Source organism: Pleurodeles waltl, chromosome 11 (assembly GCF_031143425.1).
Source record: "Pleurodeles waltl isolate 20211129_DDA chromosome 11, aPleWal1.hap1.20221129, whole genome shotgun sequence".
NCBI classification, from domain to species: domain Eukaryota; kingdom Metazoa; phylum Chordata; class Amphibia; order Caudata; family Salamandridae; genus Pleurodeles; species Pleurodeles waltl.
In genome coordinates this window covers 546,124,443-546,268,621 of record NC_090450.1, presented here as the reverse complement: position 1 = coordinate 546,268,621, position 144,179 = coordinate 546,124,443, and the positions used below count along the sequence as shown (strand labels likewise).

The window sequence follows — 144,179 nt, the reverse complement described above, 5'->3', positions numbered from 1 at the left end:
ATATTTCAACTTTGATATTTTAAAGAAATACTCAGTTGCAAGGCAGGTGTATGTGTGTGGTGATTGGGGCTTTCATCCAAGGAAGCTAGGTACTTTTGTTATGTTTTCGGTGGACAGAGCCTATTGCAGTAGTGAGGTGCTCAATATCTTGATTACCACTCTGTACAGGGTCGTAGTAGCCATTGGTGCAGCAGATGCAGTGGCACCCATGCCCAGAGCACAGAGGGGGCCCATTGGTCCCTTTTAATTGCTGTATTTTCTTTCCCAACAGCATTTGAAGTGGCCATTTTCCTTGCCTGGAACCAGGGCTCATGGCATCCTTGCTACGCTGTTGGCTATGTACACAGCCACTTGTGAGTACTGCAGGAGTCTGGGTCTCGGAGGTGGAGCTAGGTATTGTCTATATCTAGTGGTGAGAGCCTAGCCAAGAGGAAACAGTGTCCCACTGTGCAAATCCAATTCTGAATGGCACCTGGCATCTAGTATCACAGGAAGTGGGACTTCTCACAGTGAAAGTCGTTTGCTGTCACGGGGAAAGAATGTTAGCCATTCCTCTTCAAGTGGAGTAAGCAGTCCCGGCCAAGAACAATAAGAAGTACTCTCAGTGGGGAGGGCTACATAATGTTTCACATTTTTAGGTGTCACCTGATACACAGAACGCGCTGTATGCTCTCTTGCTTGTGAGTCATATTGATTATAACAAGGGGCTTGGAGCCCACCCACTGATTACTATTTGTTGGCTTCATTGTCACTCTTATTTTCTGCCTCCTAATTGGGCAGCACCTGCTGGCTTTACCTCTTCTTCTTCTTTCCTCCAGAGCATGGAACAAGTACAGACTGATTGTCTATGATTAGTGATCTTCTGCTGCTGTTCACAGAAGCTACATGAACATATTTACATATATATTTTTTTTTACTTTTTTTATTGATTGATCTAGCAAAATACATACATGATAGGTAAATATTTGAACTCACTCTTCCCACTATAAGCCGCTGAAAGAATTATACCGACATTCTTCCCAATTACTTCCCCAACAACTTAACTTTCTAATCTTGTAGTCAGCATTATTCCTCTCTCCCCCTTCCCTCCTTCCTCCCCAGAGCTTCCAATATTGATACACTATACATCATGCAGCAGTGTCCAACATATTTGTATCTACACAGTCACAGGCGGTTCAATTTTGATGCCCCATTCAACAATGAGGAGCCTTCCTCCCCCATTTGGTATTACTCATTTTTCCCCTGCTGGGATGATGAATCTTCTTTGTGTGTTAACATATATTTAAGTTTTGCCCTAGTAATTTCAGCCCATACTGTCAAAGCCCCTTGTGCTTTCTGGTCTTTCCTAGTCCTCCTCATATGAACTTCCTCAGCACCCACCCATTCCACCAAGTCTGAGTCCCAAGCTTCTTTATTTGGTGTACGAGGACTCCACCAGTGAATAACGATATGTCATTTTGTAACAGTTAAGCCTAGCAGAGTATATCACCTGCTGAGTCGCCTCTTAGGAATCTCCAGGAGGAGACCCAGCAGGCAGTGTTTACTTGTTTGTGGAACTTCCCAACCTGTACCTCTCCTGAGCTGAAGCAGGATCTCCGACCAATAGGCCTTCACCAAGGAGCAGCGCCAAACCATGTGAATAAAATCTGCTATCTTCCTCTGGCATTTCAGATACCTCTGATCCCTAGTGGGGCATAGGGCGTAGAGGTGTGTGAGAAATATGTAGGTCAGGTGTATGAAGTTGTATTGTATTTGCTTAAACCGGTCACAAAGCAACACCCTCTTCACTCCTGCATGTATCTTGAGGTAATCCCATGGAGATATAGGGTCCTCGCTGGGATGTTCCCATCGATCTTCTATGATTAGTGGTTGTAAAAGTGTTTGTCAGATCGCAGTGCTCAGTATATATGAGTAATGAGTCTACATCCTCCTGCCATGCCTATCATTGTGACTAGCGTGCGAGTAGGTTCTGGGGCTTCAGGAAATGTAGGCCATAATTGTCTAGCAGTTGCCGCCACCTGTTCATACTGTGGAAATTGACCCATTCCCAGATTGAACGAATCCTGTGCCTTTGGTTTGGTAATAAATCTACCCTTTTGGTACAAATCGGATAGCGTAATACATCTTACCTCCTGCCACTTGCCCATCGTCATTGTGTGGATAATTTTAGCAAAGGGGGATAATATCCAAATATCCATGTCAGGGGCATAAGGCGCTACCTTAACTATCTGTCTCACAGCTCTCTCCCATATTCTACCCAAAAGACGTATTACCTGTGGGAATGTGCTGGGGATCCCAGCTCCCAGCATCAACAATTTCCCCAGTTGACGTCCCTCATGGGAACCCTCCAGCAATGCCTTTTTCCCATTTGGCTCACCATCCAACCAATGTACTTCATGCTGCAGTTTGCCGGCTATATCATACAATTCTAGATCTGTTACCTCTAAGCCTTCCATTGCCCATTCATGCCTGAGGGTGGCTAAACTTACTCTACATATCTTAACTTGCCATAGTAATTCCAACACTAATTTATCTAGGACCCAAAAGACCTCCATAAAAGGCTCCTTGCATCACCTACAAGCAGCGCGATATCACCACCATTTTTAGAAGCACTATTTTCCCTATTAGCAGTAGGTGGAGAGTATTCCAGGATTGAATAGTGGGTTTTAGTCCTGCTATCACCCTCCCAATGTTTAGGTCATAGAATTGCCTCGCATGATGGGCAATGTTGATACCTAGGTACCTGACTCCATCTATCTTCCAAGGTAGTCCCGCTACCGATATAATCTCCGGTGGTCGAACCCTCAGGCAACCTAATGGGAAAAGTACTGACTTCAGAACATTTACCGGGAGTCCTGAGAACTCCCAGAATTACTGCATTATATTCAGCAGGATCGGGCCGAAATATTGGATTGTCTTAGGTATACCATGGCATCATCGGCATATAATTAAACTATATTTTCTGTAGCGCCTACTGTTATTCCCTATCTCTTAAGGGTCTGTCGGAGTCGACACACCAGCGGTTCCATCGCTATGGCAAGAATACATGAACATATGTTATTGTTGTTTGTTGTTGTTGTGCACATCAGGCAGTCACTTCTAGAACAACCTCCTTAAAAAAAAAAGTCTAATGTGGTGTGTAGCAGCGTGGGGCCCGGGCCAAGCATTTCAAAGTTTGCCCTTTCCCACGTCCACTCATCAATGTGTGTTTATGTGCCCACAGAGCGTCGTGTTTCAATACCAGCAATAAGTGATTGCTGACAGCAGCTATTTATTTTACATCTGAAAAGGTCAGCTCGAGCATCTGCACCCGCTTGACCTGTAATTCCTTATGTTTATTACTACCCATTGCCCTGCTTGCCAGGCTCCAAAAAAACATCACCTTTGATTTGAAAAAAGGGCAGAAAACTGTCTCTGGGAAGTTCAGTAGCTCGGTGTGGTTATGCGCCTGCTGCAGAAGTCTTATGCTCAGCTACTAAATACAGCTTGATGTTTCACCCAGCATGCCTGTCTCCCACAGTTAACAAAACCCCGTACAGTTGGATAGCATTGCTTGAAAGATCATTTTCACTTAGTGCATCAATCTACGTTATACTCATCATCACCAAAGAAAAATCAAGTGGCATTTGTAACTAGCACTTTGCTACCTAACTAAAGCTTCCTAATGTCATCAATGCCACGTTGGGTTGCATTGGTTATTCCACGTAGCAGATGGGGACGCAGAATTCCCATTGTTGGAAAACACCCCTAAAAGTTCACACAGAGAGCAGGCCGGCCAGGAAACGGAGCCGTTATCCCAAGTGGATTTCCAGGTGCCAACAATGTGAGGCAGTATTAGGCTCGTGATTTAGGCCTATACTTATCTAACTGGCGGAAGTGTTTTCAAATTACACCAGAGGATTTCGTGGCTCCTGTTACACACGTGCAGGCTTTCTCCTCAAGGGAGGCCAGACGTGCATTATTTCAGACCGTTGGTAACTGGCATTAAAGACCCGATCAGCATTGGCCTAGCAGAGATATAATCCAGTAGTTTAGCCCAGTGGGTTAACATAAGTAGTTTAGCCCAGTGGGTTAACATAATTGCCGCAGAGATCTGAGCGCAACAGGCAGCTGATTGAGCCGAACTTCAGTTGTGCTGTTTCAGCTCATCTTCGTTCCCCGGCTGCTAAAAGGAGCACATCCAGCTGGGTAAGGACATCAATGAAAGGCGGTTTAGTTCCGTGTCTGCTGTTTATCGCGTCTACTTTATTATTTGTAAAATGTGTGTAATGGTGTAAGATGATAAGATAGTTCTCTGGGTTTATACATTTGCTGCAGAGATGTCAGAGTATTCTTTGCGTCATTGGTTTAATGTGTGCGTGGTCGACTCGGTTGTTCTGTTTTTTTTTTTCTCAAGTTGCTTAAATTACCGCATCAAGTTAAGCACAGCGAAAGCAGATAATTCAGTTTGTGGTGTGTGCTGTTTACATGCTATTCGTTATTAGGGATAGAAAGAGCTCCGTGGCAACCCAGGCAATAGTAAACAGAAACAAACTCTGGCAAGGCCAATGGATGTCGCCTATACGAGCTCTATTGGCTTTGTCAATGATTTTATCCGTGTCCTTTGACCCCAGGTAGGAGAGCTGAGTTGGAGGGAAAGGAGTTGAGGAGGAGAGGAGGAGAGGACATAGAAGTGGGAAGCTTTGGACTATGTTGTAGTGTCCTGCTAGACACGTTCTAGTGTTCCACCAGCCACTCGGCTGAGGGCTGGCTTTACACACACACACACCACGACCATCCAACACAGGTGTCACCAGTCAGGTGACACTGCCAATAAAAAGGGCCTGGTGCACGTGCCCAAGGCCAGTTACCAAAACCATACCAGTGTGTCTGTGTCACCTCCTTTTAGTAGCATGAGGGCCTAGGGCCCCCAACACTACAATGGCAACAAGTGGGTACGACGACACCACGTGCGCACCAGCAGAAGTTTTGCTGTTGGTCGTGAGGGGAGAGTAGCCTGTGGCTATGGCCCCCCCCTGCACCCACGGCAAGCACGAAGATCACCGGTGTGCCAACGTTCCTATTGAGGTGCCCGCTGCAACCCCTAAAAGGACGGATGGGAAAGGGAGCACTATCCGGCACCCCACCGAGCATAAGGTGAGCCGGGGGGGTATGAGGAAAGCCCCCTCTGGCATCGTGTGCCTCCGCAGGATGTGCACCACCACCACAGCATGCATGGTGGCCGCAGCACTGCAAATATTGCTGCAGCCTCGACCGCGGAGAGAGACGTACAATGGTGCTAAAAAGCACCAGCAAGGTAAAGCGCACAAGGCAGCCCCCCTGCCAGCAAGCAACCACGTGCAGTATAGCGGCCCACAGCACTGCCGGCACATCTGCGGTAGCCGCGAAAATGAAGGTGTGATGGTGCTAACACGCTCTGGAATGAGATCCGAAGTGCCCAGGGCCGCTCCCCCCCATCAGCAAAAATGGCCCACAGCGTTAAGGAAGGCTGCCGCGATGAGGGAGACGCTATGGTGCTACTGGGCACCAAAAAGCGAACTGCCCAGGGCCGCCCCCGCTTCCCTGCAATAATGTGAGAAAAGGCCGCATGGATGGAAGGCACGGCGCAGTGCTGCTGTTTACCCACCAAAGAATCAGGAACGGAGAGTCCATGGCCTCCCCCCCACCCAGAAATGTCATGAGACCAGCCGGCAGCGTGAGGAAAGGCTGCTGGGCCACTAGTGCGACTGTGCTGCCATGCACCGGAGAAAAGTAAATGTAAAGTGCCCCACAAGCAACAGCTGCCTGCCTCTTCACCACGAGGCTGTGTTGGAAAGAAGAGCAAAAGAAAGAAGAAAGAAAGAAAGAAAAAGTGAAAATGACACTTATCTGCAGCCCAAGACACGTGGAACCAGAGGCCCCCACCAGCCTGACAACCTGCTTCCAGCCAGTATGGCTCCTCACCGGCATCTCTTTGAAGCATCGAGCCCTTTAGGAGGAAAGACTGTTTCTGAACTGGAAAACAGTCCCACAGTGACATCTAGTGGCCAAAGAAAGGTACTGCACCCTAGTTTCTGTTTTAACAGAAACAAGCACTGGCAACAGCAAATTGACAGCAGCAACCCCAGATAGTGACTGCGCCAGAGCAGCAGTGCGCCCACGGACTGAAACAGTGCAGAAGAGGGCGATCGACGGGTGCAACCACTGCGCAGCAAAGGAGGAGACAGCAGCTGTCCCTGTCAAGCTGCAACAGTAGGAAACGGATACAAGTGCGACATGAGGCACTAGGAGAGTGCGCGTAGCCTACGCTGCCCCTAGCGGCCATCTGCTGCCGCCAACACAGAAAGATTGACATCACCGCAAGATAGGAGAGGGACATGCCAGGTTTTAAACAAAGGATCCAAAGAAGATGGACAGAGCCCCATGAGCGTGACGGAACACCCGGGAGATGAGGCCATGCCAGCTGGCCTTACCACGACACAAGATGGCCACTGTTGGCCCATCATACAGAAGGTTGAGAGAAGCGACCAACCCTGCAAAGCACGCCGAGGTTCAAGCAGGACCTAGTGCCGAGACGGCATTGCCTTGAGGCGCAAGCACTGCGCCCTCAAGTAAAGAGGAGGCGGGGAAGAAAGTGACCTGCTGTCACTGCCCTGCAACGGGCCAGAGAATGATTACAGAGTGTCCTCCCCCACACTGCCTCAAGACAGAGTCGGAAGTGACTCACAACAGGCAAGAGGAGAGTCGCACACCCCGAATGGCACAATGCCACCACAGCAACACTGAGAAGACCCCTAGTCCTTGGACAGGACAGGACCTTTGAAAGGTCCTCACAAATGGGAGATAGGTGGCCAGATGCCACAGGAAAGGAGAAGAGAGCATGGTGCGACACCACGCCGTAAGTAAGGAAAGAGAAGAGAGGAGATTGTTTGACAACACCTGTCACACTGCAGCACCTGACGACCACAGAAGGATTGGAGTGGAGGATCACAGGGTGGAGATATAGAAGACTCATGCCACAAGAAAAAGTGCACCAGCAGACAAGACGGCCACCGGGGCGCAGCGACACCACTGGAGACAGCTCAGCTGGAGTACCAAATGTAAGACACCTGCATGCACAAACAGCGTACTTGCCCCATGCTGCACAGTGCGACCGTCCAAGACACCTGTCACCAGTGCTTGAAGAAGATGGCATCACTGCTAGCATCTGCACATGAAGAAAATAAAAACTGCACTAGCTATGGCGAAGTCCCTCCAGTCACTCTCACTCTAGCATCAATCACTCATCGTCCAGGTCTCCAAATGGCAAGCACCATCATTGTTATGTGCATCACAGTATCCATCAAAGGAGCAGTTAAACAACCAGACTGGAGTCCTACACTGTTGCTATGATGCTTTGAGGAACTAGTCAGCCAAAGACCACCTGGTCACCCTGCCCGTATCCTGCTCTCAGTGGCAAGAGCGAGTTGTGACCTGGACCCATCTACCCCTGTGATTGCACGAGCGACTAAGCAGTGGCTCCTCAGAGGTCTTTCAGCTGCCCTGATGTGGCACACAAGCAGTCCCAGCGCAGACCACAAGCAGTCCTGTGGCAACCTAAACAAGGGGCCGCCCCAAGTATGAGAGAGGGACTTGACATTGCCCCACCGATGAAGTTGAGGAGAGAGCAAGGCTTTGCAATGGAGACTCCAACAGGTCACAGCACACCAAGACTGTCTTCAGTGAATTAATACAACACCAACTAGACACTCTCCAGGCAACGGGAGAGACAATTGCCCTGAGACTGTCTTAGAGCACACCTACACCTGATCCATGTTGGTAAGCGCCCTGACTACGAAACATCCACCCTTGCAGTTGCACGAATGACTTGACCGTGGCTCCTGTCGGAGAGCCTGCAGTGGCCCGCAGGTGGCCCACACGCAGCTCATCACAGTCCATGCTGGTCCTGTGGCAAGCCCATTGAAAGGGCCTCAAAGAAGTTCCAGAGTGGAGAATCCACAAACAAGAGGTGGTCTGGAAGCTGCTCCACAGACAAAGTATCAGGATGTGCCAAGGCTTCAGAGGAGGACTTCACAGCATCACAGATGTCATCAGTCTTCGAGGGATTGGCCGTTCATGAAGCCAGGATGTCTCAAGAAGCATATTTGCAGGGGATTCCACCAACGGTCCTGATGCACCCAATTTGAACAAAGTGAACTGTATGCACCAACAGCCTCGACACAAGTGACTCAGGACTGACCCACAGTGCATAAGTGGACACTGAGCCAACCATCGGACTGTTACAGAGTCCGGACTTCATCCACCCAGTGTTCGTGCCCAGCTGTACCTGGTTAAATCATGGACTCGTGCAAAGGTGTCCGGGTGCCCCCAGCTGCACCTGTACAGTGCAATACTGCAGCCTGCCTTTTTTAGGCAGAGAAACTGAAGGTGGTGTTTAGTTATTGTATTTTCTTTTACAGGTTGGACTTTGTTTTGCTCCTCAATAAAGTTTGGGAGTAATGTAGTGTCCTGCTGGACACATTCTAGTGTTCCACCAGCCATCGGCTGAGAGCTGGCTTTACACAGACACCCCACACCCATCCAACACAGGTGTCACCAGTCAGGTGACCCTGCCAATAAAAAGACCTTGGTGCACGTGCCCAAGGCCAGTTACCAGAACCCTATCAGTGTGTCTGTGTGACCCCCTTTTAGTAGCATGAGGGCCTAGGGCCCCTAACACTACATATGTGGCGCCGAAAGGAGGGATGATTGCCTCATAAAAGTAAGTTCTGTGATAAAGAAAGGGCAGTTGCAGTAAAAAAAAAGATTACCAGTAATTAATCAGCACATTTGCCTGCAACTGATACTACTGCTGATCCAACTTTTAAGAGCTGAAAATCTCATGGTTACAGTGCCTTTTCCTTGCTGGACTCTAAGGCCTATATTTATACTTTTTGGCGCAAACCTGCGCTAACGCAGGTTTACGCCAAAAAGTATAGCGTCAGCTAGCGCTATTCCTAGGCGCAGGCCGGGCGCCATATTTATGGAATGGCGCTAGCCGGCGTTAAAGCCCTGTTAGCATCCTTGGAAAGGACGCTAACAGGACCAGGGAGGCGTAGGGGGAACCGGGGCTTGTGCTCCAAATTATGGTGCTACAATGTTTAGAGGCAAACAAATTGTCTCTAGGCAGTGTAGCACCAGTTTCTGGCACACAAGCCCCATGGACATGGCTTCTGTCTTAGTAAAGACAGGAGCCATGCCCACCACCCCAATGGCCATGCCCAGGGGACGAATGTTGCCTGGGCATGGCCATTGGGGCCAGTGCCGTGCAGGGGGCCTAAGTCAGGGCCTCCGAGCGGCATTGGACAAAAAACATGTATATTCACCCAGACTTACCTTCGGATGGGTCCCCCAACTGTAGGTGACCTCCTGGTGTGGGTAGGGATGGGTGGGAGTGTCCCTGGGGACAGGGATGGGCACCTGTAGGCAATTTCCATGGTCTACGACCATGGAAACTGCCTACAGGTCCCCTAACGCCTGCCCATACCCAGGCGGTAAATAATGGCGCTAAGCAGGCTAAGCCATTATTTAAGGCCCTCCTCCTCCCATGAGTGATTTTTGCACGGGAGGATAAATAAGGCGCTTAGGCCTTTGAGACATTTTTTGCCCGGGAACGCCTACCTTTCATCTCATTGACGCAAGGTAGTTTTCCGCAGGCAAAAAATGACGTTAACTCCAATATTTTGGCGCTAGACATGTCTAGCGGCAAAATATAAATATGGAGTTAAGTTTGCGCTGGATTTGCATAAAGATAAATGACGCAAATCCGGCTCAAACAGAGTATAAATATGCCCCTAAGACTGAGTACTCCAAGGCCTTTACCTCCAATGCAAGAACGGGCTAATTTTGAGACTTAAACCATGGCAGACCACCAACAATAGGACTGCTTTCAGAAAATACAGTAGCTCACAGAAGCCCAACTGCAAGGGTGCTGTCTGTGCTCCCCACTGAAGCACTAGGGATTGTCTTTTTTATGGATGTTGCTGGAGATGCCTTAAAGCACATGGCCAACAAAACCACAAGTATGATTTGGCAGCAGATTTGTTCCATTAAAGAAGCCATATTCTTGATTGAGCAGCTATCCATTATGCCAGATGCCACTTCTGTGAAGCAGGTAGTATATGTTCTTACAAATAAATAGACGGATAACTATTGTTGCCTGGATCAGTGGCTATCAATATTGTCTGGATGGATGGTGTCTCATGGAACCTTGATATACCTTTTCATGTCTAAAATACGTTGGATGGTAATTGGGTCTTTAGGGGCTTGTATGAATGGATATATAATGGTGCTGTTATTAATGCTGGAGTTTTGGATGAATAAATGATTTGGATGCCTTGAGGTGTATGAATAGAAATATGACTGATTTTTCTCTGAAGGTGCCCGGAAGAATGACTAATGACTAGTGATGTCTGGCTTACAAGAGATGTTGAGAGGTATCTAGATGTCTGTTGGTGCTCGATTTAATGGATTGCTAGTAGTGCCTGTTTATTGCTTGGAATCTGAATGGATTGGTGGTTTTATGGTTCCTGGGTTACCAGGGTGTCTGAATTCTGGATGTGTGGTGATGCAAAGATGTCAAGAGAGCCATCCTGAAGGCCACACTGGGCTAGGTAAATAATAGTATACAAAGAGCAAGCCAAAGGGCAAATTACTTACTGTACCACAAATATTCTTACATGTGCTAGGATGGCTTCATGTCTTGTTCATGTGTGGCTGGGTGTCAATTGGTATACAGAATGAAATTCTCTGAAGATGCTGAGATAAGGAGTGCCTTATTGTCCTTGGATGAATTGGTGAATGTCTTGTGGCTCTTCAAGTTAAAAACATTTTCTCCATACTTTACAAGAGGGAGACTTCACAGTCGGGTAAGAGATCTAAACACGGTAAAGTATTTTAACTATAAAATAAATATTAAACATATTTGTATGTTACATTTCAATGTGAATTCACTTACTTTAAATTAAAAACAAAATAAAAAATACTACAGCATTATTAAATTAATTTTGTACTAAAACTTTAATCAATGGAAATATATTATATTAAATTAACATTATTTTTGTGCAGTTAAATTATAAGTACATTCTCACCTAAAAGAAAAACACTTTTTTAATGTGCATTAATAATTTATAAATTGATGTGTATAATTCATTCAAATTAATATAATTACATTAATACATTTATTGTTACATTACTTTTAAATTCAAAATATGTTATTAAAATAACTTTTAATTGAATAAATAATAAATATGTGTTTTTCTATATTTGTATACATTATGTTTAGCAATCAATTATATCTATTTATATTTTTAGCTATTTAAAGAGTTTAATGTAACATTATTTCCTAAGGGCTTTATTTTAAATCCCTTCATCCATTACGTTCTATTGGAGGGAGTTGCAGTACGAATGGTTGGGCATGTTTAGTGCTGGACATACTATAAAAGTGTAATTTAATACAAAAGTTACTACAAAAGTGTAAGTTAATACAAAAAGGCAGCTTGTGGATACTGAAAAGTAGTAAACTTATTCAAAGGTGTAAACTTACTCAAAAGTGATTTTGTGGGTGAGGTCTTCTGACGTTTCCCTACAGTTTACCATAGCAGGATCCCCGCAACTAGTTTTATGTTAATTATTTTTGTAAATTCATGTTATATAATTATTTGAACTATAGGACAAAAACTGCATCAACAGTGATAACTTACATTTGAATTAAATATTTCATTAATTTAAATATATGAAATTCAATTAACATTATTTTTTAGATCTATTGAAAAATCCCACCTAAAGTAAAATGTTAATATTTATTTTTTATGCACTAAAAATTACAAAACATGACATGCAGAACTTATTTTAAATAATATGTTTTTTAAAGAAAATTACACTTATTTTTCAATTAAAAAAGTGTACTAAAATGTTTTATCATAAAATAATATTTACTTTTTAATTATGTGATTAACATTTTCTAACATTAAATGAGTTTTATAAATTGATTTTTTAAATATATAAATATAAAAACTTTTTACCATTAAATTAGTTATATACTGGCTCTTTAATAGACATGTATACATAGATAACTGTGTATGTTTGTGTGTGTATACATATATATACACTCCCAACACAGAAGCAAAGTCAAAGAGCTCACACGGGGGGAAGATGGAACGAAGTGTTTATTCACCACACCAATTTATTGTTTATATATATATATATATATAGATAGATAGATATACATATTTATATAAGTCCCTGTAGATGATGGTGATCAGAAAAAGCCCATAGCATAGTACTTATTGGCTTTAGATCCCATAGCAGCAGGGCTCCCTACATGCCACTGCTCTGTTGCTGCTGCTCCCCAACATGTCGAAGACTCTGAAGATATTGTACTAAGTTCCACCTTGAGTGTAGCTGTTTCTCATTCTGTTGTTGCACTCCTCCTTACCACCAAGCGCCAACACCTTCCACTGCCAGGTTTTTCCAATAGAAAATCCTAGTGGTGTCTGCCCCCCACATCACCCTAGATCACTTTCCTGCCGTAAACCATCATCTTTAATGCGCACCAGTAAGGAGGAAGAGCTTGTAATTGTCTTGTGGTAACTGAACATGTGGCAAAGCTCTACTTTGATTTCACCGATGTTCCCATAGCAAATTGTGAGTTAATCTACTTTGAGTTGTATCATGTCTTAGAAAAAATGAAGGCAAGCTTGTTACCAAATAAATTTAGGCCCAGATTTAAGAGGGCCTAGCGCCATCTAATGACACATTGGTGTTATGTTTGGACGCTAACGTGGCATTAGATGGCCAGGAATGCTACGCCATAGTTACAAAGTGGTGCAATGCAGCACATGGGGCAAGGAGTGATGTAGGGAGCGATGCAGGGGCAAGGAGCGACGCAGGGGCAAGGAGCAACACAGAGGCAGGGAGTGGCATGGGCATAGGGGAAACGCAGGGGGAGGGGAGGTGAGGGGGCAGAGGAAAGGAGTGATGCAGGGGCAAGGAGTGATGCCGGGGCAAGGACCGTTGCAGGGACAAGGAGTGATGCAGGGGCAAAGAGCGACATGGGCACAGGGAGGGGCAGGGGAGGCGAGGAGGCAGGGGCAAGGAGTAATGCACGGCCAAGGAGCAACGTGGGCACAGGGAGGGGCAGGTGAGGCAAGAAGGCAGGGGCAGGGAGTGATGCAGGGGCACGGAGCTTACCAGGGCCATGGAGCAATGCAAGGTCAAGGAGAAATGCAGGGATAAGGAGCAACACAGGGGTGCCGTGTGACATAGGCTACAGGGAGGCGCAGGGCAAGCAGCAATGCAGGGGCAAAGAGCAAGATGGGAACAGGGGAGGCGCAGGTAGCTGATGATGAGATGAAAGAAGGGTGGCTCAGTCCAGCCTCCTCTGGGCTCCAACCGGTGTGGATGGGCCCACCCTTGGCAAGGCTTTGCCCGGGTGCCACCCACACTGCAGGACCTCGTTAGTGGCTTTAAGCTGCTGGGAAGGTGGGAGGCAGGAGTGGAGAGTGCTGGCCCCTCCCCCAGTGGCGATGGCTCCTGGGGGTTGTGTTCAAGGGTTGCAGTAGGCTGGTGGTGGCAATGTCCAGTGGGTCCTGGGAGGTGGGTGGTCTCAGGGACAAAGAGGGCTGTGGGAGAGCTTCCAGAGAATCCCCCGCTGCGGGACCTCGCTGGTGGCTTTAAGCCACGGGGAAGGTGGGAGGTGGGAGCGGAGAGTGCTGGCCCCTTCCCCTGGTGGTGAAGGCTCCTGGGGGTTGTGGTCAGGGGCTGCAGGAGGAAGGATTTATTTTGGAGATCATAGTAGTAGAATGAGGTTTGGGATGAGTCAAAGAGTGAAAATAGAGTATAGATTGAAAGAGGTATAATGCATTCTGAGTTTTTCACAACTTTGGGATTCTCTGGATGCAGAGGGTTTTCCCGACATCAGCAAGCACCACAATTAAAATTGGATTGTATGCATAGAAACTGTTGAGGGCCTTGCATCTGCTGCTCCAAATCAAGGTTGTCAAATGCTGTTCCCAGTGGCATTCTCATGATGAAGTTTCTAAGGGAAATACCCTTACTGATTCTGTAGGTAAAGAAGATGCTTTGTCTTTAAATAGTTCATATGTATGTTGTATAGACCAATTTGTTTCTTGTTCCCTCTTTAAGAGATTTGTCTCTATTACAGGAGCAAACATCAGAACCAGAAAAAAAACTGGAGAACCCAAAATTGTACAAAAGACCCAGAAGGAGTGTGGAGGAACAACTCACATAGTGTAGTCACAATGAAATTATTGCTCTCCAACTTCACGCCGTCGTATCATGGAGATGCCCATGTTGGAAGGGATGGCAAGATTTGTGCCACAGCAACTCACTGTAATGTAGTCTGACTCCTGATCAGTCCACCCAGCTGGAGCTGTTCCTGCCTTTGCACCTCCTCCTGGAGGCAGACCCTCCAGCCAAGGACAGTTTGCCCTGCCTACTCCTGAAGGAAGTCAGCCCTTCTGTCCTGATTTGCTGCAACTGTACACCAATGCATGCAGCTCCTTTCTTCATTCCCACTTTTGTCCGAAATTGTTGGCTGGTCACCCCTTACTGGATCATTCTGTGTGTCTGACCCTTTCTTTACTGTCTTTTGATTGCTCATCTGGATCTCTGTGTGATATCTGATCCTGGTTAGCAGCGTTCAACTGACCAGCCAAAGCAGGACAGACCCCTCAGTCTCGCCTTGGGACAGCTGTCAGGATTACCAAGACAACACCTATTTGCAACCTGTAAAAAATACCAAAAATACCACCAAATTGTAAACATTTCCTCTAGCCGGATTTGCACTTACTTGCCTGTTGATAGAAAACGAGGGTGTTCCTCTGTTCTCTGTGCCCCTCTATAGTGAAGTTACAAGTGCTGAATTGTATTATGACGAGCTCCGCTTGCAGGAATGTAGTGACCTCACCACCGTCTGCCTACCAATGTTCCTGTAACAAGGCCTCTGGAGAGTGGTACTATCACTCAACCCATGCACTTGGCCTACTCAGCCAGGGTAAGACACAGAACGGTATGGTCAATGTGGGTGAAAGCATGCATGATACTGTACTCAATACCATTGTGGGTGGGGAGGAGCCCACCACCTCCCATATTACATCAACCTGAGGTGTAATATCATCCTTGCATTGTGTGTGGCAAGAAAGCTTGTCCTTTTTTAACATCTAATTAATCTGGAACTTGCTACCTAGCTCATACGACTCCCACAAATGCACCACACTCCCAAACGATTTCCACAGTGTCTAAGGAGACACAGAGCTGTTTCTGACACTAACCATTTCTTCTCTATTCATTTCCCTATGTATGTGATCGGATAGGCCATCTGTGGAACCAGACCTATTGCCCTTGTATTAGAAGAGGTTGTGAATGTTTCAACCATCGCATTTAGGGCATGATTTAAAGGTTGGCTGATGGGTACTCTGTTACAAGTGTAACGGATATCCCATCCTCCTTAAACATGCACTTGTAATGAGGAGGATGGGATATAAGCCACATTTGTGATAGAGTACCCATCCACCAAACTCTGGATTAGGGCCTTAGACTAGTGACTTACCATTTGGCTTCTAAACTAAGGGGCATGTATTTACAATCTTTTGATGCAGGGCAGCACTGTAAGCCTTCCTGCTGTGCAGCCCTGTGTTGAAAGAAAAGGCCAGGTATGTGCTGTATCTGTAGGATACAGCACAGTTCAGTCTGTTTCCCCTGCGCTGCTGCACAGTGGGCTGCCATGTGCCAATGCACTGTGGTGCAAGGGGGTCTGCATTGCAGGGATGATTGTTTCTTCCTCCACAAAAACAACCATGAGAGCTATTTTCCTCTTCTATGTCTACTGCAGAATGCAGCACACATAGAAAAAGGAAAACCGAGAAATAAAGGCATCCTCCCTTATTCCTCCACTAGGGAGGTGTAGGCTTTTGACGCTTTCCCAGGTTTACAAAATCTCGTAAATGTGGAAATGTGTCACATACCATTTGTGTTATGTGGAAAAACCCACTGTAACACCCATAGAATGCCTCCCTGTTGCAGGGTGAGGCAATGCAGTGACTTGACCTGCGTTTATTCAGTCCATATTCACAAGTCCACGAAAGCCCCACAGGGTGTCTTTACGTGGCCTTGTAAATAGGGCCCTAGGTGTACCCTGCCAGATATTCACTAAAAATGACGTTCCAGAAGCACAAAGGGCTTTATAAATATAGCCCTAACTGTCATCTTTTAAAACAGAATGGCTCTGGATTTTATCTTCAGTGCCTAGGGCGATGAGGGCGTATTGTCTATTTTTGGGTCAAATGTTGTTCACAGCACCTCACTCAGCATTCACAAACACATTGATTACATCAAGATTAGTATCAAGGAATTACATTACAGATTAAAAATGCCTTTGAATCGAATGGTAGCACAATTTGGGCTTAGATATCTGGGATACTCGGAAATTGAGGAACAAAGTTTTTTTAACTAATCTTAGCAATAATTCTTGCTGTGATAACTATATTTGTTTTGATTGCGCTTTGCAAATGCATTGTTCAGCACGTAGGTAGAAATAAAGGCTTTACCTCTGTTTATCTACTTAATACAGCTGAAGATTCTAACAGTTATGTAGAGAATGAAAAATTCATGCTGAAATTATAAGACTGAACGCCATTGATTTGTGGTAGATTTTCACTTCATGGTGAAAAAGGAAGGAATTATGATTTTTTATACCTTCTTAAAGTACTACCAAAGCTGTTGAATTATAGTATATTAACATACATTTTATATGTGCTGCCATGTATTCTGATGTTGTACCAGCAAATTTAGCCTGGCTGTTCGAGTAAGCATAGTCTCCTTGTAAAGTCTGCATAGATAAGCGAGAAGTACAAGTTTAGTGAAGTCAGTTTATACTGTACCAGAGTATGCCACCTCCATGGCAGTAATGTCACCAACCCACCCTACTACAAGGTTTCCACCAGTCTGACCATGCTGACCAGGGGAAACATTGAAATAAAGCGTTCCTGTCAGTCAGACCAGTAGGAACAGTGCTACGAGATAGCACTTGGTTCCCTTAAAGAAGCTGAGTGCTTTCTCCTAGAACAGAGGGGGCCGACCAGCACCCTCAGAACGTGCTCTGTGTAAAGCAGACTGTGCACATTCCGATGGTGTTGGGCAGGGGAGCCCCTGCACAGCCCATGTCATGCCCCCTGTGGCCCCCGGCACTGGTTCTCTGCCAGCCTTTTCATGGTGGTGAAACCGCCATGAAAAGGCTGGTGAAGAAGAAGGTTGCAATCAGCCAGGCACCATTGAGTACAGTGCCGTCCTAACTGACTGCAACAAAGACCACTGTCATCCCAGCAGGATCTTTGATCCTGTTGGGGATGGTGGTCTTTAGGCGGGTCCACCTGCCAAATGTGGAATGTGATAGTCAGACCACCACAGCCACAGCAGTCTGACCGCCACCGCAAGGCTGGCTCTCGTAATGAGGCCCTAAGTCTTCCGTGTCTTTTCACATTCTTCCCACAAGAAGAGCCTGACACCTGCTCATTAACTGCTATCTATAGTTTCCCGTAACATCACGTGTTTTGTTCTCTGCTTGCTGCATTATAGAAAATGTATAAGCAAGATTGGAAATTGAAGCAAATTTAGTACTGAGTGGTCCAACGGCTCAGAGAGTAAATCGCTGGTCCATTGCTTTGTAAATTCAGACTTCGAATATTTTTGCTGCTTTCTGTATTTTTGCTAGTAAGCATGTATTAAACTCTTCCACTACATGCATCTGCTGAACTCAAAATGACCTCTTAAGTCTTTGATGCTCGTGCCGGTTGTGTTGCATATACCAAACTGTTCATTAACTGTGACATCCGTTGACACTGAAAATTTCACAATACAAAAAAACCTCTCCATCAAATAGGGAGATAGTTGGAAAATATTGGGTTGAAAGAGGAAATCGAAGGGAGAGTTCAGGGGAGACTCCTCTCCCATAAGAAGCTGAAGTATGTAAAAGTAAGCTCTCAGTACATCATAACATGGTTGATAATATTATCTCACTCTGGCCAGATTTAGAAGAAAATGATGGAGCGCGACGCTGCGCCAAATTTGGCAGCGCCACGCTCCATCATTTTGAAAACGCAGGGATGCAGAGTATTAACAACAATACGGTGCATCCCTGTGTTTCCCCTGCGCCTGTGCAAAATTTGCTGCCAAGCACCAACGCAGCCACCCTTGCGCCATAGTGCCAGGATGGCTGCGTTGAGGGTGGGATTGTTTTTGTGCAGGAAGGGACAGCTTCCTGCACAAAAACAATCTTCAATGGCAATTTGCTCTTTCTATATGTGCTGCAGAATGCAGCACACATAGAACGAGCAACTAACAAAGAATTTCTCCTTGTTGTACCATGCTAACGCCAACCCTGGGGTGGAATTTGATTTTGGGGCTGCCACAGATTTATGAAAACTCGTAATTTTTGGGTAGCGTCAAAATGCAATGGGTGTTGCTGTGGCACACCCAGAGCAACACTCATTGCACGCCCCTTCCACGGTAAGTGCTGCGTGTTAAGGGGTTGTATTTACAAGGTGGCATTAAGCCACAAAAAGTGGCTTAATGCCACCTTGTCAATACGGCGCAGTGCATAGCACTACCGGAGCATCACTTGTAAATCTGGCCCTTAATCTTCACATATTTACATTATTCTCAGAATTTGTGTTACATCTACAACATTTTTGAGAATTAGTCATCTTAACTATCATAGAGCAAATGTATTTTCATAATTTGCTGCTCCTGAGTTCTGAAAATAAAGTTGATTTCCTTGAAACATTTTTAAGAATCACACTTAGCTGTTAGTTGTTCTATGAATTTTTTTTTTTTTTTTTTTTTTTGGCCACGATAGCGTGTTTCCAATTGAGATGCTGAAGACGTTTTATTAATAATTATCTCAACAAAAAGTCAAGGAGCTAAAATGTCCAACTCTAATGCGTAGAAACTGCTAAATTCTCCTGTACCAGCAGAATGTTTCACATAAGCCGTTAACAGGAAGCAATCAATTTATGGCTCCCCACTCCCCTCATAACAATGTAACTGTGCGTCCAGAGACACTGGGACCAGACTTTAAGCTGCTGTCCACACTCTAAAGGCAGCATGAGGGGTCCACTATCTCCAGCGCAAAGGGGAAAGGTGTTCTCGAGTCTGCATGTTGTTTATTCCCTTTTCCAGGTGAAATCATTTGTAAAGCCTGGATCTGGGGCACGGGCACCAGCCAAAATCAAAGATTCCATCTCCCCAGCATCTCTGGATCTATATCTGGGGACCTAATAATGGGGGACATATTGGAGAAGAGAAGTAGGCAGTGCAGATCTGTAGCCTCGATCCAATACAGTGCTTTAGATGTAGTCTTTGAAGGTCTGTGTTTATCTCATTGCAACCCAGTCACGTTATCCAGAGCAATTTAGTCGTTTCTTAACCACAGACATAATGTAAGCCTGGCTTCCCACACTCTGCAATTGTCTTGCAGATTGCTATGCAATCATTGTTCTTGTTGAGACAAAAAATCAGGGATGCATTTTCTTATTGTACTAATGAATTTCAACATGAAGGATATCGTGGTACAGCGTATCAAGGACAGAATATAGAATATTGGTGGACAAAATATCGAAAGGTGAGTGCCCGCGAGGAAGTACAGATTTACTATTCCTAACTCCACATCTCTGTACCTTGAAGATATAGGTATGCGTAAGGACATGTTCGTGGAGTTAGGTAAACAAAATCTAGAGTTACTTACCTGTTCATATTTGTTTTCATATTTTGTCCTCAATATATAATACCCTCAATATTCTGCCTTTCATATTTGGTATGCACGCCATTTTCTGACCACCATTCAACAGCCGACTTTTAGTTGACTTTGACGGCATGTAGTATTTTGACTGCTGCCTAGGCCTAGTACTGTGTTCGTACCTGTTGAACACAGATGTGATTGCTTTTCCTTCAGCCGCTAAATGTAACTAGTACGGCAGATGTTTGTGCTTTTGAGTGTTTTAAGGTGGCTTTCAAAATCACGTGTTTTGCAGGAACACATCCATTATCAGCATGAGTGGTCGAGCTTCCTCTAAGCTTTCTTCTCCCTTGTCCCTTGGTGGTCTCCAGCATGTCACTGCCATCATCACCTGGAGAAGACATCAGAAGCAGCGATCCCTTCATCTGGAGAATGTACTTGTATCTTACTTAATGAAGACTCCCCTACGTCCTAATAAATTTCCTCCACTGCAGCTCTACCAACAAAAATAGGTATTTTTCCTCCGTATGAACTATGCCTTGGGACCGGAATGTTGTACTTCTTAAGTACTGCCGCAAATATACCAGGATTGACAGTCTGCATTTTGCTTCTATAAAATGATGCAGAAAAGTTGATGCAAATGTTTTGCCATGCCGTGAATATCCTGGAGTGGGTATTTTCAGTAGATCTTTCTCCAGTGCGGTGCTCTGCTGAGAACTTTGTAACTTCAGGCAAGTCATTATAATAACGCAGACGCACTTGGACATTCAATAAGCGAATACAATATATGTGTTGAGGACGTATATTAGAAAATACTTTTTCATTGTAAATAACCCTGGGCTAGTCAAATACAATCCTTCTGATTCTGCTTGGTCAGTTCTCATTTTCACGAGGCACTGAACCTACAGCCACATTCCTCCATCCCAATTTATGCCCAAATGCAGGATACTGCCAAATATTCATCTGGGGGGTAGAAAAATGCAATGGCTCTCGCTCTGGCATTTAAGAGGCCCACTCTTTATAACGTTCGAAAGGATTTGCAAAGGCAATATGGATAGTGTTGGTGAACAAAATTTGACTTTGCCAGTGCTTATTTTGCTCGTGAATGTTTTTGTATGAAGATTCTTGACACGTAAGTGGCCCAGTAGCAGTTTCGAGGGAGCTGCTGGTCCTTTGCCTAAGTAAAACAAACATTGTCTAAAAGTCTAAATTTGAAATGTGTAAACATTAATTTTACCACTAATCCCTGCCACTGAAGGGGCTACTTATTCTGCAGATGTGACATTTTGCAACAACAGAACACCATCACTCACAGTCAGTTAAACTCATGGCTAAAGTGAGCTAACCATGATCCGTGTGTTGTCTGCTGCTGTGGGTGGAGCAAAACATGAATGACACTAAAGCAGACCAACGAAGAAGAGGACGGACTGAAAGCCCCGTAAGTCTGTATAGTATACACATTTTTATTAAAAACAAAGGCCCATATTTATACCTTTTGAAGCAAACTAGCACCGGTGCTGGTTTGCGTCAAAAATTTCACCGCCGGCTATCGCCATTCCTATGTGCCATGCGGGCGCCTTATTTAAGGAATGACATTAGCCGGCGCTGTGGACTGGTCAGAGTAAAAAAAAAATGACTCAAACCGGGCAGCGCCGGCGTAGGGGAAAATGGGGGGTGCGTCAAAAAATGGTGCAAGTCAGGTTTGAGGCAAAAATCATGCCTCAAACCGGACTTACGCCATTTTATGACGCACAACCCCCATTGAAATTACTCCTGTCTTAGTAAAGACAGGAGTCATGCCCCTTGCCCAATGGCCATGCCCAGGGGACTTCTGTCACCTGGGCATGGTCATTGGGCACAGTGGCATGTAGGGGGGCCCAAATTAGGCCACCGTGCCACTTAAAAAATAAAATAAAAATACTTACCTCAACTTACCTGTACTTACCTGGGATGGGTCCCCCCATCCATGGGTGTCCTCCAGGGGTGGGCGAGGGTGACAGGGGGGTGTCGCTGGGGGCAGGGAAGGGCACCTCTGGACTCCTTCCATGGTCAGAGACCATAGAAGTGAGCTTGCAGGTCCCTTAACGCCTGCCCTGACCCAGGCGTTAAAAAACAGCACACATCAGGCTGTGCGCCGTTTTTTTAGGCCCGTCCTCTCCTGTGCATCAAAATGACGCAGGAATATAAATAAGGCGCACAGGCCTTAAAGTCATTTTTTGGGCGGGAACGCCTACCTTGCATGTCATTAACGCAAGGCAGTTTCCTGCAACCAAAAAATGACTCACACGGAGGAATTTTGACATCCGCGGGCTCGGGCGTCAAAGTTTAAATATGGTGCACGGTTTGCGTCGAATGTGCGTCAAAATTTTTGATGCACATTCGGTGCAAACAGAGTATAAATATGCCCCAAAAGGTCTGCCCTGCTGCTAGACATAAAAAGTGTGGCCTTTGTCTTCACCCCTCCTCGCAAAATTCTATGCAAAACCTATGCAAATGCAGTTAGCTCTGGCACATACATACACAAAGTCACATACACACCAGCACACACACAGCCACATGCATAGATAGCCGCATGGGGACAAACACTCATAAACACAGAGACCACATACACTACAGATAAAACCTCCCACGCCCTACCGACTCTGGCCTGCCCCTGCTTCACTTGCAGGCAATGACCAAAACATATTCGTGACCCAAGCCATGGGTGATAACATTGGTCAGCTCTGAGCACTTAATTATCTGCATTTTGTGCTCTGGGACTTGCAGGCCTACATTTGAAACACAGAATGTGTTAGTGAAACACTTGGGCCTCATTTACAATCTCTTTGCGCCACCCCCGCGTCATTGTTTTTTGGATGCAGCAGTGGCGCTAGTAGTGCAATGCATCAGTTTGTAAATCCCTGTGTCAGAATATACCTGCACCAGGTATAATGTATGCAGGGTAGGCGTCCCCAGGCAAGAAGCCACACAGAACTTACATAGTGAATTTTACATTTCACTGCGTCATTCTGCGACTCGCCTATATCTGAAGAGAGCAGGCGTAAAATTGATGCAAGGGTCTTTCTAATGGGAGCTTCCTTTATTGATGGTGTATCGTCATTATAACAACACTACTACAGCAATGCTTGAGTTCAGTGGCAACAGATGTGTCCGAATTTCTGACCCATCTGTAAAAACCTGTGCCTTGCAGCTCTGTATTGTACATACAGCGCATCCATGACGATGTTAGGGGAGCTTAAGGAAGAGCAAGAAATCTGATGCATCAATGCCGATGTGTCGGATTCTTGTAAATGAGGCCCTCTGTTTCTTTGCAGATAGTTGTTCAGTATAAAATACATGTATGTATATAAATGTGCAGATCCCAGAATGCAAATTGCTGTTTGCAACAACAACAAAAAAAAGTGAAGTAATCACAGAAGATATGAGGTCCCTTACAAGTTAGTGCTGAACAGAATACGATGAGCCCAATGCATAGATATGAACTGCTTTATTGAACATTCAGAAGTCCATGTCAGGTGTGTGGTACAACTGTATTCAGGCGTTATTACAGAAAACATCTCCTGCGTCATTTGAAGGCCGGTAGAAAAGGAGGCGGACATATGTGTAGGAAACCAGAAGAATCATAAAGGGGTTTATAACTGAATGTTTCAGAGTGAAGGTGAGGCAGTGTCTATGAAGCAGAATAAATAAGAACTAGCTTAGGTCAAAGAGAATTTAAATCTTCCCACAGTTCCTGAACCCTACATCTCTGGCAATTAATGCACAGTACAGAGTTGTAAACAAGGAATCCATTGATGTTACCCTTCCTATTAGACAAGTGTCTTTGGCATTTCCACAAACTCTATGGGCCTCATTTAAAAGAAATTGACGCATCACTTTGATGTGTCAGATTTCTTGCGCTGCCCAATGATTCCCTATTGACACTATGGATGCGCTTTATTTACTGTACAGAGCTCCATGGTGCACGTTTTCACAGATGCGTCAGAAATTCTGATGCATCTGTGGTGCTAAATTGATCCATTGCTCGACTAGGGTCAAAAACATTATTCTACTCCAGCAATGCGAGGAAGGCTCCCATAGACAAAATCCCTCGGACAGTTTAACGTCTGCTCTAAGCAGGTGCTAAAATTGTGAAGCAGTGAAGTCGCAGAACGATGCTGTGAAAAGTAGTAAATTTCACTGCGTCAATTCTGCGTGGCTTTTTGCCTGGGAATGCCTACCCTGCATGAAATATACCTGCCACAGGTATAATGTGACGCAAGGGTTTACAAACTGATACATTGGGCCCAATGCGTCAGTTTGTAAATTAGGAGCCATGTAAAGCCCTTCTTAGTGTAAAATAAAATTAAGCAATGATGGCGCAAAGGCCTTGTAAATGAGGCACCATGTTTGTCAGATCAACCGTTTTATTTGTACATGAAGCAGAGATGGCTTTTTGCCTCTTGCTGAGGTGTGTCGCCAAGGTAGGTGTGGTTTGTCGGTACAACGTTCAACACCCCTGTTTTCTTGACTTAATTGATTAGTATATTGATTGGTGATTTTATTTTCAACATTTATAATTGTTGCTTCTGTACAGCAGACACCGCACACGAATTGTCTCGACTCTCGAGGCATTCAGACACCACACTGGAATTGTCTTGCGAGGCATTAAGATCTAAGGTGTTATGATTACCCAACCCAACTCAATACTCACTTTATCAGCCTTTAAGTTGCTAGCCCAGAAGTATCTAACTGTCTCTCAATTAGCATTTGGCCCACAAAGCTATCTTACTGACTTGTGCCTAAAACAACAGGCATCCATTCTGAGGGGTTTGGCTCTTGCTCGAACCTCGTGCTGCACTGCCTGCTCCGGAGCTGAGTCTAGTCAGATACCCCTTCCGGCACAATTCTTAGCCCTGAAATCGAAAGTTAGGTTTGATTGTGAGCTCACACAAGCTAACAGCTGTCCAGCAGCGAGCTAGTCCAAAGGAACGTTCAGTCCAACCAGTTTAAATGTAGCATATAGCATGTTATTTCTAAATGGAGCGCTGCCCTGCCCAATTTGTAGCACAAACCAGTGTCCATTCCAGCCCAGGACACATGATAGCCCGCCTTACAGTATGATGTTTTCAGCACTCTAGGGAAATTACTTTTGCCTCCTGCAATTCCCCACTTTAAAAAACAGTTTTGGGGTCTTTGAAATAATTTCAAACTGCCACTAGATGGCGATCTAAAGCCACTGTCTTACCCCTAGATAATGTTTGTTGCATATCTCTGAACTAATGGTTTGCTTAGAAAGAGGTTGAATGCTGGTATTGAGTGCTACATAAAAAATTGGGCACTCAGTGAGTTACATGCCTGTGTTTTCATTGGTGATAGCGGAGTGCAAGTGTTGCAAATGATCGATGCCATGGATGATTTGTTTGAAATATTCTTCACCCTCTGCTACGCAGGTGCTCATGCCTCTAAGGCCCATATTTATACTTTTTTGTGCCGCATTTGCGTCATTTTTTGACACAAAAGCGGCGCAAACATACAAAATACAATTATGGGCCGTATTTAGGCCCCTAGCACCACAGGAGCGTCACTTTTTGTGACGCTCCTGTGGCGCTAAGCACTGCGCTGTATTTACAAGGTTGCGTTAAGCCACTTTTTGTGGCTTAACACCACCTTGTAAATACAGCCCCTTCCCATGCAGCACTGTGCGTGGAAGGGGCGTGCATTGGGTGTTGCTGTGGGTGTGCCACAGCAACACCCATTGCATTTTGACACTGCCTCAGATTTATGAAGTTTCGTAAACCTGAAGCAGCGCCAAAATCTAACGGAGGTGGCGTTAGCAGGGCGCAACGAGGAGGAATACTTTTAATCCTCCTCATTTTTTGCTTTTTCTATGCATGCTGCATTCTGCAGCACGCATAGAAAGAGCAAAATGCCATACATGATTGCTTCTGTGCGGGAAGGTGCCCCTTCCTGCACATAAACAATCATTTGAAAATGACGCTCTGGCACTTCTGTGTGTGCTGCATTAAGCAACACACACAGAAGTGCCAAAGCACCATTAGTGATTGTTTATGTTCAGGAAGGGACACCTTCCTGCACATACACAATCACACCCCTCAACGCAGACATCCTTGCATGATGGTGCAAGGATGCCTGTGTTGGCGCTGGCAGCTAAATTTAGTGCCAGTGCAGGGAGAAACGCAGGGGTGCACCGTATTCACTTAAATACGGCGCATCCCTGCGTTTCTAAAGTGACGCAGTGCGGCACTGCCAATTTTGGCGCAGCACCACGCTGCGCCATTTTTCCTTAAATCTGGCCCTATATTTTGTACGTTTGTGCTGCGTTTGCGTCAAAAAATGCCGCAAATGTGGACCAAAAGAAGTATAAATATTGGCCTAAGTATGCAACTTAGAAGTGGGTAAACCGTACTTCACACTCTGTGGAATTTCTAGAGTATGCCGTTACTTATTATTCACCTTCAGAAATAGCTTAAAAGTGGCATTTCTCAAACAACTACAACTAACACCCTCGTCCTAGCTCTCCCACGAGCACTTTTAGAAATGGTTTCAGGAACAGTTGTAAGAGCTAAGCTCAAATGTTATTGTGCAAAAAAGACATAGTGCACTTTGAAATTTTACCAGATACTGCGTGTGCGATCAGGGCCGGCTTTGGGTGGTGCGAGCGGTGCAGCTGCACCAGGCGCTGACCTCAGGGGGGGCGCTGTGTTTAGCAATAACTTCCGAAACATGCAATTCAAAAGCACCTGCTGAAAGTTTCTTGTGCGTCCAGCCTCCAGGAAGAAATTAAAATGTCGAGATACCCCTTGTGATTAATTTTCTTCCTAGGGAGAGAGATTGGAGTTTTGCCTAGTAGCAGCTTTCTCTCATCATAAAGTAGCATAGAGGGTTATTATGCCTGCTCAAAAAACAGAACTATGGGTCATATTTAAGAAAAGTGACGCTGCACACAGTGCAGCGCCATTTTTCTTGCACCCCTTAGCGCCCCCCTAACACCACCATGTGTGCGTCATATTTAAAATACAGTGCACAATGTCGGTAGTTAGGGGACTAGCGTCAGAAATGTTTATGCTAGTCCGGCGCTTTGCAGTATTAGTGACGAAAATGTCAATGCTAATTTTGTGAAGCACCCAGAGGCCCGTTGTAACCAAGGTAAGCCTCCTTTTAATGCCTGCTCTGAGCAGGCATTAAAAGTGCTGGAAAAACAAATCTGACAGATTTCTTTGTGTCATTTTGGTGGCCCACCTAATGGGGGATGCCCTCTTTGCATACATTATGCCTGAGGCAAGCATAATGTAGCGCAAAGAGTTACAAAGTGGCGCAATGCATGCATTGCACCACTTTATAAATATGGCGCAGTGTTTTTGGCCTCCTTACACCACATTAGCATTAAAAAAATTACTTTAATGCGGCATTAGAATGGCACTAGGGCTCTTAAATATGCCCTTATGGATCATATTTGAAAAAAGTGGCACTGCACACAGTGCTGCGCCACTATTCTTGCACCCCCTAACGCCACATGTTTGTGCTGTATTTAAAATACGGCACACCATGGCAGTAGTTAGGGGACTAGCATCGGAATTTTTGGCGCTAGTCAGGCGCTTTGCAGGGTTAGCATTAAAAACATTGATGCTAATCCTGCAAAGCACCCAGAGGCCCATTGTCACCAACAGACGCCTCCTTTAAACGCCTGCTCTGAGCAGGCATTAAAAGTGCCGGAAAAAAAATGGCGCAAAGAAATATGTCTGATTTCCTTGAGCCATTTATTTGCCCTCTAACGGGGGAATGCCACCTTTGCATACATTATGCCTGGCGCAGGCATAATGTAGCGCAAAGGGATACAAAGTGGCGCAATGCATGCATTGCGCTACTTTGTAAATATGGCACAGCGTTTTTTGGCATTCTAACGCCACATTAGCATTCAAAAAATGACTCTAATGTGGCATTAGAATGGTGCTAGGGGCTCTTAAATATGCCCCTTTATTTTATGTGAATAGGTGAGTGGATTGGTGAAGCCAGCCCTTACAAGTGCTTTAAAACAAATGAATGTATGTGAAAGGGGGCTATGGTGAGATGAGGGGCACATTTGCCAGGTTATAGTGAGTGAAACCGAGGAGGAGGTCATGGGGTAGGGGCGCCAAAATAAACTGTCGCACAGAGCGCCACCAGTCCTAATGCCAGCCCTATGTGCGATGCACGTATGTTTATTACTAGACGAGCTAGATGCTACCTGCACCATTTAGTCTATACCTGCCGATTTTACCTGGACTGACTTTTAAAGTTAGCCCGATCGCAGTAATGGTCCGAGTCAGCCCAATAGTAATGCCACGGCTGCAATTGTTAGCATACACTGCCATCTTTTGGCCTTAGTATGGTATTGTTCTGTCAACCAAATGGGACAGATTCAAAAGTAAACCTCGCTTCCTGCTCGTGTTTTTCTTTATCTCACCCTTTTTCTTTTTTCTTTTTCTCTCACTCTTTTCCTCTTTTTCTTCTTCTTCTTCCTCTATCCCTCGCTCTCTCTTTCCTTCAGTTTGTCCCCTTTTCTCCTCTGTATTTGCCCACTTCCTCTGCCCTTCCTTCCCAGTCTCTCCTTTTTCTCCTTTTTTCTATGTCTTTAGTAGTAAGAGGTGACGGGAGTGTTTCGTGTGGGTGACAGTTCTGAAGTCGTCGAAGTCGTGCAACTCAAGAAGGATATTACTGGTGGAGCAAGATAGGAGACAGATATAGGATACGTGAGAGTGCTGAGGGTTTAGGTGCAAGTTCCCAGGAGACGCCATATCTCTGGACATTACTTTCCCACTCCTAAGCTTTCATTTTACAGAACCTTTCTCATCAGGTGTGTGGATCCAATTAGGCCAATTAAGTTGAAGCAAGAGTACAACATCCAACATCCTTTTGTTTGTTAAATGAAATCTGAGCTCCAAAAGTGAAGGATTATTGAACCCGTTTCATCTGGTATCCTTGGGTTGACGTGCGTTGGTCGAGGTTTGTGTAGATTCCAGTTCTGGATTAACGGGGGACGCTGGAGCCCAGGGCTAGTATGCTTTGGAAGGGCTGTGCATCGCAGCATTATAAACATAGGCACTAGAAGCAGGGGTGTGGTGGTGCTGCAGCACCCCTAGCAATAACCGTGCTAGAGTTCGGAAGGTGAACGAGCAAAAAAGATGCCTTTAATTTTTGTCTTTAAAATTGCTACTTTTGATGTGCGCTCAAAGCCAGAGGTCAAATGTCAGGCTAGGGGCCAGATTTACAAGAAAATGGCGCATTGGTCCTGATGCGCCACTTATCTTGCGTACTCCTACCGGCTCCTTACGAAATCATGGTTGCACTGTATTTACAATACGGCGCACCATGGTGCACGTTAGGTCAATAACATCAACATTTTTGACACTATTGTGGCGCTTTGCTGCACTAGCATCAAAAATGTTGACGCTAGTGCAGCAAAGTGCAAGGAGGCCCATTGATTATAATGAATGTGTCACTTTAGCGTCTGCATTGAGCAGGTGTTAAAAATGACGCCAACAATGGAGCAGTGAAATCTTGTAGATTTCACGGTGCCATTTTTACAGGCCTCCTAACGCCAGAACGACTCCCACTTCCTTGCATACATTATGCCTGACACAGGCATAATGTGGCGCAAGGTGTCGCAAAGTGGCGCAATGCATTAATTGCGCCATTTTGTTAATAGGGTGTGATGGATATTGCCTCCTTGAGCCACATTAGCGTACAAAAATGACGCTAATGTGGTGCAAGGAGGCGTTTGGGCCTCGTAAATCTGGCCCTAGGTTTTCTGACAGATAGCTGCTTATTTGTTAAACATGGAGATTGGTGTTTACTTTTCGTTTCCTGACCACAAAGTGAGAGAATTTTGGAAAGTGAATTATGTGGTAATCTTGCGGAAGTGCAAAGCGTGTGAAAGGAAAGACTGTAGGATATCATTTTTCCCCTACACAATAACATTTACACACATGCAAATGTGTTGCACATATTTCACAATTTACCCCAGATTAACTACTGTTTTTGCTATTCTGAAGTATGATGGAAGCAAAGATTTTTAATTGAAACAAAACAAATCTAGACACTTTAGTTAGTGATAGGTAAACGATAATTAGTTGATGAAACCGGATTTCCACTGTCATTTGTGCACTATATAGTTTTAGCAGTAAAACTGCATAAAAATGTAGTGGCCATATCAATGGAAAATGTGTTGTCTAAATTACAGTGCACTACCATTCCAAGCTTTATAAATATATTGGTGACAGTGTGCTCCAAAATATACCACTGCATATCATACCCTTACTACTCTGCTGAATGGGTGTGGCTCATTTGCTACACTTATTCTTTGCGTGTTGCTTGGATTTTTGCGCAGTTCCTATGATGGCAGCACTCCCACTCTGAAAATTCTTCCAGCACCACTCAAGCTATAAATGAAAGTAGGTACATTCACTTCAAAATTTGTAAGACTCCATTTAAAAGCTCTCACCGAGGATCTCATGTACTTCATCTAAACCACCCAATTGTTTGGAATTTGGCATTGTCCCTCACTTCTCCACATAACTTTCACCACCTAAGCAACAAACCTCAGTAGTCAGTATTGTTTGGGGCTATGTTGCTTTATTGTATTGCGTTATTTTGTTGTGTTGTGATATGTTCTGTTGTTTTATGTTACAATAAAGGATTATTAAGCACATGTGTGCCTGAGCTGCTCATTCACGTAAGATAAAGGCAGGCAGTTTTCTTTGCCTTACTCGAATGACAGAGTGAAGCTTGATGAACAGATGGATGAATGACTGCAGTGAAATGAAAAACCTTTGTGTTGGCACTGCTGATTGTTAGCCTAAAACCAACAAAATCATCTTCTACCAAGAGTGCAGAAAGTTTAGTGGCCCCTGAGCCCAGAGGTGTGAGGGAACCACTGCACTCCTAAAATAGCTGTCTTTTCACTACCAAAAAAGGGACGTGGAACACATTTTCCTTAGTTGCATTGAGGCCCAGGGCCCCTTGGCTATTACCTTTCATTGTAATTGTGTTTATGTCGAACACTGCATTATGAGCTTACAAGAGGGAGCCTGTGCTTCACAGGAATGTTCTTTTCAGTGCAGCAGCGGAGCTGGAAGAAAGTTGGTGGTGTAAGCTGAAAAAATGGGGGTACTATGCATAAGATTTAGGGAGGAGCTGACTACATGCCATTGACTGAACTATGGAACAACTGTAACAAGATTAATCTAAGGAATATTACCGCCAAGAATGTATGTATTCTACACTGAACACCCCTGTCAACTTACTTGTCATGAAGCTGAACTTCAGCCAAAAGTACGACACATGCCAGAACTTTCAGTTTCATTTTTTCCATTATAGGCATACGCCTACAAGTCCCATCATGCACAGTGCTGCTGGCTGAAAAAACGGATTAGCCTCAAAGTAAATATCATGGCATGGGGCAACATGCCATATCTGAAAAGGAACCAAGCATGGGAGCCAGTTCTGGAAAAGAAAGTGGTGCAGCATGTCACGAGTAAGTGAAGTGATGAAGGTGCTTGTTGAGAGAAGTGTTGCATTCCTGCCAACTCTCTCGGTTGCACAAGATTTTGGCTCCCTTTACATGGTCACCTGGTGAGGAGCCCAAATCACATGGTGGCAGGAAAACGAAGCTGAAAACCACTGTCAACAGTAGATTTCTTGCTTGTGTTTAGAGGCAGTAAGCAGCTGATGTCTGTTAAGAGGAGTGAATACACCATAGGACATTGGTGACAGCCTCAATGACACTTTTTTTTTTTTTTTGGAGGGGGTGCTTGGTGAGAGGCAGAGGGCCTCTACGGTGCCTGGCAATTCAGTCTGGACTATTTCCATGCAGAGCAGGGTCAAGACGCATTTTCATATGACTAGGTCCATACAGAGGTGTCGTGGTGGACAAAAATGGTGGACTGGGATGTGGCCCAAGTGATTTCTAGTGGCTGAAATTAATGCAAGCATTCCATCAATCACCTTGTTATTTTTGGATTTGCCACCCTAAGCCCACCGGGTATGCCCAAACGTGGGTCCGGGGCTCACTGTGCCACAGGAACCAAGCTATACTTGGCTGAAGAGCCCTAATTAGGGCGAAACGGGTCCTAGGTTGCTTGTGTTCTGGTTCAGGGAGGACCTGGCTTGGCAGTTCGGGCTGAACTGTGCCCATGAGGAGCAGGGCCCAGACTGATTAGCATACAGCTAGGTCAAAACTGAGGTGGCATGGTGGGCAAAAAACAATGGACTGAAATTCAGCCCGAGGGATTGCCAGTGGATGAGATTAATTCAAGCATTTCATCCATTACTTTGTTGTTTTTGGAGCTGCCACCCTCAGAGCACTGTGTATGCCCAGACAAGGGTCCAAGGCTCACTGTGCCACAGGAACCAAGCTATACCTGGCTGAAGAGCCCTAACTAGGGTGAAGCCGGTCCTAGGTTGCTTTTGTTCTTGGTTCAGGGAAAACCTGGCCTGGCGGTTCAGGCTAGGCTGTTTCCATGAGGATCGGGGCCCAGGCTAATTTGCATATGGCTGGGTCCAAACTGAGGTGGCATGGTGGGTAAAAAACGATGGCTTGGAATGTCGCCCGAGAGATTGCCATTGGCTGAGATTAATTCAAGCATTTCATCCATTACTTTGTTGTTTTTGGAGTTGCCACCCTCAGTGCACTGTGTATGCCCAGACAAGGGTCCCAGGCTCACTGTGCCACAGGAACCAAGCTATACCTGGCTGAAGAGCCCTAACTAGGTTGAAGCCGGTCCTAGGTTGCTTTTGTTCTTGGTTCAGGGAAGACCTGGCCTGGCCTGGCAGTTCAGGCTAGGCTGTTTCCATAAGGAGCGGGGCCCAGGCTGATTTGCATATGGCTGGGTCCAAACTGAGGTGGCATGGTGGGTAAAAAACAATGGCTTGGAATGTGGCCCGATCGATTGCCAGTGGCTGAGATTAATGTAAGCCTTTCATCCATTACCTTGTTATAGCATCTGCTGCCCTAAGTGCGCTGGGTATGCCCAGACATGGGTCAGTGCTCTATGTACCACTGGAATCAAGCTATACATGGCTGAAGAGCCCTAACTAGGGCATAATCAGTCCTAGGTTGCCTGTGTTCTTGGTTCAGGAAGGACTTGACCTGACAGTTCGGGCTGGACTCTTCCCATGAGGAGCAGGGTCAAAACTGATTTGCATATGGCTCAGTCCAAACTGAGGTGGTATGGTGGGCAAAAACCAATGGATTGGGATGCAGCCTGAGTGACTGTCAGTGGGTGAGAATAATTCAAGAATTCCATCCATCACTTTATTGTTGTTGGAGTTGCCACCCTAAGTGTACCGTGTGTGCCTAGACAAGGGTCTCAGGCTCACTGTGCCACCGAAACCAAGCTATACCTGGCTAAAGAGCCCTAACTAGGATAAAACCAGCCCTAGGTTGCTTGTGTTCTGTGTCAGAGAGGGCCTGGCAGTTTGGGCTGGACTGTTCCCATGAGGAACAGGGTCATGATTTATTTGCATATGGCTGGATCCAAAATGAGGTAGCATGGTGGGCAAAAAACAATGGTTTGAGATGCGGCCTGAGCGATTTCCAGTCCCAGAGATTAACTCAAGCATTCCATCCATCACCTTGTTGTTTTTACATCTTACGTCCTTACATAGCTCTCAGCGTGAACCCCCCCACCCCCCACCTCACACAGTGAAATTAATTTGTAAGTTGGCAGGTATGTGTTGTGGATAATTAGAGGTATACTGGAAAAGATATGTGTGGGGCTAGTTCTGAAATAGCAGGAGTGCAGCCAGTCAGGACTGACATGCGCTGACTGACTTGTATGTCAGTGGTGGAAGTTGAATTTCACAGTCTCTCCAAATGACTGAGATAAATTCGTGGAGCTGCGGGTGCATTGCCTAGTCTGGAAAAATTAAGCTGCCGGTCAGGACTGAGCTGCCCTGCCAAAGATTATGGCATGCGTCTTGCAGAGCTTTTGCATCATATAATTGCTTTTAAATGCATTGAAAGTGCTGAAATAAAATCACAATAAAGTCTTTCTAATCACAGTCCTCAAAGTGTATACACATGAATAAGCCAATTTCTCAGTTCCATTAGTTTGTGTAAATTTGCCAGTGAACTATTTCATTTTGCTAGCATAACACAGAGTAACGGTGGGAGATCAGGGGCTCCACGTCATAACATTGGTGTGCAATCTGTTGTATGAGCTCCCAAAGCACACTTCCTCCAAGGGCTTCAAGACCTTGGAGTGTACTCCTTTCCTTTCAGTTTTGTAATCAATGTATCTTTGTGCAGTACACTGGTGAACAGCTGGTAGCTGGTGGAGATGATAGCATCCAACATCTTTGCGGCATAATCTGGAATTGCCTCTCTACACATTTCACTTTTTCAAGTTCTTCAAGACCACATTGTCATACTCACAATCCTCCAGCCAGTCCTCGATAGGCTCTTCCAGCCTCCCCACCCCCCCAGTGCAAGAGCTGCCTGACAGCTTCTTGGGCACTGAGTAGTCATCCATAATAGGGTTGTAAGGGTATTCATGCCCTAGGAGGTCAGGCTCAGTGGCCTGAAGCTTCCATGCCTCCCCTTTCACCTCCACTGGCTCATCATAAACTGAGTGGCTAGTCCGGCCCTCTGGCTCATCATAGATGTGCTCCTCGTGTGACTGATGCTCAGGCACCTTCACCTTCATGGCGTTCACCTCCTCAATGCTGTTGTACAGAGGATCAGGGGGGTCATGCCACTCAGGGCTTGGTTTAGACTGTAGGAAGGTACCAAATCCTGAATTCACCAAGGATTTGGCAATGGTGTCAAAGGGGACAGCGTACTCGGACTCCAGCTGGTTATGGGTGGTCTTTTTGTGGATCCGGCCACCACCGGATGATTCTCCACAGACAAACACATCGGATGGCTCAGAGTAAGTGCTCTCTGGCACTTGTACACCTTTCTTCTTAGCATGTTGCAGTGTTTTGGAGCATTGGTTGTTTTGGGAGGTGGGCATGACTTCCTTGGCCGGTCGCAGGGATGAGCCCCTGTCACTGATGGAGTTGGACACCTTGCCTGATAACTCCCATTTGTCACTTGTAGATTTCTGGTTATCATTCTTCAGATCCAACATCAGGAGTCCTGTGGTGCCTACACACCGATAGGTATCATTGTTACCACCACCATGACTGTGGTCCATTTGGCTGGTACCTCCCCAATTGGGATCATCCTGGGATTTCACTTTTTGAACCCTGATGGCTGTTTCAATGGCCATAAATATCTCACTCCCCTGTCGGGTTTCAAACTCAAAGTTGCCTTCTCCAGAGGCACATCGCCTGCCCGCTTCGAAGGAGAAGGTCACCTGTTGAGGAGGGAAGAGGGAACAAATTCAGCTTGGTGCATAGCAGCAGGTTTTGTAAGTAGGTCAACAGATACATCGAGCCAATAGTGTGAAGACATTTCCCCACACAGACCCACATGCACAAGGCCATGTGCACACACATCTCCTCATGCAAACTACACCCAGGCCAGCACTGCCACAAATATTATTGACACAAGGAGGCAAATATTAACACAATACACATATCATGTACTTAAACACAAACTCACATTTATATACAGATCCATGCAGACAAAACAACACAGAGGGCCTCATTTTGAGATAAAGAAAGTCCTCGCCACCCACCTCTCAGTTACCCGCCCCCATTAGGGATCAGAATGTGGTTTTCCTTGAGTGAAGCTTTTGCTCGCTCCACTGTCGAGAAAATGTTTTGTGGATGTGAAGTCATTTCCAGATTGTGCCTTTCTTCTCTGGGACTACTAACTCAACCAAGTTGGTCCCAGAAAGAAAATTCTACATCTATCCCCCACCACATCCTTGACCATTAGTTTTGATTTTCCTGTCAAAAAAAGATTCCTGCTCTGGAGGTCTGTGTTCAGAAAAACGTAGGAACTGCCAAAATGCCACCTAGGCATTGTGGCACTGCCTTTGCTTTTATTTTCTGCTAGAAGCGGCTCCCGGCAGCAAGGCAGAAAGCACTTCAGGGGAAAAGGCAACCACCCTAGAGACAAATTCCAAGGCTGACAACAGATCTACAGCTTTAATTGACCCATACACACCCTGACCTACACACAAAGGCATGATCACAAACACACCAAACACCTAAAAACAAACGGCAGCATTACAAATCATGCAGACTGTGGCTGGTATGCTTCTTATCCCCACCAGAATAACCAACACCAGGGGCACCGGCAATTACCGGGGAGGGAAATACTCCCCATTGCATGTTTTTGGACAATAACATGCAGGAAACAGTGTTTCCCACAGATTCCCGAGTGTTTTCCCCGGAGATCTGGCTGATCTCAGTAGCTGCAGGCTTCATATCAAAGCTGGGAATTTATAATCCTGATGGGGCCAGTAAATTCTGTCCATTCACACTGGGATTACCGGGAGTGCTCTGAATCAGACTGTACACTCACACAGACACCCAAGCATTCAGTTCCCCGAATACCAGACAGTTACAGACAGAATCACAAATAAACAGTGCTGCAGACTGATATCATATTAGAGGGCCCACCCAAGGTTCTATAAGCGCATTATCATTTGCAATATGTTTTTGATTTTTGTTGATCCAACATAAAGGATCATCTCATCCACAGATTCTGTTTTCTCTGAACCAACTCGGTGTTGAAACTTTTATTTGCACCCCAACAGAGAGTTATCATGATACTTAACTTACTGTCCAGGGAGGCATATCTGATAAAACTGGCATTGTAATCACTGGGCCGCAAGGGATTATAATATCTAGGAGATCCCTGCTGCTTAATACCCTGACCCTCGAGGGAAGGTCAGTACTGTCGGGGAGGGCGATGTTGGGGAATTGGAAGATAATGACGAGGGAGCACAAAATGGCAGCTCGGGTTTTGGCTATCTCTTCCAATTTGTGACTTGTACAGTTTCACCACTTGCACGGGGTATATTATAGGCCTCAGAGGCTCTGGCAGATGGGAAGGACACCCCATCCTACCTACACGAAATGAGGTATACCAAGAGGAAGTATCTATGATATGGACTGGGTGTGTACGGAGATGGTAACCTATTGGCACCAAGTATAAAAATTGCTAGCATTAGTTCTAGGTGCTCCCACTAAATTTGCCCCAGATGTGGCCCTCCTGAGGAATAGGTGGGATAGTCGAACTCTAGGGGTCAGAGAACCTCAGCAGCGGGGGATTCCTGATAGCTAAAGGAGACATAGCTCGTCCTTGGCAAAGGAGGGCTCCTCGCCCTTCAAGTCTGGACACATGAAATGACTACTGCTCAGCAGCAGAAAAGGAAATCTATAAATGGAGACAATGTGCTGCTGAGAACCATAAAATCTGGTTTTCAAGGCTTACAGCTATGAGTGATACTGACTGAACAGCCACTCTTAATAGGCCCCAGTTCACCTTCCTATCCTTCTTGGTCATTGAACTCATATTTTTAAATACTTGCTGCCTTGTTACATGCACTCACGTGGTTGGTTATGTGTATTGTTTGTTATAAATGCAAATAAACGGATTTATAAAAAATGGACTAAAGGGTGCTCTTGTCTACGAGGCATGTCATAGGAGCGCCACACATTAGTGCTGTATTGGACTGTGTACCGACCAGCATAAGTAGGCACTACCAATAATAAAGCTCATGGTAATCTTAACAATGCCCAGCAGAGTGGAGGCTGGCAGGGGGCTGTGCAGTGTACAGATAAGGCGCTGAAGAGGATGCTGGAGACCCACTGCATTGCAGCTTTGTAGATACATTTGGGCCCATATTTATACTTTTTTTGCGCCGCAGTTGCGTCGTTTTTTTATGCAAAATCGGCGCAAACATACAAAACACAATTGTATTTTGCAAGTTTGCGCCGTTTCTGCGTCAAAAAATGACGCAAATGCGGCGCTAAAAAAGTATAAATATGGGTCTTAGTGTAAAAGATTAGTGAAAATGAATTGTTGACTTTCCAACGTTATTGTGACATCTTTTTTAACATGGCCATTTTTTTCGTCGATAACTGCCTAGTTTGAAAAGCGGAGCAAGCAAAAGTTTGCAATGTCTAATTTCTAATGCGATCATTATTATTCTAATCAATTCTTCTGAAACCTGAAAAATCCTAGCTCTTTTTGGGCAACCAAAGTTGTCAAGCACGTATGAATAGCTGCATTCAATCTAATAATATAAAATATGATAACACAAAGTGTTATTTTCAGCCTCTGACTTGGGGTGGATGAAACATGGTACACGGGTGACACCACCATCGTTCCCTCTCTTAGCTATTTCTAGACTATCTGAGGGGGTCTGCACTCCACAGCTATTTTACAAGACTAGACCTTACAGCCCCACCATCTGTTTTTCAGCTGAGGTTAAACACAGTTTATGCATTAAAATATAAAATATTATGTTTATGTGATAAAAAGATAAACGCTCATCTATTGGCAAAGGGCCCCTGTAAATAGAAAATACACGTACAAATGTATATTACATGAGTTGTAAGAATTTATAGTGAGCCTGTGCAAACTTTCAGTGCACTGGAGTCATTTGGTTTCCACGGTGCCCCTAGGGGGAGCATTAAAGGTCACTGTCCCGTAGCAACTCTTTATCATTCATAATGTTTTTACAATTAAAAAAGTGATCAAGGCTAATTGATCCTATTTAAAATTCTGAAAACCATGCTCTAATTTATTCTCCTAAAGGGATTTCACTACTTTATCTCCCTAGCAACACTTTGGAACAAGAGTGAAAGTTGCCTATTTCTTCGCAGTTTCTGTAATGTTGCTTTTAAGTGCTGCTCTACTACAGAATATGTATTACAGTTCCATGGACTATTTATCAATGGCCACAAGAGGGCGCGCTTGATTGATGACCTCCACATTCAAAGGCCTGTTTCCTAATTATCACTTCATGTAGCAAGCGTAAGTAACTGCAACAGGATGCGCCGTTCATTGGAGTGTCTACTCTTATCTTTTGCTCCTGGGCTGATGACTGTTTTTGACATCTCGTCATGTATAGAGTCCACCAGATTCCAGACCATTTGTAAAGCACATGGCTACCCAAACTTTGGGTTTCCCAGTGCTATCCGACAAGGCAGAGCGAAGCGACTAACCAGAAAATTCAGGAAAAAAGATGGTCTTCAATTTGTTTCTGAAATTCAACAGGTTTTTTTCCCCTCGCAGACTTCTAGGCAACAAATTCTAAAGGTTAGGTGTCAAGTATGTGGCGGACTTTCCCCCGCTTCTTGTTCTTTGGATCCTGGGAACAACCAACAGCTTCTGGTTGTTGGATCTCAGGTCTTACTTGCTCTATAGGGAGTCATCAGATGTTGGCAGAGGACAGGACCTACTCTGTACTTTGACCGATGTAGGATACAAAGGGCCTGAATGATGAAAAGTTAGCGCCGCCTTAACATCATTTTGTGATGCAAAGGTGGCACAAACTTACAAAATATAATCATATTTTGTAAGTTTGCACAGCTTTTGTATAACAAAATCACACTAAGGCGGTGCTGACATTTAATAAATCAAGCCCTAAGTGCCTTAAATTGTACTCTACACCATGTGGTTGGACTAAAGACTTCCTATCTGCTGACAAAATGTATGACAACTGATAACACATATTTAAGTTTTCTTTCTCAATTCCCCGTGAGATCCACATGAGGTATGTTTACATAAGATTTTTTTTTAGCAAGAATCAATTTACCATTGGAGGAGGTTCAGTATAGTGCATGAAGTTAATCTGCCCTCGGCCCATGCAGCAAACGGAAATGCACACAGTGACCACAATTCAGGCATGGTTCTGCAGTGAAGTAAACACGCCTTCTACATTTTGACATGGTGATCTCATAATGACCAAAACCACTAGACAAATAATGTCAGACATATTAGGTGTTCCCCACTTCAGATTGGGCCATAATGACCCCTTTGGAGACATGCTCCTACTCAGTCATAAGTTTGAGAAGAATTAAGAAATTAAGAACATAGGATATGAAATGGCACCTGGCAAGAAACCTGTTGCAGCCAAGTTTTAAACAACATGGTTCTACCTGTGGCTCAAATGATGATTTGTTCACAGTAGACACAGTGATATCAATTCTCTGTTGAAGGTTGTCCTGTTGCATCAAGTAACACGGGTACTGGAGTGTGTAGCCCTTCGCATAGGATGATATCTCACTTTTCATGGGTGAATAAAGAAAAAGTTGAAATATAGGGGGTTATTCTAACTTTGGAGGAGTGTTAATCCGTCCCAAAAGTGACGGTAAAGTGACGGATATACCACCAGCCGTATTACGAGTTCCATAGGATATAATGAACCTATAGGGTGATAAGTTTGAAGTAAAGTACTTTCCCTTCTGCTGCACAGACTGGAGTGGGAATAGTTAATATTACCCCTGTGGAGTCCAACACTCCCTACTGTTGCACAAACTGCAATGGGATTAGGAAATGTGCCCCCTCCGAAGTCCAATGATTTCCTTAGTGTTGCGTAGACTTGATTGGGAATAGTAACTTTAACCCCTTCGATGTCCAACAGTTTCCCTACTGTTGCATAGACTTGAGTGGGAATAGTAAATTTAACCGCTCTGAACTCCAGCGCTTTCCCTACTGTTGTACATATTGGAGTTGGAATAGTAAATTTTACACCTCCAGATCCCAAAGCTTTCCCTACTGTAAAGCAGACTGGACTGGGAATAGTAAGTTTAACCCCTCCAACATATAATGCTTTCCCTACTGTTTCACAGACAGCAGTGGAAATAGTAAATGTAATTCCTTTAACATCTATCGCTTGCCCTACTTTTTCACAGACTGAAGTGGGAATAGTAAACGTAACCCCTCTGAAGTCCAACTTTTTCCCTGCTCTGCCATTCTCTTTTGATTACGTTTTAAACGTGTGCAGGTCCAGGATGATACTTCTCTAAGTGGGCTGCTTAGGTGTTTGGGCAATGACTATTGATGAGCCTGATGGCTTCAACATTCTCCGTGGTGACAGCCTCGCAGCACAGGTGTAATGGTATTCAGCTTGTATCACAACTCGACAGGTATAACAGAGTCATCAATATGTAGCTTGATGCTCTTATCTTTTTGACAACCAATGCCTTAAAATGTGTCCTCGAAGCAATTCAGCATGCCTTCAAGCTCACTTAAGTGAATTCCGAAAGTAAATGTATTGAGATGGAGAGCTTTGGCAGCCTGACAGCTCAAGAGTGTATCACAATTTATCTTGGTAAATTAAGAACCTTGTCTTCATTTTGTGCTACTCTTCATGCTCATATGTGCTGCGTATGATAAATGTGCCTATGACGGGAAGAGGAAAGATGCTGTCAAAGGGTTATCTCGTGGTTTAAATTGGCAACAGTTGGGTGGTGAGTTTATTGTTTTCAATGGCACTGCGCTTACTGAGGCACTGGTATCAGTCAAAGTGGTAATCAGTTGACTATGGCTGATAACTTTGCATTTCTGGTGATACATCCAAATCTGCATTTCTGGTGATAAATCCATATCTGCATTTCATTGCTGATGTCCATTATTACAATAAAGTGTGGCATGCATACCGCCTATAGCCCATCGAGATCCATTGCAGTGTCTTCACCCTGGATGGAATTTACTCCCTTTTGGTTTGATAGGTTACAATACTGGCTCTTGTTGTGGTGCGCTGATGCAAAGTGACGTACGTTTTCAAACTGAGTTTTCTGCATGCGGAGCAGATTTTACCTTTCAGATGGTAGGTACAGTGAGGGAGAGCACAACCACGAAACCTTCCATAAGCAATGTTTTTTTATCTTTTGACTGAGTGAAAGAAGATCCCACTTGATGATTTTACAGATTCTGCCTCGAAGGAGACCCTTGCGAAGGAAGCCTAAATATGTGATGTGCACTATTCCAATGGTCCATGTGAGTGTCGTAGAGTGAGCATGATTTGCAGTGTTATCCTTGGTTTTCATAGTATCATCCAGTTAAGTTTTGCTGTATGGCATCCCTGTCAGATCTGGGCATCAATTAGCTTTTCTGGGTTTAGACAATATGTCAAATGGCAGCCATTATATTGAGTTAGTCTGCAGCAGGCAGCGGTTGAAAAATGGCTTGACTAAATGGGAATGGAGGGCAGAAGGCTGACAATAGTGTGGAATTGGGCAGGCAAATCAGGATTGATGTGCAATAGGTTGTCAGGGCAAAGGACAGTCACTACAGTCAGCAGGTCTGCCACACACAAGTTGTGGAGGGGAGGGAGCACTGCACTCCTATTTCAGGCAGGGATTGAGAGGAATACAGGGAGTAAGGCTATACGCTGCCAGGGAGACAAACAGATCCCTCACAATACCCGCAAAAGGCAGCATGTCAGGAGTGTGGGAGCACACTATTCACCAGTCAGCAGGGTGGGGATGCCCACACAGCTGGCGAGCAGCAATGCTTTTAGGGCGCAGCACCAGAATAAAGCAGGGGAAACCACTTTACAGAAGACAGCGAGTGGGCATACACAGCTGACGAGTTGGCAAGGCAGGCAAAGCAGCAGGAGTGGGCAGTGAGGATGACATCAGTAGTGGCAGTGGCCTGTTTTAGAGCGAGGCGGATGACACATCTTGTCACCAGAGTTCGGTAGGATGCAACAAGTGCACATGCCTTTGGCCAAAGAAGCAACCAGCAATGGACACAAAAACATGGTTCAGGTGTGGAGCGGGAGTCACACTTTCCAGGTGCAGGGATAGGTGGCTCCAACCCCGGTTTTTGCTCACCATCTAATGATCAGGGGTGGTCCCTATCTTCTGAACTAATTTGTTAAAAATCAAACATATATTGAGATTATTTAGATAGGTCAACAAGTTTCAAGCAAGTGTATGTGCAGTTTTGTGAAATACAAGTTACTTACAATAAACGCCGAAATTCAAATTTCACAAAGTTTGGACAGGGAGAGGATTTTTTCTATAATTGATTTATTCATGCTTGGTTCACAGCAAGTAGAACAGTTGTGAAATACTCAAAACTTGCTCACAAAGTTTCAAATGAACTGTCTTGATAAAATAGTATAGTTGAAAATTAATGACAAAAAGTGAAGACTATGGGGCATATTTACAAGCCCCTTGTGCCTCTTTGCGCCACATTAGCGTCATTTTTTTTACCCTAATGTGGAGCTGAGGCCTTTCCTGCGTTACATTTACAAAGTTTGCAATGCATGCATTGCGCCACTTTGTAAACTCTTGCGCCATATTATGCCTGCGCCAGGCATAATGTATGCAAGGGGGAGTTACCATGCAAGGAGGCCCGAACAAATGGTGCAGTGAAATTTACTAGATTTCACTGCATCATTTTTTCAATCATTTTTAACACCTTCCCCAGCCAGGCGTTAAAATGACACATCCATAGTAACCTATGGGCTCCCTGTGTTTTGCTGCACTAGCGTCAACATTTTTCACACTAGTGCAGCAAAGCGCCACAATAGCGTAAAAAATGTTGATGCTATTGTGTTAACGACCGCCTTGGTGCGCTGTATTATAAACACGGCACAACCATGGTGTCATTAGTTGGCGGTAGGGGGGCCGCAAGAAAAGTGGCGCATCTGGGCCGATGTTCCACCTTCTTGTAAATCTGCCCCTAAGAACATTATGCCTGAAAAATTATAAAATTACTCACTGTGTTTTGAAAAGGGTCACAGTAAAAATGAGCACATTATAACTCAGCAGGAAATTTGGATTTCCGTCTTCATTGTAATTTTTTATTCCATAAAATTTAGACGTGCACCTACATGACACTTATTGGGTTATCTAAATAATCTCAAAACATTTTCTATTTTGTTCACATTCCTTTAGAAGCTAGAGACCAGATTTCCCCTCTGTGAATTGGAATTAACTAAATTCAGCAACACAGTTCCCCTAATACTACTATCCCAAATGCAAAATGTTTGAATTTCTGCTTCGCTATAATTTCACCCGGGTGATATCCCATTAAACCATTTCGATCTGAACCACCGTCATAGTACTTGACAGTTAGAACTATTAATTCGATATCTCATTGCTACGCACAGCTTACATAGGAGCCTATATGGTTTCTAATTGGTAACTCACTGTTATATACTTCTTAGATACAATGGATTGACCCCGTAGCAATATTTTTTGCGTTTGCAAGCGGTCTAATGTCATGATCTGTAGATAAACACTTTTTTCCCTTTTATTTTCATTTGCCCAGTTTACGCACTTGAGCACTAGGCACTTTTGTCTTTTCTATAACACCAATTAAAGGTATTAAATACAGCAATGTTGGATCTAATTGTGTAGATTATTTGTATGCTCGATAGCTACATATAGAGACTAGGAGGTATTGTTTTTTGTTGTGTTGGCCATTAATTACCACGTCAATACACTGCATACTCAAATGCATGCTGCAAGGAACCCCAGTAGTTTGAATAGATTCACTGTCCCAGGTGGTTGTAGGGCAGCCATTTTTGTTGTTAGTGAAACAAAGGAAGCAACACACATACAGACACTGGGGTTCATTACCTTGTCACGGCCGAACCTCCGTAGAAACTTGTAGGGCCAGCTGTAGAGAGTTTTGCCCGTCTCCCGGTGGCACAAGTCCAAGGCGTCCTTCTGTGCCTTTAGCGTGTAGACACCCCTAAGGTGGCACCTATCGGAGGCCTCTGTACTCCTTACAGTCACCTCAAACTTTTTCAGGTCGCCTGAAAAATAAAATGACCAGACTATCACCAGGATCTTCCAGTTAGTAACGAGTATGTGACTGATTGGGAATCACATTAGTAGAACAAAGGCACAAGGCATGGTGAGGCAGGATCAGATACTAAGGGGCATATTTATACTTTGTTTGCACCGAATAAGCGTCATTTTGTTTTTTACTCTAATTCAGTGCAAAACTAACTCCATATTTATACTTTGGCACTAGACGCGTCTAGCGCCAAATTTATGGAGTTAAAGTCATTTTTTGGATGTGGAAACCTACCTTGCCTTAATGAGATGCAAGGTAGGCGTTCCCGTGCAAAAAATGACTCTATGGCCTTAACGCCATATTTATACTCCCATGCAAAATGGTGCACAGGAGGGAGGAGGGGTCAAAAAATGGTGCAAAGCTTGCTTTGCCCCATTTTTTAACGCCTGGGTCAGGGCAGGCGTTAGGGGACCTGTGGGTCTATTCCCATGGTGGAACACCATGGAATAAGCCCACAGGTGCCCTCCCCTGGCCCCAGGGACACCCCCACCCACACCTGAGGGACAGCGGAGGATGGGGACCCATCCCAGGGAAGTACAGGTAAGTGTTTTGGTTTTTTTTAAGTGCCATAGGGGGCCCTGAAATGCCCCCCCCCCCTACATGGCACTGGGTGCAATGGCCATGCCCAGGGGATCCTGGTCCCCTGTGCTGGCCATTGAGGTGGTGGGTATTACTCCTGTCTTTTCAGACATATATATATATGTATATATATTGACAGGAGTCATTTGGTATGGATGGTTTTGCGTCAGAAAATGGCTCTAGGCAGGTTAGAGTCATTATTTTTTTACTCTAACCTGCCTGACATCATTTTTTGGTGCAAAACTCCCTTCTTCCATACCGCCAGCCCCACCCGACTAACGTCATTTTTTTTTTACAATAGCCTACCCTTTGCACCGGCTTGCACTATTCCATAAATATGGTGCCTGGCTGGTGCATAGAAATGGTGCAAGCCGGTGCTAAACATTTTGGTGCAAAACTGCATTAGTGCAGTTTTGTCCCAAAAAGTATAAATCAGGGCCTAAGACACTAACAATAAAAGGAGCAGACTCAGTACGGAAATGCAGAGTTAACAGATAGAGATTAAATACACTTAGGGGCAAATTTAGGGCACTGAGACAAAGAGGTCAGGCTCAGGCCATTTCCATTAAGGAGACAGGATTGTGAGATCAAGACAGCATAGATGGAAGGGGCAGAACTGGAGCCTGAAATGCCATACATATTGGGGAGGATTAGGAAAGTGGGGAACTATTCACATTGAGGGGACTGAAAGATGTTGGAACACATGTTCAGGGGAGAGTATTTAGGAGATCATGCCCTCAGTGAGGCTTGTAAGGTGGACCGCCATGGTCACATGGTGCTGAGGCAATGGAGGCACCGAGTCTGCCAACCCTGTGGTGAACCATCCAGTATATTGCAGTTCTCTGTTCTCTCCTCTACGGGTAGAGATGTTTCACCGGACATTCTACTGCCAACATGGAAGGAGCACTTCTGCATCATTGCTCAATGCCGGCTGACCCACAATGCCAAAGCAGAGCAGATTGAAGGTTGCTTTTGTTGTAAAAAATATAATTAAATGCCCAGGACTATGATGATGTGCATGGCTGACCCAGGCAGGAAAAAACATGTTGGGCAGTCTTCTAATACCTTGGGATCAATGGTTCTGTGGCCGCGGGCCCCCGGGTAAGATATTTACAAAGGTGACCAGGCTGAGGCTCTGATATCAGAAAGACATACTTTTCCACAGATGTAAATAAGGTGGGAACTAAAAGGTGGACTGATGTGGCACTTTTTAGCCCTCGACACACTACCACCTACCTCTGAAAGAAGCCCTGGGATATTAGATATGGGAAGGAAAGATTAGGAGACAGAAACTCCAGCTGTGGGTTGCAGGGTGTGGTGGGGCATGATTGAGAAATTTGGACCTAAGTAATTAAGAGGGAATATTCAATTATTAAGAACTATGGAACCAACACCAAGCATAAAATATGCCAGAGACAACCAGTCTAATATAAGCAGCACCAGTCAACACTTTCTGGCATGTGTTGAAGATTCGCTACTGTCTTGAGGACTGATGTTAAACATAGTTTGTTTGTACTCCTTCAAAACTACCTTATAGCAAAAGGCTGCTAGAAGAGCAATAGCTTTCTCTGTAAATTCACAGGAGTTGTGCAGTAACAATGGCACACCTCCTGTTAATTTCCTGACATGTTTGTCTTGGTGCTCAATTTTTTCACTCCATCATTACTACTGCCATATTTGGACTGAGGCACAATGCAGAGTGATGCTGCATTACGAGAATAAAGGTCCACAAAGGTTAATGTCTAGATGATAAGACTGGAGTTCTCACAAACCACAGGGTGCCTGCAGCCTTCAGTGTGCATCATAAGGAGCTTTTAACTTCTATATGTTACTACTAGGTATTAGGTTAGGTCTCATATACACCAAGTGTCAGGGAAGAGCTATAAATTGCAACACAAAAAAAGGATGTAATGTAGGCTCAGGGAGACCCTGTGGCGCACGGTCCCTCAGCATTCAGCAGAACCTCCCCTTCTTCCATTGTTTTTAGATATTTTGGATACTTGGAAAAATAACACAAGAGGACATGCTTGGTGTTTGGAGTCGACCTCGAGGGGCGAGCTCCAAATGTAGCAGGAAATCATGCTCATGCACCTGGGTTTACTGACTAGCTCCATGTCCTCAGGTCACCCTGTGGCAGGTCTGGGTTTTAAGTCCACAAATGAATGTGTTCTTTGAGTTGTAGTAATGGGTTACTTCTATAAACCCTGTTGGACTGCTGCATCTGACAAAGATTTGAGAGAAGTCCAGTACTAGATACATGGTGCCAGGTACACCTGTAGCCAGTTGACAACCTTGGGTGCTGCCCTGTCTGTATTCAAGTAACATGACTTCCTTGCACTGAGAGGCGCCACCCTGTCTGTTCCCCACAACGGTCTCCTAGAATGTCTCTGTGATCACAATATATTAAACATCAAAACAGTCTGTGACCTCCTTCCATGCAGCACAAGTGAATTGTTCTAGATGAACTTGGTTCCACCCCTTCCCAGCCGGAAAGTACCAAAAGTTGGTCCTGCAACTAGAAGTCATCTGTGACCACGGAGTCTAATTACCAAAATTAAGTCATGCCACCTTATTTAGCCAGTGGGTTTTGAGGTGGGCATGTAGGCTCTTGAGCACAGTGGAGCTGCTGGATGCTTTTTTGAATCAAGGCTTGAGAAGAACCACAGTCTGACCTATCACTAGTTCACCAGACCACCACCCACATGGGACCATGATATTCACTTTTGACATAGACACACCCTATGCCCTGCACCTGAAAAGGAGTAAGGTTTATTATATTTATTTTTTGGAAGCATCTTTAATAGAAATGCCGCAAATGTATCATAAAATATAGTATATAGTAAAAGCAGATTGTGGAAGACAAACACCATGGTCGAGGAGGAAGGAGACAAATCATGTGGACCTGTGCATGGCAAACATAAGATGACTCTTAATAACAGCCCGAAGGGATTCAGGCTATTTTGTACTCCAAGTGAGGGAGGGGTCAGACTGTTGGGATTTGCACTGAAGCAGATGACACCTAGGGTTACTGTCAACAAGGACAATGGAGATGAAGCATACAGCTCTATCATTATTACTACTTAAGGACCATGATTTGTGTGAAGGACCAGAATGTCGCCACTGTGCTGGGATGAAGAGGTCACAAAGTGATGATGACTGGAGCATGATGATGTGTATGTTGAGATCTACTGCACTAGGTTGGTGTGCACGGTTCATGGATGGATTTTTTTAGCAGACTGTGAGACTTGCATGCAGCTTTGCGGTGGACACAGAGCTGGCTGGTCTGGAGCTTATATGTAGAAGTCAGGGCAGACTAGTTAGCCTATGGAGCTGTTCCTCACGAGTAGTCCAGTGGTAGTGCCACCCCATTGCCCCCAGAATAAAGGATAAACCTCAGACAGTCAGACCAACACACAGTCACATGCAGTTGCACAGGAGACAGCCTCGCTGTGGCCTAGTAGTTAAATGGATCAGGGCCTTCCTTTCACTGCCAACACATGTAAAATTGTGAAAGCGGCTACGCATCAGCCACTATAAAATACATGGAATTGGCTATGTGGGCACTGGGAATGCCTTTGTCTGTGCATGTGGAAACAGGTAATAGCTTAGAAAGCTTCTGAGAATGGTTAATATATGTTATTAGATATGTGAAACTGGCAGCATGTGTCACTCGTAATGTGGAAACGCCTACAAGACTGCTAAAATTATGGGATCTTGCTGCGGGAGCACTTTACGCAGAAATATGGATTTGCTGTGTTTGATACATAAACTCAAATCTCCAACATCGTTTTCAAATTTCAACAGAAAACATTTACACCGTAAACATAGTACATTTATAAACAGCACTACGTGTGGAGTGATATGCTGCACTAAAACTTTGCATATGTAAGTGATCACTTTTCAGCTGATGACTCCCATATGCTGTTATTTAAAGAGATGGCAATTTTGCTCAGGTCACGTTACCCATTTCCATTGATGGAGCATAAAATAGAATATGTCCACAATAGGAAATAATAGAAAGCATAAGTGTAATTGAAACAGGGTGAAAAGAATGACACGTCCTTTGTCATGGACTTGTTTTGATTCACTAGTAATTCAAATTCACGTTTCCATCATTGACAATGGTATGAAAGCATCACGTTTCACAGACACTGTTCCTAAAGCAGGAGTTATCTTAATGGTGACAGGCACAATTTATAAGCATTTCAAGCATGTTCCATCTTTCACGTGTTTGATGCTTTTGAACCTTAAAGTGCCTCCTCCTGGGAAGAATACATAATAAGTATTGTACGATAGCGGCCTGCAGTGCTGTTGTTAATAGAAAAAGTTGCTTCCACAGGCCATATGCTACAAACACAATGTAAAATAAAAACCAGAAGAATAATTTTGAAATATATCTGGAATTTGCAGGATAGAAGTGGATCACGTTTTTGGTTACTCGTGTAGATTCATTTTGGGCTAACCAACACTTTACATATATTTTACACAAGCAATTGTACTCTGGGAATAAAAAATGAAACATTTTGAATAAAAATCTGTATTAGTTTAAATATAATGCTGTATAATGTGATCCTCCATTGCTGCACTATTCCACTGATCTGGACTATCAGTAGCAGAATACTTAAAAAGTAGAAATATATGTTACTAAGCTTCTGTGTTACTAAACTAAGCTTCATCTGTGCGCTTCCAGGCCTGGCCACTAGGTGTTGCCTTTAGAGGAACAGTCAACTCTCTGAGCCCCAGGGACTGGTACTTCATTTGCAAGAGCAGCACACACCAGCAGGAGTCAATGTAAGAGCAATAGATCATTGTCCCTCTTCAGATACTATATTACCTTCTTTGGCTTGCAGATGTCACTTTAAGAGAACTACGTGACTCCACCTAGCCTGGAAACATGTTACTTCAGCAGCAAGAAGAAATGTATTTACCTGTAACAGAAGTTCTCCAGTACTGGTATTTTCATTGATTCACATGCTTCAATTATTGCCGTGAGCTGGGAGCCCCATGCTATACATAGAGAGTAGAACAATGTTAACATACACATAATAACTTTAACATAGTCTGCTATGGGGGGCTCCTATCTCAGTGATGGGGAAGATTCAAACATGTGAATCTATGAAAGATCCAATACTGTAGAATTCTAGTTGTGACCAAAACGAGGCTGTGCAATATTAGCGAATACTCACCCTCTGCAATGGCTGTGCTGCTTCATTTTCATTCCTAACTATTGCTAGTACATGTCACTAAAACAGCAGGACTTTATAGCTTCCCCATAGGAGTGGTACTTTAGCTTTATTTCCAGCCTTCATCACTAGGAGTCACTGTAAGAAAGCTATGCATGTTTCCCAGCCAAAGACAGTAATGTCAACTATTGCCATCAGGTGTCTCTGTAAGAATAGGAGTTCTTTTTATTTAGAGATGGGCGAGCTCTGTCTTTGTCACTCTCATCCTCCTCCTTCACAACGATACTGTTGAGTCAACAGCACTTCTACCCTCTGACAGTAGGGGTCACTGTTGAAGCCACAATTCGACATAAAGTTCTGCTGGCACTGATAGTTACCTCATCATCCTGATAAGATCACTCAGCCCCACAGTACAGGAAGGCGTGCAGCCCGAGCAGAGCTGCGAGTCACCAGTGGCCGGTAGTAGCAACCTTGTGGTGTGATAGTGTTAGGCAGGAAGGACAGGAGGCTGGGTGTGACCACTGCCTTTTTCCATTTCCCCTCTGGCCACCTCTCTAGTTTTAATTTAGATTATTTCATTCTGGTAAACAGCAGGGGCATAGTTCCAGGGAGAATGTTTGGGGTGGTCCACTCCCCCTAACCGCAATACATGTATTTTATGCTGAAATGTTCGGTACTCGTGCTTTCAGTCGGGTATGGTGAGGTGCCTGTCGGATTTCAACAGTAATATTTACCTGCACACAGACAAAAACACACATACACTTTCTTTTCCTCTCTGTTTTGAAAGCCTTCAACAAGGTTGGTTATTTTACAAAATAATGGCCCAAATTTAAGAAAAGTGGCACTGCATTATATGGAGCGCAACTTTTCTTGCACCCCTCAGCGCCCCCTAACAGCACCATATGTGCGCCATGGTGAAGGTTAGGGACAATAGGCAGTTTGCACCTAATTGGTGGAAGGCAGAACACATAAAATTCCACATACTGAAAAGCTTCAGTGCAAATCCACGTAAAAGATCAAATATGTCCTGTTCTGATCAGGGGTGTAACGCAGAGGCTGCAGGGGGTCCCCCATTCTTCATGGGGCCCTCATTCAGCCTCAGGACTATAAATATCTGTGGCACATGGGAGTCTCAGGGGCCTGAAACACATTATCCGATTGGACGCCATCATTTTGCATTATGCCACTTATGTGTGGGGGGCAAAACGTGCACAGGTAGGAAACAGCTGGGACAAGGACCCCTGGACTTTCATCCTGAAAACTACTAACAAGCCTGGCATATGCCAAATAGAATGCATGTGTCTTGTGCGGGTGGGGCACTGCCTGTAGGTTGGTCGCATTTAGTACTGGCACATACCAACTAGACAAGGATTAAAAAGCCAATAGAATCCACATTTGTGTAGTGATAGATCTTCGGTGTTACATCAATGATGTCTTATTTGCCCCGTCCTCACTGCGCAGACAGTGCTAAGTCCATCGGGCTCGTTAGTTCTCAACCCTTTAAAGTTGAGAGAGTCCCTGATGATAGAGTTCTAGTCCATCTGGAACCTTGAATTGAAATATATGGGCTGGCTGGATGAAGAGGAGATTTTTTAAAGTCAAATGTAGACGAATGTGGTCGGACTCTACAACTCCTCTAGATAGAAAGTGGGCCAGCGCTGCCTCGTTCTCTCTGTGTGAGTCCCCAACTCCCTATAAAACGCGGGGCGGTGAGGCAGGGCCCCGTGACGTCCCACTGACAAACAGCTCACAGTGGCCAGTGTACCCATCAGCACAGACACCCCTGCATCCTGTAGGGGGAGGGAGCGGGACACAGGAAGGTTGAGTACAGGGAACTGTGTCCAGGAGAGGGGCAAAGGACAATGACAATGGGTTGTGAATTAGGGGCGCAGAAAGTGAAGGAGAGAGAGGAGGAAGAGAGTCTGACGAGAGCAGGTCAAGTGAAATGAGATGGAAGAAGGAGATGGAGGGAGAGAGTGAAATGTGATGATAATGTAAAAGAATGGGCCGGAGAGGGTCATGACCATAATGGTATAGAAAGAGCTTGAGTAGAAGGAGAGTCTGAGAGGATAGTGCGAGAGAAGGGCACCTGAGAGAGTGCCTCAGAGGGTAAAGGCACAGACAGGACAGAAGGGGAAAAGCAAGAGAGACACGAGCGATGCAAGCAAGCTCCAATGATAGAGATACAACTAAAGAGTGAGAAATAGGATAATAGTTGTAGAGTGAAAGAAGCGAAAACGGACAAGCAGTTAAAGAGGACAGAAAGAGGAAGCCAAAGAAAGTGCAAGATTGGGAAACAGGGGAAAGAAAGATAACAGAGGGGGAAAGAGAGAAGCAAATAGAGAATGGGGTAAAAGTGAAGTAGTAGAAATGAAACATAAATAAAAAGTGATAAAGAGGAAATTAATGAAGCAGAGAAACAGAGGGTAGGAACACCAGCATTTACAAAACGATTCACTTGCAGAACAAACTGACAAGTGTTCTGAATAAGCAAATGGTTATGAAAGGCATGCATTAATGTTTGGTGTCTGGGGGATACATCTAAAGACATTTCGGCTCAGATTTATACTTTTTTTGCGCCGCATTTGCGTCATTTTTTGATACAAAAGTGGCGTAAACTTACAAAATACAATTGTATTTTGACGCAAATATGGCGCAAAAAAAGTATAAATCAGGGCCTTCGTTTCCCAAAGCCTCCTGCAGGCGACAGCTGAGTATTACACCTCCCAATGTTGCACACACTGCCAACGAATGTGAAGACTGTACAAGAAAGGACTGTGTCTAAGACTTATAAATGAAACACTCCTCTTCTTCTGACATCAGGCTAAGTCATACTGTTTATGTGCTGGGCTGGGTGTGAATGACAATGCGCTAAAATATGTACAATAAAGCAACTCGTCAATTACTCTGTGTTTATTTAGTACATCTTAAGTGCCTTGTATGGAACAAGATCTTCCACCTGAAGTTAAAAAAAGTATATTATTTAGCATTGTTGATATCCACAGATTCAGATTTCCCAATTTTTACCTTGTATGCTTTTTTACAAAAACTCCCCTATCTCATGAGCTTTACACCATCATTGTGCCCATGAAAATATATACACAACAGAAATATTTACAAAGGAATAGTAACATGAACCTATAAATGTGTGGAGAAGTGAAATCAGCATTGAAAAGCCCATGTGCCTGGTTTGCACTGCCTATGACACAGCCAGTAACCATAGGGCAGCATCTCTGTCCATGCATCTGAAATAGTGAAGTAGAAAATGACTCATGAACTTCACCAATGGCAGGTCAATGGCACAGTGTGTCTGTTTACGATAAGTCAAGGCACTGTATTGAGCTCAGTGCTTGTAACAGATAGCTTGCGGAGCTCAACTAGTTTCAATTGAATTCTCCTTGTCCAATACGTTTCTTTCCTCATAACAGATACCAATATGCGGGGAGGAATATATAGAAAGACGATGCCTTTTCCAGACAGTGTCATCATACAAGAGAAAACTTAAAGTTAGTTTTCAATGCTTCTTTTCTAATTTTATATTTAGAAGTGCAACTTGCGTAAAGACTTTTGTGAATTTATGGAGAATAATTGTCATAAGTATTAACTTTTGCCTAAAAGACTATTCATGTTACAAAGAGCACAGTGCTAAGTTGTTCGTTTTAATCGTAAGGTCTGATTTTCATAATAAACTATCATTTACTGTGCTCGCAGCATTATTCATTATGATATACTTCCCAGCATTGGATCTTCTCTGGCAGAGGCAGAAAGCATGAAGCATATTAACAACTCCTGCTCCGTGCCGTACTCGAGTATTATCAAAGCACTAGTTTCTCAATAGTGGCTCTACAGTGTAGTAGCGATGTGTTAGGTTGTGTTTTGTGCTGCTGTTTTTGTGCTGCATTACTGCAATGTAATTGTGTTGTGTTGTACTGTGATTGTTCACGTTTGTGACTATTTTTCTGTGATATGCTATGTAATGCTTTAATTCTGTGAGTTATGTTGCTTTCAGTATGGTTTTGAGTCATGGCCTGTTGTGTACTTTAGATATATTTACAGTCAAAAGGAGTACATGCCTTTAGACTTCCTGTGACATGCAACCATTTACCACTGTCTTCGGAGGTAAAATAGCACTGATCCAGCTATTTGAGACAACAAGCCCAAAGATGTGGCAGAGAATGTGTCTTAACTTAGCACTCACGGTGCTCACTTTATGGGAAAGGACCCTTTACATTTAAGCTCTGTTAAGCCATCCACCCCCTTCCACATTACTCCCCGATCTCCATTGCCAGCCCTACCTGTCCCAGACATGCTGTACAGCGAGTTGTCCTCCATAGTGACACTGGCAGCTGCAGACTGCTTATGTGATGGCCTCTGCAGGGCATCCTTCGTCGACGGGTCCTTCCCAATCTACACACATAAGTAGCAAAAGGTGAGTATACACCACACGTCACATTTGTATTGTATTGTTGTTTATAAAGTGCTTTCCTAATCCCCTGTGTGGCTCCAAATGCTACTGTATTGCATTAGCACTTATACTGTGCTCTCTTACCACTCATGAGAGTCAAAGTCCTATTATCTCTTTTGGGTATTTCTAAAGCACTTTCCCTCCCCCTTGCAAGCCTAAAGAAGCTTTATTGTATAAGTAGTTATAAGGTACTTTCCTATCCCGGTTATATGTCACATATCTTGCTCATTACCAACATCTAACATTGTATTCCTAGGATAATGTTCTGGGATTGCCTCAAAGTAGTACAGCTGTAGGAAAGTGGCTCTTTTGGCTTGGTTACCCCCATGCACACACACGTTTTGCTTGATATTGATGCTGACTTGACTCAGAGTGTGCTGGGATCCTGCTAACCACGCCCAGCACCAGTGTGCTTTCCCAAAACTGTAACATTGTTTCCACAATTGGCATACCCCAGGCACACAGTTAAGTCCCTTGTAAATGGTGTCCCTGGTGCCAAGGGCCCTATGACCAGGAAAGGTCCCCAAGGGCTTCAGCATGTATTGTCCCACCTCGGGGGACCCCTCGCCAAGCACATGCACACTGCCATTGCAGCTTGAGTGTGCTGGTGGGGAGAGAAAGACAAAGTCGACATGGCATCCCCCTCAGGGTGCCATGCACACAACACACTGCCAGTGGCATAGGTAAGTCACCACTCTAGCAAGCTTTACAGCCCTAAATCAGGGTGCTCTATACCACAGGTGAGGGCATAGTTGCATGAGCAGTATGCCCCTACAGTGTCTAAGTCCATTCTTAGACATTGTAAGTGCAGTGTGGCCATACTGAGTATATGGGCTGGGAGTTTACCACTGTGAACTCCACAGCTCCATAATGGCTTCACTGAAGTCTGGGAAGTTTGGTATCAAACTTCTCAGCACAATAAACCCACACTGATGCCAGTGTTGGATATATTCAAAAATGCACCCAGCGGGCATCTTAGAGAGGCCCCCTGTATTTTAGCCAAACTTCTAGTGCAGGATTGATGGTCTGTTCCAGCCTACCACTTGCAGGTGAGTTTCTGACCACACGGGGTGAAAGCCTTTGTGCTCTCTGAGGCCAGAAACAAAGCCTGCACTGGGTGGAGGTACTTCACACCTTCTCCCTGCAGGAACTGTAACACCTGGCAGTGAGCCTCAAAGGCCCAGGCCTCTTGTGACAGAGCCACAGGTCACTCCAGCTAGTGGAGATGCACGCCCTCTGGACAAAGCCCCACTTTTGGAGGCAAGTCCGGTGGGAAAATTTGGGAAAACAAGGAGGCATGACCATTTCAGCTGGGACCACTCTTAAGGTGTTCAGAGCTGAAGTAACCCCCTCCTTGCAAAATCCTCCATCTTGGTTTGAAGGAAAGGGACCAATAGGGTTAGGTCTGTTTCCCCCCTCCCCAAAGGGACTGGACACCGGAAAGGGTGTAGTCACCCTCAGGGACAGTAGCCATTGGTTACTGCCCTCTGACCCCTGTAAAACCGCTAAATTCCGGATTCAAGGGCTCCCCTGAACCTAGCTTATCAGATTCCTGGTGACCTCAAGAAGACAACAAGAAGAAAGAAGAAGGACTGTTAAGCTGACGTGAAGCAATGAAGACTGAAGACACCAACTGACTTGGCCCAAGCCCTACAGTCCTGTCTCCAGCTTCTGAAGTGCTCCTACAAGAAGGCAATGCATCCTGCAGGACCAGCAACCTCTTAAAAGCCTCAAGAGTACTGCCTGCACCCCAGAAGACCAAGATCTCACGTGGACAGCGGCCCTGCCCAAAAAGAAACTCCAACAAAGGACTCCAGAGCTGCCCCGGATCCACGAGTCCTACCCACTCTGCACCTGACACCCACGGCCCGTGTCCACGTGGCTCAACCGACTAGAGCTGGTCCCCAGGGGATTCTGACCTAGTGCCCACACTGGGTTGACTCCTCCTGTCCAGCATGATGACGCCTGCAGCCTAAATCCAGAGGACCCCCTGACCCAGAGAGAACTGGACGAATATTCCAGATGCCAAAAGATTACCCTGCACCTGCAGCCCATTGGCCTTGGGGAATCTGACCTCTTGTGCAGCAACGTTCAGCAGGTGGCCCTCCTCCTCATCCCACCTGTGGTTTTCCTAAAGAGACCTCCTGGACCCAGTCTGCAACCTACTTGTGACCCCCGGGGTCTCCCCCTAGACAAAAGCATTGGTAGCCCAAAGCGGTGTTTACACCCTGCAACCAGCCGCCCCTGCACCACTGTGGGCATGTGTTTGATGCCAACCTGTGCCCCCCCACCCGGTGCTCACCTAAGCCCCCCAGGTCTGCCCTCCAAAGATACGGGTACTTACCTGCAAGCAAGTAGGACTCCATTGTAAAACTTTCATTATCATTGACCTCTGCACCCCGCCAGCCGTGTGTTGCTGGTGGTGGGTGTTTGGGGTTAACCTGAACCCCGACCTGTGGATGTCCTAACCCCCAGACACTGCAATTATACGTCTTGTACTTACCTGGAAACTATGCTAACTTTTCTTCCTCCTAGAACTGTGTTTGAACATTGCAGTGTCAACTTTGAAAACAGATATTTGCAATTTTCTCGAAAACCGTTTAACCTGCCAAATTGAAACAAAGTGGTGTTGATACATATGTCTGATACTTACAAATGTACTTACCTGCAAACTGAATCTTGTGCTTCTAGAAATAAAGTAACAAAAAATATTTTTGCTATATAAAAACAATTGGCTTGGAGTTAGTCATTGAGTGTGTGCTTCATTTATTTAGTGTACAACAAATGCTTTGCACTACCCACTGATAAGCCTAACTGCTCGACCACCCTACCACAAAAGAGTGCATTAGTATTATCTACTTTAGCCTCCATTAAGCCTCTGGGGAACCCATGGACTCTGTGCACCCTATATCTCATTCTGATACAGTATTTACAGAGCCAGCTTCCTACAGCAGCATTCTAATAGCTTGGATTTGACACACTACAGTGTAGTATTCCTCTGTGAATGTGGTGGATTGGGAGCTCATTAGGGCAGTATTTGTATGTTCATGAAGTGGATTTGGTACAATGCACTGGAGCATTTGACGAATAATTTTGTGCTTCTTACACAGTATAATGCATTGTTTCAAGGTTCTTACAGTTGTTCTGGGACACTGCCGTACAGCATGCCCATGAAATTGTATGGAGTTGGTAAATGAAGGACGGTTTTTCTATAGATTACTATAGGAATAGTTCACTATAATTTGGCATGCAAGTTCATTCATATTTAATATTGTCAATTAAAACTTTTCTTGTTTTTCAATTCAAACATTACAAACACAATCATCACATAACTTACTCAACTGTTAGCTTAATTATATTCATAAAATGTATCAAACATTAAAAATACAGTAAACCAGAGTCTAAAAAATGTGTGGCCAAATGTTACACTGAACAATCCTTTGCAAACCACAATATCTCTCCACCACATCCACAAATGTATTCAAAAAGTCAACCAAGTGTAAGTCTATTACAGTACAAAGAAATGCATTAATGTGATAATGCTGGACATTGGCAGAATGTGACACGGATGACCTAAGTGCTGAACTTGACTTGGCATGTTCTAATACCGTTTCCTTAGGTAAAACTATGGATTTGCCACAGGCCTTTAGTTACTAAGGCCCATATTTATACTTTTTTTAGCACCGCATTTGCGCCAATTTTTGCGTCAAAAAGTGGCGCAAAAACGGCGCTAAAAAAGTATAAATATGGGCCTAAGAGTTTCATGGGTGCTCGTACAACGCTGTGCAATTTCGCACTGCGCCGCAGGCTTTTTTAATGGAAAGTAAACTGATGTAATGCGTTGCATCATTTTGTGCCAAGCGAACAGCTGCACAAACGCTTAGCAAACAATACCCTCTCCCCAGTCTTGTTGAATTCCTATGGTACTGATAGGGATTTGCACATAATATTTTGGGACTATCTTCTACTTCTTTCCTTTATAACTTCTTAAAATGCTGGTTGAGGATTAGCAACTAGCTGAAATTGAGCTTGAAGGTGGTAACGCCTTTTTGGTGCTTTTGTAACCAGCCGTCAAGAACAACGTATACAAATGAGAAGTTTTGCCAATTTGGAATGTGTACCAGATTATCCTATTTCGTGGGAGGTTTGCACAAGTCCGTTAAAAAACAAGTTCTAAAACACTTATTTCCAATTTATGTCTGTAAACTTCCAGACATGAGTGCACGGGAATCACCTTCTTAGATTCTTTGTCACGGTTTAGTTTATTTAGAAAGTTTAGCTAGTTTAGACTAGTTAGCTGTGGGACGGATGCAGTGGCGGCCGGCAGCTTTAGGAGGGAGGGGGGCGGGCGGGGCACACACACGCACACAGACACACTCATTCTTTCACACACAGACACGCACACACGCACATCCATTAACAACACTCATACCATTCAAACATGCACACACGCACCAAACATTCATTTTAAAACATCACACACACTCATTCTTTCACACATGCACGCACGCACATCCATTAACAACATTCATACCATTCAAACAGGCACGCAATCAATCAATCAATCAATCATGGTATTTATAAAGCGCGCTATGTACCCGTCAGGGTTTCGAGGCGCTGAGGGGGGGGGGGCGCTGCTGGATTAGCGGTCGAAGAGCCAGGTCTTGAGGAGCCTTCTGAATGTGAGGAGGTCCTGGGTCTGGCGAAGAGATGTGGGGAGAGAGTTCCAGGTCTTGGCGGCGAGGAAGGAGAAGGATCTGCCGCCGGATGTCTTGCGCTGGATTCGGGGTACGATGGCGAGGGCGAGGTTGGCGGATCGGAGTTGACGTGTTGGCGTGTAGAAGTTGAGTCTGGTGTTGAGGTAGGAGGGTCCGGTGTTGTGAAGTGCCTTGTGAGCGTGGGTCAGGAGTTTGAAGGTTATCCTCTTGTCTACCGGGAGCCAGTGGAGTTCCTTTAGGTGAGGGGAGATGTGACTTCGGCGAGGTATGTTGAGGATCAGTCGGGCGGAGGCATTTTGGATACGTTGGAGGCGTTTGATGTCTTTGGTTGGTATGCCTGTGTAGAGTGCGTTGCCGTAGTCAAGTCTGCTGCTGACGAGGGCCTGGGTCACCGTCTTTCTGGTTTCTGTTGGAATCCACTTGAAGATTCTGCGGAGCATTCGAAGGGTGTTGAAACAGGAGGAGGAGACGGCGCTGACCTGTTTGGACATGGTGAGGGCGGAGTCCAGGATGAAGCCGAGGTTTCTTGCGTGGCTGGCAGGGGTGGGTGGGAGTCCGAGGACGGAGGGCCACCATGAGTCGTTCCAGGCCGAGGGAGTGCGTCCGAGGATGAGGACTTCCGTCTTGTCGGAGTTGAGTTTCAGGCGGCTGTTGTTCATCCAATCGGCGATGGATTTTAGTCCCTCGTGGAGGTTTGTTTTGGCGGTGAGCGGGTCTTTGGTCAGGGAGAGGACGAGCTGGGTATCGTCGGCGTAGGAGATGATGCTGAGGTGGTGTTGGCGGGCCAGTTGAGCGAGGGGGGCCATGTAGACGTTGAACAACGTGGGACTGAGGGAGGATCCTTGGGGGACGCCGCAGATGAGGTTGGTGGCTTTGGAGCGGAAAGGGGAGAGACGGACTCACCAAACATTCAATTTGGAACATCACACACATACACACACACACTTACCTTCGGCCTTCAGATCCCAGGAGGGTTGGGACTGCTGCCTTCCCTCATTGGCTGACCTTAGGTCAGCCAATGAGGGAAGGCAGCAGTCCCAGCCTCGTCACAGAGTGGGATGGGGTCAGTGAGACTGCTGACCCCACCCCACTCTGTGAGAAGTGTCACTGATTGACACTCGCCCTGGGCGCTTCAGGGCTTAAACTGAAGCGCCCAGGGAGAGTGTCAATTGGTGACGCTTTCCTCGTCACCCAGGGGAGGGCCTCGAGGCACTTTTGCTGGGCTGAGGAGGTCACGCCCATAGGAGCTGTGATCTCCTCAGCCCAGCAAAGTTCAGCTAAGGCAGCCAGGAGTCTGCGCAAATCGCGCATGTCTGCTCCTGGCTGCCTGACCTGAACATGAAGAGTGTCTGTCAGGCTGACCTTTGTTCAGCCTGACAGACACTCTTCATGGGGGGCAAAAGGTGGGGGGGCGTGGCCCCTCCGCCCTAAAGGATGGGCCGCCACTGGACGGATGCAAATTAAAGGTCATCTTCTAGCTGTTTCACACCAAATGTTCTGCCACTATCACACCAACATCATCAAGACTACTAATGATGGATAGATGAATGGATGGATGGATGGATGGATGGAGAGCTCAAAGGTGCAGAGTTCCCACACAACAAGTAATCTCAAATTCAAGTGGTAATTCCTATTTCAACATGAATCACGATTTATAAATTTCTCATAATGATGGCCTTAAGTATGTGAAATTACAGTGAATGCATTTGAATTATGCTTTCAGTTACTACAATCTTATCTAGTTACATTTCTTTTCGATGCCTTTACTTCTGACTACGATCAGAGTCGAAACATTTCCAGACACTCACCTTGAAGGCCAGTTCACACAGGTGACCAGTCCAGGCAGCCTGCTCAGTGCTCTCTGCAGCCATCAGGTACATGCGGTCCGTGGTCTCCAGCAGGAAGGGGCTGGTTCCCCGTGGGCTGCTCTCACAGTTGGCTTCGGACACCCGCACACAGTCACTAAGCTTGATCACCTTCTTGGTCTCTGACTTCTTCATCTTCTCAGGTGGATTGGTGCCCTCAACAAGCTCCAGGCGGGCGATTGAGCAGACACTGTTTCCATACAGGAGGGCCCAGACTTTCTTCCATTTCTGAGGAAAGAGGCAGAGAACAAGTTGGAACAAGAGACATTAAGGTCTCCCAGAAGTGGTAGAGGGCATGTATAGAGATACCTTTCTAGAGACAAACAAAAGGTAATCTCCACTAGAGATCATGTGCAAACCTATATTACTCAGCTGCAACATTTAGGGGGCGGCTCATTTCGGACGAAATCAAAGAGCTGAGCACCTGAGCTAGGATGTATGTCTTAGCTCAATTACAAGCCCTTATTCTATACCCGTATACGTCTGGTGGGTGAGATACGGGACAGTGTCCCCACACTATACTGATAGTATGCCTTCTATGTCTATCAGCCGTGGCGATTTTCTGCTTCTGATTGGTCTTTCTTTCCTTACCATCTTTACGTACGCAGGACCACTTGTGACCCAGAAACAGGAGAAGACTGGGACAAGGTAGAGGGGAAGCAGCTGAGATCGTTGCTTAGAAAGGACATGTGTTTGAGGGATGTTCTCAGCATTAGATGGCACAGAGTATAGGAAAGAGAACTATCTTCGATCAAAGAGCAAACCTGAAACAACAGGGTGGCAACACCAACAGATCTTAATTCCTCAGGGTGAAAAACCTTAATTCACAATGGTTGGTGGGGGGCTCTGTGGGGGAAACTGGGTTGTTCTGGTAAGCTTTAGGATGGCATGAGATGTTTAGTGCCCTATGTACAACAGAGGCCTATTCATAACCAGAGCTCGTCCATAGTCCTGCACCGTCTCCTCCTCCTTTCTATCCCCAGGTGCTGTTTATCATTCCTCTATCTCCTCCTCTTCCTCTGTCACCAAGCTGAGATACGCGCCTTAGCTCCCTACTGTCACTAAACTTTACATGGAAGCCTCCCCTTTATTGCCAGGGGATTAGTCACATCTGTTCAATGAGCCACCCTCTGGTTCTCAACGATTCCATCTGATAATAAAGTAAAGGCCACATGATGCGGATGAGACCATTAAACTGTGGGTATCAAGGCACGAACGAGCCTGTCATGGAATCTAACATCCTGTGGGAATTGTCCTTACTAGTTACGCAGTAAACTAAACTTATACCATGACTTGGTACTGAGAATTGCCAGCCTTCATTACCTGGATACAAAGAGGCACCTTAGAAAGGGTTGTATGGCTACTTAAATTGACAATTACCCTACATAGTGTATTCATGCCTTTTGACTCCCTCCTGGCGACTGCACCCCTTGGCCTGGTTACCAAATGCAGAGCCTTGAGAAAGTCTTGTGATGGCACAAAAAAATTCTATTAACTTTTGGTTCAAAGCTATGGTATCATGCAGCTGAAACATTCTATGTGAATGGGACACTTATCAAATACAAGTTCAAATGAAAAAAGGCAAGAAACCTGTAGCTACTATGGAGCCACATTTGATTATAGACAGTAAGAAATGAATGGGTCTGCTGTTGCTCCTGTCTTAAATTTCTTGCATCTGATAGTGTCTGAGGCTCTGTGTCCAAAGGAAGACTTTGAAGAGTTAAGTTGAGAAGAACAGTTAAATTGTAAAATTTGGAAAAATGTCATGATGCATTCCTCCTCATTGATAGCGTTCAAAGGTGCGAGAAACTATACTAAGGGGCATATTTAAGAGCCGCTAGCACCATTCTAACACCACATTAGCATCATTTTTTTTTACGCTAATGTGGTGTTAGAAGGCCAAAAACGCTGCACCATATTTACAAAGCGGCACAATGCATGCATTGCGCAACTTTGTAAACCTTTGCACTACAATATGCCTGCGGCAGGCATCATATATGCAAAGGAGGGGTTAGGGGGGCCAAAAAAATGGCGCAAAGAAATCTAAGAAATTTCTTTACGTAATGTTTTCTCTACTTTTAACGACTGCTCAGAGCAAACGTTAAAAGGAGACTTCCATTGGTTACAATAGGCCTCTGGGTTCTTTGCAGGATTGACGTCACATTTTTTGTCGGTAATCCTGCAAGGCGCCAGACTAGTGTCAAAAAGGCTGATGCTAGTCCCCTTACTACCGCCACGGTGCGCCATGTATTTTAAATATGATGCACACAGCCAGTCAGCATGCCAATGAGGTAGATCAGTTGCATGTGCTATTATGCATCCATCTATTGTCCACAGTCGTCACCTCATGCTTGAACAGCATAGAAGATGCCAGAAGATGGTAACGTAACTGAACTTCTCCTGACCAAGTGTCTTCTTTTAGCAGGAGAGGATCCATCCTCCTTCCCTAAATCCTCCACTGCTTCTTCCCATCTCCTTTGCAACAGGGAGCAAAAGCCACAGAACAGACCACGACAAGGATGTGGTACTGCAAAGTACCCAGAATGGGGCATGTGAAGCCGACAAATTGAAGGTAAGTAAATAAAGTCTTGAATACAATCAGTGTGTCTTTGTGTGTGTACGTAAATGCATGCAAGTGTGTTGGCCCTGGTATACTGGGGTTAATTCCTGTCATGCTATGTGTATCCATAGCACAATGATGCTCTCCTTAGGTAAATGACCAATTTTTGGCCTACTGTAGGCATCTAATGCATGATAGTGCCCAACCGTGGTATAATGCAGGCCTGAGGATTATAGTGGTCATTTTGTGAATATTTTGGCCATCTAAATAAAGCGTGTTAGTGATATATGGGTTTGCAAACTCAAATCTATCTGTTTTTGGCAGAAGTATATATGAGTACTTTATGAAAATAATGTTGATGTTGAACGGGTATGTTCTAGGTGTTTTTTCAAAATACCAAATTCCATCCATATGTATCAATGAGCTAGAGACAAAATAGCAGTTGTAATCCATTGAAAAGTTACTGTCCCCAAAGTTGGGGTGGTAACCCATTCACAAAAGGTAAGTAGCCCTTTGGGTGCCCCATTCTAGGGGCAGTGCCTGATGGGCTGGTCTGACAGGTCAGTGCGTGGGCTGCATTTGTGCTATTTGCGGGCCTGTTTTATGGTCTGCTGCACGTTTTTACTGTTGTTTTCCCTGATATTAAAACAAACATTGCCTGCAGTAAGCTCAAATCCATTGTCTTTGTACCTTGCAAGACACTTACACAGTCTCTTTACAAGTTCAAAACTGCCCCAATTTACAAACATGGGACACCTTTTTAGCTTTAAAATTCAGTAATGGACACAACTTTGTATTTTGGAGCCCGGGCCTACTTTTTGTCTCAGTTTGACCCTGACCCTCCCCTTTGTGAATTTAAAAGAAAAATGTGTTTGGCAGTAGGCAGTGGTCCTCCAGGACAATCGCAAACTCTTAAAAAAACAAACAAAAAAAAATAAACTTTTCTTTTAAACGCAGTTCGGTTTCCTTCAGGGGAAAAAGAGCTGCATTTAAAAAAAGTTTACTTTATTGAAAGGCGTTCTCAGACATGGTGACCTGCAGATCCGACAGACAGACTACCATCCTTTTGTCATATTATCAGATTGTATGAATGCAAGGAGAGCTAGGCCAAACCTCAACCTCAACCTACTCATGAAGCATTACGCAACCATGAAACCTCACCCTACTCGTGAAGCCTTAACCAACCACACACTTGATAAGTGACTAGAGACCCAAACCGAGATCCAAAGATGTTATACCATCTCAAATTCTCCGAAAAGGCAACATATTTCTATAGTTAAAGTGAAAAAAGTGACTCCATAGCACCAGTAGCAGATACACTGCAAATTTTGTGTTTTGTTTGGATAAGGAAAATAAGATGTCTATTTCATGTGCATTGTATGTAATATGTGTATGTCTTTCTAGGTTTAGATGTGTAGTAATTATGACATGTGTAGCAAACAACACAAAATGTACTGTTTGCTGGAGCTGAAGGTGTAAATTATTGTGAACAATAGATACTCATTTTATCAACTTCAGAAGAATGAAAGTTTGAGTTCACCCTTCAAGAATTCAACCTTATGAAGGTAGGTACATAATAAACCTTGGAGGAGTTGTTTTTCAGCTTAACCATTTGAATAGGATTTCGATCTGTGATCTTCTATTTATATAGCTTGTTCTGCACTAGGCACATTAACACTCCGAGTATCTGAGTAACTACAGTGTGAACGCTAACTCACTGTGCCTCTTTACCAGCAGTTACACGAAACTGGAAAGGAAGTTCAGTTGGTACATGTTTTTACAGCAAGCGCCAAAGAAGTTATGGACAACAAAGCTTTACATCTTTCTATGGTCGATAAAATAAGTAACGCCTAATTGGGAATGGTAGCATTTATAATATACACTAAAGTGAAACTTCTAGAATGTGGTGCTAAACACCATGTGAAAAGGCAACTAAATGTTTATATGTATATGCATCTGTATATGCATTTACAATGTTTGAAAAATACCCAGCTAAGGAGCATGTCATTTTTATTCAAGTGGGTGAGCTATAAAGTAGTTTTTATGTGAAATGTGCCGAGTACATTCGCTAGTACAGTGTTCACCCCGTTGTTGACTCAAGTTTGATACATAATTCATGGTTACATAAATTATCACTATTTTGAAAAATATGTACACCAAATTAATGTACACATACATATAAATATATATATATATATATATACATACAGGTGGACTAGCTATTATATTTAAGCAAACAATAAATCTCATCAAAACTGACAACATTTCCATACAGGGTTCTAAGGCCCTCATTACCAGATGCAACCCTTCACCTACTTTCTCCTGTAACTTCCTCCTCTTTTACAGACTACCACCTAGCAATGCAACATTCCCAGACACGGGGGAACACAGTGGCCGACTAGGGCTCGGCAGGAGCACCCGCCCGGGGAGAGCTGCATTACGGCCGTATTCCGACCAGATCAGCGCCGCCATGATCATCCAGGGGTGCGGTAATGTGTAACGGGTATTACGGACCCCTCCACCCCTCTTTTCCTATCTTATTGGTGGCACTAACCTTCATGGGGGCTCCTGGGGCTTTTCCTTGGCGGATTTCGGTGGCGCTTCGGTGTCAACGCGCGGCTCGTTGGAGACCCTGCAGAGGACGGCTGGGGCAGAGCCAGCACAAGTCGCTTGCTGAGTTTGGAGCCTGCAATGAAGGAAGCAGATGCCTGAAACTGCTGAGAGTGGCAGGGGAAGGCAAGAAGGTCCTTCCACAGTTATTGGAGATGCCAGCTCAAAGTTTAGATGGTGAGTTGAGTAAAGGAGCTGATAATAAGGCGCAACCTGTGAAACGTATGAAGAAGGGTGGCTCGGAGAGACAATTGCTGAGGCCCGGCGTACTCGCAGCGTGCAGGAGAGGGAAGGAGGCCTAAGGTCAGGGCCAGAACTGATGAAAGTAAGGGCTTCTGTTAAAACAGTTCAACCTTGTTTAAAGAATGTGTTAACAAAGGCTCCCTACCCCAAAAATGCACTGAAGTCACCGGTAACGAGAGTGGCAGCAGAGAAATCTCTAACGGAAGACAAGAGTTTACTAATTAAAAATTCAAAGAGAATCATGCCCTCCTTAAGGTCGTATTTTAAATCCTGGACAGAGATGAATGAGCTTCTTACAGAAGGTAAGATGAAGCAATTAAGCTTAATTGAGTGTGGAAGCGAGGTAAGGAGGATGGATTTGGAGAATACAGTTTCATTGGAGCTACCCATTTGTGCCCCAGCCGCCCCGTTAATGATTCTGATGCAATGTGGAGGTCCCGCAGATGTAGGGGAAGGTTTCCTCTGACTTGAGTGATGTGGCAGAGCATGAAGAGGGCGGTGGAGTATCCCAAAGGCCACAGAAGCCCAGAGAGTTGGAGGATTCGGAAGTTGTGGCCAGTGGTCCTGGGGGTTGGGATTTGGTTCAAACAACTATCACTCAATTATCACAGGAGATCAAGGATCGCTTTGCAATTTCCGAGGCAAATCAGAGTGGGATCCAAATGACATGCTCCAGTTTAGAAGCCAAAATTGAGAAGTTGGCTCAGCGTATACAGGACTTGGAGGAGGGGTTGGAGTCTCTCCAAACAGTGGTCCAGGAAAACTCCTAGGAGGTATCACACCTTAAGTCTAAACTTGAGAATTGAAAATAATGCCAGACAGAACAATATTAGGATTTTAGGCGTGAAGAAGGGCTTGGAAGGCGCAGATATAAAAACATTTGTGATTAACCTTCTGAAAAATTATTTTTCACATGATATCTGGATGGATAATCTTACAGTGGAAATCCAGCGAGTGCACAGGGATCCGTTTAAACAACATTCTTGGCAGAAGAGCCCACGGAAGATTATAGTGAATTTTCTCTCATATTCTGTGAAAGAGACGTTTTTGGGGTTGGCCCTTAAGGCTGGCTCTTTACAAGCTCCCGGAGCTACTTTCAGGATTAGATCGGACATTGCTAAAGAGACCGCAGGTAGACAGTGGGAAATGGGAAAGAGGTTAGAGGATTTGAAGAAATTGGGTGCCACAGCGCAATTGAGATTTCCGGCTATCCTGAAAGTTATGGGGCAAAACAAGATGTACTATTTTCTGAAACCTGCAGAGGTGGATAGTTTTATTTCTCAGATAGCGAAGGAGGGGTGCCCTAGTAGTAATTAAGTATGGAGATTTGATGTAGGCTCTCCCACGGGGTTGGGTGGAACTGGCAGATGGATATGCCTAGTAAGAGATAGGAGGGTTCCCCTGTGGTGGGCACGTGTGATGGGGTGCATTGAAAAAAAAGGAAAAAAAAATGAATGTCCTCAATTTAAGGCAGGTGACCAGTCAGATATTTCCTAGGGAGATTATTGGCCCGACTGAATTCTTCCCAGGTAGTTTTTGTGGGTATAGGAGCCAGTGCATGTTAGATTGGGCTGAATGGCTTTACATCAGGAAAAACAAATGAAATTGTGGGCCATTTTCTGTTGGAATGTCAATGGCCTTAGGGTTGTTAAAAGACGTTGATTGATTTTGCAATATCTAAAAGATTGTGAGGCCCAGATTTTGATGTTACAAGAGACTCACCTTTTAAGGAAGGAGTGTAAAGATCTTTTTTCCAAGCTAGGATGGGTGGATACTATAATTGCAACAGATCAATTGTGTTGCTCTAAAGGAGTGGCTCTGGTTCTTGAAGCAAACTCTGGGGTCAGCCTAATTCAGTGTAAGATAGATGAGGCAGGGCGTTGGATAATTGCGGAGATAAAGGTCCACGAGGTTTATACACTTTAGTTAGTTATTACGGGCCAAATGTGGATGACACTACCTTTATGTCCCAGTTGTTTGATAACCTTCTTATGTTTAAAGCTCCAATTATTTTAGGGGGTGATTTAAATGTTCTATTGGAAAATGCCTTAGATAGGTCATCGGAAAGAATATTAATTAATTCACCACAAATGAGAAGGTGCTGGCTGGATAGGATGGATAACTTTGACCTCTGTGATGTTTTGCGAGGATTAAGAGGGAATAGTAGGGAGTATACCTCTCATAACAAAAAGAATGGTCACTACTCCAGACTAGACTACTTTTTGGTAGAAAGAAAAGTGATGGAGAGAGTTACTGATCTGGATCAGATGCCCATCAATTTATCGGACCATTCGGCCTTATTGTTAAAGATTCAGCAGATGGAGGGATAGACAGAAAGGAGATGGACAATAGATAGAAGAATGTTGGGGCAGTCTCAGTTATTTTATAGAATATCCCAGCAGTCACAAGAGTTTTTTTTCCTGGAATATGGCATCAGCTCCACTTTGGGTGGCATGGGATACTTACAAGGCTTGGCTAAGGGGTTAGATAACTAGTTTAGCAGATCATTTGGTCAAGCAGGAGAAGTTACAACAAGTTGAATTGGAGGCGGGGATTGCAAGGGTTGAAGAGGAATTAAAGGCTGACTCTCTTAGTGAGGCAGGGAGGGATGTAGCATTAGAGCATTTAGAAGAATTACAGTTAAAATTCCACACTATGCTTGAGGATAACGTGGCTCAGCATTGGGAAGCCAGCAGAGCGCGTAATATCATTCATGGGGAAAGCTGTGGTAAACTGCTGGCTTTGAAAAGTAGATTGGAGGGGCGCCAGAATAATATTAGGAAGGTTATGAATCATGGTGTAGGTGCGCTGGTTGAGGATAACCCCAGAATAATTGCTGCATTCAAATCTTTTTTTCAGGAACTTTATAAAGAGGACTTAGGGCCAGATGAGCAAGGGTTTAGCGAGTCGCAAACAGTGAAAATCGGCGTTTGCGAGTCGCTAAAGCCTCATTGCTATGTAGAAATGCTTTTTGCGAGTCGGAACCGAATCGCAAAATGCATTTCCGACTCGCAAATAGGAAGGGGTGTTCCCTTCCTATTTGCGACTCGCAATGCTATGTATTTTCATTTGCGACCGCGATTGCGGTCGCAAATGAAAGCGCAGTTACCATCCACTTGAAGTGGATGGTAACCCAGGCGCAAACGGGAAGGGGTCCCCATGGGACCCCTTCCCCTTTGTGTCTGGAACAAAAAATGATTTTTCAGAGCAGGCAGTGGTCCAAGGGACCACTACCTGCCCTGAAAAATACCGAAACTAAAGGTTTCGTTTTTTTTTTTCAAAGTGCAGCTCGTTTTCCTTTAAGGAAAACGGGCTACACTTTGAAAAAAAAAGACTGCTTTATTTAAAAGCAGTCACGGACATGGTGGTCTGCTGTCTCCAGCAGGCCACCATCCCCGTGAGTGCCCTGAATCGCTATGGGGTCGCAAATTGCGACCCACCTCATTAATATTAATGAGGTGGGTCTTTGCGACCCCATAGCGATTCGCAGAAGGTGTCTGAGACACCTTTCTGCATTCCAAATTGCGAGCTGCAATTTGCGAGTCGCTGGGACTCGCAAATTGCAAGTCGCAATTTGGAAGTTTGCTACATCTGGCCCTTAGTCCCTGATTTAGGGGTAATAGAGGTATGGCTTGGGCGGAAGCATCTCCCAAGACTATCGAGGGGGAATGCACAATTCTTGAGTCAAGAAATATCGGGTAGTGAGATTTTAGCTGCTCTCTAAAGAGAACAAAGAAAGGGAAAGCAGCGGGTCCCAATGGGATACTTAGTGAGCTATATGTAGTAATGGAAGAAGTCATCATTCCTGTATGAGAGCAGTTCTTTACTGCTATATTGTTCGGGGATTCTCCTGTCTCGAATTCTTGGAATGATGCAATAATCTCTCTGTTGTTGAAACCGGGCAAGAACCCCCTGGAATGTCACTCTTATCGCCCAATATCATTACTTAACTGCGATTACAAGGTCTTTTCCAGTATTTTAGGAGGCCGTCTGAATAAAGTGGTGGGTCTCTTGATACACCAGGACCAGTAGGGATTTTTGCCAGACAGAAATATAAGAGATCTTAATCATTTCTTGATAGGTGCCATTGATTTGGCTATAGCCTTGAATATTCCTCTGGCTGTCGTAACAGTGGATGCTGCCAAAGCATTCGCTTGTGTGAATTGGAAATATCTTAGGGTGGTTTTAGCTCATTTTGGAATCGGTCAGCCCATAATTAATGCTTTGACAAAGATATATAGTGCTCCATCTGCGAAAATCTTTGTTAATGGCATTTTGTCGCCAAATGTCGAGCTAGGAAGAGGGACCAGACAAGGGTGCCCTCTTTCCCCAATCCTTTTTGATCTATATATTGAACCTTTTGCAGTGAGTTTGAGGTCAAATGAACTTGTAAGACCTTTTGTGGCCGGCGATTTTTATAGGAATGTCGTGCTATATGCCGATGACCTGATGATATATACTTCTGATGTCATGTCAGCGATCCCTAACCTTGTGTAGGAAGTGAGGATCTTCTCAAAATTAGCTGGTTATGAGGCTAATGAAAAGAAAACAGAGATAATGGCCTGGAATCAAGCTTGTGAAGACCCGAGGAAGGCCTCTGAGATAAGGTATTTGGGTATAAGGATAACGCTAGATCTAAGTGAGCTAGCTTCCAAGAATTTAGAAAAGGTGGTTAAGGAGGCTGAGGCTCTCCTAAGAAAGAGGGGAAATTTGCTGCTTTCGATTTTTGGACGTGTTAATTTGATTACGATGTCTATACTTCAGAAGATTACTTTTTTATTTGATAATATTCCCTTACACTTCAATAAAAAGGCTATTTTAACATTGCAGGCAAAGATATCTTCATTCATCTGGGCCAGCAAAGGTATTTGCCTTTCTTGGAAAAAAATGAGGAGGAAGGTGGGGGTTGGGGGTTTGGCACTTCCTGACTTGCAGTTGTACTGTTGGGCTTATCAACTAAAGAATAATAGGATGCTGTTGTTGACTCCAGATGGCTCAATAATTGGATCTATGTATAGGGCTATGTTGAAAGGCTATCCTGTAAGTGGCTTTTCCTATAAGTATGGGGCCCGACATTTTTCAAAAAAGTTAGATTGAAATGTCTACAAGCAGCTGCTGTTAGTTGGTACGAAATCAGATATTTTTTGGTATTGGTTATCATAGTAATTTAGCTTCTATTTGGGATTCACCAGGGACCCCGGAGTGTTTTTTGGATAGCTTGGCTGAGCCCCGAAAAACATAGTGGAGTAACAAGATGGGGACAGTTAATTGAAGATGGGCCAACTTTGAGTTGGGAGTTTTTGGAATAATAAGACACGAAGGGACTATGGGCCTCATTCCGACCCTGGCGGTCATGGACCGCCAGGGCCGGGGACGGAGGAAGCACCGCCAACAGGCTGGCGGTGCTTCAGGGGCAATTCTGACCGCGGCGGTAAAGCTGCGGTCAGAAAAGGGGAACCGGCGGTTTCCTGCCGGTTTTCCCCTGCCCCAGGGAATCCTCCACGGCGGAGCTGCAAGCAGCGCCGCCATGGGGATTCCGACCCCCTTCCCGCCAGCCTGTGCTGGCGGGAACGGGTGTCGTGGGGCCCCTGGGGGCCCCTGCAGTGCCCATGCCACTGGCATGGGCACTGCAGGGGCCCCCTAACAGGGCCCCGATCTGATTTTCAGTGTCTGCAGAGCAGACACTGAAAATCGCGATGGGTGCCACTGCACCCGTCGCACACCAGCAACTCCGCCGGCTCCATTCGGAGCCGGCTTCATCGTTGCTGGGGCTTTCCCGCTGGGCGGCCGGGCGGCCTTTTGGCGGTCGCCCGCCCGCCCAGCGGAAAAGTCAGAATGACCGCCGCGGTCATTTGACCGCGGTGCGGTCTTCTGGCGGTTTCCACCCGGCGGGCAGCGCCCGCCTCCCGCCGGGGTCGGAATGACCCCCTATATCTAAATTCAAGATTTTTGAAGTGAACAGGTGGCTCAAAAGTCAGGGGGCTCTTAGTTCAGACCCCACCCAAATGGAGCAGGAGTTACAGGTAGTTGATGGCAAGAAGAAGGAAGTCTCTCGGTGGTACCAACTTTTCCTATCGAGAGTAGAGAGTGTGTTGCAACCGTTATACAAGAAATGGAGTGGACTTTTGCCAGAGGAGGAGCTAAAACAGCTGTGGCAAGAATCTTTGGTTACTTTATATTCCGTGGTCAAATCTGCAGCATTAAGAAGGAACCCCCTTTATACCCTTCACAGAGTGTTTTGGACCACTGGGAGGTTGGCGAAGATAAAGAGAGGTGGTTCAGTATCAGAGTGTAAACGGTGTGGTAGTTTAGAGGCAGATGAACTTCATATGTTTGCTGCATGCCCTAAACTAAAGGAATTTTGGTCGGCAGTGGGTAAGACAATCTCTAACTCTTTGGGTTACTCAGTTGAAATGATCCCCCGCCTAATTATGTTTGGGATTTTGATCTTGGATTCTGATATGCACTCCTCCTTTTCTTCTTCTTTTCCTTTCCCTGAGTTATATCAAAGAAAGTTCGTGTTTTATTTGATATTACTTGCAAGAAGGGAAGTTTGCAAAAGTTGGGTCCAACCCTCCCCCCATAATTGGAGGGAATGGAGAAGATCTGTTCTGTTTTTTAAGGAAGTAGATAGAAGAGAAGTAAATAGGTTGGGGAATCAGATTTGGGAATCTTTAAAGATCTGAGGTGTTTATTATGTACGTATCTATTGTCCATTGATTATGTACCCCCTGACTTGGTTAGGTTGAGAGCTGGTCTCATCCTATGACCCAGAGGGTAGTGTCTCTCTGGACTCATGAGGCTGGTGGCAACTAAATAGAGTTCAATGGTGACATTTTATGAGGACAAAAAAAAAAACATTACCAGACACATTTCTAGACACAGTTTCAAACCTTATAACTCTACCCTCCAACTTGTGCATTTATGGGGACCTAACATTCGGTTTCACAAACCCAATATGCCCCATCCAAAAACTATCATCACTGGCCTAGCCCAGCTGAACCTACATCAGATTTTACACAAACTCACACATATTACTGGACACATCCTAGACGTCATTTTTGCAAATCCAGAACTAGTTACCTTTTAAGGATTACACCAGTCAGAGGGTCAGACCACCATTTGGTAGCTTTCCAACATAAAACACCACAAATCAACACACCAAAGGCCACCTCACATGCATCCACCTATTGACCATGAACAAACGCAATTTTGAATACTTAGAAATACAAATATCAGCCAATACAGATCTAGACACAATAAATTCAGTTCAAAAACCTTATGAGTGTCTACAGGAAGCTTTCAATATCCTAATTCCTCTAAGAACAACAAAACAAAACAAGCACCTTGGAGAAATACAGAACTAAAAAAAGATAAGACAACCAATCAGAAGTCTGCAACAAAACAAACAGAAATCAAGACAAACTTCACCTATGCAAACTTAACAGAATATACAAATCAAGAATCAATAGACCTGAAAAGGTAATATTCAGACAGAATTCAAAATGTTAAATATGCAAATAAAGAATTTTATAAAATTCTCACAGAATTTCGTAAACCTAAATGCACAGAAGGAACTCATGCCATTACTCAAGAATTCACAGACAAACTGGCAAATCATTGCACAACCAAAGCAGACACATTGGACTACTATTTAAAGCAAAGGAAAACCACCAGCATCACGCCAATTCCAAAACTCCCCTCAAAGAGTAAGCCATGCCAGTCTCTGGATTCCTTCAAATATCACAAAGTGAATTTATGGATTTAGTCAAAGCAACCAGCCCTTCCAGCTGCCCTTCTGACCTTTGTCCACCACGCATTGTCAAGAACACCAGCAAGAAGAATCAATAATTCTTTAACTATGGGGATCTTTCCAGAACACCTTAAAAAGGCCTATAAATGTCTATTATTAAAGAAAACAAACATTGGCCCTCAGGACCCCAACAACTATAGACCAATTACAAATGGACCTTTCCTGGGCAAAATGATAGAAAGAGCAGTGCTCACCCAGATGCCAACCAAACTGGATTCTACCCAGGAAGAGCCACAGAATCAGCCCTCGTCGCCATCTTGGATGACCTTAAAAACAGAGTAGACCAGAATGGAGTTGCTGCAGTACTTCCCTTGGACCTCTCAGTAGCCTTTGTCACAATTTGCCATGACTCCCTAATACAAAGAATCTACGAAGCTGGCACAGAGGGAACTGCTCTCAACTAGATCACATCCTACCTTCAAAACAGAACAAATGGTATTCATACTCCCCCTTTCTCATCCAAACCACACTTCACAAAGTAGAAGTCCCTCAAAGCTCAATCATCTCACCCATGCTTTTCATCTTCTACATGAAGTCATTACCGGCAATGATCAATGAGTTTCAGCTCACATGTTACAACTATGCAGATGACACACAAATACTCCTTAAACTGGAAAGCCCCGAAGACATTGGAAACTCACAATTCTTCAGTTGTCTCAGAGCCATTGATCAGTGGATGATATGGAGCCATCTCAGACAGAGGCCCAGATTTAAGAGGGCCTAGCGCCTCCTTGCGCCACATTAGCGTAATTTTTAATGCTAATTTGGTCCGAGGCCAAAATTGCCGCACAATGCATGCAACCCCTTGCGCCACATTATGCCTGCGCCAGGCATAATGTTTGCAAGGGGAGCGTTCCCCCATTAGGCGGGCCGAAAAAATCTTTTAGATTTCTTTGCGCTATTTTTTGCAGAATTTTAAAAAACGCCTGCTCAGAGCAAGTGTTAAAAGGGGACACACCATTGGTTACAATGGGCCCCTATGTACTGTTAAGTGTTAGCGCCAAAATTTTGCCCCTAACCCTGAACAGTACATCAATAGCGTCAAAATGTTCAGGATATTGCCCCCTACCATGCCCAATGGTGAGCCGTATTTTAAATACGGCACACACATGGTGGTGTTAGGGGGCGCTAAGAAGCACAAGAAAAGTGGCGCTGCACTTGGTGCAGCGACACTTTTCTTAAATCTGCCCCTGATTGCTTCCAAAACAGAAAAGCTCACATGTGGTGATTTGAAAAATTACAACCCACTCTGCACCTGGCCTGATGATCTAGGACCACTTACTAACGTTTCTAAGGAAGGAAGGAAGAAACCTTGGAATTACCATCGACTCCAAGTTAACAATGAATGCCCAAGTGGACAAGTTAGCAAGATCAAGCTTCATCACCATGAAAATTCTGCAACGCATCTTACCCCACCAGGGATTTCCACCAAAGGTCCAGGCTACTATCTCTCTTGTACTGTCTGAACTGGATTATGGATTATGCCTATGGCCTCTACCATGAATCATCTCTATCAACTATGAAAAACCTACAATGGATTCAGAACTCTGCTGCCAGACTATTCCTACATGTAAAGCCACAAGCCCACATCTCCCCTGCCTTGAGGGCCCTACTTTGGTTACCGGTTGAGAGAAGGTCCACCTTCAAGCTTCTTCATACCAACCACAAAGCAATACATGGACCGCTTTTCATCAGCAATGAAATCATCAAATACACTCAACAAATTTGCATCTGCTCAAGATTGGCACCTCACTTCAAAACCCCACCATACAAGCAAAAGACAAGTGGTGGTACATCTTTCTCTGTTCAAGCAGCCAAGTTATGGAGTTCATTACTCCTAAAAATAAGATCCACAGATAAATATTTTATTTTCAGAAGACTATTCAAGGGTTGTTTTTTTCCTAAATAACCACCATACTCAAACAGTAATGTACAGCATATCCCTGTGTATGTAAACATTTATATTTAAGTATATTTATATATCTAGATATGTGTATTTCTTTGTACAAATATGTATAATAACTATGATTTTTAAAATATTTAGACCTGCTTAACAAATGTATATATTACTTAGGGTTAAAAATATACATATATATTATTCTATGCTTAACACGTTAATAGATCATTGCATAGTTTTTTATATAAGTTGTTTGATTAGATGCTTATGGATCTCTGTTTTATTTATGTATCACAACAGGTAAATATTACCTCATGTAACAAGCCCTTTACTACTGAAATATTGTGGAAAAGATAACATTGAAAAAATGCAAAATACTTTAGGTTAGAAAAATGCACAAATACATTACCTTCAAATAATGCAACATTTAAAAGTCTGCATTTGTGAAAAACAACTTTAAATCTCAATAGATTATCTTCCTTATACATATATATTCCCTTTCTATGTAATCGTGTATCCATATATTTATTACTTTAATCCTACTGCACAAGAAAAAAATCCCTCTCTCCAATGCACTACTCTGTCTTACCCTAGACCTCTCTCTATCTATTCTCTATCTCCACTCTCTGACTCCGACCTCATTCTAATACTATGAGCTCCAAAATAACCCTTCCTGGACCTTTCTCTCCTCTATCCCTCCTGGCTCACCCCAAACATCGGTTTACTACTACGATCTCCCAAAAACCATACCAAATTCTTCCCTCATGTATCTCTCCTTTGACTCATTCCAAACCTCATTTTACTACTGTGATCTCCCTAATTCCTTTCTGCAGACTCTTCCCTCCTCCATCTCTCCTTTTATTCATCTGAAACCTCATCTTACTACTATGATCGCCCAATTAAAATTAACTCACATTTCCCTAGACTAATCCACCACTAATCCTTTTGGGTTCCGGAGTAGCATGCTACTCGACAAAAAGCACTTTGACGCTTCGTCAGGGGTAGTAAGTGCTATACGAATACAATTATAATATAAACGTGTTTGATGGCACCTTGTGTTTGGCAAAAGCATACAGGGTAGGAGTACATGCTGTACTCTAACCCTGATGGCAGCTAATGTGAGGGGAAACTGCCAGTTTAAGAGGAAAACAAGCAAAGTCTCTTTCTATCTAGAATTACCGATGGGCATGCATGAGCAGCGTAGTGTCTATGCAAGAACATGAAAACTTTCCTTTTTCATTTTTTTTACTAGGGTGCAGATTTACAAAAATTCAGGCAAAGTTGAGCTAGTGAAAATCTGCAGCACAACTATGCTTGATTGGGAAATAGGGCCAAATGTACATGGAGTAGCATGTTGATGATGTTATCGACTGCTGCCGTTCCAATAGAGGCCCTTTCAGTGATGTTAAGCATTGGACCAGGAAACAGAGGCCAGGTGGCGGCATCTAGCATGATGTTTGTAATTAAGGTGCCCCCATCAGCACACATTTCTACATACAACCATCCAATGGTAAGCTTTGTAAAAATGACTAATTTCACAGAAATTACATGTGGTACATGAGAATATCAAGCAATATTTTGCTTGCCCATTGTTTGATTCTGGCTTCATTTGGTGCCAGAATTTCTCGCAAAGTCGGTCACTCTACATTTGTAGGTCTGTCTTGGAGTGGAATCCTAGAGGTATTTATGGTACACCTGACAGATATATTTTAAGGCATGGGACCCCACCTTCCAAGGGCCCCCCTGGAAAATAACTTTCGTTCTAACTAGCACACCTCTGTCTATTGATTTCCATATCCAAGACTCTCTCCTCTATGAATACCTCTACTTATGAGTTTGTCTTTCATTGCAGAGTGGCATCTTAAAAATTTATGGGGGCCCTGGAAAGATATATTTCAAATGTTTCAGTGTGAATACTGTTTTTGAAAGTTTTTTTGGCATCATGAGGGCTTCAATTAGCATAAAATGAGTTGTAAAATTACCAGCGGTACCCTAAAATATGTCTTACCCAGGGCCCAAAAATTCTTAAAACGGCACTGATTCCTGCCCCACTATGCCAATTTTGAATTTATTAATATGGCTTTGGCGCTACAAAATGGGAAGAGTTTTTGGAACTGAATTCGGGTCATCTTTCTGGGCAAAATAGCTTTCACTAGCAAAAGTCGATCAATGCGGCAGTTTATGCCATTTTGAATAGTTCCACTTAGCACCAGGGTAAAACTTTAGTAAATATTGACCCAGGTCTTCTTAGTTGTAGAGAGCCACTGAGGCTCTCCTATACAATGTAACTGCCTACGGACATGTGGGCAGATGATGCGGCTAATGTTTTAAATAAAGGTACGAGCCGCACATTGCGCAGTGCTTATGGTGGTACTCCCTGCCTTCGTGTGTGTCCTTTATATGGCTGGCCCGTTATCTGCGTGACCCTCATGACCTAGGGCCACGCAACATTGGCGACGAGGAGTCACCGGACCACGGGTGTGCAGCGACCTGTGGCGCGATGTGTGCAGCACCCTTCCCTCTGGGGTGTTCTCGCCGGACAATGATGGTGCCACGCGGCAGGTGGGCCCAACGTCTGGCTGGGCTGCAGGTGGTTGCAGTCTTACCTGTGGACTGATGCCTTCGCCCGCAATGAGGAGCAGAGGAGCACGAGGTTCTCTGGCTGGCATGGGACCCCTCCCACCGCCGACCCACCCTTAAAGAGGAGACTGTGGTGTTCCGTTTGTGCTGCGGGCGGTAGTGTATAGAAGAAGGCCCTGCCCAGTGACTGTCGAGGGCGTGCCGGTCTCTGGCCTGAGGTCGGGGAGAGCACGCGGAGTGCTCCGATGAGCAGGGCGTGTGCATTGCTCGACGTGCGTTGGCCCAGGAACATCAAGGGCCGCAGTTCGAAGATTCCCAGCGGCTTTCGCTTTCTTGAGGTGAGCGGCCACAAAGTGAACACTAACCCAGAGAGGGCCCATACCTTAACCACATAAGAGACAGATTAAAAGGAATGGCTGGGCCTTTAGAGGAGTAGGTGTGGTGGCCAGCTGTGAGTGTGGAAGAAAAAAAAAAGAGAAAGGAGACAGACAATAAGTTAAAGAAGTAGAAACAGCAGTATCCACACTTGCCAGGTGAACCAGTGGGAGAGTGCAGGGGTGCAGCAGAGACCAACAGACAGTTCAAGGCACAATGAGTTCCTCCCAGCAGCACCCGGATCAACAGCTGCCACCACTCGTCGGGGGGGGGCCCATTCGTCAGCAGCACTACCCCTCTTTAGTCAACTGGCAGACCCTGCCACCGCAGGCCGCCCTGAGCTTGTATTTTGACTCCCAGCTGAATCCTGATTGTGAGAGGTGCAAACTCTGCCAGGTGCGGCAAACTGACACTGAATCTGTGGATATGTTCTATGCCAGGTTGCGAAAGCTAGCCAGCACCTGCGTTGGCCTCAACCAGCATGAAGAGATCAGACTGCAGGTCATCCAAGGGTGCCATTTCAACATGCTGCGAAAACTCATACTTGGACAGCCGGGCATCACGCTAGACGAGATTTTGATCCTGGCATGCTCCCACGAACTCTCTGCCAGTTGAGCTGACGACATGGCAGTGGCACAGCTGTGGCTGCATCAGGGGTGCCCCGCCCGGCAGCCGTAAAGCAGGAACAGGTAAACGCCTTGCAAACACATCCAGGGCCACAGCATCTGCCACGACTCCCGAGGCCTGGCAGAAGGGACTGCAGCAGCTGTGGGCTGGAACACAGGATGTCTGGTGTGTGCCCAGCAAAGGGAAAAAGCAGCAACAAGTGTGGGAAAGTGAATCATTTCGCAAATGTGTGTCGGGGAGGCAGATTCAAACAGTCGGTGGTGTAGGAAAAGACATCGTGGTAAAGCAACTGATGTCAGAGGAGTGTGCAAATGCGGATGGTGGCATAGGGGAAGGAGGTAACACATGGTATGCCGAGGAGGAGGAGGACATCATTGTTATCTCCTTTGCAGGTGGTAGACAGCAGAAGCGTCGTCCACTCCCCCCTGTGCACGGTGGACATCCATGGCACCACTGCTATGGTCCTTATCGACACTAGTGCATCAGTCAATGTGATGGATGATATCCTGTACGACAAGCTATCACCGCGACCATTGCTGACACCATGCACCACAAAGATATATACCTACAATGGGCGTGACCCACTACCCTTGAGGGGAGCGATCGAAGTGACTGTCACCAGCCAGGGCTGCTCGACTAAAGCCAAGTTCCACGTTGCTGAAGGGAACCGAAGGACCTCCTGGGGTGCCACATGTCTGAATATCTTGAGATAGTCTTTTTTGCATGACAGGTCCATGAGGACACCATACTGAATGACTTTCCTCAACTGTTTCGGGCTTGGAAACTCAAGTGGAAACAGTACAAGCTACATATTGATCCAGCAGTGACGCCCACAGCGCTGCAGCACCGAAGAGTTCCATTCCACCTCCGGCAGACGGTGGAGAAGGAGTTGCCGGGACTGGAGGACCAGAGGGTGATAGAAAAGAGCCAGGGGCCCCACTCAATGGGTTTCATCACTGGTAACAGCTCCTAAGCCCAAGCAGCCTACTACCATCCGTCTCTGTGTCGACATGAGGCTGCCCAATTGAGCCATAAAGAGGGAAAGGCATATTACACCCACCATGGACGACATTGTGGCAGATTTGAATGGGGCCCAGTGGTTTTTCGAAATTGGACCTAAACTCTGGGTATCATCAGCTACTCCAGGAGCAGCAAGATCAGGAGTGGGTGCCCATAGCATACGCGAGCCGGGCCCTGTCAGCCATCGAGACTCAATATGCCCAGGTCGAGAGAGAGGCATTGGCCATTCCCTGGGCATGATAGCATTTTCACCTTTATGTATATGGATCGGAGTTCCAAATTGTCACCGATACAAGCCCTTAGTCTTGATGTTTGCGGGGTTGAAGCAATTTGCTCCCCTGCGGATTGAAAGGTGGGCCATGTTACTGCAGCCCTATCATTTCAAGCTTATCTACCGTCCGGGGATGAATAACCCTGGAGATTACCTTTCACTGCACCCTTCCGCACCCCTGTCAGAAGGAGCACTAGGAGATGACAGGGAAGGAATGGAGAGCTTCATGAGGATGGTGGTGCAAGCTGCCTGCCCGGTAGCTCTCACCCTGCCAGAGATAGCTGAGGCCTCCCACAAAGACTTGATCATAAGCCGTGCTAAGGAAGCTCTGGATAGACAACAGTGGAAGTGGATCCTCGAGGGCATAAAGTCTCTGGACCCGGATGAACGGGCAGCCATGCAGGTCGTGTGGAAGGTGCAGGACGAACTGTCCATAGGAAGTGGTGGTCTGCTCTTACACGGCCAGAAACTGGATATTCGCTGCTGCCTGTGGGACCGAGTGATCAAGTTGGCCCATCAGGGCCACCAAGGGGCTGCCAAGCCGAAGTAGGGTGTTGTTCCCTGGCATGGACTCCCTTGTTGATGAACGGGTGGGGAGATGTCACCCTTGTGCTATCACTGCTGTTGAACAGCCTACTGCTCCGGTGATCATCAAGGAGCCCAGCACCTGTCCCTGGTCCAAGGTCAGCATGGATTTTGGCAGTTTCCCGTATGGCTGGCTGACGCTAGTTCTAAAGGACTCTCACTCGAAGTTCCCAATAGTAGAGCTAGTTCCACAACAGCATTCAAGAATGTACGACCTGTGCTGGAAAATACGTTTGCACTGTTCGGTCTTCCCGAGGAGATAAGGACCAATAATGGCCTGCGCTTCCATGGGCAAGACTTCAAAGACTATCTGGACCATTTAGCTGTACGCCATTGTCACTTCACCCCACACTGGCCACAGGCTAACGGCAATGTGGAAAGATTTATGCGAACCTTGAACAGAGCCCTGAGGATAAGGTTAGAGCAAGGGGAAGACCTGGAGGGGTGCATGCAGCACTTTCTGAGAGCTTACAGGCAAACCCCCATAGCACTACGGGGTGTGCCCCTGCAGTGTTGATGTTTAAGCAACCCCCCCCAAGGACTGGATTCCTTCTGACTCCTGGTGGAGACCCAATGAATTTGATCCAGAGAGTGCTCAGGAGAGGAGAAGGAGGACCAATCAGAAGGCCAGTGCCCGATGACGAACCAGGTGCCCTGACATGCGAATGGGGGACATCGTTGTGATCAAGGCCAGGCATCCGGGATGGAAATTCAGGGCTCTTTATGAAGCCGAACTGTGGAGAGTGGTTGATGTGCGAGGGACCATGGTGACTGCCCAGAGGGGAGATCAGCGGGTCACTCGAAATGTATCATGGTTCAAGCGCATGGAGAGGTCTGATGAAGGCATTCCTGCTGATGCTGAGGAAGTGGACAACAGGGTAGACAATGAGATGGTGGAGAATGAGACACCGACGAGTGGTCACAGTCCTAGTCAGGTCTCTGAGCCGGTCCCAGATGCAAGGAGATTGGTTGACTGGGGAGGCCGTAGTGAGAGGTATCACCTACTTCCTAATCCTGCCCCCAGCCAAAGACTCTGAGATTTTGCCTGCTGAATTGATGGCTAAACATGCGGATGTTGATGGACTTGACGCCTCCATATCTGTGATGCTGTGTACTCTCTCTCTTTCTCTCTCTTTCTTTCTTTTTATGCTCCAGCTCTCTCTTCTTCTATTGACCTTTTCTCCGAGTTGGTTTGTTATTTACAGTTGGCTCCCAGGGGGCTTTTCAGGTTGGGGTTTTGTTTGTCCGAGTAAAGCCTTGGAGGGATGTAGATGGCCCCTCGGGCTCTCCTATACAATGTAACTGCCGATGGACACGTGGGCGGATGATGCGGCCAATATTTTAAATAAAGGTACGCGCCGGGCATTGCGCAGTGCTTACGGCGGTACTCCCTGCACTCCTGTGTGCGTCTTTTATATGTCTGGCCCCGTTATCTGCGTGGCCCTCACGACCTATGGCCACGCCACATTAGTCATCCCGATTCTTCAGCCCTAGCCTGTGTTTTTTACCAATGCAGCCATTAATCGCAGCAACACAAGTCTTTTGGAAAAAGAGCTTTTCATTTTTCAACTGCATTATTAATTTGATAAGTAGCTTCACCAGATAAGCAGATACTTGGAGGTATAAATTCCGTTTCCTTTCCCAGGCATGAGGTCGTTCACAGAACAAATACATAGTTTAAAAAATTACTGCTTTCCGTAAATTCAAAAAGAAATAGACACATTATACAGTAGTGTCATTGTACAATGTTATATTGAACATGTACAAAAAAATCCAGCTTTGAAGGGGGGTCAAGGAATACTAATCCCCTGTAAACTGTAAGACTGTTGCCATTAATGTATAGTATTAATAAGGTAAAGGACAGACGTGGCATCTTTAAACAGCACACTTGCAAGTCACATTTGCTACAATTGTGATTTACAGCCCAATTTATAAATTAAGGGTATGCATACTCAATTGGAATGGTGACGGAGTATCCTTAGCGCCAATATAATGGTCCACCCGCCAAACTTATATGCAGGTGAACCATTGTTTGGCAGCGGGAGATTACTCCGTCAACGATGTGGCAAAACTCCTCCAATGGCTCACCCAATTTACATGAGCAGACATATAGCTGTTTTTTACTGTCCATCACTGCCAGTAAACCCTGGTGCTAAGGGGCAGTAAAAAGCTAAATATGCTTCCCTAGCCATGGGAGAAAACTCCCATGGTAAGGGGGGATTTCTTATTATGTTATGTTGCGTTATGTTATATAATGTCATGTTATGTTAATTTATGTGGATCTGTGGAGTGTGGCTAATCAGTCGGAGTATCCAGGCATTGCTTCTTTCACAAACAAAAACCCACTTTGGAGTTTTGTTCTTTTAAAATAAAAAATAATTTTGAAATGTTACCATACGGCCGTCTTGATGGAGGTTCCTGTGAACTGTGGGGGCTGATTCCTGTGTAAAGTGGTGGGGCAATCAAGAATGCCCTTGGGTCTTACTCCAAAACTCTCAAACATGGTCCGTTATAAACACTTTATAATGGGTCACGAATAAGAGCTCTGGAGTTAAGGCTGAAGGCAGTGCAAATTTCTCACACTGCCTAGCAGTGTGTAAACCAAAATGAAACAGCACACTAAATTTAAAAAAGAAACCTTACTTACCTACTCCAGTACACTCCGTCCTGCAGTCCAGCACAAAGGGGTCTCTGAACCAGCTCCCCTCTACCAATCCTGGTGCTGCACTCTTGCTACTAGGCAGCATGAGGGAAGCACCATGATAGGCTGGATCATGCTGGTGTGACGCTCCTTCAAGCCCTGGAGGCCTGTGCCTGCTCTCTACCCAGCTGTCTACGACAGCTGGGTGGAGAAGTTTAAAGTGCGCATGTCAGGCTGGCCATCGCAAGACAACTGGCCAAAGTGATGCAGACTTTAAACTGGCGGGACCACCAGTCCTACTCCCCTGCTGCCAGTCAGCAGTGATGGCCTCGCCCCAAAACTTGGCTCTGGCTGGCTGCACTGGAAAATAAAACGGTAATAAAATAGTTTCATTATCATTTTATTTTTCATTTTTGTTGAGCTGGCAGCAGGGTGGGCTACACTCACCCTGATGGAGTACAATCTCTCCGCCAAATATTAAATCAGTCCCTAACTCTTCTGTTAGTCGCTTCCGCAGTGCAATCCAAGGCATTTGATCTCTCACTACACACATAGGGCCATCTTTCACCTTTGCACTAAGTACACATTTTCCCATCTGTGATAATGTTTTTTTTATTTAACAATAAACAACGTATAGCACCATGGATCAATACGTTTTTATATAGTACTTCGTACCACAATCCTACCTTTTTTAGACACTGAAGATAACAGGTGCTACTTCAACCCAACTAAATAGTACTCAATTCACCGATCTCGGATGAATGGAAGACTGAATCAGCCTTCCTATGATTCAGACTTGTGACCAGCAATCTCACAGCATCTTTTAGAAGTGAGAATTCAAAGTACTGGTCACCCTGCCATCAAAAGAGTTAGAATAAGGTGTTCGACTACAACATCAGAGTTTGACTATCAACTTGCCCTTACTTGGAACTCATAATATCAACTACTAACATACCGCAAAGATCGGAGGATGTGGAGTTAAGAATAGTAAAGCAATATTTCCATGCAAATGTTTGTTATGATATATTTTTGAAGTCAATATTGTGCTGTAAGTATTACTGACCACAATATTATGACATAAAATCTTTCTGGGCACACCATTACGTGAATGGACTCTACACAGTTCATTTATAAACACAGTTCATATATAAGCAACCCCTTTTTCCTTTCAATTGCCCCATGTTTTATTCTGTTCATTAATATATCATGCAGACAAACTGCATGCAATAATTAATTCATCATTCTATAGAAAGTGAATAGACATAAGCCATATTTCTTATGAAAAGACCATTTGATGGTCGTATTTGTCCATGTTTTGTGATAGGCACATAAATAATTTTGAACCCTTTCGCTAAATATGAGCAAAACTATACATTCATCAAATGCATTAGGGTTATCTGTCTATCCTGTGACTTAAAATGTTCAGTTTCAGTGCAAATATCTATTGATGGATAGCCTCCATTTCCATAAATTCAAAGAAACATTTTCTTTATCACAAAAATACCTGTCTGAAATGTAAGTGAAGCAACCAATATTTACAACAATGTTAACTTAAAAAATGATTTCTAGTACTTCAAAAGAAACCTCACAGTGATTATCTTCAACTCCTGCTAAACCTGAGATCTGCATGCCGTCCTCTATGAGGGTGCTTTCCTAGTATATGAAAGATCTGAGCATTCAGTGGGAAGCCTGGAGAAACATTTATTATGATCTTCATCTCTCAGTCTCTCGGGCCTCTGTCAGGAAACCAAAACAGCTAAGTGGTTGTTCCAATCTGTCTTCATACCAAAAGGTATACTGAAAGTATGCTCCACTTGATTCTAAAAAAGTTCACAAGTAGCCAAACCCTTTTGACAGACAGTCAACTCTAGAAGAAACTCAGCTCTAAGGATATATTTGGATGAGTTATTGCCAAGTGTGCAGTGGGTTTTTGCTACTAATTGGTATTTTTTGATTTTCAGGGTTTGGTCCGTTCATAGGACACTTTTGTTGTCCATAAAAAGCTCCACTGGAAACCCATTCTTCACACAGAAGTTTAACTATGTTGAGGCTACTGTACCGAAGCAAATGAAGACAAAAGAGGTGAACCTACAACTGTACTGTCCGGTTAACTTACTATTTTAAATTTCCATCAAGAATATTGAAATTGGTAAGGATTACTTTGTCCATGATTAATTAGTCCTTGGTTCAAACAGTGTACTGAGAAGAGGCTACTTTTTCAGTACAGTCAGCAGAACACTTGAGCTTGTACCTCAACTCGCTGCAGTGATCCACACGGTAGAATCGTAGTTTTCACAGTACACCCTTCACTACTTAAGGCAAGTTTCAAGTATCCTGATGATTTTCTTAATGCACAGGCATATGTCTTCTTATTGGTGTAAACACAACACAAGTGAGTGTTAAACTACGCTTGATGGTGTATATAAATTTCATACTCATCACCACTATTTTAGGACTAAATTAAGCTAATAATCTAGCAAGAGTTACCAATAATTTATTGGCTTGCAAACACATAGATTTTCATTTCAGTATGTGTTACAAATTGGGTTTCTTTTTGTCAGAATATGCACCCTCTACAAGCAGAAACCACAATCCTAGTCATATTAAGTTATATACACACTTAGAGATTATCTGTGCTCACCCTCAATTAGCTTGGCACAGGGCAGTCGGGCTAATCTAAAGAGGCAATGTGTAAAGTATTTGTGCAGCACACACACACAATAACACAATGAAAACACCACCAAAAGACTCCAGACAGGGTTAGAAAATAGGTTATTATATTCTGAACAAAACAAGACCAAAACAACAAAAACCCAATAAGTACAACTGGAGATATGAAATTTAGAAGAATAAGTAAATAAAATAGTGCTTAAAAAGAAAAAACACCTTAGAGGTTACTTGAGGTTGCGCTGGACAGGGGTAAAATTAATCGTTCAAGTCGATCGTGATGGAGTGTGGGCCAGATACAGGAGCCATGCAGGACCCGGTAACAGAGTGCCTTCATCGTGGTCACAAAAATGAGATGCAGGGTCGATGCGTAAGTAGATGTGTCGATGTCACTCCTGCAGTTGAGGGATACGTTGATTTTTCTCACACATTGATGGTGACTCGTTGGTTGCCTAAGACAAGCGTCAAAGCAGCGATGTGTTGGCTCCGAAACCGATGCGCTGGGTTTCTCCAAGCTGTTGAAGGGATGTGTTGATTGTCCTTTAACAATGTAAAAATTTAATGTAAATTCGTACTTGTAAAAAGCACTCTGACCCTAAGGTATTGAGGTGCTGAACACATACCGCTGTGGAACCCCTCCTGGCTTTTCCCTGTGAGGTGCCCACTCCAGGGCAACCCCCAAGGTGAAGCCAGGCATCCCAGTGCTGTTGGGGCCGTTGTGGAGATTAAGCAAGCTATTGCCCAGAGTTGCAGAGTGAGACCCATGAATTAGATTAGGCACGAGGTGAGAAATATCCTGTCTTTGGAAATCGAGCCCAAGAACCGCCAAGGTAGGAATTGAACCCTGGTCCCAGGCCAGATCTCTACATCAGGGTCTCCCTCTCTAATCATTGTGCCACACTTCTCCAATGGCGGCGATGTTGTGGTTTCAGTGCTGCATCAATGCCAATGTGCCGGGTGCCGCTTCCATCAGGCAGGGAATGCATAGGTTGATGTGGCAGTTCCAGAGGTGCTGCTCGGACCCCAAGTAAGATATGCCAATTTTACTCCCACAACAGAGTCGATGCATTGGTTGCTGCTTCCAGCAGGCAGGAGATACGTTGATTTCACTAGTGCAAGTATCTAGGTTCACTTCCAGTGAACCAGGCACCAGACGAGGGGTAGAGACTTTGATATTCCTGAGTCTCTATAAACAGGAGGCTAGCCACCAAGCCCTTGGAGATCACTTTGGGTTGCAAGGCAGAGTCAAGCTCTCCCTCAGCAGGGTCAGAGATCAGCTGGACAGCAGACCAGAAAAGCAGCCCTTACTGGTCAGCAGTCCAGCAGAGCAACAGTCCTTGATGCAGCACTGCACTTCTTCTGGCAGAGTCTAGTTTTAGCTCAAGAAGTGTATGACCTGGTGAGGTAAGAGAACCAGCACTTACACACATTTGTACTTTTGAAGTGGTGTTGACTTCAAAGAAGGATCTTTGAAGTGTACAAATATACTTTCTTCCTCAGCCCTGGCTCCAGACTATCAGTGGAAGTAATAAGCCCTTTGCGTGGGAAGAGATACTGCCTATTCAGGTGTAAGTGTCAGACCCTTCCTGCCCAGGAAGAGCCGTCAGAATGCAGATGAATTCAGATGAGCACTCAGACACACCTAACCTTCCTGTGTTTGAGGCTGTCCAAGGGAATGCATGAAGTGTAGCTGTCACCCACCACAGACGTGTATTGGAGGCAGGCTGCAGGCACACAGAGCTGTAAGAGCAGATAAATGGCCAGTATCTGAAAGTGGCATTTCTAAAATACTAATGTTAAATCCAACTTTACCAGTCATGAGGATTTATCATTACCATTTCAATTATATGAAACATGATATTGCTACTCCTTCTCAATTAGGAATTACATCTTAAGAGGGTAATAAGTAATTCCCAATGTTAACCTATGAGAGGAGGAGACCTACCTTTTAGTTACATAGCACCCTACCATATTGGCTACTTAGGGCCCACCCTAGGAGTTACTTAAATGTAATAAAAGGGTAGTTTAAGGCTTGGCAAGAGGTTGTAGTTGCCAAGTTGGAGTGGCAGCAATACTGCACACACAGGATCTGCAGTGGCAGGCTTGAGACATGTTTAAAGGGTTAAATGTGTGGGTGGCACAAGCGGTGTGGCAGGCCCACTAGTACCATTTAATTCACAGGCCCTGGGTATAGGGTATACCACTTTACAAGGGACTTACAAGTAGAAAAGGGCGGTGAGCTCTGCTCCACTGGTGGAGCTAACTGAGTTTTTGATAATCCACGCTCCGCTTGGAGCACGAAGTTCAGTAAACAACTCCACTAGTCCCACCAACGGAGTGGAACTCACCGTGAGCGCACTGCAGCCCAGTTATGGGCCACACAGCGCAAGCGCAGACAGTTTGCGCTTGCGCTATGTGGTCCATAACTGGGCTGCAGTGCACACTCTTGGCTAGCATGGAGCTGCTGCCGCGCCAGCTCCAGATCCAGGCCTCCCTTTGCCAGCAGCCCAAGAGCACAGGGCAGAGGGAGGCAGAGAGCCAGGCCACTGGGAACGAGGACCCAGCTAAGTCCTTGTTTTTTTTAAAGTTTGTGCACACTGGTGCAAAAGAGGGCTGAAATGGCAGCTGTCGCTGCCTACGGCCCTGGCCTAAATTCAGGCCACGGCCATAGGCAGCGAAAGCTGTTGTTTCAGGCCTCTTGTGCACCGGCCTGCCCAGGCCTCTTGTGCACTAGCATGCCCCATATGCAGTGCACACAGGGCTGGCCAGTGCACTGGTTAGGCAGGCCCGACCCTGCTCAGCACTTCCAAGATCGGGCGCAATCAGGACAGGGTGCCACTAGGGCAGGCGGCAGTGGCACTCCGCCACTCACAGAACTCCGCCTCTGCAGAGTTCCCCAGAGTTGTAAATCAACACCGCAGAATTCTGCATAGTGGAACTCTGTGAGTTCTGCCCAGGCCTACTCGCAGGTAAATCAAATATGCCAAATGTGTACAGACCAATTGTACCATGTATAGGGGAGAGGCACATGCACTTTAGCAATGGTCAGCACTGGTACAGTGCTCAGAGTCCTAAGGACAACAAAAAGAATCAGCAGAAACAGGAGGTAACAGTATGTGACCGGCTATGACAGTCACAATCACAGCAGTATTGATTGTATTACAAATTATTTTGATAAATAAAAATGAGCATCTGTGTAATGTTAGACAATGTCTTTCTATAATCATTTACTGCAAATAAAACAAAATTGTTTTTCTCTTCATTTGCAAAATTTGAGGCATGTTCTTAAATATGCTTGGCCGATTCTGGACATGTGGCAAACATAAAGTGATGAACAACCAGTCTCCAAAAGATAGGGCAGAACCCCATGAATTGGTTCAGTTTTCAAATTTATAAATTCCCATTACTGCAGGCAACCTTGCCTTAAGCAATGAGGTCATCACTGCTGGTGATCTTGCACATGGGGTTATAAGTGTAATCTTGTCAGACCTGGTCACTATTACAACACCAAAAGTTTTAGAAGCCCGGGATGATTTTTATTGAACATAAGTAGCTCTTATAATAGAAGAGGTTGGACAACCATGAAGTACTGGCTGTTAAGCAATCAAGGCTTTTATACACTAAGGGCCCAGTGAGCTAAACACTTTTACATTCGCAAACCCGGGCCTTCTCAAAATGATGAAGTTTGGAAACACAAAGGTGTTATGTGCAGTGTACTAAGCCTATTTTTCGATTCGGAAAAGCTTCTCCGACTTACTAAATGGGGTCTGCAATCCATTCAGAATCACAATTAGAGGAAAGCACGAGAGATGTTACCTCTCCTAATTGAGAGTTTCAATGGTATGCATCAACGGTTTCCGAACTCAATTATGGTTGCAAATTATTGATCACTTACCGACACCTCACAGGAGGTGATAACTGATTGGCAAAGAGGAAGGCATCCCTCTAGAACACCTTCCCCTCTGTGAATCATGTCTGGTCAACTCTGGCAGGGAGCCGGCAGTGGTCAGACTCTGACACCAGGCAGAACGGGTTGGTGCACAGTTCTGCGACCTCTTTTTGCAACCTGCTCTTAGCTCATGAAGCCCCTAAGCCCACTGAGGTTCCCAATACTTCTAAGACCATATTATTCCTCTCAGTTGTGCAATACTTAGTACCCCATCTGTATATAGAGTAGAAATTCCAATTAGAGCATAGTGAAATTGGTATATCATTTTGAAATAACTGAGCAATCCTAAGAGCCAGTATTAAGTACTTAAAAATCTGAACGCTGAACGTTTGCAGCTGAAGACATTGCTTCCTGCAAGGACTGGTGGGATTAAAATAGTAAAAGTGCAAAACTGAAATGGTGGAACTAGCCTTAACCACTAGAATTTCGCAGTGCACCGGTCCTTTCCAAGCTCTCTAGTTCACATGAACCATTAAGGAAGGTGACGAAGAATGTGCAAACCTTGACCCCGCCCAGCAGTTCAAGTCAGAACTGCTCCATCACCCACCCCTCCCAAATGGAAAAGAAATCAGTCCAGCCCATGTTTCATACTTACCTTTCGGGGCCAATTTGTTGAGGTTCAGCTTGAGCTTGTAGTGTGAAGCAGGGGTGGCTCTCCCTGCCAGCAGCAGAAGCTGCAAACCTTTCTGTACCAAAGGATAATAAACAATGTTTATTATCCTTTTGTTCTGACATGGGCGGGGCCACGGGGTGACCTGCACTGAGGGAGAGCACTCAGCACTCTCCCTCTGAGCGCATGTGTGCTTGAGCGGCCGTCTTGGGTTAGCCAAACACACATGCGCAGCAGGCTGTCTCCATGTTGCTGGGCTGGAGAGAGCCTGCACTGGCTCTCAGTCTGCCTGGGAGTGCCCTGGCTGCACGCTCCTACCCAATCCTGAAGCTGCTTTGAGCAGCCTCAGGACTGACGCAATGTAGGCTGGGAGCCTGTGCCTGCAGTCAGCTGGCTGCAGCAGAGACGTGGAGTGGCACAGCCTGCGCTCAGGTGAGTTTTATTTATTTTAATTGTTTAATAATTTAATGTATCCCCTCCCGCTCCCCACTACCCCGTCCTCCCTTCCCCTCCCCATCATGCCGCACCTGCCCCGCCCCAATTCTCTGGCCCAAAATGAAAGAAATAGCTGTCTATATGCATTCCTTCCTTAAAGGGGCCCTTTAGAAAAGACTTGCCTGGGTGGAAAGTGATTAACAAATAACGGGAAAGAAAAGGTAAGGGCAGCTGGGAAGTAGAATAGGGATTATCACATCCACAGTGCAGGAACACACCAGCTGTTCTCCCCATGCGCATTTCAGGAAGGAAAGGGTACTACATTACAAGGGAAAATGTGGATTTCACATGGGAGAGGAGTAGACCGCACCACTGCAGAAGGTACAGGAGAAGAATAGCACAGATCGAGTTGATGAAGGCTTGACAAAGGTAGCTATGTGTGAAGGTGAGGAAAGTGTGTGGGTAAGAACGTTTGCATAACAAGGAGGGAGTCACACTCCACTGCAGTAAATGTATCAAGATGCACCACTTGCAGTGAATCATGGTGCTGTTTGGTTATTTGGCCTGGTCTTCGACTGGAATGATTTTCATGACCATCTTGTATCCAGATGGTATTCCTTCATGCAGCATTGGAGCTGTGCCATTCCCAATCCAGAATTCTCTGATATTTTACAATATTTTCACTGATGAGTCAGAAAGCTAGTACTTCAGGCACTAGCCCTCGCATCTTATGAGCTATTAATATCAATAGCCCTGTCCATTAAATTCACGAACCATGTGCAACACCATTACACATTCTTCTCCTGCGACCCCATTACATTCAGCCCTCACATTAGCATTGTTTACGCTCATACTCCTAGCTATGTGCCTTCGGATTACACATACCCTGCCCTTCACACTTCTGCTATTCACATCCGCACACCCTCAAAGGCTCCGTACCATCGCAATAAACAAACTAGGTTTGCCACCATACATACTAGTCAACAAGATACGTAACAGACATCAGTGAGCACACATTCCTGTTGGCTTGGCCAAAATCAATCTAGAACCAAAGGTGCTGTGTTCACCCAGGGAGGTGTACGGTGCCGTGTTCACCCAGGGAGGTGTAAGGTGCCGTGTTCACCCAGGGAGGTGTACGGTGCCGTGTTCACCCAGGGAGGTGTAAGGTGCCGTGTTCACCCAGGGAGGTGCACGGTGCCGTGTTCACCCAGGGAGGTGTACAGTGCCGTGTTCACCCGGGGAGGTGTAAGATGCTGTGTTCACCCAGGGAGGTGTACGGTGCCGTGTTCACCCGGGGAGGTGTGGTGTCGTGTTCACCCAGGGAGGTGTACGGTGCCGTGTTCACCCAGGGAGGTGTAAGGTGCAGTGTTCACCCAGGGAGGTGTAAGGTGCCATGTTCACCCGGGGAGGTGTACGGTGCCGTGTTCACCCATGGAGGTGTACGGTGCCGTGTTCACCCGGGGAGGTGTAAGGTGCCATGCTCACCCGGGGAGGTGTAAGGTGCCATGCTCACCCGGGGAGGTGTACGGTGCCGTGTTCACCCGGGGAGGTGTGGTGCCGTGTTCACCCGGGGAGGTGTGGTGCCGTGTTCACCCGGGGAGGTGTACGGTGCCGTCTTCACCCGGGGAGGTGTACGGTGCCGTGTTCACCCGGGGAGGTGTACGGTGCCGTCTTCACCCGGGGAGTTGTACGGTGCCGTGTTCACCCAGGGAGGTGTGGTGCCGTGTTCACCCGGGGAGGTGCACGGTGCCGTGTTCACCCGGGGAGGTGCACGGTGCCGTGTTCACCCAGGGAGGTGTGGTGCCGTGTTCACCCGGGGAGGTGCACGGTGCCGTGTTCACCCAGGGAGGTGTAAGGTGCAGTGTTCACCCAGGGAGGTGTAAGGTGCCGTGTTCACCCGGGGAGGTGTACGGTGCCGTGTTCACCCATGGAGGTGTACGGTGCCGTGTTCACCCGGGGAGGTGTAAGGTGCCGTGCTCACCCGGGGAGGTGTACGGTGCCGTGTTCACCCGGGGAGGTGTACGGTGCCGTGTTCACCCGGGGAGGTGTGGTGCCGTGTTCACCCGGGGAGGTGTGGTGCCGTGTTCACCCGGGGAGGTGTACAGTGCCGTCTTCACCCGGGGAGGTGTACGGTGCCGTCTTCACCCGGGGAGTTGTACGGTGCCGTGTTCACCCAGGGAGGTGAGGTGCCGTGTTCACCCGGGGAGGTGCACGGTGCCGTGTTCACCCGGGGAGGTGTGGTGCCGTGTTCACCCGGGGAGGTGTGGTGCCGTGTTCACCCGGGGAGGTGCACGGTGCCGTGTTCACCCGGGGAGGTGCACGGTGCCGTGTTCACCCGGGGAGTTGTACGGTGCCGTGTTCACCCAGGGAGGTGTGGTGCCGTGTTCACCCGGGGAGGTGCACGGTGCCGTGTTCACCCAGGGAGGTGCACGGTGCTTCCTCTAACCCAAACGGGTGAACCACAACCAGACTTTTCAGGTCAGGCTTTAAGATCATATATCACCCTCTCTGCCCTCGGTGCCAAAGGTAATACAACCACACTATAAAGACACGCTACCCGCCCCTTCCCAGCGCTGCAGGCCCATGCTGCATGGCAATGCGTCTTTGCTAGATCTTCTCTGTGGTGGCGCACCTCGAGAAAACGACCCCGTGAATCGGACCCCCACCCCTAACGGTCCACGCAAACACGCAAACAAGAAAAGTAAAAGTTAATTCTTAATTCTCGGATGTGATTACAAAGCTCCTGGTGTTGTCCTTGTTCATAAATAGTAACATCGCAGCTTCTGCAGTGAGGAGGAAGTGGTGCAGCCTCGAGATCACCACCACGGAAGCTGCGTGGGCGGCCATGACTAGCCCGTGAGCACTGGGCGAAGCACGGCGAGATGAAGGACGACCAAAAAAGGAAGTAGCCAGAAAAGGCCCAGTCACTGCACCGTCCTTTTAACCCTCTTCAAGTTCTGCCCACTTGACCCATGGCATTTGCCATAGTTCTCTTCCAAGTCACCAGTGTTGCAATACTGTCAATCCGCCCACACCCCTCCCTGCCCAGCTCTTCTTCCCTTCCCCAAATTCTCCAAACCACTTCACCATCTTCCTGGTCCCCATTCATGAACGTTCCAGCGCCCCTTTGCCAACCCACCAGCCATGTTTCCGCAATCTTTCCTCTTTCAGTGGTCCGGGGCTGCAGACCCCAGTTTCACTTTTTGCCTATTTCTCTACTCCTCCGCGTCACTATTCCTTCAGTCGTCCTTTCCTCATTCCTGAAGCCCCTTCCCTATTTCTTCAGCTCCCCTTACCCCCACCAGCACCTCCCATCCTACTGACCACGTTTATTCCCCATTCCAAGCTCTCTTTCCCATCCGAGCAACGAAAATAGTCAGACACAAATGATAAGCACTTTAAAACAACTAGTAGCTCCTTCTGTTCTTGGTGACAAATTAATAAGTATTTTTCTGAAAGCATGAACACAGAGCTAAGAGATCAAAAGCATGAAATGTACGGCCAGTGCTGTAAAAGAGAACAAAAGAATCTGACTAGAATTTTCATGCATTTTTTCATCATGAGAAATATAAAAGCCGTTCGATGCGGTCAAAAGCAGAAAGAGGAAAACAGTAACTCTTTAGCTTGCGGTCTCCATCAAGTGTTTTTGCCCTGTGCCATCATTTAATAACTCCGCATTCTGGGAGCTGGAGTCCTCAGCTGTACAATTAACCAATGTATTTGATGAGAATGGCTTGCTTAGGAAATTTCTGGGACTAGATGCACGGTGTCCAGAGCGCAGAGGCATTTTCTCATGTAGGTTGAACTCACACATGTACCTTGCTTGATATAAGAATGCAAATTCGCTTTGATAATTCACAAAAGGCGAATTTGCACTTGTAAATCGGTTTACTCAAGGGTAATTTGATCCAAGTGCAGTGTAATTTTATGTGAGCGTAAATCTGCTCAAAATGGCAAGAAGTGGACGATGTAGGATGGGCTCGTCATGGGCAGTTTGCGAACATCCCCACTGGTGTTCACAAAAATTACCATGACCCATTCCAACAGAGGAAACGGTTGAAGATTCATTCCTGAAAAAGGCAGGAGTAACTCTCTCTTCAGGGCAGGACTGGACAGGGAACACCACAAAAATTGTGGAGGTGCATGGGAATGGCGTTCTCCATTTGAAAATGCACATACCAACTAGATAAAACAAGCATGTGCAATGTAATGGGTCTCACGTTTGCTCTAGTTAGAGCGATTAGCGTTGTAAATTCCTAAATGGGCTTTTCTTGCCACATAAATTAAAATGAAAAGTAAAACAGTTGACATAAGCAAGTTGAGTCAAATCGCCACGGCCGCCATAAGCATGAGCGTGAAGGAGAGACACAAAAGGAAAAAGAAGTTTGCTCGCAATCAAACATATCGGCAAAAGCGCAATTTTCCATGTAACAGGGTCGGTGTTCAAGGCGGTAACAAAACTGCCCCAAGGAGGGACAAATCTAAAGCATTTTCCAATGATAACCAAGGATTTTTTAAAGACAAGCCCACGAACGAGTGAAAGTGATGGGTGTGCAGTGGGCGTGGTTGAAAGCCCACAAATAGATTACAACAGGCCAGAGCACTTGCGCGCGCGACCTAAAAAAGAAAAGAAAAGTTAAAAACTGCAATTACGCCAAAACAAAGACCTGCTTTTCTTGTGCAGATGTTCACAGCCCAGTTAAACAATTCAGCACCTTCATTTCTTTGATTTTCCCAAGTGACACCTAAGTTTAACAGTTTGGTCCACCTCTATAGACCACTGTGTGTCAGACTCTGAATATCTGCGCTTGCACAGAAACTCCTACTTTAGTAGATATTTTTTTTGTTAATGTTGGAGTCACAAAGGGCTTCAAGGAAACTCCTGGAAAATATGTTTGAATTCCTAAAGTACGCTCATGGAAGCCACGCCTGCATTAGTATGGGTATAGCAAAGGGGCAAAAGGCGGATGGGTATGCACTGACACCCAGTCCGTACCTATTCATTCTGTTAAGGGTGAGTCTCTGTGTGCGTGAGCATTATACAAAAGCTGAAACCATTGGTTGGGTAAATGTTTTTTTGTGAAGTCTCTTGACAAACAGCAGGGTATATGTTGTTCCACCAACGGTAGCACAGGGGCAGGAGGCAGAGGGCATTATGCTCCAGGTCTTGTGCTGCTTCAGTAAAAGGAATATATTTTGAAATTAAAGCAAGTCTGCCGTTTTTAATTAAAAAGAGGCAGCGTATGCGGCCATACAACTAGGTGGCTTAGGATTCCACCTTTTTTCTTTTCCTGAAGTACATTTTTTGAATGCCTAGAAATAGGTGTTTATGTTACTTGGCAAAAAGAGAAGAACCACCCCGAGGGCCCCGCATTGCATTTCCTCCCATGCCCTCGCACAAACTCCTGACAAGCTTCCTCTCCACTGCACAGTACAAAGGCGTTTGCGCTCTAAAATGTGATAAAACATTATATGGTTCGACGTAATCATAATTGGCCACAACGAAAGTTTGCACACAAGTTGAGGTTACAGTTAGTGAAGTAATCTAACGCTGAGGCTTTCCGTGCACAAACTGTGGTAGCTTAAAACATGGCGAAATTCTTACTGAACAAAACGAATTTTCTAAATTTCAAATCTTGGAACAGAGAAAAACGCTGCATTGTTCCATTATCCTACATTCAAACTGCAGAAGTCAGACGTGGGTTAACACTGTGTCCGGGAAAAACGGACCCTGCAGAATTGGTATTTAGGTGCATTGCATTCTAGAAATACCATTGACAATGGAACAAATATGTGTCTCTATAAAACTAGGACTTCCTTAAATGACATCTGAGGTTGTCTCATGTCACAGGTCACACCTGCAAAGTGTACCCATGTCATGTGACATCTCCGACCAGTCCAGGCACTTGCAAGGGTAAAAAATACAGGAAACAAACATTACCTCCCGTCCCTCCCTCGCCTTCCTTTTAACCAATGAGGCCTCCCGCCTCCCCCTAGACCCTCCCTTCCCCTTTCAAAACCCCCCCCCCACCCTTATCCCCTCCTGTTCTTTTGTCTAGCCCACGCTAGACGAATTTCTTTTCCCTTTCTCACCTGCACGGCGGGGCCTGGAGGTCATCGAAGGAGGCACTCCTCGGGACGCGGAGCTCCGCGAGGAGTGCTACGGCTGGGGCGCAGCTTGTACGAGCAGCATGGCTGCTCGTGAGGCGTGTTCTGGGGGCCGGCTGACGGGGTCAGCCGGCCCTCTGTGGCTGGGGCGTTGGTTTCCGGTTTTCCGCGCCGCGGAGCCGCGAGGAACCGAGGACCTTCATGTTTGTGATGCAGGTAGGACGGGCGTTCGGCCCGTGGTTTTTTATGGATTTTAGAAGGATGTTGCCGTTTTAGGGATTGGTGGAGCCCTGTTGGGGGGAGGACCATGGTCCCATATATAGGCAGTTTTTTGGGAATGAAGTCAGTGTGATTTTGTGGTTTACCATGCCGAAAGCTGCAGCAAAGAGACGTAGGATTGTCTCTTCTTCCTCCTCGGAGGAGGGAGGTGAGGATAGCATGGCTCTTCCTGAGAACCCTCAGGTTCCTGACAGAGGTACTCCCCTCATGTCTAGAGAGGAAGTGCAGGATATGATTGAGGTAGCTGTTACCAGGGCACTGCAAACAGGCGTGGCCAGGTCTGGTCAGGCTAAGCTTGCTCTCTCATCGGTAGCGGCAAGGAAATCCTCATCAGAGAGTGAGGATGAGGCCCCATCGACGTCATCTGGGGGAAAATATGTTTCCAGAGAAGAAATGTGGGATGTGATGGCACATGTTCGGGACAATTTGGGTTTCCCAGTGTTTCAACCTACAAACTCGGATTCTCATTTATTTCCTCAATATCAGACACCTTCGAAGTTTGCCATGCCTTTCCAGGGACCTGTGAAGGATATGGTGTTTCGTGAGTGGAAGGATGTGGAGAAGGCTCAGGTTCCTCGATTCCTTCAGAAACTTTACTTACTTGAGGGTGAGGAGGTTTTGCCTCCTTCTATTCGCCTGGACTCTATTTTGGCTACTCTGATTGGCAAGACGGCAGTCAATCCGGAGGATTGTGTGCCTACGGATGCCACAGACCGTAAAGTGGATTCGGGTCTTAAGAGGGCTTTTGCTGCGGAGAATCTAGCGCTGAAGGCAGGGATTTATTCTGCTTATGCGTCACAGTCATTGGTTCAAGACTTTGATAAACTGGCGGTAGCTGTACAGGAAGGGGCGGAGTGTTCAGAGCTCCTGGCTGGCATGGAGCAGCAGGCCAGATTGTTGGCTGATGTGTCTTCAGATGTGGTCCGTACTTCGGCTCTGGCATCCGGGTCTTTGATTGGGGCTCGTAGATCCCTCTGGTTGCGTTCCTGGAAGGCTGATCCAGGGGAAAAGGCGGCCTTGTTGAGACTGCCGTTTGAGGGCCGTAACCTGTTTGGAGATCAATTACCATCCATGCTTTCCAAGGCATTTAAGGAGAGGAAGCATGCCTTACCTTATAAAGGGGGCTCTTCTTCGAGTAAAGGGTGGAAGAAGCGTTCCAGATCTTCTCCTTCTAGGGATGCTAAATCCTTTTCATTTAGGAAACAGCGTTTTCAGCCGCGTTTTTCGCATAAGAAGTCTGCTCCTGCGCCCCGGGGTGGTTTCAAGAAGGGGTCCTGACAATCACTGTGGGCCTGGCAGAGGGCCGGTTGGGGGAAGATTGAGTCACTTTCTTTCAGCTTGGGAGGACAGTGTAACCGATCATTGGGTACTAGACATTGTGTCCAATGGTTATGTCATAGATTTTGTTGTGGTTCCTCCAGATTCAGGGGTTCGTCCCACTCCTCTGCCTTCAGAGGGGTCACGGAGAAGGGCATTATTGGACGGAGTGCGAGACTTACTGGTCAAGGGAGCCATTTCCCACGTTCCGCTAGACGAACGGGGTCAGGGCACTTATTCGGTCTTGTTTCTGGTGCAGAAGGTTTCAGGGGGATTTCGACCAGTGCTCAATCTAAAGGAGGTGAATACCTGGATCAGGACAGTGCATTTCCGCATGCTGTCCATTCAGACTATTTTTCCATTGGTCAGGCAAGGGGACTTTCGGGTGTCAATGGATCTGCAGGATGCTTACCTACACGTGCCTGTGGCAAGATCCTCTCAAAAGTTCCTGAGGTTTGCTGTGGGTCGGGACCATTATCAGTTTTGCGTTCTGCCTTTCGGTCTAAAATCTTCTCCTCGAATTTTCACAAAGGTGCTGGCTCCTCTAGTGGCTTTGCTTCATTCAGAAGGGGTGTTTCTGCATCCTTATCTAGACGACATTTTGATTCATGCCCCATCACGAGACCTTTTGCAGAGGCAGGTGGTCCAAGTTCTGGGGGTCCTGCAAAACCACGGGTTTTTAATCAATTGGGAGAAGTCAAACTTAGTGCCGTCCCAGGATCTGGTTTTTCTGGGGGCTCGGTTTCAGACTCTTCTAGGGTTGGTGACTGTGTCAGAGAAAAGGTTGGGTGTACTCCAGGCTTTGGTAAAGAAGGTATTGTTACTGTCTGCTCCCCGAGCTCTTCTATGGTTGCGTCTGCAGGGTCATTTGGCGTCGGTGATCTTTCTGGTGCCTTGGGCACGTTTCCATCTCCTGTCCTTGATGACTTGGTTCTTGAGAAGGTGGGCACCAGGGTCCAGTTCTCTGAAGGACAGGGTTCCAGGGTCCGGATTGATTCGCAGGGAGTTGCAATGGTGGTTGGAGGCAGCCCACCTGAGGGTAGGGGTTTCTTTATCACCTCTGAGACCCGTGGTGGTAACGACGGATGCCAGCCTCTCAGGATGGGGGGCATGGATGGAGTCGGCTCAGATTCAGGGGTTTTGGTCCCCTCGGGAGGCGAGTCGGTCTTCGAATTGGCGCGAATTGCGGGCAGTATTCCTGGCTCTGGTCCATTTCCAGGATTCCCTGAGGAGGTCGGCGGTTCTGGTTCGCACGGACAACTTAGTGGCCAAGGCTTATGTCAATCGGCAAGGGGGTACCAGGTTGAGGGCTCTGTTCAATCTAGTCAGGGAGATTTTTGTGTGGGCTCAGGAGTGGGTTCCTTCTCTCAGGGCTACGTACATTCGGGGGGTGGTAAATGTTCGAGCGGATCTGCTGAGCAGAGTGATTCCTTCCTCCCAACTTTTCTCTCTCCGGGAGTCTCTATTTCAGCATCTGGTTCGGCTTTGGGGTCTTCCAGTGCTGGATGTGTTTGCGTCAGTAGGGAATGCGAAAGTGGAGCGCTTCTGCTCCCGGTTTCGGTGTCCCCAAGCATGGGAGGTGGACGGGATGTCATGTCCTTGGCCGCAGGGCCTTTTGTATGCGTTCCCTCCTTTTCAACTACTCAGGGCATTTCTGTTACGAGTAAGGGATCTGGGGTCCAGGGTTATCCTAATTGCGCCTCTTTGGCCGAGAGCGAATTGGTTCCCATTGTTGATGCTGATGGCAGAGGGGAGGATGTGGCCTCTGCCTCTTTGTCCGTCTCCCCTGGAGTTTCCCTGCCTCCCAGTGGGGTCATTGAGGAGGTTACACTTGACGGCCTGGAAGTTGAACGGAGGGGGTTGACAGGTCTAGGGGTGCCGGTGGCTTTGAGTTCTACCTTGCTGGCGTCAAGGAGACGTTCCACTTTGCTTTCTTATGGTAGGCAGTGGAAGGTGTTTTCGTCTTGGTGCTTAAGTCGTAAGTTGGATCCTACCTGCGCTTCTATCTTTGAGGTGATGCAGTTCCTGCAGGATGGTGCTCATTTAGGGTTGTCAGTGGCATCTCTTCGGGTACAGTGGGCGGCTATTCAGGCATTCAGAGGACCATGGCGTAATCTTCAGGATGAAGGGCGATTGATGCCTAGATTTTTTCAAGGGCTTGTTAATTTATTTCCTCGCCCGGTACGTTCTTTTCCTTCATGGGATCTGTCCTTGGTTTTGGATGTGTTGACGGAGGCCCCTTTTGAACCGTTGGGGGACTGTGATTTGCGACATCTATCTTTGAAGGCGTTCTTTTTGGTAGCCATTACTTCGGCTCATCGGTTGGGGGAATTTGGGGCATTGGCATGTTCCTTTCCTTTTTGTAAGATTTTTCCCGATAGGGTGGTTCTGGTTCCGTCTTTTATTCCTAAAGTCAATTCTTCGTTCCATTCCCGGCAGGAGGTCATTCTTCCTTCATTTTGTCCGAATCCCTCATCAAGGGAGGAGGTCCGTTTGCATTCGTTGGATGTACGTAGAGTTTTGTTGGAGTATCTGCGGGTGGTGGCTCCTTTTCGTAAAGGGGATTCACTGTTTGTTAATTTTGGTCCGGCTCGCAAAGGTGAGAAGCCTTCCACGGCTTCCTTGAGTCGGTGGGTTCAATCTTTAATTCTGTTGGCCTATTCCTTGAGAGAGGTGGTTCCTCCTCTAGGGATTGAGGGGAGATCTACCAGAGGCATGGCGGCTACGGTGGCAGAGCTTCAGGGGACTTCGGTGGTGGAAATTTGCAGGGCCGCCACTTGGGCTTCTCCTTCGACGTTTGTGCGTCATTATAGGCTGTCTGACTTGGGTAGTTTGGAGTCGGTGCTAGGTCACCGGGTCTTATCCTCTATGAGATAATGTTGGGGGATGTTCTTGGTGCAGGATGTTAAATAAAGGTCTTGCAACTCGGTGTCCGTCTCCTGTGTGTTTTCTTGCTATGTCTCATTGGTTAAAAGGAAGGCAAGGGAGGGACGGGAGGTAATGCTTCCATTTTCTTACGATAATGGCATTACTCCTAGTCCTACTCCCTCGCCTTCCTTTTCCGTTCCCTCCCACCCTCCCAGTACGGACTGTCCGAGTTGCGGCTTGGGCTTGGTTTTTGTACAGGAGGGGATAAGGGTGGGGGGGGGGGGTTTGAAAGGGGAAGGGAGGGTCTAGGGGGAGGCGGGAGGCCTCATTGGTTAAAAGGAAGGCGAGGGAGTAGGACTAGGAGTAATGCCATTATCGTAAGAAAATGGAAGCATTTTTGCACTATTTTGCCCCTTGACTTGTGTGATTGAGCATGGCATCAATGTATTTTACCCAGTCACTATTACAACAAGGGTTTTGTATCAGACAATGATTTATGAAACCATGGCCAAGCATACATAGTAACCTGCGTTGCTAACTGAACAATTTTACAGGTCACTGAGTGTCCAACAAAGAAAAAAAGAGCTCATAGTCAACTCTCAACATTATTTGCTGCTTAATCATCAAATAGAATTTATAAAGTGCGGCTAATTACCAACGAGCGTATCCAGCCGGGAGGAACATTTCTGATATGGGGGCTCATGACACAATGAGCCATATTACAGAACTGCAAAATGTAAGAAACTGGTTTTACATCTCACAGTGTCAACTGTGTCAATCTTCCTAGTTTCAAAAGCGAAGAAAATGCGTTTTCCACTTCTTATGTAACCATAGCAAAAACAGTTTGAGACGGTTTGCACTAGTGCAGATAACATTTGCTCCATTCCCTGTCACATAAGATGCAAATTAATGCACATTGATCTGCCCTGCTTTTGTGCACCAGCGAAGAGCTTCTGCAATATGGCTCCTGGTGTTTTAGTCATTAACACTTTAAATGTAGGATTTTCAAGTACATGCGTCAATGTTAAAACTGAAACTACAAGTCCCAGCAGGCAAAGTTCTGTTTGCTAAAAGCCAACGTGGTGCCTCCAAGGTGTTACACATGGCAATGTGCTAGTGGTAGTTATAAGCGTGTCTCATCCAGTTGTAATTTTTCTGTCTATGCTTTTGTATACAGACCTGCATTTATAATATAAAATACCAATCCAAACCGCAAATTCCAAAGTGTTTGGAAATTAAACTGAACTATACTGGTAACTCACACCTGATAAGGAGCAACCACATATTCCTATTTAACTAAGAAAAAGCATTACGGCGGGATACTATAAATCAAAAACAACTATTAAAAATACATGGAGCGACTGCATGCTTGGTCTGATGCAGTGCTTAATTTGTGCTTGTTGTTTCTGGTGCTGAGCACTGGCACATTTTTTTGAGGCCCTGCACTTATTTTTCTGCCTCCAGCATTTACTGCGAGCAAAACACACATATGGAGAAGACGGAGGAAGAAAAAAACGAAAAAGCGTCAGGAAGAGAGAAAGCGGAAAGCTGCAAGAGTGAGGTGAAGGGCAGGGAGTGGCTGTAAATGGATTAAAGAGGCCCGAGATGGCTTCAGGGTTACGCTGTCTCAGTATTCCGTGTTCGCACATTTAAGTGCATCAGCCGCATGTTTAAGAGGAGGGCTGTGGGCACTGGCACCTTTTTATTTACAAATTAAGCACTGGTCTGATGTACTTCTGCTGTCTGTCTTATAAAGAGTCAAAATTAATTTAAAAAAACACATTTGGTATGGTGTGTAATGCAAGAAATAAACTGGAATTTTATAATGTTTATCAGCAGCAGACATGGCGATAATCTCAATCCGAGCCACCAAGGAGAGTTTCCAGTCCTGGGCTTCTATCTTACAAATCAATGCTACCAGGCATGTTTGTTCATTAGTTCAAAAGAAGCAACATAGACTACAGCACCCAGAATACATTAGGTTGTCACGTGGAAACCCAGGAAGATAACATTTTCAATGAAACGAGTGAGGTGACCACCGTAGCCAGTCCAGGCTGTTTTTTCTGTAAATTGTAGTAGTTCCATGTAACATATTAACATTCAGCATTACCTGCACAGAACAGGTGTTTGTGCTCGCCGTGTGCGCACCTGGGGCGCTATGGTACTAAAGAAGGGGTCACAGACGGGCTTCAGCCTCTTTAATAACCTGTACTGTGGCAGGGCATAATGAGCACTGGCACGATCCCAAGGAGGCATTTGCTTATTTACATGGGGGCGTGATCCCATGCGAAGAGGGAACGCCTTTGCCTTTTTGCCTACACCTCATCACATATGCGGGCACAGGGGCAAAGTAGTAGTACTTGGCAGACGAACTGATTGCGCATCATATATGAAGGGGCTCAAACCAGTGAGCCTTTGGAAAGCACCAAGAGGGATAGCTTTGGGGGGGGGGGGGGGGTGTAGTCTTACACCCCCTAATAAGTGTATTTTCCAACGAATAGTTGGACACAGGTGCTTTTAGTCGGGTGTGGTGAGGTGTCTGTCGGATTTCACCTGGGATTTTTCATATATACACAGAAAAAAACGCTCATACACGCTTCTCTGCTTTGAAAGATCTAAAAATCCTGATTATTCTACAAAATATTGTGTTTCTCTCACTTAGTGCTCCTACCAATCCGCACTCCTCTCCCTTTCCACTGACTTTTAAGCCCCTTTTATTCGCCCTGCTTGCCGTATAATATATTTTACCATTTTATGCAGCGTGATTGTTGGGAAATCTGAGACTCACACCCCCTCAATCTGACTGACCACGCTACGCCACTGAAAGCACCTCGTTGGTGTGGGGTACAGGATCCCACCGGCATCCTTTATGCAGGTGGCGCAGTCACCACTCCCCCCTGAATATGAAGCCAAGTCTACTGTCACTGAAAGAGGGCGTCGAGGATTGAAACTGCTGCGCCATCTTTCACTAATGTACTCTCCCCTGGACAAGAGCAAATTGTCAGACTCCGACTGAGGTTTGGGACATACATTTTTTGTTGTATTTGGACGCACAGTGCTGGGCTGCGCTAGGCGCACCCAGTTAAGGACCTTCTTGGGTGCGACCTGGGTAATTTGGACCCTGGACAGGATCAGCAAAACCTGGAAGAAAGGAGTATTGTTCACTATTGCAAAGATTAAAATTGTAAAAGCCATAAAGAAGAAAGTTGATTGAGAGCTTACAAATTAGAGCATCAGAGGTTAAGTCGTCGCACCTATTTTGTGAGCAGTTCAGCCAATCCTGCTCTTTTATTTGCATTGTGGTCCTTACAGCTTTCGTTGCTCACTACAAAAGCAAGTCTACAAACACAACTGCAACACAGAAGTCACAACTGGGTGAGCATCTCACAACCGGCATAGGGGAATTTGGGAATTTTAGAATGAACCAGTTGGCCCCCCAACTGCTGACAATAGGGTGTCACTCTAAATGTCACTCGTAAGGAAATGTCACGCATACACCAAAGCAGCATAGAAATATATATACGTGCACACGGAAAATGTAGGATTGCTACCCTCTAGACCCCAGTCAGTCACCCTTCTATAATCTTCCAGCCCCCATTATTCATTCTACTAGGTGGGCTCCTTTCACTCATTCCGACAGCTCTTTGCCCACCCCCACAACTCTCTTTTGTACATCTAGACATTTTAGGGCATGGGTAAAGTTGACAAATGGCCAGGGTCACCTTTAAAGGCCCCCCATGAGAAGGTGGGCCCATGTCTCCCTCTTCCTCACCTCTGTCTGTTTCTCTATCTCAACCGCTCACCCTCTCCGCTGTCATCTTGAGGATTTTGGGGTCCTGGGAAGGAATATTTCAGCTGTTTTATGTGACCCTATTTCTGAAAGTTTAAAGTACACATTTTTAATTTTATCCTGTGGACTTCAAATAACACACAACAAGGACCGTTAGTCTCTATTTTTCCAAACAGGAGGCCCAAAATATGTCGTGCCCGGGGCCCCAAAACTTCTTTGGAAGACACTGGCAGCCCCCACCTCCTCTCATTCCTTCGGCGTCTTTCTGATTCCTCACTCAGTTCGCTCTGAGATTAGGGCTCTGCGTGGGTCCATAGCATGGGAATGGTTTCCATATGGATAAATAATGCGATCAAACCAGAAACAATGGTATGTATGAAAGGGGGGGCCTGGGGGGGCAGAGAAGGAGGATCTGGTACCCATTTGAGCAGGATGTTGGTTTTCAGAATCTCTGAAAACCCACATTTAAGATTGGTAAAAAAGACGGGTGGCTAATCCCTGCACACACTCAATGAAACATCTAGAACTGTGCGTTGTGTTTACTAACACAGCAATACAGAATAAATGAGGAGAAGGGGAAAGTTAGGAGGCATTGGCACAACTGAGATTGTGTACTAGATAGCATGAGTTGTTGCAGGAAAGGAATGCGGTGCTTCAGTGTCAAGGTTTAATTACTAGGGGAGGTGAAATTTAATCTTCGCCCTTTAAGCTGACAAACTTCAACAGTAATGAGGGTAGTACAAGATTCCCAAGTTTGCCCAACTTTGCCCAATACCAAGTTTAGTGCAGCGGCGACTGGCATGAAGGCAGAGTGGGAAAGCGTGCCAATGTGGTGTGGTGCGTGCGCGCATGAATTGCAAGGTGAGTGGTGTGTGTACATAAAAAGAAAAAAACACTAACCTTGCTTGATGAACGATGTCCGGCGTCCTCCTCGCTCTGTGCTCCTCTCGGGGTCCAGCAAATTCCCTTAAGCAATCCTGGAACTGCACTCATGCTGGTAACTCGCATGAAAGAAGCATCAGGATTGGAGTGAGCGTCCTCTCTCAGCGCTCTTAAGAGCACTGGAGGCCTGTGCTTTCTCTAACCCTGCTCTCTTAAGACAGCTGGGTTAGAGAAGTTTAAAGTGCGCATGTCTCGCTGGCCGTTGCAACACAGCCAGCCAAAAAGACATGCATACTTTAAACTGTGCACAGCTCACTGCTGCCACTCACCAACTTTATTACCATTTAATTTTGCATCTCTGAAAGGCATTTTAGGCAGAGGGGAGACGTTCCTCTGCCTCGAATGATGAACCACCACTGGCTCAGTATCACCCAGCACCAACTGCCTACAGGGAATGCCCCTTAAAAGTTGGACGGGACTTTAGGCTTCAGGGAATTTTCAGGTGAGAGCAGTGTTTAATGTGACCCGGTGATTGTAGGTGAGATCCACTGACATTCATTTTTGGGGACCAGCACTTATTTTTCCTTTAAAGACTTTGATCGAGAGCAAGAAAGAGAAAAATACAAAAGGAGGAATCAAAAAGGAAGAGAAAGATGGGAAGACAGTCACAAAAGAGGAAAACAGAAATGAAAAATAACATGCAAAAGTGAGAAAAAGAGGCAGTGAGTATCTGGTGATGTATTAAAAATCATGAGGTGGCATCAACATTAGGCAGTCTTGGTATTTGGCAACCTTTGATATTGCCAGCCCTGGGCTTCTGAACAAAACCTGTTGCACTGGCAATAATTACTGTACAAATAAACCACTGGCTGAGAGGAAGTTTTCTTAGTTACCTCTTAAGGCTGCCCTGAGTGGCAGAGGGGAAACACTATAGCCATCACGTTAGGGCAACAGGCTTTGGACCATCAGAACTTGGAAGCAGTCATTGGGGCACTCGTGACATTTCCCACTGCCTAGCAGGGTCCATTTGCTGCTGATTGTTTTAAATCTTTGCAATGTTGTGCTTTTGGGAATCTAAGTTTAAAAGACAATTTTTGTATGTCTGTGAGTGTGCAAGGAATGCTTGCATGTGTGTCTTTGTGTGGGAAGATAATTGATGCTGCAGCTGCGGATCATGATGAAGATAGGGGTCAAATGAGCTTCTTTCTGGACTAGCAGGGGTTATAACAGATCAGGACTGAAGTTTATTGGCAAAGGAATATGTATGGGAGTCAACATCCAGACTAGGAACCCAAAGCAGCCCTGGCAAGTTTTGTCAGACCAGACCGTGTACATTGTGTAGCAAGTGAGCGAGCACAGCAAGCGAGTCTGACCACTACAAGGGGGAAGGATTCCCACCTCTGCATAATTTGGAGATCAATGGCAAACATGTTGCATTCTACAGCACATTTTCATTATATATTTAAATGCAATAGATTTTGCAGCATAGTAAATGATGATCTTATAGTGCCCATGTTGGGGCCCTTCAGTGATTCCCTTAGAATCACCCTCCAACAGTTTCCCTCATCTCTCCTTACCCCTCTCTCACAAGTATGTAATTTGTTTTATAGCACCTCTCATACCTGTGTAGGAGCACTTTATACCACACACATATACAGAGACAATGAATCACATAAATAAACAGTGTACAGAAAATATTACATAAGACAAAGGGAACTATGGAAAGCAGGCTTCTTTTAAGAGCGCTTGGTCTGGAGAAGCACAAACTCTGGGTTCAAAACATGACAAAGTGATTAGGGTTTGCTTCACTAATAAGAATTTACGTCCACACAAACAAAGCATTTTTAGCAACATTAAGGTAAAGAAAGAGTGGAGAAAAAAACATAACTTTCTACCCGTGCCATGCAGTTTGCATGCAGCTCGTTGATGGCATTTTATAGCTCACTGCACTAGATTACTATTGTAACTTATGATCTGCACAGTAAAAAAAAAGGAGCTCTCTGAGAAAAACAGTAACCTACTGAGCTTCACATAAAATACTGTTCTGTGATCTGCATGGTACACGTTCTTTGCAGCTGACATATTAACACCTCTGCACTACCTTAGACGAGTCTAAACTGCCACTATCCAAAACTCCAATCTCTCTCTAGCTGGAAGATTAACCACCAGAGATATCTTGACACTTATTGCTGCTTAAAACTGCAGAATATACAAGGAAATGTGCAGCAGATGCTTTTAAACCCATAAGATATTTCAAAGCCCATGGAGGTTGGAAACAAAAGTGAGTGCTGAGTGGATTATGCTGGCCTGCTGTTTTTGTGACTGGGGACCTATATTGCAGCACTGTAGCAAAACTGGCCCATTAGTAACAACCTGCCGCACCCTTCCAGCCTCCAGGGGAAACGCCTGGAGCCCAGTATGACCAGTCCAGCCTTGATGGGAGTCTAAGTACTGAGATTGTTGTGAGGCTGCTGGTCAGCCATGAGGTGCACTGGCAGATGTGCATGTGTGTCTGAGGGGGTGCATTTCAGTGTAGAAATAACAGTAGGTGTTGCAAATCAGTGGTGGCATAAATGGCAGTGTGGGTTCAAACACTAGAATAGCAAGATGTGCTGCAGAACTGGATACCTTGGCATTGGCACAAGGACATGTGTGTCCAGTACTAGAATTGCATGTAACAATGCATGTATGGCAGGGATAGCAACAGGCATGTCCAGAAGTGTCAATATGCCAAGAACGGTGATCATTAAACCACGGCCACTGTTGTGTTTTAGAACGCAAGTGCCACCGCTAGCCACAGTCATGTCCCTTTTGCCAATGCGGCTCCTCCGCTATAGCAGAGGAGCATCACCCCTCCCCCAACAGCAGCAGTAGCAAAACTTTAACAACAGAAGGATAACAAACTATGTTTATTATCCTTTCGCTGTTAAAGGGGAGGGCCATGGGGGATGACGGGGACGAGGGGAGTGGACATGTGTGTTTGGCCAGCAATCTCGCGCACGGTGCTCTCTCCAGCCCGGCACTATATATATATATATATATATATATATATATATATATATACACATACATATATATTTATATTTAAGTTTCCACGAAAAAAAATTAACAAGCTAAAAGCTTTTAGTGAAATGAGAACAATAAGAAAAAACAACAGACGTTACAGACCCAACTTCGGACCACAAGACTCAACTACCAAACAAAGAATGCATTTGGGTCAGTGTCACTCCCCAAACACCCTCGCCCCAAAGCTATGCCCCTGTCCATGCCACCTGGCCTGGTAGTTCTCCGGGAACTCATGACTCAGGTAACATAAAGAACAATGGCCTGAATACCCTGTCCTGGTAACACCTATTTTAAATGTATTTTCACTGCACACACTCTTCTTTAGCTCTGCTAAGAGAAGCCCTGATGGTGCAGTTGTTAAATCGGTGCATGTAGGCAGGGCTCCATCCTTCCAGTCCTCGCCTTTTACAAATTATTTTATCAAGTGACTGATGGCCCCCATGTATATGCCTGAGTCACACATAGAGATGGGCACACCAGCAAATTAATAGGGTAAGTTGAGCTAGAGCCGAGCCCAGGGTTTGGTTTGGCTCTAAGAGTCTATGAACAAGTCAAGCCATGAAAATGTTTGGCATGCATATCATGCAAAATTCAAACAGTCAAAAAGTTTATTTCTTTAACATGCAAAAGCATTTCACCTTAGTGCATCTGATTATATCACTACAATGACAGACTATTGATTAAAAGTGACAGCTTTTAGGCATGAACTGAGAAACAGTCCCCGTCTCAATGACAATGCTAATAGTATAATAAGAGGCAAGTCAATAGTCATGTAACCCCTTAACATAGTCTAGATTCTCATTTTAGCTGCTGCAACACTATAGTCTTCCAAATCAGACATCTGAGTTGCTTAAACAGCGCACAACCCGAACACAAGTATTTAAAAGTGCTTTCAAATGTGATAATAAAGCGAAAGGAGGCGCTGTGAAATAAAATGCTTGCCTAGGATCACACAATTTGGGCAAGCATAAAAGCTGTTATTGATTCCAGGTTATCTGTTTTCACATTTCGAAATTCAGCCATCAGGTGCATTTTCCTGTCTCTCTCCTGCTTTACATCCATCTAAGGTCACTGTTTTGTCTTTTTTTCTTCTTCAACTATGAGAAATCAAATACAAAACATATCAAACCCAACTGAAGACCTGTAGACCCAACTACAAAGTCAAGAATGTATTTTTGGGGTTGTTACACACTAAACACCTCCCCTGAAGCTACACCCCTGCTAAAAATGTGCATGCCTACACCGATCTTCATACCATGTGAGTGTCTCTGCTTTTCCCGAAAGTGCATGCCTGTTCTAAAAGTCTCATTGTCTGTATCCCCTTTGAATACATGTCTGCCTAGTCACCTGCCATCTGAGTGGGTGAATGCCAAACAAGCTCTATTTGTTTCCACCTACCTGCTCTGTGAATACCTGTCTGTCTGCTCTGTCGCTAAGTGACTGTCGGTCTTGTGAGTGACTATCTCGCTGCCCTGTAGGTGAGTGTCAGTCTGCAGTGCACGGAGTGACCACTAACCTGTTAGTGAGTTACTACCTGCCTTTGGAGCTAATGCCAATATGTCCTATGAATGCCAGTGTGACTGCTCTGTGTGTGCCTGGCTGTTTTTCTTATGAATGCCTCTCTCTTCTCCGAGGGTGTAACTGCCTAGCCTACAAAGTCATCCCATCAGCTAGCTATCCTCCACTTAAGGGTGTTTAAGGTAAAGGCAGTGCTTAATTTGTAAATAAAAAGGTGCCGGTGCCCAAAGTCCTCATCTTAAACACGCGGCTGCTGCAATTAAATGTACGAACACTACATTCTGAGGCAGCGTAATCCTGAAGCATCTTGGGCCTCTGTAATCCATTTACAGCCACTCCGGCCCCTTCAGGCCACTCTTGCAGCTTTCTACTTTCTCTCATTGTGACGTTTTTTTGTTTTTCACTTCCTCGGTCTTTCCCATATGTGTCTTTTGCTCGCAGCAAATGCTTGAGGCAGAAGACTAAGCGCTGGCCCTCAAAAATAAGTGCCGGTGCTCAGCACTGGAAACAACAAGCACAAATTAAGCACTGGGTAAAGGGCACATCCCTGTGATGGCTTCCCTCTTTGGACTTGAAAGTGAGAAAGCTAATTAGCAGATTAAATATGGAATTGACATCATTTTTTAGTTTCTCACTGTAGCCCTTTAAAATGTGCATAACTAATGCACATTTTAACGTGAATTAATTTCCAGCTGCTGGTCTTGCTCATTTGTGTATCTTTTACTTAGCTTATAAGGGTTTTCAAGCTAAATATATAAAGTTTCGTCCTCAATGAATAGGTGCAGGGAGAATAATGTGACGATGTGCATGAGAATTAATTAATGCACTGTATCTTATAAGATTATATGACTAATGAATTTCTGCACCTGTATTCATAATGTAATTATATTTAAGGATACATGTGTCTGGACCGAAAGCAAGATACATTTATTTAATTTGATTTAACTTCTTGTTTCTAAAACCAATTGCTAAGAGAATGGTACGTATTTTAAGAAAAGCCCACATTATTTGCCCATATAACGTATTGTTCAGAACATTAAACAAACATTTGCAATGCAATGGGTCTGGCATTTGCTGGAGTTAGAGCTATTAACGTTGTAAACTCCTAACCAGATTTTTCTTGCCACATAAATTGAAAATGAAAAGTAAAACAGTTTCACATCAGCGAGCCGATTCAAAGCACTGCGGCATCAGCGTAAAGGAGCACAAAAAAGGAAACAGAAGTTTGCTTGCAGTCAAACGTATTGGCAAAAGTGCAATTAGCCATGTAACAGGATCGATGTCGAAGGCTGTAACTAAACCGCCTCAAGGAGAGACAAACGTAAAACATTTACCAACGAAAATCAAGGATTTTTGAAGGGCAAGCCCAGGAACGAGTGATAGTGATGGGCGTGAGGAGGGTGTTGTTAAAAGCCCAGATACATACCAACAGGTCGGAAAAGCAGCGCTTGTGGGCTGCTCTCTAAACCTAAAAATGGCCTTAGTTTTTTTGTTAGGAGCGTTCTTCCCTCTTTTTGCTCAGATCCCCGCTGCTCTGTGCTGCTCTTTTTTTGGAAATATTTTTGCTGGGGTATTTCATTTATTTTGCATTTGCTCATATTTTGCATTTGGGCTATCTTGCTTTGGAGCACTTGACTGTGCTCACTTTAACTGAAATGGCACAGTTTGCAACTCAATATCAAACTTTCTTGACTTGTGAACAATATTAAAGTGCTCTTCTCAGTGTACATAATGTCTCATGAAGTGCATTGGTTAGTATTCTAAGTGACTTGGTTACCTCATTATGTCTTTGTAAACTGGATCATTTATTGTTTATTTTGACTACTGATTTGTGGAGAACATATAATGGATTTCCCTGTTCCGTATTATTCTGCTGGCTCAATTGCTGGTGTAACTTAAATTATATTCACCAAATAGCTCTAATGATTAAAGATCAAGTGAGAGCCTTTTGGTAAGTTATTTTTGGCACAGTTTTTGAATTCACTTTGTCTTAGTGATCTTGTGGATTGACACTTTTAAAAAAAAGAAAAGCATCAGCAGAAGGGTCTTGTGCCACCAACCATGCCCATTTAATAAAGTCCCACTTGTTTTCAGTTAAAAGCCCAGAGGTACAATATTCTTCAAGACTTCGAGATGAGATACCTCATTTGTTCCCTCCTAATATCAAAGGATATGCACTTCTATCCAAAGAGGGCAAAAGGCCTTCTCCATCTATGCACTGAAGATCTGGAACAACATCCCATACCATCAGGATGCTCTAATGTTTGGAAAGAGTTGAAAATACACTTTTTTAAATAACACTAGTTTACAATCAATGGTCGAAGTGGGCGTGCCCCTACATTTCTGATTTATCAGAAACTGTTCCCGTACTTCTTGTAAAAAGACAACCATCCCAGGTCAGTTAATTCCTATATTTTAAATGCTTCAGCTGAAGCGCCATTCAGAGAGTCTCCTGTGCAGCAAAACCGAAGCCGGCAGACAGCTAAACAAACCTTTCTGCCAGGGTGCTTGCTTTCCTGAAATAAATGCAAATGTGCGCAACGAGTTAATCTGCAAAGGTATAGCGTAATCTGCAACTCTAAAGGACGCTTGGGAGCCAGTACTGGCTTTAAAGGATCGAATCACTTAAAGCTTTGCGGTGACAAGATTTATTCTTGAGTGATAGTGCAAAGAATTTACAACTGAGCTGTGAAGTGCATGCATTTAATTGAAATTGTATTTACATAGAGTTTACTACTCCTGACCAGGTGTTAAAGGGAAAATTCTGTCAAATAAATTGTATTAAATTCAGTCTGGGTGTTTCCAAAATCTAAATTTTGGGAGCACCATTTTATCTTAAACCTTTTTGTGCATTTTGTAGCAGTCAACATTATGCTGTGTGTAATGCAAGTTTACAAGAATGACTTACATATTCACACAAACTCTGACCTCCTAGCACTAAAAATACACAAGTCACTAATCTCCAATACACCTACCAAGAGTTACACACAGACCTCTGCACCTCATTAACTTATAGAGGTTTCATAATATACTATAGTGCATTTCCAGGGAGTAACAACTTTTTACATTTATTTTTCATTAAAACCGCGTGCCATTTTATATGTAGCTACCTGATGGTGAAAGACCAAAAAAACGTACAGAACATATGAGGCATATTCATAAACCCCTAGCACCAATTTACATCACATCTGCAGCATTTATTTTGACACAAATGTGGCATTAAGGTGGCATTTCCCACACTCCATATTTACGAAGTGGTACAATGCTTGCATTGCGCCACTTTGTAAACCCTCATGCCACATTGTGCTTACGCCAGGCATAATGTGTACAATGGGGGCGTTCCCCCGTTGGGGAGGGCGTAAAAATGGCATTAGGAAATTTAAGAGACTTCCTTGCACCATTTATTTTAAAAAGGGCCATACCATTATTTATAATGGTCCCCTATGTACTCTGCAGGAGTAGTGCCAACATTTTCACGCTACCCCTGCAGAGTACGTCAATAGCGTAAAAAATTAAAATGAAGCTATTGCCCCCTACCCAGCGCCATGGTGCACTGTATTTTAAATATGGTGCACACGTGGTGGTGCTAGGGGGGTGCTAAGGGGCACAGCCATGTTCCTTAAATCTGTCCCTCTGTGTTTTAGCCACACCTTCAACTCTGCCCCCACGCTCCCTGACCCCGCCCCTCTCCATGTAGCATCACAGTTCTCATACTTTTTTTTAATGTCCTTCGACCACTGATCGCAGTGCATTAAAAGTCCACAAACCAACTACCTCTCCTATCACTTGTTGACTATAAGCTTACCGTTGATCCCGGCCAGCCCTTTGCTGCATTTTGGCTCTGTTTGTAGTATAGAAATACTGCATTCGGACATACTATTCAACTGATTTCTATTTTCTGTATGCCACAAAGTAATACATACATCCATGTCACTTTATGACAAAACATTTATAGTTAAATGCATTACACTTTTTGCACAAATATTTTCCTAACCAGATTCTTATTAAAGCCCCTTATGAATCTCTTATGGGTGGACCACACTTAAATTACAAACAAAATATGTCTCTATTTTCCACATAACACCACAACTGGCCTCGAAGTCTATATCTCTCCATATTCCTCGTAAATCGCATGTAGGATGACCTAATATCACATGCTGTCTTCTCTCATTCTGAAATACACAGCATATTGTGAAATGTGTTACATTTTAGTTGCACAAAAAAAATGGTATTATATAGAACACACTTTTAGAATGCCGCCCTTCGTGTGAAAGTGCTGCTAACATATCTAAGTGATTTTCAAAGTTTCATCATAGCTTCATGATAGCTTTTCAGATAACCGACATACTTTTTAGTGATCCCTGCAGCGCCATTGTTAATATTAGCAACCCCTCTTTGGCAGTGGCGGAGTGTGTCCTGAGAGAATTCCACTAGCATGGCATACATTGAATCTGGATCATCCCCTCACTGCAACTGATTAGCTCCTGCATCCACGTCACTTCCCGATGACTCCTGTTTCTATGCTCACATCACAGCAGTGTGGGCGTCACCGTTTGGGCTCTGCTGTCCGCTCCCTCAATGAACAGTACATGGCGATTGGTCCTGTGGGTTCCCTGTGTATTGTGACTGTCCCGCTGCTGCATTTATTTTGGATCTGGTCCTTGTACTGTGAATACTCTGCTATTGCAGCTCACCCATTTTCACTACTGGTCCTTTTTGTTGCTTCCTATGTGGTGACTCCTCGGCCCAGATGCTGCATTTGGGTGGGCGCTCAATTCTGAAATCTGATGTTGCATCGAACTCGCACCTACTGCACCAGGCCATACCTAGGTTAACCAGGCATTCCGTGTGAATTATGAAAACCTACTTCTGTCAGACCAGTCTAGGCGTACGCAACTTCATAATTACGCTGATGAAATGAGTGAAATTTGTGAATTAATTCAATTGCATGGCATTTTAACACACGGGAGACCGGTTGAAGCAGAAATGATCGTGCTAAAAGAGACATTTTCAGCTCACGCATATCACCTACTAGAAACGTGTATGACTTTTTACATGAGGTGAAAATGTCATGCAACGTAGCAGCAAACCACATGTAACACCATTTGAGCAGTTGCATGTTGCAGTTGTGTGTAATTTTGCACAATTTTCATAAAATGTCAAGAGAAAATATGAAAATTCACATGACCCTAATAAAGGATTATTTTATCTCTCCACACTGCAGTGGTGTTGGTTAAAGCAACACCACCTTTGCCCTGGTTTCTTCTAAGATGCCCTAACAATCATTGTGTTTAAGACAGGGTCATACTTTAAAGCTCTTCTATTACTAAACACACATCTGTTATGTTCTCAGTCATCAGGATCTGCTGCTGTTTAATTCATTGCCTTTGCCAAAGTTTCTTTCTTACCCCAATAGCCTCAACAGCCTCCTATGGTCTCCTCAAACTCATCGCCTCTACCATTTAGAGAATCCCATCGCCCCCTCCTCCAAGAGGGAAGAAATCAACAGGGCCAATCAAAAGATATGGAGAAGTTAATGATCTCCTTGCTTCACCTGAACATTATGCTGCCCGGACAATGGGTGAACTGACAGCCTGTGTTGCAGGGGCGTAATGCAGGCTGCTGTAGCCCCTGTGGCTCGGGGTGGGGAGGGGGACACAACCCTTTAGGGGTCCCCAATCCTTCAGGGAGCCCCCCTTGAGCAGCCAGAGGCCAATGAATATTTGTGAGATTTGGGAGACTCAGGGGCCCCTCATCACATTCTGCTTTGGGACCCCATCATTTGGCATTACACCACTACGGTGCAGCCAGGGTCTAAAGTTACATGGAATACCACTGACAGAACATCACTTCCTCTGCTTTCTTCATTTCAAAGGGCCTAGAACACAATATCTTACTTTTTCACTTTTTATCTTAAGTAAATGTCCTGTACATGATTCAGGGAACCCTAAATTAAATGCTTGCTTTGTTTTCACTGAATGTATTTCTCCTGAAGGAAACCCAAACTTCCACAGTGCATGTTGGACAGAACATCTCAAGTGAATCTTATACTTCAGATATGACTTAAAGTAGGCTATCCTTGTCCGATAAACAAAACCCTATACCAACAGATGCCACAGTCTCCCACAAATATGCACAGCTAGCATGTCAGAATACACCCTACAGGTCTGACATGCCAACAGCACTCACCATTCAACGTTGCTAACTAAGTCCTGACCTGCTTGCTTATACTTCTTCCAGGAATAGAACAGCTAAAATTCCCGAGCACTTTCACACACACAGCAGGGCATCACAGACAAATAGTTGGCTACGTGTCACTTAGCAGCACATCTATGTCTTCTCAAAAACCTACGTGTCAAACCAGGTATATTTCTGCTTAACTCTACGACATCAGTACACCTTAAACCCATTTCCTGAACCATCATCTGCACAAAAAGGTACTGAAGCAAAATTGTTGTCTGACAGCGTTGCCAAGTCAAGAGGGTGATGAATGTCATCCTACTCTCTGATACACCCAATACAAAGCAACAGAAGGTATAGGTCATTAAGAGGGTCATTCTGACCCTGGCGGCCGGTGGCCGCCAGGGCCACCGACCACGGGAGCACCGCCAACAGGCTGGCGGTGCTCCAATGAGCATTCTGACCGCGGCGGTTCAGCCGCGGTCAGAAGCGGAAAGTCAGCGGTCTCCCGCTGACTTTCCGCTGCTCTTTGGAATCCTCCATGGCTGCGGAGCGCGCTCCGCAGCCATGAGGATTCTGACCCCCCCTACCGCCATCCAGTTCATGGCGGGAAAGCCGCCATGAACAGGATGGCGGTAGGGGGGGTCGCGGGGCCCCCGTAAGAGGGCCCCGAAAAGTATTTCAGTGTCTGCCTTGCAGACACTGAAATACGCGACGGGTGCCACTGCACCCGTCGCACCTTCCCACTCCGCCGGCTCGATTACGAGCCGGCATCCTCGTGGGAAGGTCGTTTTCCCCTGGGCTGGCGGGCGGTTTTACTGGAACCGCCCGCCAGCCCAGGGGAAAACTCGTAATACCCGCCGCGGTCTTTTGACCGCGGCGCGGTAATTTGGAGGGCGGGATCCTGGCGGGCGGCCTCCGCCGCCCGCCAGGGTCATAATGAGGCCCTAAGTGACCTGGGCCCTACCTGTGCTCAGCGCGGCAGTAAAAAACTGGATGTTGAAATGGATCACACTTCCATTTCTGTCTGACACCATATCAAAAGTAGAGGGGTTGGAGAGAGGATTTAAGGACTTTTATCTGAAAGTGTACATAAAGACTTATAGGAAGAAAGGAAGACAATGAAATGTCCTCATCTTTTGTAAATTGTATTTTGGGTACTTTAGTGTTTTTAATTTGTGCAGAGATATTGAACAGTGCACCACAGAAGATGGAGGACGAAAAAGATGTCATCCCAGACATCCTTTACATCACCCAGGCCCCTCATTATTTAAAAATTAATCTTATTGGAGTAATGTATCTGTTTTGTGCTCAACTTTAGGGAAGGAAAAAATGATGTCCCCTTCTTCACAGTACCGGTTATGTATTGTAGGCTAAAGTGACTAATTCTACTAATAATGATCATGCACATAGCTCGCACTAGTCCCGCACCTGTCAGGGTGCCAGACGATATTTCCTCCAGCCCCCTGACTGGACTACCGCCCGTCATATTTTCAGGTCTCTGTCAGCCCTCAGTGGATTTCTGTGCCTTCAGTTGATCCACCATTGCAGGGTTTTTTCTGAAGGCACTGAAAGTTTGGAGAGTGGCCTCCATGTTTCAGGTGGCCACTCATCAAACATATTTGTTTTGCAAAACATATTTCCAAAGTGGGAGTTTCCTGCTCAAACACAAAAGGCTAAAATATCTAATATTAATTTATTTAGACATTTATAGAGTGCATCTGTCACTCAAACACAAAAGGCTAAAATATCCAATATTTAGTTATTTAGACATTTATAGAGTGCATCTGTCACCTGAAAGGTATAATGGTGCTAAATGCCAATAACCAAACAACCCAGTCCCAGCTCAGAAAACTTAGTGGATTTTTTTGAGAAACAACCAGGTTTTCCTCTTAAGACAAGAAGATCGGATTGGAGCCTGATGGAAGCAGGTAACTGATTCCAGAGTTGGGCTGCCTAAAATGAGAAGGTCTGTCCACCCTGTTGAGTCTTCTTGAACTTAGCAATACAAGATTGTGTGAGAAATATCGGAGACATCTCCCCGGAGTATATTTCTGGAATTATTCTGGAAATAAGGGGCCAGAGCCCTGAAGGGCCGTGTGTACTATACAGAGGGCTTTAAATACAACCCTTTGTCTGACCGGAAGCCAATGGATCTCCCTTAAAGCCTCTGAGGCGGAGGATCTCCTGGGCTTATCCAGGGAGAGAATTTTACGCAGACCCCTTTTCAGAAAAATACAGGGTCCAGTAACTTTGGTGATGTGGGCTTCTAGAAACAGCTTGTTATCAAATGTGACCCTTAAACTGCAGACTGTGTCTGCAGCACCGAGCTCAGTCGGGACAGGTAAAGGCCAGAATATAGATGGCAGGTTAAAGGGGGCTTTACCAGCTGATCAGCATAACATCTTTGTTTTCTCTTTGTTTTCTCTCTGTTTAATTTAAGGATATTGGCAGTAAGCCATGTGACAATATCCTTCATGCAATTGTGAAAGGACTTCGTTCCAGCCTAAATGTCTCTGACCAGTGCTAGAATTAGTATAATCTGCGTAATTCACCACACTGATGTTGTGGGTCTTAACTAGGGTCACCAGGAGTCTCATGTAAAGGCTAAACAAAATGGGACTGAGAGCAGACCAGTGTGGACACCTTGCTTCACCTCTCTGAAGGCAGATCAATACGGAGGGAGAGCCACAGCCTGGCTGTGTTTCGACAGGTAAGACGGCAACCAATTCAGAACCATGCCCTGTATTCCTGCTCCAGAGAGTCTCTCTAGGAGAATCTCATGGTTTACCATATCAAACGCCGTAGACATATCTAACAGGATCTACCTATCTAACAGACATATCTAATACCAAGGCAGTTTTCTCCCACGGTGTGGGATTCAATTTTTCTTTTTTGTTCATGACCACTTGACCCTTTCCTGGCATTCCAGGACACAAAAAAAGTCATCATCCCATCTGCTGTAAATAGGGGATACGATCTAATGTCCCCACACCGATGGACCCAACTCTGTTTAGCCATTAATGTAGGGTTTCCACCGGCAGAGCCAGTGGTGGCACCGGAGTAAGAAACAGCATACTCCACCACATTTGTTGCAGAGTAACAAGCCCTTCAAACTCTAGACGAGGCCCTTTATTGTTTCTTCGCCCTTAACCATAAGTGGTATCAAACACCCAACTCAGTGGCCCTCCTTTTAACACCCTTAAAAAATGAAAGGTTCAACTACTTTACAGGGTCTCAACCCTGTGCTGGCAGCACTACATGACACCTTCCCATCATGTGCAACAATATTACCTAAATTTAAAGATTTGACCTGGATGTTAAACCTGAATCGCAGCAGCAATATATGGGGTACAATTCTCTGATTCAAACCTGCAACCTGCAGAATACACACACAGCTCTGTAGCTAATACATTGATCTACTGATTTATTTCACTATTCTTAGAAGCGGACAGTTTCTGAATAGATATCACATTATCAGGTGTCATAACCCTCTGAGCTATACTGCCAACTGATACACTGGGCCAACAAGTATAATCATTAAGATAGCTCAGTGGATTAACGTATCTACTCTAAAAATATGCAGACAATTTAAAGGTGAAAATTCAAATATTGTTGAAGCCAACAAAGCTTTTCATTCTTCTCAGTTTAATAAAATGAATGTCACTGAGCTTGGTAATTACACTTGTTATTTACTGTGCTCACTTATGGTGAGTCTGCAGTACCAATCACCATGTTAGAGGATCATTAGCAAAGCTAGTACGTCTAGTGTTGGCTGCTGAAATGTTGGCTCTGTCATAGTTTGTTTGTTTGTGAATGGTTTTTGTATGAATACGCCTGCCACACGAGGGGCCTGGTAGCAGTGATAGGGGAGCTCCCAGGCCTTTGTCTAAGTTCAAGCATTGTCAAAAAGATAAAGTATGTATTTTCATTGTAAAAGCACACATTGCAACAGTAGTCTCTGGAACTGATGGTGACTGTTCGTGGAATGGCTGTCCACGTTCAGGAGCTGAATGCTGTAACTGGCTGTCAAGGAAGCCAGTGGCTGAAGTGGGCTGATTCTCTGTTCCATGCTGTATGCTGTAGTAGGCGGAAGCAAATTGGGAATGACTCCAATGCAGACCAATGGAGGAAGACTGAAATCTCCTGTATGAAAAGATGTATATATATATATTTTTTAAATAAAATATTTTGGCTAAGACCAGACCTTAAATACAAGAATAAATGCAATGTGTTTGAATTTGAAAGGAGCATGACGCGTGTTCACATAGGCAGTGTTTGAGTCCTATTTTGAAAGGTGGTAACCAAATAGTGATTGGTCAAGATGTGAATGCATCACGCACCTTGGATTTTTTCATGGACTGTGTCAAATGTATTATTGCTAATACCCTAGTTTAGGGTGGTAAATAGTTGGTGAATATCTATGCTTACTGCTTCCAGCTATTCTTGAAATCGAAGGTTGTAGTCATGAATTTGTAAAGGCGTAGAATTTTTATCTAAATGAATTAGTCCACACAATAAGTTACATGGACCATTCCTCTTGTAGAGGAGTCTCAGCTCTAAATCGATGTTCCCATTGGGGACTCCCCACTTTTCTTCTGTAAAGGCACCCTGATTTGCCCCACCGAAGAAACAGTACTGAAAGCCAGAACTTAGTTTTTAAAAGAATGAGTGCTGGTGCCCAAATGTCTTCCCAGAAGCCACCCACTGGCACTATCAAATGTCGGCGTGATGAATACCAAAGCTGAGTAGTGTAAAGTCCTCCTCAGTCCTCTTCAACCCACTACCAAACACCCCACTTCTCCTTTATCTCGCTCGTGCAGGTTCCTGCTTTCTCCCTTGGTGACGGTTTTTCATTCGTTCTCTTCCTCCGTGTTTGTGTTTTGTTTGACTTCCTTATCTTGCTCTCGGTAAATGTTTGATGTCAAAAAATAAGTGCAGGTCCCTAAAAATGAGAACCGGTGACCCTCATCGGCACCCACCGGATCAAATTAAGCACTGATGAAAGCCACCCAGCGCTCCTCTGCAAAAAAAACAAATCGCTGGAAATCAATCAACTCTCCCTCCCTAATAAAACGGAAGCGTGGTAGAAGGCATTCTGCGGTGTCACCAAAATGTTAAGGATAAATAAGTTTATGAATCATACTATACAATACAGTATATTACCAAAGCGCCTTTAGAAATACAAAGAGCAAGCGCAATGCGGGAACTCACATAGAATACAAAAAAGTCACCACGTTCATTTTAAATTCTTGAGAGCACTTTAAAAACATGCAACCCCAATCAGAAAAGTTAGATTTTCTTTTAAAAGTTCAATCGGAAACTGCCCTGAGGAAATTGCATCCTTTAAAAAGATTGGTTTTAAAAACGTTTTACGTGTGTCATCAGAAGAGTAGTTCCCAAGTGCTGAACCAGAAATAAATATCACATTAAGTATTATTATTATCCAGCTCAAAAGTAGTCACTTGAAGAGACTTGGAATGAAGAACGTTTTTAGGTACAACAAGATGCCTGAAGGAAGAAGACCATTTTTTGCCGACAATTTGACCCAAAGGTATTAGACCGCCGTAAACGAGGTAGGCTTTACACACGGGCATATTAACGTATTCTTGACACAGCGAGATTAAGAGATTCGCCAAGTGTCACAGGATTCTGAACCCTCGCCAGGACTCGATCCCCCTACTAAATGTACGTTTTATCTTATATATATATATATGTACTACCATGAAGAGACTCTGCTTGGCACATGCACAAACCAGACTCCCATTGTCCAAGAACACGTGACAAGGACGCACACACCCGGCCACACAATCCAAAGAGAGCATCACTCCACGCAGAGGCGAGCGCCTACCTTCCCAAAGGTCTGTTGTTGCTGGAGGTGGAGCAGGCCTTGCCGCACCGGTCCTTCTTCCATGACCAACCAATGAGCATCATCCGCCAGTCTCTCCTGCTTTCTTTCTGCTCCCTCTCGAGCTGTCTCTTCACCTCACTCTCTGTCACTCTCTTTACTGTTTCGCTCTCTCCAGAGAGCTCGGTTTCCTACTTTTTCCTCTCTCGGATAGCTGTCTCTGCAGTGGCCTCTGAGTTCACTCTGACCAGGTCTCCACCTTCACTGGCGCACTCTTTTATGTGTGCGGGTCCCTCCGAAGGCCCTCTTCGTCTCTCACTTCCTTGTTTATCCCCCTCCTCTTCGCGGAGCGCCCCACGCTCCAGCTACCGTCACATCGTCTGTTTCGAGGTGCGAGCCCCAGCATTGTGGGATCGTTTCTCAAAAAAATATCTGTCACATCCTTATTCACAAGTTCAACTTCCTGTGTGGTCGATGTGACGGCAGTTGAACAAGGGGGGAAAAGTGACTGCAGCGGGTGCGTGACAAACGCCGCACAAGCGCGCACTAACTTATGATACTTATTTAGTTTGATATTTTATGTTTGTTTTTCGTGAATATTACCCGAAGGTGCCATAGCGCTTTACAGTACATACTTATCGTTACATCGATAGTTACAGTAGGTACCAGAGTTACCAAATGGTACCAAACATAGTTACATAAGCTCTAGAATTACAAAATCGAACAAGCCTTGGCAAAGCCAATAGGTTTCGCCTATGGGATCTACTAAAAGCAATTTGATACGCAAATTGGAAATACTTTATCAGGAAATGGAGTGATAGGGAGATATAAGGGGCCATATGTACGAACACATTTTCCCATTGACACAGAATGGGAAAAACCCTTTGCTACATCTGGCCCAAAGTGTGGTATTGGAGTTATGAGCTTCTCTTGGCCAGACTCTTGCAACCCGATTTACTCCATCCCTACCCGCAGCCTGAAGACAAGTGGTGGCTGGCATCTACGGAGGAGGGGGGTGGACAAAGGGGTGGATGCGGGTGCACACGTGCAAATAAAACTTTTAAAAAACTTAAAAAAAAGAAATTTAAAAAACACTTACCAATCACGTCTTCCTCCCGCCAGACGTCTTCTGCTGAGACTGAAGCGTGGTGTGCGATCCAAAGCAAACTCCCCTGACCAATCCTGGCGCTGCTCACATGCTGTAATCCAGCACGTGAGCAGCACACTGATTGGAGGGAGTGGCCTCTGTTGGTGCTCTACTGCGCACTGGAGGCCTGCACTTGCTCTCAACCCAGCAGTCTCATGACAGCTGGGTTGAGAGGTTTAAAGTGTGCATGTCATGCTGGCCATCGTAAAACGGCCAGCCAAAGAGACATGCATATTTTAAATAGTGCACAGGGAGCCCTCTGCCCACCTCTCCTCCCTTCTGCCACTCAGCTGCCCCCCCATCCTGACACTTAATTCAGGATGGGATGATAAAAAATAAAAGGGTCATAAATTACCCTTTTATTTTTAATCTCTGAGGCTTTGGGGGGCATTTAAGTGGGGCAATGCTCCTCTACTCCAATGCGGAAGCCACGACTGCTGAAGACCACTCCACTACTCTCCCCTAAAATGCAACACCCTAATCCACCACAAAAATCTATCTCCTTCCACTAAATTACTGTACCCACATCGTCCTACCACACGTGACTGTTTCTGCACCAAATCTCTTCCAAAAAGGTACTCCTGACTTGTTGACCACATAATTTTCATCCTTCTAACCGGACAAGTAGCCACAGCTCACCAAGCATCACAAGCCTCCTCTTGATCTCATTCCATGATGCACCAATGACCGGCTCCTTCCTTCCTGTGACCCCTAGCGCACTGCACGAGTACATGACTTCCCGCAATTGTGTCACATCAGGAATGCCACACAGTTTTCTTGCCTGAAAGAAAACTTTTGTCTTACCCTGTTATTAGGGGAATCATGATTCTATGTTGCCATATAGCTCAAGGTAAGAAAACTCAGGTGGGGCAGAATAGTCTGTGACTTTCTTTAGTTTACTCCATTGTATCACGCACAGTTATCACTAGCAAGTAATAAACAAGCATTTGCAATGCAACGGGTCTCGTGTTTGCTCATGTTAGAGCTAATAGCGTTGTAAACTCCTAACCCGACTTTTCACCTATCGGCAAAAGTGTATTTATGTACGTAACCCCAAAAAGTGCAATTAACTGTGCAAAGTGCTCGACTCCTGCTAAGCGAAATTCCGCTAGTAAAATAGAGAAAAAGTAGAGCACGAGCCGGACAGAAAATGTTTTTTGTACTTGGTCGATGCGCTTGAGGAGGGCTAGCCACCGGAAAAGGCATGACGTGTGCATGCCTTCGACTAATGAAAGCAAGCTGAATTTAATAGGCAAGCCCACGAACCAATGAAAAACACTGACGTGATGTCGACAGGGCTCCGAGCCCTTTTCTAATAACTAAAGCGTCTTGCTGTGATACGCATGCGCGAGCACATGCAACGCAGGCTCGACCCCAAGAAAGGACTAAAGGAGAGATTGTGCTCTGTTCCAAGCAACTCTTCTCCTATTTTGTATTAGGGTGAATAGTTTGGATTGGAGTGGGGTAGATTGGTGTGGGGTGTTGTAAATTGGAATGGATTGTAGAGGGGTGGATTGGAGTGGAATGAATTGGGGTGCACTGCACTCATGTCTTAAAGCATCATTTCAGAAATGACACATAATAAAGAAACAATGTTGCTTTGCATTATTTAGAGCAAGATAATCATCATCTTTTGAGAACAGCATCCACTAGCAGAAACAAAAGAAAACATGAGTGCCAAGTGATAAAAGATGACGTGGCAAAAATAAAAGGAAGCTATAAAAAATAATACTTCGCAGTTTTGTTTGTTTGCTGGGCACATTTTTGCATGGCATTAGAAGTTAAAAAGAACAAAATAGTACCTCAATCACATTGAGAGCAGTGGACCTGCACTGATAAAGTTGAATCAGTCAGTGCTTGGTCCCTGTTCCACACACAGGAATGGAAATTATGCTTGGACTGCTGCAATTATTTACGAGGGGGTAAAGAAGTATGTCAGGCAAGCTAACAATTGGTAAGTGACAGGTGGGCTCCAAGCCCTTTGCTTTGCCCAACAGAGTCTTGTAAGCTTGCAGGTGCACTCATAGGCTCGACTCTAAACAGTAACAGAGCTTAACTGCAATGTTCAGATAAATGTAGACATATTTAAACATTGCCATTGCCAATCTAATAGAATAATTGCAAAAAATTCCGAGGGGGCCCTGATGTTTTTTTTCCACTGGGGGGTGCAGCATTAAAAGTTTTGAAGACCACTGCTAGAAACCCACACTATACCTACCTTGCACAACAACAATGTAGAATCTTGCCTGTCCATGTCAGGGATGTAAGGTGATATAGAAATTTTATAATACAACACAATTGTTGCCCTCTGTTGTGTGGTACGTTTTGGTATGGTTATTTATGGAGCTCTTGCTACCTCTGACAAGGCACTGAAACAGTTGTGAATGGGTAGCACACTACCCTGCTGGTACCAATTAGATCATTCATAATGGTCAGAATATGACATGCTTGCTATCAGGTCGTCTGAGGTGCCAAAGAATATTGCACCACCTGTGCCACGGGGTCAGTACCCAACCAGTGACCTGGAGTTCTTGGGTCAGCCAGGCCTCTAGTGCCTGACCTATTCACTGCAGGACGCACCCCTGGGCAGCGGCACCACGTGACAGCCGTGCCCACACAATGGGGCATTGATAATTTGTGAAGTGGCCTACGCCCCTGTGAAGCCAACACAGCAAATTTTGCTTTGTTGCAAATAAATGAGTAAATAACTCGGACAATAATGAATCTTACCACAGCACGTTTTTTTTGTTAATGTGCTCTCTTATAGTATATTTAATGGCACTGTGTCCTCTGTGTGAAGACTTCCCAACCTTGTGAAATGTTTCTCATACCCTTGCCCCTCTACTACCCTCCATGTAACACTCGCCAATGGTTGAGCTCTTTTGAAGGGACTATCCCTCGAAGGATCCAATAATCTGAATTATGGAAGCGACAGGCCAAGAGTCGTTTTTTTCAAAGCAGTTTTTTTTGTTAATTGCTCCTGTTAAGCCCTACGACCGAGCAGGACGGAGTTGGGGTGGAGGTGGAGGGAGGGAAAAGTTCCATGTCAGTGAAACTTTTGAATTCTGGAACCACTCTCGGATGAGTGTGTATGAGAGAGATGAAGCTCACGTATGCACTAAGCCCCGACCCCCTCCCCCCCGATGAACAAGCTGGATCCAGAGAGCCTGCTGGAGGGTGCGGGCCAGAGACAGGGTGGGCGGCCTCGATGGAACGGATGAGGGGTAGGTTAGTGTCTCGGGATGAGCAGATGGATGAATGGATAGATAGATAGATAGATGCAATGAGGGTGTGTGGGTGTCTTAGGATGGATGGATGGATGGATGGACGGATGGACGGATGGACTGAGCGTGGTGAACAGATGAGTGTGTGGCTGGGTTTGGCTCGATGGATGGATGAATGTGTAATTTGTGCGGAGCCAGGATGGACGAATTGATGGGTGATGGTTAGTGGGCAGATTAGGGTTGGTTTTCAAATGGTAGGACAAAAGAATGAATAGGTGTATGAATGGACGGATTGATGGATGAGTAAGTGAAGTGAACTGGTGAGTTGGTTGGCTTGGATTTGCTTTGGATAGATAGATGAATGTGGAGAGTGGCTGGGTGATGAATGGATGGGTGGTGAATGGATGGGGGGTGAATGGATCTCAGGGTAGGAAGGATGGATTAGTGGATGGTTTGCGTGGACGGATGGATGAATGGGTGTGTGGATGGATGGATGATGGATGGATGAATAGGTGTGTGGATGCGTGAACTGATAGAATACTGCATTTACTGTTCGGACTTGTGGACCTTCTCCACTCTGATGCTGCTTTGTTTTTTCACTAATGACCGAGCTGACAAAAATCTCTGAAATGCACTTCTTAATCCAAAGAAGACATTTATTATTTCACCATGAGGTTCCTAAAAAGAGATTAGCATGTTGAAAGCACATGTTTAAAAACAGTCACAGCACTGAAAGGAAAACATACCAAAATGATTCTCCACTGCAATATACACAGCAAATATATGTATCTATATTATAATGCAAAGCAAATAATAAATTAAAAATGCATCACCGTAGGGCCTGTCAGGTGCTTAATTTTTCTCATGCCAGCAAGACAATGACCCTGTTCAACTGCGAAAGAGAAAGAGATCTCCACCCTCACGGGAAAGATATCAGGCATCCGACATCTAGAATCCTGATCGAGGCCACTGACCCTCTCACTGTCGCACTGGGTCTTTTTATATCTTAAAAAAACAAAAGGAGCTTACTGGAAAACACCCTGATTTTGCAATTCAGACATGCTGGCTAGTTTAGGTATGCTTTGAAAATAACACGTTGGGGTTTGGCCACAATCCCAAGATGTCAAATCAAAACAAGGCCGTTCCCTGCCGTCTGAGTACATCCTTATCAACCAAAGACCTTGGTGAGAAAAAGCATGAAAACAAGACAGAATGCACAGTTTACAATGTGGAAAATTACGGGCAGCCTTTAACATGACAGTGTCTAATGCTACAATAAAGTCAATAGGCAGAATGAATCTAAGGCTAAACTGAATACAAAATGTAGTCTGTAACTGGTGAACACTGAACAGCTAATCCAGGTGCAAAGTGGTGCCACACAAAGTCAGTGGTCAAAACACACATTTCACTACAGATGCGTAGCTGATATTTCTGAACATTTCAAGTTTCCTCACAGTTTTAATGAAATACTGCAACACTGCTGTCATTGTAGAGCGTGAATTTTAATGTTTGTTAGTACTGCACTGCATATAAAGCCAAAGTCCTAAACTCCTATGTCTATCGTGTGGAGCTTCAGAAAAGGGCATTTTCCATTCTCTTAATTTACAAGAGATTTAGCAAGCACAGCATGCAATTGACCCAAGGGTAGGTCGCTCCCCCTGCCGCTGCAGCTCCTCCAGCTCCTCCAGGTTCCTGAGTTTCTGAGACCCACCTCACAGTAAGTACCCCCCACCTCCCAGCCCCTCGCTCTGCCCCGCGCTACTCACCCTCTCTCCTGCTCCTGCTTCTTTTCTTCTTTTCTTCTTCTCTGTTCTTCCTCCTCGCTCCTTGTCTGTAATCTTCTTCTGTACTCTTCTTTTCCCCGTCTTCTCTCTTCTTCTGTGTGCTTCTCAACCTCTCCTGTCGCCTCTCTTCTTCCTCATCTTCTTCTGTGGTCTTCTGCCTTCTATTCTTCGTTTTCTGTATCTTCCTCTGTGTTCTTCTGTGTTCTTCTGTGTTCTTCTGTTCTTCTGGTCTCCTGCTCTTCTGTTCTTCCGGTCTTCTTTGCTTCTGCTCTTCCGGTCTTCTGTTCTTCTGTTCCTCCGGTCTTCTGCTCTTCTGTCTTCTGTCTTCTATCTTCTGCCTTCGGCTCTTCTGCCTCCTCCGTCTTCTTCTCCCCGCGCCTGCCCTCCTGCTCCTGCCTCATCCCCCTCCCTCACTCGCCTCCCCTCTCTATCACCCCTATCTAACCCGTTCGCTATCTACCTCCCTCACTCCTCCTTTCTACCTATCTCTCTATCTCTCTATCCCACTATCTAACTCCCTCACTCTCCACCTCCTCCTATCTACCTATCTCTCTATCTATCGATTTCTCTATCTATCTATTTTCTCTATCTATTTCTCAATCTCTCCCCCTTCCCGCCACCCCCTCTATTACCTATCTTCCTATCCTCTCACTCTACCTCTCACCCTCACCCACCTCTACAACCCCCCCTCCCCTATCTTCACAACCCTACTCCTATCTTTCTCTCTAATCTCCTAAACCTCCTAACACTCACCCCCCTCCACCCTTAAACCCCCCTCCCCAGCTCTTCTCACTCTACCTGTACCCCCCTCCCTCACGCTTTCCCGCCGCGACCTCCTGCACGCCCCCGCCCCCCAGCTCCCATTCGCCCCCAGCTGACCCCTCCCCCCCTCCTACCTCATATGGTGGCTGCTGCGCAACCGCGCAGCAGGCGCGCCGCTGGCGCGTCAGAAGCGCGCCAGCTGCAAGCCCATCTGCGCCCGTCCGCGCCTGGCCCGCGCCCAGCGCCACGACCCCTGGTCCCCAGCTCTCCCAAGCTCCGCTGATCCGCTACGACCCCACCACCCTCCACGCCCTCAACCCAGGACGCTCCAACACCTGCTTCCAAGCTCACCTCAAACGCACCCATGGACCCTTCGCCTGCAACTCCTGCAAACGCATCTTCCACCACGCAACTACCACGACCACAAGCCCACGTGCCATCAACCACCTCAAGTGCATCCTGGTCAACGCTCGTTCCGTCCACAAGCACGCCGTTGAACTCTGGGACCTCCTGGACTCCACAGCACCGGACGTCGCCTTCCTCACGGAGACCTGGATGAACGCCTCCTCTGCTCCAGACATCGCCACCGCCATCCCCGAAGGCTACAAGATCTCCAGAAAAGACCGCACCAACCAAGTAGGAGGAGGTATCGCCATCGTCTTAAAAGACTCCATCAGCGTCACCACCTCCACCGAAGACACCCCTCTCGCCGCTGAACACCTGCATTTTCTGATTCGCACCGACCGGAGGACCACCCTCAGAGGATCCCTCGTCTACCGTCCTCCCGGACCGCGCGCCCCTTTCAGCGACGCCATCGCCGACTTCATCTCCCCGCACGCCCTCGCCTCACCGGACTACATCCTCCTAGGCGACCTCAACTTTCATCTGGAACAAAACAACGATCCCAACACCACCACCCTGCTCGACAACCTCGCCAGCCTCGGCCTCAAACAACTGGTGAACACCGCCACCCACATCGCCGGACACACGCTTGACCCTATCTTCTCCGCCAGCAAACACGTCTTCTTCAGCCACACCTCCGCTCTACACTGGACCGACCACAGCTGTGTCCACTTCACATTCCGACACGAGACCCGCCACCTCCGCACTCAACCCATCCCGCGTCGACAGTGGAACAAGATCCCCGAAGAGCAACTCTTCTCAGCACTCGCCGCCAACCAACCCACCCTCACCACCGACCCCAACGACGCAGCCCTCAACCTCACAAACTGGATCTCCAACTGCGCAGACAACATTGCTCCCATCAAACGCACGCATCGACAGACCAACACCAAAAAACCTCTCTGGTTCTCTGACACCCTCAAAGAATCAAAGAAAACTTGTCGCGCCCTCGAGAAGGCCTGGCGCAAGGACCACACCACGGACAACATGACCGCCCTCAAGAACGCTACCCGCAAACACCACCGCCTGATCCGCACTGCTAAAAAGAACTTCTTCACCAACAGACTGGACAAAAACAGCCACAACAGCAGAGAACTCTTCAGCATTGTCAAGGAGTTCTCCAACCCCAACGCCAAGGCCGTCACGCCCTCACAGGATCTGTGCGAATCCCTCGCCACTTTCTTCCATCGCAAGATCAGCGACCTCCACGACAGCTTCGGACAACAGACCCAACATAACACCACCGAACACGCACCCCCGGCCATTACCCTCAACAACTGGACCCACGTCAACACTGAAGAAACCAAATCCATCATGAACTCTATCCACTCCGGCGCCCCTTCGGACCCCTGCCCTCACTTCATCTTTAACAAAGCCGACGACATCATCGCCCCGCACCTCCAGACCGTCATCAACTCTTCTTTTTCTTCTGCTACCTTCCCCGAATGCTGGAAACACGCCGAAGTCAACACCCTACTAAAGAAACCTACGGCTGACCCGAGCGACCTGAAAAACTTCCGCCCCATCTCTCTTCTGCCTTTCCCAGCCAAGGTAATAGAGAAGACCGTCAACAAACAGCTGACCACCTTCCTGGAAAACAACAACCTGCTCGACCCTTCACAAACCGGATTCCGAACCAACCACAGCACGGAAACCGCCCTCATCTAAGTCACTGACGACATCAGAACCCTGATGGACAACGGTGAAACCGTCGCCCTCATTCTCCTCGACCTCTCGGCTGCCTTCGACACCGTCTGTCACCGCACCCTAATCACCCGCCTCCGCTCCACCGGGATCCAAGGCCAGGCCCTGGACCGGATCGCCTCCTTCCTCTCAAACCGTTCCCAAAGAGTTTACCTCCCTCCGTTTCGCTCAGAACCCACCAAGATCATCTGCGGCGTCCCACAAGGCTCATCGCTCAGCCCGACACTCTTCATTGTCTACATGAGCCCCCTCGCCAACATCGTTCGCAAGCACGACATCATCATCACCTCCTACGCCGACAACACCCAACTTATACTCTCCCTCACCAAGGACCCCGCCAGCGCCAAGACCAACCTACAAGAGGGAATGAAGGACGTCGCAGATTGGATGAGGCTCAGCCGCCTAAAGCTGAACTCTGAAAAAACGGAAGTCCTCATCCTCGGCAACACCCCGTCCGCCTGGGACGACTCCTGGTGGCCCACGGCCCTCGGCACCGCACCGACCCCCACAGACCACGCCCGCAACCTCGGCTTCATCTTGGACCCTCTTCTCACCATGACCAAGCAAGTCAACGCCGTGTCCTCCGCCTGCTTCCTCACCCTCCGCATGCTCCGCAAGATCTTCCGCTGGATCCCCGCCGACACTAGAAAAACCGTGACCCACGCCCTCGTCACGAGCCGCCTGGACTCCGGCAACACCCTCTACACCGGGACCACAGCCAAACTCCAAAATCGCCTGCAACGCATTCAAAACGCATCAGCACGCCTCATCCTCGATGTACCCCGCAACAGCCACATCTCCGCACACCTGAGACACCTGCATTGGCTCCGAGTCAGCAAAAGGATCACCTTTCGACTTCTCACCCACGCACACAAAGCCCTCCACAACAAGGGACCGGAATACCTCAACCGACGCCTCAGCTTCTACGTCCCCACCCGCCTCCTCCGTTCCTCTGGTCTCGCACTCTCTGCCGTCCCTCGCATCCGCCGCTCCACGGCGGGTGGGAGATCTTTTTCCTTCCTGGCGGCCAAGACCTGGAACTCCCTCCCCACCAGCCTCAGGACCACCCAGGACCACTCCATGTTCCGGAGACTCCTAAAAACCTGGCTATTCGAGCAGCAGTAACCCCCCCCTTTCCCCTAGCGCCTTGAGACCCACACGGGTGAGTAGCGCACCTTTATAAATGTTAATGATTTGATTTGATTTGATTGTACATGTGCAGCGAAACCTAAAAAGGAAGCAAGTTATACAGCAGCTATGTACAGTAAGTATATACAGGAGGGAAACTTTGTGTAGGCACCTAATGAATGGGAGGTAGTGAAGTTCAGTGCCAAGAGGTGATTGAGCTTGTTCTCATTGGAGGGGCATTAGCTGTAGTTAGCTAGCTAAAGTGTCAGTGAAAGAGAAGGGCTTTCAGTTTAGTTTTGAAGGTCACCAGTGATGTAGTAATACGAAGGTTTGAAGGTAATGAGCTCTAATTTCTGTTTGCGCAACTGGAGAAGGATTGTGACAGGAGTCGTTCCTTTTTAAAGGTCGGGGGTTCTAGCAGCAATGCTTTGCCGTTTTTTTGCGAGAGTCTAAAATCTCCTGAAAGCTTGAGGTTGTTTGCCAGGTAACAAGGGGTGAATGAGTGCATAGCCTTATGGGTGATGCAAGCAGTCTTGTACACGGCCCCGGCTTCAATGGGCAACAAATGGAAAGAGACCTGCAAAGGAATGGCGTGGTCATTTCTTTTGGTTCTATAGATGAAGTGTGGTACTGAGTATAGAATCAAATTCAGGGGGTGAGATGGCTTTTGTGGGCCTGGAATGTAGCAGCGGATTTAGCAAAGAGGATGTAGTTGAAAGTGCACATTTCTGGCCATGGTGCTGACTTAAGGCTGTAAGTTGAGTTTCTTATCTCATGACTCCTAGAAATTTGGCACGGTCAACAATGTTGGTTTACTGTTGAGGATGATGAATGTGTCCATCCAAGACTGTAATTAATGTATTACATTCGAAGAGGAGAAAAGGAGGAATTCAGTTTTGGAAGGGTTAATTTTTAGGTGATGAGAAGTCATCAGGTTATGAACAGATTTTATGGAGATGGTGAGGTGTGACGTAATTTGCTCATGAGACCTTTAGATATAGTTGTGTGTCATGTGATGTGCGTCTAGATCTGGACGCAACAGTGACAGATGCTTTTCTACTGGGTTGGTTCTTCTATCTGGGGTATGCCTTTCCCCCATTCAGCATGATCCCTAGAGTCTTGTCTCAAGTGGGTCATCAGAAAGCAGGGATCTTCTAGTGACTCCTCTTTGGATGTGGCTTTGAAATTTTCGTGCAACATTTATCTCCTGATACTATCTTGCAGGAACGTGTTGCTAGACCCAGTAGTCCCCCCATCCACTGATCCTCTCGGCGCAGCTCAGATTGGCAGCTTGGAGGGTTTCCAAAGTAGATGGCAAATGCCAGGTATTTCGCAACAGGCTTCCGCTTACATCAATCAACCATGGGCTTCATGTACCCATAAATGTTATGTTTCAGCATGGTGACGATGAGTTCATTGGTGGGACGAAAGGGATTCCGTTCCCTCTGGGACGGATGTCTATCTAGTGATTAATTTCCTGTCCTCTTTGGTAGATTCTGGCATGCCTTATAGATCTATTAACAATGTTGATTCTCAGAGGTTGAACTGCATAGAAAATCATGATTTTATTAAAGGCAATGAGGCTAGCAATATGCATACAACCTTTATTTGCCACTTCCATGCAACACCTTTAAAGAATCAGAAGTAGAACACTATTGACCGAGCAATAGTATAAAATTCTACAGTCCAATATAAGCCTCCTGTCAGCCATTATCCTCCTCTTTTGTTCTGATGTACCCCTTAAATCCTCTTCGTCATCCTTTAATCCGATCTTGAAATGTAATTGTCTGCAAAAAATATAAACATATGAATGCTCCACACTTTACAGTAACTTTAACTCATAAACATTAATAAATAACAAGAAAAGAAAATATAACTAAAGGTCATCCATATATACCCTGGGTGGGTGGAAGGGTAACATTTTATGGCAAGACAGGAGGCTAGCATTATGCATGTTCAAAGTTTTGTAATAGTTTTTTTGAAACATGTTCCACCAGTTTAAAATAAAACTTAAGACTTCTGCATTACTCCAATCAGCAACCTTCAAAATTGCTTCCAATCTTCCATCAAACATAAGAGCTTTGCTAACCATTGCACCTTTAACTGAATGGGGATTAAATTGAGACAATTTTTTTCCAGCCTCTTTCATAACTAATTTCACCCATTTTGATATCGTAGCTGTTGTGACAGCAAGAAAAGGCTTCACATAAGAGATCAAAAGTTGAGCTGTTCCAAGACTTCTATTCTCATTCACCCTTGATTCACACTCTTTCAAACAAAGTGCAACACATGATTTTGGGTTGCCATCAAACCTTGGTTAAAAAACAGACTCTAACATAATCTTTGTTCTTTTCCAAATCTCAGAAAGAACACCTGCAGGTTGATAATAACGTCTACTTACCTCCAAGGATCTTATATCCGAACCTCTTTTCAAAGAAATTAAGCATAATAAGGTAGCTAATTTCCAGGTTAACTCCTTTATATCAAGATACTTGTCGGCAGGCTGTTCTTGGAACAAATTAAAAATCAAGCTGATATCCCCAAATGATTCATATCTTGCTAGAGGAAGTCTCTATAACCAAATCCCTTATATAATCATACAAATAAGCGGACTTCTTCCAGTTGAAACTCCATTCACAAAAAATGATCCGCAGCAACTGCAGGTCTGTAACAATTCACAGTTCTATAAGAAAAATCTCTTTGAAAGAAATCTCCCATAAATTTGCCACCATTACTTTGTCAGCCTCCATAGGATCCAGATCCCTTGCCACACACCAACGTAACCATGCATTCCATGTGATTGTATATCATTTGCATGTCCCTGGTGTCCAAGACTCATTGAGTACTTCTGGAACTGTTTCCAAAAGGTTTGTGAATTTAGCTGATCTCTTGATACTTTCCATAATAGAAGGTTGAGCAAATTTGCGTCTACCAAAGGACATTCTACCTATCTACTCCTTTGAGCAACCCTTTACAGCATCTTATCATATAAGTACCCCCCATTACCATTTTCATTACCATCAGGAACCAGACCTGTGTGGTCCAAAAAAGAAATACCAACACTAACTGACATCTCTGGCTCCTCACCTGAATCAAAACTCTCTGTATCATTGAAAAAGGAGACAAAGCATAACTTTTCATCTATGACCAATCTTGAGTCTATGCATCTACTGCCAGTGCCCCTGGATCCAGTCTCCAACTGTAATAACTCTCCAGTTGATGGGTCAATCTGGACACAAACAGATATGCCTGTAATGGGTCCAGACCCTTTTGAATCATATTGAAATAACCTTCCACCAATTTCCAGTCACTGTAATCTACCAGATTCCCGGGGTTACAATCTGCAGTCCAATACTCCTGTCCCGATAAATACTGGGCCCTCAACCCAATCTTGTGATTTACCATATTTCCTTTGGTAAATCTGTCAGCTTTTTGGACCTGCTGCCTCCTAACCTATTTATCTAAGTTACAGCAGTAATTGCAAACTGAAACTTTGCAATGCAAAAATTCCTGTTTTAATTTCCTAACAATTTATATTTCCTTCCATTCCCTCAAACGCCATACACCACCTGTTTCCTGAGCTGAGCATATGGCCCCCCAGCCTAACTGGCTCACATCTGTCTCCAATAGAAAACTAGTTTGCATTCCAAAAATTGCTTGATCATTCCAAGCCTCTCGATTTTCCAGCCACCATTCCAGTTCCTTCCGTGCTTATTCTGATAACTGCATCATATCTCTGTACCATAATACTTTGACAAGACCTAAAGATTTGAGACATTGCAAGGCCCTGTAATGTAAAGGACCTGGGAATACTACTTGAATAGACCTATCACTCTGGCTATATCTCTCAACTTGACAATGTCTTTTTTTTTCAATAAAGCTTACCTCCTTCTTTATTTTTACAATCTTCTTTTCCCGGCAACTGACCCTTCACTGTATCTACCATGAAACCCAAAAATTCTAAACTTTGTGTAGGCTACAAAATTGACTTCTCCTAATTTATCAGCCATTCTAGGGACTCTACAAGGTCCTTCACCATGTTCTTCTCATTCACTTTAGCAGACACAGACTGATTTATTATCAACATTTCATCTAAATAAATTATCAGATGAACCCTTCTTTCTCTCAAAAAACCTGCCACAGTCCTCATGACCTTCGTAAAGCACCATGGAGCAGAGGACAGTTCAAATGGAAGGCATTGAAATTGAAACAGTTGCCCTTTTCACCTGAACTGTAGAAAGCATTGACTTTCCTCTGCAATCAGTATGATGAAATAGGCATCCTTCAGGTCCATCTTTATCAACCATTCTTTCTCCAAGAATACATCCCTGAGAAGATGTATTCCCTCCATTTTGAAGTGCCTTTTTGTCACATAAAAATTCATATCTCTCAAGTTCATCATAGGACGCCAACCCTTGTCCTTTTTTCCTACCACAAATAATGTACTTACAAATCCTATTTCTTTGTCACTCACTTTCTTCATTGGTCCTTTATCCAATATGGACTCTATTTCACAACCCACCACGTTTTGTAATTGCTCGTTGAAGTAAAGCTCTCTTGGTTTTCAAGATTGTATGGGTTCTGAAGTGAACTCTAGCTGATACGCTGTAACTGAGGCTAATACCCATGCATCGTTTGTAATCATTTTTCTTCTCCCTACATGAAATTTCAAGCTTCCTCCCACCTCTGTGTGGGTAGAACCAGTAATACTGCCCGTACTCACCTGAGATGGTTAGCCATCTACCTGTATTCAATTTTCCTCCTGATGCTCTTCCTCTTTGAGGATAAAACCCCCCACTGTATGATGTTTGCAGTCCTCTGAAAACTCCTCTTCCTTCATTCTGGGACTTATGAAATCCTCTACTGAGAGGTTGCCCTCTCCTCCTGGCCCTGCCATATAAATTATTCATGACAGAAAACACCTTACTCATTGAACAATGTGCCTTATCCAGGACAGTCAATCATATTTTCCTAAAGATTTGACCATTCCTTCCCCCAAACGACAATCTCATCACCTCTTCACATGGCTCTTTCTTTAACTGCTTTGCTATGCTCAGCAATGAAACCATCATTAGCTTTGCCTAGAAAGCAATTAGCTCCTTGGCACCAACCTCCTAAAAAATGTATATCTAATCTGTGCCCTTAACATATGCAACCTCTACCATATCAGAAATCCTTGCTAGAGGTCCTAAAAATCCAATACCTTATCTTCACATTGCTTGACCTTAGGGGGATCTCTACCTAGTTTAAAAAGATGTTTTATCAACTCTGGATCCAAATTAGGAGTTAAGAACTTCTTTACCCCAATGACTGGGTGAGTACATTCAATTCTCATAAGATGGCGTTCATCTTTCTCTAATGGTCTTTGGATCCATTACTTAATGTAAACAGCCACATGAGCTAGTGGCCACCAATCAGATCCACAGGGATGTCTGATTTATTTTGGATCAAACAATTTCTGACCCAAAAGAGTCACAGTAATGTTTTTATCTGGTTCCTTATGTGAAGAATTCCCTTCAAACTTGTAATCTAACAAGTTTTTGTAATCTAAATCTAGGATGTATTCATCAATATCCTCATCATACACAGGATGAATCTGCTCTTCTGAGATGCCGCTTCAGACACCACCTCTATGTGAGCCACTTGGGACTCCACTCATCATGTGATCCATCCACATGTCTTGTTTTCATAATGCAGTTACCCCAGGACCTCGATGAATTCTTTCCTCACTTTCAGAAATGTAAACATATTCATCTTCATCAAAATAACTTCTCTACCTTTTTTAAGTGCCTTTCTCCCAGAATCCTGTACCAATTCTTTTGACTCCTAAGTAATTAAACTCTTAATACTAATTTCATGACCCGACTCTCGTTGAAGTTAATCAGCCATTTTTAGGATTTACTGAAAAACACTCCAAATACAAATAATTTTAAACAGAACTTATAATGAGAATTAAAGCCTATATAACCCTAATTGACAATTACTTAATTTGTAACAAATAGTCTACTGATATTTTTTAAAATTGAACTGCAAGCTAATATTTGATCAAGTGTAAACATTTTATTGTATGAATAATTAAAATATTTAAAAAATGATCTTCAATAGCACAGGAATAACAGTTAATAAATGGATATCAGGTTAATTAAAACAAAAAACATGCATAAGAGGAACACAGTAAACAAAGTGCGGTTTTAAAACCAAGACAGCGGAGAGCGTACAGAGGATAGTAGAGCACATCATCAGTATACCCTTGTCTCACCAAAAGAAGGCAAAGAATTAAAAAAGGCAGCCAATTCAACAGATTTCCTGTATCGAGGTGACTGCAGATGAAAAAACCTTGATTTTAACAGCTCACCCAAAATCACCATGTGCTCTCACATCCGTCCAAGAAACGCATAAAATCCAAATGGTTAGAAACAAAATATAGTGCAAAACAAAGAAAATTAAAAAAAAATAAGCAAAAGTCACAATCAATAAATAATTGTTTTGTAAAAAGAAGGTAGTAAAAACAAGCAAATTCAACAGGGAAAGTCTCATACATGAAAGTGGCGTATGTAAAGAGACTCCGTCTTGGATGGTAGCTCTTTTTCAGAAGCAGGTGCAAGCAAGCATTCAAGCAAGCAGGGCCTGATACAATAGTTTGAAAAAAGGGGGCTCTATCTTGGGTAACTGCTCAATTTTGATCAAATCAATTACTTTAAGCATAAAAAACTTAACTCCAATCAATAAATAACCACAAAGATCAAGAAATTGTGAATTTTCCTTGCTAAAACATTACCACAAGTTTCCACTGTCAGTCTGACTGGAAAAAAAGAAGGTTGGCAGTTGCAAGAAAACATTGCCTAGCAACGATGTACAGCCACAAATTCCGTTAGAAATATATACCAGTGCTTACATGTCTAAACAACATAAACTGGCACCTGCTTGTTAGGGGAAAATGTTCAACATTTATATAGATAATAAAATTATAAAACATTTCCAGTGGTATTACTTGCTCCTAGTCTGAAAGACATTTTTTAAACATTAACAAGTTTTTTAACAATGCGCACATTTGGAAAAAATGATCTGTTTCCCTTCGTATGTAGTCACAACCTACATAGGTTGTTGCTGAGTTGGGTGTTTTAATTTGAAATTATTAACGAGTGTTTATGTATTTTTGTAAAAAAGGAATAACGTAGAGAAAAATAATGCACGCGCTTGAAAATGTGACCTCTGAGAATGGCCATCAGTGATCACGAAATGTACTAATTGATGATTTATACTTATGAAATATTGATAATGTACTAGACTAATGTAGTAATATGTCATATTAAGGGTTATGAAGTATGCTTTAGCTTATTAATTGTAGGCCTTAACTTAGCGAGTGTCTTGGCCTAGTTTTGCCAGGCCTCATGCAGAAGCTGCATTTCTTAGCGGTTAATAAAAATGCTGACAGAGTGAACTAAACTGTGAAAAGTCCATTGTCTTGTTAAAAGTGCTTAACAGAAGCTTTTCATGAGAACAGACTAACAGGAGATGATGTTTCCGCTAGAGTAACAATTTGTGTGTAATATGTGTGAGATGTACTTTCTCAGGATGAGAACAATGAAGACACTGACTGGAGCTGAAGATGCAAAAATATTGTTACCTGTCGAGCCGGATGATGAGGACATTGTAAAGTGAACCAATCAACTTCATGAGAAGAGTGAAATATTAGAATTCATAGATTTGGTGTAGAAATATTATTGGGTAGAGTATAACCGTACTATCAACTGACCAATAGGGAATTAGGGGATAGTTTAGGTGACCTTGATATAACAACGTGACAGAGGGAAATTATTCAGATGATGGCACCAGAGAATTACTTTGATTTTGAGAGACGAAGAGACTTTAGAAGAGATTTGAGATTCATTCTGTAATTGGGCATACTCTTTGACTGAGAGCCTGATGCTTTGCTGATTGACTGATGACCTCAGGACGAAGACTGATTCTGCTTGCTGTCCCATACCATGGATAGGTAAATATGACGAAATGTGATTGTTATGCATTTTAAGTCTTTTCTTTCAAGGTACCAACTGCACTGTTTTGTTAGATCCATAGCTAGATGTTTTTCTAAATTTGTTTTCTAAATTTGTTTTGCATGAAGTCCAACATGCTGATGCTAATCTGACATTAGTTGAAGGCACTCAATTTGACTGACAAATTACAGGGACCAATGATTGATGAGATGTCTTGCTGAATTCTATGTATGTCATATCATTATTGCAACTCATTTTGCTATTGATTTACATTGTAGCACTAGAATGTGTCGCGATTCAAGCTTTGATTAGATTGCATTTCTTTTGCCACTTTGTACAACCAGTATTGTTCATAAATGTGTTTCATTTGATTTTGAGATTAATCTACATGACTTTAGAATTGTTAATATGAGGGAAATAGAATTACTAAACATTTACTAAAGGTGTGGTTATTCATGGCTGAAAGGGCCTGGTGCGTGACATTTACTGACTCCATTGATTATTGATTTAATTGATTACTAATGATTGTTGATTATTGTGAATTGATTATTGGTTCATGTACTGGAGCTATGGTGAAAACTTCTTAAACGAGTCAAAAGGTTCATCAACCTATTTGCGTCCCCTTGTAAGTTTACTTATTAAGGTCTGACGCGCTAACACTGTCAACACGGTGCATGCCCAAAACAAATTTGTCCGCCCGCAATCTGGCATCAATAAAGCTATGCAGGCTGAAATGCCCTTACTGCAGTGTTTTTAGTACACACGTGTAGTGCTCCTAACCACCGATCGTGACTCGTGACAAGGATGCTTGTTTCTAGTCCAGGGAGGACCTGGCTTGGCAGTTCGGGCTGGACTGTTCCCATGGGGAACAGGGTCAACACTGATTTGCATATGGTTGGGTCCAAACTGGAATGGCATGGGTGGCAAAAAAACGATGGATTTAAGCCCAGATCTCTGTACTGGGGTGAATGTTTGACATTGTTCAGCATTCCGTAAATGACAATGGGGCATATTTACAAACCCCTTGCGTCATTTTTTTAATGCTAATGTGGTGTTAACCCCTTCGCTGCCAGGCCTTTTCCCCCTCCTGTGCCGGGCCTTTTTTTGCCTATTTGGGGCAGTTCGCGCTTAGGCCCTCATAACTTTTTGTCCACATAAGCTAACCAAGCCAAATTTGCGTCCTTTTTTTCCAACATCCTAGGGATTCTAGAGGTACCCAGACTTTGTGGGTTCCCTTGAAGGAGGCCAAGAAATTGGCCAAAATACAGTGAAAATTTCGTTTTTTTTAAAAAAAATGGAAAAAGTGGCTGCAGAAGAAGGCTTGTGGTTTTTCCCCTGAAAATGGCATCAACAAAGGGTTTGCGGTGCTAACCTCAGCAGCTTCCCAGCTTTCAGGAACAGGCAGACTTGAATCAGAAAACCCAATTTTTCAACACAATTTTGGCATTTTACTGGGGCATACCCCATTTGTGCAATTTTTTGTGCTTTCAGCCTCCTTCCAGTCAGTGACAGGAATAGTCATGAAACCAATGCTGGATCCCAGAAACCTAAACATTTCTGAAAAGTAGACAAAATTCTGAATTCAGCAAGGGGTCATTTGTGTAGATCCTACAAGGGTTTCCTACAGAAAATAACAGCTGAAAAAGAAAAATATTGAAATTGAGGTGAAAAAAACATCAATTTTTCTCTACGTTTTACTCTGTAACTTTTCCCTGCAATGTCAGATTATCGAAAGCAATATACCGTTACGTCTGCTGGACTCCTCTGGTTGCGGGGATATATAGGGTTTGTAGGTTCATCAAGAACCCGAGGAACCCAGAGCCAATAAATGAGCTGCACCCTGCAGTGCGTTTTCATTCTATACCGGGTATACAGCAATTCATTTGCTGAAATATAAGGAGTAAAAAATTGCTATCAAGAAAACCTTTGCATTTCCAAAAAGGGCACAAGATAAGGTGTTGAGGAGCAGTGGTTATTTGCACATCTCTGAATTCCGGGG

The 144,179-nt window shown here is 45.0% G+C and overlaps 1 protein-coding gene across 1 annotated transcript; it reads right to left on the bottom strand.

The window, feature by feature from the left end:
• Positions 1 to 33,784: 33,784 nt before the first annotated feature.
• Positions 33,785 to 124,441, bottom strand: DOK2 (docking protein 2). The gene is made up of 5 exons (XM_069213994.1): positions 124,036 to 124,441; positions 61,237 to 61,521; positions 54,541 to 54,652; positions 44,261 to 44,439; positions 33,785 to 35,112 (listed from the first exon to the last, which is right to left on the bottom strand). Exons 1-5 carry the CDS (start codon positions 124,096 to 124,098, stop codon positions 34,147 to 34,149), a joined length of 1,605 nt encoding a protein of 534 aa, XP_069070095.1. The 5' UTR covers positions 124,099 to 124,441; the 3' UTR covers positions 33,785 to 34,146.
• Positions 124,442 to 144,179: the final 19,738 nt, after the last annotated feature.

Bases quoted from the DNA above. Each gene is read 5' to 3' on its own strand.
- DOK2 (XM_069213994.1), bottom strand. From the start codon at position 124,098: ATGGAAGAAGGACCGGTGCGGCAAGGCCTGCTCCACCTCCAGCAACAA. The intron at 44,440-54,540 runs GTAGGGCTGGCA...TTTATTTTTCAG, and splicing joins GTACAGCATGTCTGGGACAG to GCGACCTGAAAAAGTTTGAG. The intron at 35,113-44,260 runs GTAATGAACCCC...CCTCCTCAACAG, and splicing joins GGAGGTTCGGCCGTGACAAG to GTGACCTTCTCCTTCGAAGC.